We start from the raw sequence: 143176 nt of genomic DNA, 5'->3' as shown, positions 1-143176 counted from the left end.
TCTACCCCCGCTCTGCATCCACACTGGCTGCCCATAGCTGTTCTGGACACCCACGTTACTCCTGTTCATTAAAGAAATAATTACAAAGATCATAACAAAGAAAAACAAAATGGAAACAGTTGCCTGGGGATGCTGGTATTGTGACTGCTTTTCTTCTTCTTCTGTTATTTACTGCACACACATTATGACAACAATGACGGCCAGGCACGGTGGCTCATGCCTGTAATCCCAGCACTTTGGGAGGCTGAGGGGGGTGGATCACCTGAGGTCAGGAGTTCAAGACCAGCCTGGCCAACATGGTGAAACCCTATCTCTACTAAAAATACAAAATTAGCCAGGTGTGGTGGTGCACACCTGTAGTCCCAGCTATTCAGGAGGCTGAGATAGGAGAATCACTGGAACCTGGGAGGTGGATGTTGCAGGAACTGAGATGGCGCCACTGCACTCCAGCCTGGGTGAGAGAGCGAAACTCTGTCTCAAAACACACACACACACACACACACACACACACACACACACACACACTCTATAACAACAATTACAGAAATAGTTTTTTTATTTGCTTGTTTGTTTGTTTTTGAGACAGAGTCTCACTCAGTTGCCCAGGCTGGAATGCAGTGGCACGACCTTGGCTCACTGCAACCTCCTTTTCCCAGGTCCAAGCAATTCTCCTGCCTCAGCCTCCCAAGTAGCTGAGATTACAGGTGTGTGCCACCACACCCAGCTAACTTTTATATTTTTGGTAGAGATGGGTTTCATCGTACTGGCCAGGCTGGTCTTGAACTCCTGACCTCAGGTGATCTGCCCACCTCTGCCTCCCAAAGTGCTGGGATTACAGGTGTGAGCCACTGTGCCCAGCAAACAGAAATGTTTAAGTCACTTATTGTCTTCATAACGCATGATAACATTGTTTACGCAATTTTTTAAAATTGCTGAGGTGGGAGGATCACCTGAGCCTGGGGAGATAGAGGCAGCAGTGAACCATGACCACACTACTGCACATCAACCTGGGTGACAGAGCAAGATCTTGTCTCAAAAAAAAATACTGCTGTACTTCCAGCCCAGGGAAGTCAGGAGTCAAGGCATGAGTGGCTGTAGTCCACGAAAATAGTACTGATGGTAATGTGTTTAGATGTGTGTCCCCTCCAAATTCCATGTTGGAATGTGGTCCCCGGTGCTGGATTCCCAGTGCCGGAGCCTGGTGGGAAGTGTTGGGATCACGGGGATAGATCCCTCATGAATGGCTGAGCACCATCCCTTGGTGATGAGTGAGTTCTCATTCACTCATTCGATTCATTCATTTGATAAGGGGTTGTTTAAAACAGCCTGGCATCTCTCTCGTTCGTCTCTCCCCATGTGACACACCCGCTTCCCCTTTGCCTTCCATCATGACTGTAAGCTTCCTGAGGCCTCACCAGAAGCTGAGCAGATGCTGGTGCCCTGCTTGTACAGTCTACATAGCCATGAGCCAAAATAAACTTTGCTTTATGAATTATCCAGTGTGAGGTATCCTTTTATAGTAACGCAAAACGGACTAACACGGATGGTAACCACGAGGGAACTGACTGCTTTGTTAACTAGCACGAAGAGCCCACCCACAAGTGGGCAGTCTCAGGGAAGACCCGTAGGCCACACCAAGGCTTGGAGACAATTTTTAGCTTTAGTTATTTACTTACTTACACCCAGGACTTTTCAAAATTCCTCTCCCAAAAATAATCCATTGCATTGCTAAATATCTTGAAAAGCGAGGCCCTTGAATGCAAGGCCCTTATCTCTACCACCACGGAATTGTTCCTTCTCTAGATGACCTCATGCGTAATTCATGAAGCAGCCTTTCATCACAGCCTGGAGGGCCCCCAACTTTGAGGAGCCACCCCTTTTTTGGCCAGGTGTGGGGTCCCAGGAACGAAGGCCCAACACCCATTGCTGTGTGGTCCAGGCTGGCCAGGTGCTGTGGTCCCAGGGATGCGTGTTCGGTGGCTGGTTTATCCTCCATCCTGGCTGAGATCACTGAAGGATAGCCAGGGAGGCAGGAACAGCTTGGAAATATCTGGACTGTGAGGGAGGTGCCGGGGCTCAGTAGCAGCTGCTCGAGGCCCCCACAGCTCCCAGGGGACAAGCTCACCCCACAGGATGCTGGGAGAGATGACCCATTCACAAAGCTTGCCGATCATGGCCTTTTCCAGCCTTCCGGACATCAAACGCCCCCTGACGGTGGCCTTTTCCAACCTTCCAGACGTTTTTGGGTCCCAGCCTCGGAGGAACTGAGCCGCTTCTTCTATGCTTTACCTGAAGCCTAGGATTCAGCTCCCTAATGTGCATTCAGGCTCCGCTCGGCGTGGCCTGCCTCTCCTGGTGCTTCTCCCCCGGACCCCATCTGTCTCTGACTCCTCCCTCTTTGGCAGCCTCTTCACCCCTGCCTAGAGTGCACCCTGCTCCTCCTTCCATTGGAGCCCTGCTCACTCCTCACCAGGCCCAGGCCCCACGTGCCTCCATCATGAACCCCCAACGCCTGCCTCGGCTGCCCTCCTCGGGATCTCTCCTTCCTTCTCCCAGCTCACAGCCCTGACCTTTACCGAGGATCACAAACACCTCGACTTTCCCAGGACCATCCCGGTCTCAAAAGCTCCCTCCTGGTATCCCTGTGTATCATCAAACTGTCCTGGGTATTATGTGGCTTTGCTGGCTACAAGCAGAACCACCAACAGGAATGAGCAGAGGCTTGAGCAGGTGTCTCGGTTCCTCAGGGAAAAGCTTGTTCTGTGGCCTGTTGGGTGACACCAAAGGCCAGGCGTCACCACAGAGACTCTGACTTGTTGATGGGGACCTGGAAAAGGACCTGGGGACCTTTGAAAAGCTCAGCAGGGCTCCAATGCACAGGTTTGGGGACCTTCAGGGGTTGAGGGTTGCAGGTGATTCTCCGGCCCAGCCAGCCCTGCATGTGCAGGACACCCTGAGGAGGGGCAGGGGAGCTAGGGTGGGCCTGGCCGCAGCAAGGGGGACCCACCTGCCTGAGGGCCCCTCAGGAGAGCCGAGTTACCCATTGCTGGCAAGCAGCTCTCTGCGTGTGTGAGTCCCTGGGTTGCCATCTCCAAATGGAGGTGTGTACGGCTCAGTCACCAAACACACTGGGGCCACCCCCTACCACAGCTGCAGAGGTGCAACTTAAAGAGCGAAGTGTAAAGTATTCCGTTTGGGTGGTTCTGACTGTCCCAAGGGATGTGTGCATCAGACCTGCTCAGTCCACCCCAGAGGTGACAAGCCTGGGTCAGTTTTAGGGTCTAGGGTGGGCACCGCATCCCAGATCCCCAGGGCCCAGCCCAGGCTGAGCTGGACACTAGTCTGGAGCCTGCCAGCCCCTCCCCATCCTGGACAGGGCTCGTGCACTCAGCAGGGCTTTCTTCCCAGGGGTTTTCTGCTCAGCCCCCTGGACTGAGGGTTTCCTAGAACTAGCTTAGTCACTGGGGTCTCGGCTTATCAACCTCAAGTCACACATGACATCAGCACCCAGAGGTGTGAGCCCATCCCCATTCATTCATTTCCTCCACACACATGCTTTCCAGGAGCCAGGCATTGTGTTAGACCCAGGGACACCACAACAGATGCCACAGATAAGGTCCCCCCTGCCATGGACGTCCGTTCAGGTGGGTAAGACTGACACGAATAAGCACACGGATAAATGAGCCAGTCCATGCCAGGTCATGACAGGCAGGGGGAAGAGCACAAGGCCCACAGGGACGCCTGGAGCAAGGCATCCAACATCAAGCTGGGTGGTCGGGAAGCTGGAGGAGGTGGCATAAGCCCAGCGGGTTTCCTGGAAAAGTAAACACACTCAGGGACTTCGCTCTGAGCAGGCACCCCAGATCCAGGGAGAATATCCACTAGGGCCAAGAGTCAGGCAGGCCAGGCTCACCGCCTTCAAAATGCACCCAGCCAGGGCCTCTGCTTCCTCCACTCTTCGCTCTCCCAGGCAAGTTGGGGCTGGAAAGCGGGGCAGGAAGCTTAGGGCCTGCCTGGCCTCGAGGCTGATGACGTCCTTTGGAACTGTAATTTTCAACCCAGCTGCCAGAGAAGGCTCCGGGGAACCCCAAGAACCCCTGACATCCGGGCCACACTCCAGCCAGTAGATGAGAATCTCAGGGGCTGGGGTCCAGACATGAGCATTTTTAAAGCTCCCTGGGGCATGCTCCTGGGCCTCTGAGGGGAGCTTCAAGGGAGGCACCCAGGGAAGGCCGCAGAGCTCCAGAAACCACAGTTCAGGGTCCTCTTTGCTCACATCACTTTACATGAAAGCAGTGATTTCTGTGATAATGAAAAGGCCACGGCAGGGCTGCAGGTAGAGTGGGTCAGGGCTTTAGGGTCAAGCAGGTCTGCATTTCAATCCACACTCACAACTTACTTAGCCTCTCTGACCTTCAGTTTCTCATCTGCAAAATGGGTCGATACCCACACAAGGTGTTAGGATTGAACAAGGTATCATAGGTAAGTGCAGGGCATAGCGCCTGCCCCTAGGATGCGGTGTTAAATGTAAGTGCCCCTCTCCCGTCCAATACCGAGTGGCAAAGAGCAGAGTGGAGTCATCAGACCCAGAAATGGTCCCACTCCTAACCTCTACTGGCTTTGTGAACCTCAGTTTCCCTATCTGTAAAGTGGGGAGAATCTCTATTGGTGCTGTAGGACCTTGGCAGCATGGTGCCCTCCCAGGGTGGACCTACCAGAGTCAGCAGCATCTGGGGACAGACAGCCCAGGGCTGCAGAGATGACCTGCAACCCCGCTGTGGCCTTTTCATTATCACAGAAATGACTGCTTTCATGTAAAATGATGTGAGCAAAGAGGACCCTGAACTGTGGTTTCAGCAGATTGCTTCTTGCCCGCACAGATCTTCTCCAGGGGCCCTGATGTCTCAACTCGCTGGGCCGATGTTTATCAGTGAATTCAATGACCAGCAGCAAGGGCGATAGAGAGGCTACCGAGGGAGGCAAGCCTGGGCCCCCAGGATTCACCTCCAGTCTGATAGTCCTCTGCCCTGGGTGGGACCTCAGCATCCACCTTCACCTAAGCCTGGCCTCTGCTCTGCGATTCCCCAAGATCAATGCTCTGGAATGATTTTGGAGGCAGGCAGGGAGCCCCTCCCGGGCTTTCCTTCTCCCTCTGGTTTCCATGAAGCTCACACAGGAGCCACCTCACATTCGCTCTCTTCCTTTCTTCTCTCCCTTTTCTCCAAGCATCTCATCACGGAGAGCCACATCTCTCTGAGGCTAGGAGGGTAAAGACTTCATGGTTTTTGGAAGTCCCTCCTCCCCCCACCATCAGTTCCCGGCCCTGCCCCGACATCATCATCCCAAACCTTCAGAAATGCATCGCTAGTCTCCCAAATGAAGGTCTTGCTCCCAGCAAAGGAGGGTCAGGTGTCCCCCACTCTCCCTCCAGTGGCCCACCCCTCTTGGTGGATGGTGAAGAGCTCCTGTGGCAGGCATAGGCAGCTGGGACATACCACTTCCCCCAGCCCATCCCCAACTTCCCAGGCTTCCTTGGGAATGGAGCTGGAATGAAAGCTGGGAGTCTGAGTGGCCAGTCCTGCAGGGTTTCCATCAGGGAGAGAGAAGAGACCGGTCCTCCCAGCGTGGGACTTGCCAGAGCCTCTGGCCTCCCACATCATGTTGCATCTGGGGATGGATAGCCCAGAGCTGCAGAGGTGACCTGCAATCCCACTGATGGTCTTTTCGCTATTGCAGGAGTAGCTGCTTTCATTAAAATGATGGCTCCCAGGGCAGCCAAGGCCAGGGCTGCTGCCTCAAGGACCCTCAACCAGGCATAGGTTCCAGGACAGCTTTGTGGCTAAGGAAGCCAGTGCATATGCACTCACCAAGGACCCGTATGGGCCCGCTGTGTCCAGGGGACATGATGTTGGCAACCCAGAGCCCTGGCATTCTCCCTGCTTGGGGCTACCATGATGAGAAGAGCCACAGACAGCTGAGGGTGGAGGCCCTGTCTGCTCCATGTTTCCTATAGGATGCTGGGATTGAGCCTTCAAGCTCATGCAGGCCAGGCTATTGCAATTTTTCTGTTTTTCCTTTTAGAGCTGGGGTCTCACTCTGTCACCCAGGCTGCAGTGCTATGGCAGGATCACAACTCACTGCATCCTCAAACTCCTGGGCTCAAGCCATCCTCTTGCCTCAGCCTCCCAAGTAGCAGGGACTACAAGTACATACCACCATGTCCAGATAATTTAAAAAAATTTTTTTAGAGATGGAGTTTCACTATGTTGCCCAGGGTGGTCTTGAACTCCGGTCTTCAAGCCATCCCCCTGCCTCAGTCTCCCAAAGTGCTGGGATTACAGACATGAGCCACGGCACCCAGGTAGGCTTTTACTAATTTTTGTTTATAAAAACCTTTTCCTTAAACAAAATCTGACCTGGACATTCAGTCAGTCAAGCCTTCAGAAGGGCAGGAGTGGGGATGGGTGTCCCTCAGTCTTGCCCACTCTTTTCTGAGAGCCTTGGCAGGGCCCCATGGCTCCAAAGAGCTGAATGAAATCCTCTAGTTTAGTCCAGTGTGCAGACGCCCATTCTACAGGTGAGGAAACTGAGGCTGTGGAGACAGGGTGTGCCCGGGCAGACGTGAGCGGCTCCTGCTGCCCCTGTCCCTGGCACTCCTACCCTATCTTTCACTGGAAATCATTCACATGGCTTCTGCAGCCTGCAGACCACACTCTGGCCGGCTCCCGCCGGAACCCTGATGCGTACCATATTTCTGGTCTGACAGCCAGCCGTTGTAAAACTGAACCTCCTCCTTGTAATCGCCAATAAGTTTCCCCTTAGAGGAGCTGACTTTGAACTTGCAGAGAACAAAGACCCCTTTGTGGCTTGCTTTTGGGAAGAGAGGTGGAGGGAGAACTGCATAAATAATATGAGAAGCAGCAACCCCAATTATATTTTGTTACCTTCTCTTGTGAATATGAAATAAAAACCACTTTATTTTGAAAGCTGCAGGGGAGCCAAGTTTCTCCGGCTTGGACGTGGAGGCCAGGGGCCCAGGGCCGGGCCAGCAGGACAGTCACTGTGGTTTCAGGGGCAGCCAGGCCAGCTGTGAGCACATCAGGCTGTACTGGCCCCGCCTGGCCCAGGCGAGGCATCATAAAACATGGCATGAGTCGATTTCTTTCCAGCTGCAGGAAGTCTAATTTGTGCAGGAGGGTCATTTCTTTACCATTTGGGGCTGGAAAGAAAACGGCTTTCTCCCCTCCTTCCCCCACCACTGTTCTCAGCCATGCGTGCCTTCCTGAGTTTCCCTCCAGCCTCTTCCTGCCAACACTCCACGCAGCAGGGCCAGCCTGGGGCCCCTGCAGGACTGGGGTGGGGGCTGCAGCTGTCTTCCCACCACTCCACCCTCCCCCAGCACAGGGAAGTCTGGCCCGGCTCACTGCCTGCGGTTTCTTCATGCACTCCATGTCCTGACAGCTTCATGGCCTGTGCCCACACTTTCTCCTCTCTTTGGCAAGCCCCATTCTTCCCTTGAGTTAAGGTGTTGCCTCCTCCGGGAAGCCCTCCCTTAGTCTCTTCCCACCCACCCTTCCGATATTCAGCACAGGGCAGCGTGGCTTTGTCTCAGTGACCCTTCGGTGGACTGAGGTCCTAATTGAGGACATAATTTGTCCCTGGGCCCCCAGCACACATCACAGGGCCTGACTCAAGAGCAGCCTGTGGGTAGATAGTTGAGCAAGCCCACATTCTTCTTACTCCATGCGTCCTGGTGCTTAGAGTGGGCAAGGCTCTGTCAACCACAAGCCACCTTCTGTAGGAAAAAAAGGAGAAGGGGCTTGTAGGTTAATATAACTGAGGCGTCTGAGTAGGTGGCTTCAGGCGTGGCTCTATCCAGGGCTTCTCTATCTCTTCTTATCACAGGTAGACCTCCCCACAATAAAGGAGCTAGAAGGATGCATCCTACTAGCTCAGCAACCCTGTAACCCTGTAAAGGTACAGTCCCTCTGTTCCCATAGCTTGGCAAGGTAAATGCTCTGTCCCCAACCAGGCCAGGAGGTCTGGAGGCAGAATCTCTTCTGGGAAAGCGAATGCTCTGGCAATGTTTTGTGAAGCAGACACCCAAAGAGGGAGGTTCAGGGGACATCAGAGACTTCCCTGCCACTCACTGTGCTATCCAGGATGGCTCTGGGCCTGAAAATTCAAATTATAACATTGTATATCTCCTTAAGAATTTATACACCATCTACTTCCAAAAGAGATCCAGGCCACGATATAACTTTGGCCTTGCTTGTAATTCTTCCAAAGAGCTTTCATGGAGCCGTAGCTTCCATGGAGAGAGAAGTGGAGTGATGGGCCAGAGGCCATCGGCAAGCGTGGCCTTCTGATTGGGGCACACCTAAACCAAGATTTGCCTTCTAAATCTGAAGACTTGCTTTCTTTCCCACTCTCCCAGAGGAAACTAAGAAAAAAAATGTAAGCACTGCTGCCGAAGCTGCCTTTGCCTCACAACCGCCATCTCGCCCCAGCTCATACCTCACGGGGTCAGATAGCTTCAGTCTTCCCACAAGAGAAGTCCTGGTGTTCCAGGCATCTGGGGAGAAGCTCACAGTTACTGTGGCTATCGTCGCTGTTGGGTTTAACTTTCTAATAAAACTGTATCTGTGGCCAGGCGCAGTGGCTCACGCCGGTAATCCCAGCACTTTGGGAGGCTGAGGCAGGCAGATCACTTGAGCTCAGGAGTTTGAGACTGGCTTGGCCAACATGATAAAACCCTGTCTCTACTAAAAATACAAAAATTAGCTGGCTGTGCTGGCAGGCGCCTGTGATTCTAGCTATTAAGGAGGCTGAGGCAGAAGAATCGCTTGAACCTGGAAGGCGGAGGTTGCAGTGAGCTGAGATTGCGCCACTGCACTCCAGCCTGGGTGACAGAGGAAGACTTCATCAGAAGAAAAATAACTGTATCTGCATATATATATGTGTGTGTGTGTGTGTGTGTGTGTGAATATATATATATATATATGAATGTGTCCCCCAAGATTCATGTCTTGAAATTTAATGGCCAATGTGGTAGTATTAAGAGGTGGGGCCTTTAGGAGGTGACTACGTCATGAGGCAGAGCCCTCACAGATGGGTTTAGGGCCCTTAGAAAAGGGCTAGAGGGAGTTTTTTATATATATATATGCACATGTGTACATACACAGAGATATGTATGTGGAAGCCAGCTAGAACCCAATGCAGAAGGTCCATATTACCTCATGGAATTCACACATAGGACCCATTACACAGTGGGTGTAATGGGTCCAGAGAGGGTGTCTGGACCCACCACCTCTCTGGTGTCCAGAGAGGGTGTCCTAGTCTATTCAGTCTGCCATAACAAAATACCTAAGCCTGAGTTATTTATAAAGAACAGAGTATTATCTCACAGTTCTGGAGGCTGGAAAGTTCAAGGTCAAGGCAGCGGCAGGTTCTGGGTCTGGTGAGGGCCCAGTCTCTGATTCTAAGACGGCGCCTGTTGCTGTGCCCTCCAGAGGGATGAATACTGCATCCTTCCTCACGTGGTGGAAGGGACCGAAGCAGATGAACCCACTCCCTCAAGCCCTTTTCTAAAGGCTCTAATCCCATCCATAAGGGCTTTGCCTCATGACCCAGTCACCTCCTACCTCTTAATACTACCACATTGGCCATTAGATTTCAAGACATGAATCTTGGGGGACACATTCAGATATAGTACAGGGCAATTGACAACACCAAGGACAATCCACAGGTAGGTGGAGAGGCGCCAAACAGGCCTGAAAGACAAAGGGCCTCACACTTCTTGGCCACCCCGTTCAATCCACAAGACACTGAGAGAAGGCTGGATGGGGCCATGGAGAACAGGGACAGAGGCGCTGTCTTTCGCAGATGCAGGCATTCAGCTCTGTCAGTCGGTCCCAGGAGGTGGGGTTAGTGTGCCCACCTATCAGTCATTCTCAGGCTGGTGGGGAGCCCCCTTCCTTCTCTGGTTGTCCTTCCTTGGAGCCTGGCTGCCCAACTGCCGTGACCTTAATTCTCAGGGACTCAGGGAGCAGTCAGGGGCAGTGAGGGCCCACAGGACCTTCAAGGCCGGTAGCAGCCAGTGGCACAATTGGCTCAGGCTCTGTGGGGGATCCAGGCCAGGTAAGCAGCCTGCAGGGGGACCTGCGGGACAGGGTTCGAGGGCTGCCCTTCCAAGGGCAAACCTCTTCCCTGGGACAAAGGACAGTGATGTCATTCTGCTTTCATTCACTCATATGTAGCTGGAGGTTGGAGGCCGTGAGATTTTCCTGCCACCTTCTCTCTGGGCAAAAGATTTACTTGCATGTGCCTCCTGGCCTCTCCCCTGCTCTGAGCCCACAACTCCCCACCCCATGCCGGGCCCTGCTGTCCCTTTCTCCAGTCCCGCCCCAACTAAGATGCCACACCTTTGGGGCTCTGCTCAGCAACCAGCATGCAGGCACAGCACAAACAAGACATGGACCCCAACTTCACTCCACAGTGTTTTATCCTGTGACTGGCATCTGAGTGGGGGAACACGCTGCTGTCCTATCCAAGCCAAGGGCCAGTGGTACAACATGTGTTGTGCAAACAAGCAGTTGTCATAGTTCAAGTAAAGACAATGGAGAGAGACCCACATCCCCATTGGGCTGAGCCCGAGGGAGCTGGCGCTGAAGTAGACACTGTCGTGCAGCAAACACTGTCACACCTCATTAAGTTAATATTGTTCATTTGTGGGGGTTTTTTGTTTGTTTGTTTGTTTGAGACAGAATCCTGCTCTGTCACCCAGGCTGGAGTGCGGTGGCGCGATCTTGGCTCACTGCAACCTCTCCTCCCAGATTCAAGCAATTCTGTCTCAGCCTCCTGAGTTGCTGGGACTACAGGTGCATGCCACCACACCCGGCTAATTTTTTTGTATTTTTAGTAGCAACAGGGTTTCACCATATTGGACAGGCTGGTCTCTAACTCCTGACCAAGGGTGAGCCACCCACCTTGGCCTCCCAAAGCGCTGGGATTACAGGCCTGAGCCACTGCGCCCGGCCTCATTTGTGTTGTTTTTGTTTTTGTTTTTTTGTTTGTTTGTTCATTTGTTTTGAGACAGAGTCTAACTCGGTCACCCAGGCTGGAGTGCAGTGGCACAATCTTGGCTTGCTGCAACCTCTGCCTCCCCGGTTCAAGTGATCCTCCTGCCTCAGCCTCCCAAGTAGCTGGGATTACAGGCACAAACCATAAAGCCCGGATAATTTTTGTATTTTTAGTAGAGATACGGTTTCACCATGTTGGCCAGGCCTAGTCTTGAACTCCTGACCTCAGGCAATCTGCCCGCCTCGGCCTCCCAAAGTGTTGGGATTACGGGTGTGAGCCATGGTGCCTGGCCTAATTCTGTTCATTTGAATGCCATTCCTCTTTTCACGCCGTTTGTATTTAACTTGCAAATGGCGCTTGGTGGTATGATTCTATCACAGCTGTAAGTGTAAGAGGGTTATGCCTGCTTGCAGGTGTTTATGTACTTAAGTAGCAGTATAATAAAAATCATTTAAACTAACACCAGGGGACCAAGAGAATCTTTCCCCCTAAGATGAGGGTGGAAAGGTTGTCCTCCATTATTTGAGTTTGAGAATCGCTGTGATAAAACAATCAACTTTGATGTGTCAATAGCCATGAAGTGACTTAATGAGGAGGTGGCACGGAAGAGGATTGAAAGCACGGGCTGCTGGGGCTGCTCGGTGTGAGCCCACGCTCCTCTATGAGCTCTGACCTGAGGAAAGGGACTTGGCCTCTCTGAGCCAGGTTTCACACCTGAAAACTGGGGTCAGGGCCTCTGTCCGCGCCGGCTGTCACTCATGTGTCTGCGGCAGAAGCCTGGTAAGTGGTGGGTGGTCCCTCTCCTCGGGGGTTACTCAGTCCAGGCAGGCCTGCTTCACCCAGGCTCCTCTGACAGGCACAGCCTTAACCCATGAAAAGCCCTTCTCCAGGGGGATGCCAGGCCCTGTATCACACAGGACAGAAGAAGTTTGGTTGGAGGGCCTAGGGAAGCAGCCCCCAAGGCCCCCAGGGCTAGCCTCCTGTTCAGCTGTGGGGCAAGAATTCCAGCACCCAACAGTCTCAAATCCAAGCCAAAGCATGGCCTCAGATCCACCACATCCTCAACACTACCACGGGGGGGCTTGCTCGACCCTCAATCCAGGGCCAGCTCAGGTGGGGACAAGGAGAAGGTGACCAGCAGGTGTAGCCTGAGAGCCAAGGCTAGCAGGAGGTACAGACGGAGTTTGAAAGCGTCAGAGCCCATCTGGCTGATGGAGTCACATGTGCATCTCAGAGAGCCCCAGGCCTCCTGACCTGAGCAGGGGTCAGCAGGTGCCCATGCCAGACCCAGGTCCTCTGGTCCTGGCCGCCATGCCTGGCAGCCGCAGATGAACCCAGCGTGAGGTCGGTGAGCTGGGCCAGGCAGAGAGGCGGTGCGGGCCAGGCGGGCAGTCTGGGAGAGGAGGGCTTCGGGCTTCTCTGTGAGGAGCTGTGGTTGCAGGCTGGCCTGGCTCCCAGCGTAGCCCCCCAAATCACGGGCCTCCCCGGTCACCCTGGACACTGGGACACCGGGCCCAGAGTCCACCCAGCAGGGCCCAGGAGGATTTACTGACAAGGCGAAGGTCTGATTTATTTTTACTTTTCAGGGTTGCCCCCACCAAAATGAAGGCTGCTATTAAACCAGCAGCCACTAAAAATAAATATTTAAACGCCACATCTGTGCAGCTGCGCCAGGCTGGGCGCGCCCTACAGGCATGCCATTTCCCTCGGGTGGCTGGGACAATGACACCCTCGCATGTCCGGGAGCCGCAGCCCCTAAGGGGCCCCGCCTCTGCCCAGTGAGAGGACAAATTCTGCTGTCCAAGAACATCTTTATTCCCCAGTGTCTGGGGAAAGCAGCAACTGACTAGAGAAGGGGACAGAAGGAGACCGAGAAAGGAAAAGCCTCTCCGGAGAGTCCTCCCCTCACGAGGGCGCGAGCAGCCCGGAGACGCCCCACTGCCCTGCCCGCGGCATGGCTGCCTCACTCCAGCTGTGCGGGTCCTGCCGAGACACAAGACAACACCGCCCTGGACGCAGCGAGGTCAGAAACCACACGCGGCAGCGACGCCGCGGGCAGGGAAGGCCGGGCCCTCCAGCTGGGAGAGGGTTGCCTGGAGAGAAGGAAGTCCCCAGGCCGCCGGCGACCTGCTGCTCTTTCCCCAGCCCAAGATTTCCCAAAGCAGCTTTTCTCATCCAGAGGCTGGGGCATAGGGCCCATGACGGCTCTGCTTTGGCGCCTGGGATGAAAGAGAGGGAGAAAGGGCTGGGAGAGAAACAGAAACAGAAAGAAAGAAACAGAAGACAGAGAGACACAGCGAGAGGAAAGAGACAGAGAAAGAAAGAGACAGACACAGAGAGAGAGGCCCGGGGAGAAGAGACACAGAGAGAGAGAGAAAAGAAATAAATGGTGGGGGGTGGAGTGGGGCGCTTAGCGACAGAGGAAGAGGAAAGAAGGGGAGAAAGAGACCTTGCTCACAGGGCACCGGGGTAGTCAGGGAGTGAGAGTGGCGCGCAGCCCCTGCCCGGACCCCTGGGCCCCTGAGCCTCCCCATGCAGAGCAGCCTCCCTTACCCATGTGGGAATGGAGCCCCCAGCCACCAAGGGCCCTGGTGGACCAGACGTGCTCTGGTTGAGGACATTCTGGGTGACCAGAGTCACCCAGACCTTCTAGGTGGGACTGAAAGAAGCTGCTGCTCGCCAGGGACCTGTAACTTGGGGTGCACTTGGAAATAAGGTTTTCAATATTTTGTGAATAGCACAAATGTTCTCCCCTGTGTTTTCATTAAAGCACTATCAGTTAAATGTGCACCTCAATGCTTGTCATCCTGTTTTATCTGTCTCTGGCTTTCTTTTTTAATATACTGAAAAGCTCAAAAACCAAAAGTGGCCGGGACCCCCTCCACCTGCGGCTCACTGGATAGGCTGGTGTGGCTCTCTAAGTGCCCTGGCTAAGTGCTCTCTGACCCAAACAGATCCCAGGTCCTAGAGCAGCCTATGGGCAAGCCCTGCACCTCACAATGTTGACACCTTTGAACTCTGTTGCCTCTTAAAAGTCACTGGAACCTGGGACCCTGAACACCAGGGGGCCAGGGGAGTCAACCGATGGCAGCCCCGGCAGCCCATGGCAAGGCCACCAAGCTGCGGCTGGGCAGCTGGGAAGGAGGGGCGCTGAGGCAGGTGCTCAGCCCACCTGGGAGGGCTGGCAGAGGTTCCTGAGGTAGCACCAGCTTTGGGCAGCAAAAGCCGGTAGCACTGAGACACTCAGGGAGACATGTATCCCCGAGGCCCATCCTGCCCCTGACCTAGCTGGGTGTTATTATGGAAGGTACCTTCTTTTCTGTCCTCTTCTGCCCTCTGAAAATATCTTCAGAGAATCAGAATGAAGAGAAACAGTTCCCCTCACTATTCCATAATACAGCCCTTTACATATTTTATCCCATTGATGTTCACAACAGCCCCACCCTCACTCCCATCGCGTGGGTCTCTGTGCTGCTCCTCAAACACCCCAAATCCTTTTCTGCCCCAGGACCTTTGCACGTGCTCTTCCTCTTGATATGAATACTCTCCCCCATGTCGCATTCCCTCTCTTCATTCAGGCCTCTATTAAATGTCCTCTCCTCTGAAGATGCTTACTTTACAACCGTGTGTGACTATCCAGGAAAATTCTCCTGTTCTTAGGAAATACTCTGGCATGTTCAGAGATCGCAGTGAATGAAAACGCCAGAGATTCTTTGCAGATTCTTTCCAGCTTCTCCTATCAAGAGGCACAGGCTAGCTCCCCACCCCTCTAATCTGGCCAAGCCTTGCGACTTGCTGTGACTCAGAGAGAGTGGCACAAGAGACACCAAGTGACTCCAAGTAAGGCCTCAAGGGGCCTTCCAGCTTCTGCTCTCATCCTTCTGGAACTCAGGTCCCTGTGAGAAGCCCGAGCCAGCCTGCTGGGGGGCACATGGAGGAGAACCAAGGCCCTACAGGCCAATTGCCCCAGCTAACTGCTGGGGATGTGAGGAGGACACTTGGGGCCAGTCACAAAGTTTAGGGTGACTTTTTAGGAAGGAATGTCGAACTGTAACAAGAGGGAAAAACAAAAGCCTGCCACTTAAATTTTTTAAAATAAGAAGTTGAGGGAAAACAGAAATAAAACTTCAAGTAGCTACATCTATGGTTAATTGATTTGCAAGAAGGGTGTCAAGATAAGTTGATGAAGGAAGAATCATCTTTTCAAAAGATAGTGCTGAGACGAAAGGATGAATTTGGACTACTATCTCACACCACATTAAAAATTTTACTCAAAATGGATCAAAGAGTTAAATGTAAGACATAAAACTTAAAAACATCTCAGAAGCAAACAGACATCAATCTCCTTGACCTTGGATTAGGCAATGGTTTCTTTAGAATTAGATACTATCAGCAACAAAAGAAAGCGAACCATCCAGAAAGTGAAAGAACAATACAAATAATGAGATAAAATACTTGCAAGTAATGTATCTGATAAAGACTTCTTTCTAATATGTATAAAGAATTCTTAAACTCAGTAATAAAAAGACAAAATAACCCAATTCAAAAATGACGGAAGGATTTGAATAGACATTTCTCCAAAGAAGACCCAAAAACAATGGCCAATAATCACATCAAAAGTCATTGGAAAGGCAAATCAAAACCACAGTAAGGCTGGGTGCAGTGGTTCACACCTGTAATCCCAGCACTTTGGGAGGCCGAGGCGAGCAGATCACTTGAGGTCAGGAGTTCAAGACCAGCCTGGCCAACATGGCAAGAGCCCATCTCTACTAAAAATACAAAAAACAAAAAAAAATAGTTGAATGTGGTGGCGCGTGCCTGTAGTCCCAGCTACTCAGGAGGTTGAGGCAGGAGAATCGCTTGAACCCAGGAGTGGGGGATTGCAGTGAGCCGAGATTGCACCACTGCATGCCAGCCTGCGTGACAGAGTGGAACTCTGTCTCGAAAAAAAAAAAAAAAGAACCACAGTGAGACACCATTTCACACCTACTAGAATGACTGTAATTTTTAAAGGGCAGCTAAGTATTAGTGAGGATGTGGAGAAATGAATTGCTGGGACTGGATATACACTCACAAAAGGACGAATCCCTTGGTGGTTGCTGAAAACGTTAAACACAGTTTCCATATGACCAGCAATTCCACTCCTAGCTCTATACCCAGGAAAAATGAAAACATCCATTCACACAAAACCTTCTACATGAATCTTCATGGGAGCATGATTCACAATGGCCAAAAGGTGAAAACAACCCAAATGCCTAGCAGCTGATGAATGGAGAAGAAAATCTGATATAGCCATATAAGGGAATATTATTCAGGAAGGAAAGCAAAAGGAAGGGAATTCTGACATGCTACAATATGGAAGAACCTTGAAAACATTATGCTAAGGGAAAGAAACCAAACGCAGAAAGTCACCTATTATATGATTTCACTTCTGTTAAATTCTGAGAATAGGCAAATCCATGAAGACATAGATTAGTGGCTGCCCAGGGCTCAGGGAAGTGAAGAGTGACTGTTCGTGGTATGGGGTTTCTTTTTCAGGTGACGAAGATATTCTAGAATTAGATAGCAGTGATAGCTGCACAACCTTGTGAGTACAGTTAAAGAAAAAAAAACACTGAATTGTATACTTTAAAACAGTGAATTTTATGGTATATGAATTATATTTCAGTAAATGAGCCAAAACATCTGCAAAAGATAAAACTTGGGCATCTACTATATTTTCTCCAATATTTAATTTTCTTGATTTGTTCCTTAGTTTTAAATTAATACTTTAAAAAGAACATGTTTCCAATTTTAAATATATCATTCCAATGTAGTAAAACATTTCATATATGAACTAAAATGTCCCCTCACCTTGTAGTTCATGCTCTTATACTGTTTTGGGGGGTTGTTTGTTTGTTTGTTTGTTTTGAGACTGAGTTTCCACTGTCACCCAGCCTGGAGAGCAGTGGCGTAATCTCGGCTCACTGCAACCTCTGCCTCCCAGGTTCAAGGGATTCTCCTGCTTCTGACTCCCGAGTAGCTGGGATTACAGGCGGCCGCCACCACGCCCAGCTAATTTTTTGTATTTTTAGTAGAGACGGGGTTTCACCATGCTGGTCTGGCTGGTCTTGAACTCCTGACCTCGTGATCCGCCCGCTTCGGCCTCCCAAAGTGCTGGGATTACAGGCAGCCATGAGCCACCACTTCCGCCACTTCCGGCCTCTTATACTGTTTTAAATGTTAAACACAAACAAGACTTAAGCGGCCACATAGAATGACAGAATCGAAGTCACTCAAGTTCCGAATCTTCCTCTTTCCAATCACTGTGCTATTGTTGCTTTGCCAAATCTGCTGTTTAAATGTGGGAATTCACAGTACCCTGGGGCACTCGAGACATGAATTATGTCCAAAGTGGCTTCAGAGTGCCCACAACTTACTTTCAAAAAGCATATTTCTGGACCAACTTTATACCTGGGAGTTCTGAAATTAACTTTCACGGTAGAATACAAAGCTTATTAAAGGATAATAAATAAAATCAAGTCGATTTGTGTGTATACATATAAACCCTCACAATTGTTTAGAATTTAGATCAACAAAATATTTTCCCTGGCAGGAGTATTTAATCATGCCTGGTGATTAAAAAACAAAAAAACAAAACAACAACAAAGCAAACAGTAATCTAAGTAGATTTTATTATTGTCACTTCAGTGATAGTGCGTCACCTCCTTGCCTGAACCCAGGCGCACAGCTCCCACTACCCCACTCTCACTTTCTATTTCCCTAGTGCTTTGAAGATTCCACTTCACCCACCGCAGAAGAACATCATGAGGCTAGGTAGTATAATCCCCACTTGACAGATGAGAAGGCAGGGGGCCCAGAGAGGCGAGAGGCTTATCCAAGGGCCAGCAGGAGGGGACAGACCTGGAAGCCAGTTCTGCAGGGCTCAGCTCCCACGTCTCAGGGCCTGGTCCCCACTAGCCCCTCTTATTAGTGACGTGGGTGGGTCTACTCCCCACAGTTCTGGCTGTCAGACTTACCCAGGCTGTGCCTCATCCTCGCAGTACCTGCTCTCAGCTTGGAAAGAATCTGGAAATTCATTCACAACCAGGTGCTGAGAGCTGCTAATAGGCTCCTTTCCAAAGAGGTAATTGCCTTTATCAAAGAGGGTGCTCTTTCATTAGCTGAAAGAACGCCTCTGCAAGTGGGGTGTCGGGCCTCCTCCCTAGGCTGCTGGGATCACATCTGTCCTCCCCCACCTCACCTCAGGAGTAGTTTGCTCCCCAGAGAGGAGCCCTGCCTGAGAGTAAATCCAAAGAGATGTCCCACAGTGAACTCAGCCTCAAAATGCATTTGGAGTTGCAAATTAAATGACATAGTCTCATGACTTGTGTCTGATTCTGTGGAACTAAGAAAATCCAGTTTCTCCCGAACTAACACGAGTATCCTACAGCCTAGCCTTTGCCTGGTGAACACAGACAGCCTCTCGGGGCCTGGGAGAAGGCGCTGTAAGAGGACAGGGCCTCACAAACTCTAGAGGGAGCTCTAAGAAGATGGAGCCTCACAAACCCTAGAAGTGTGTCTCGCCCTTCTCGGCTCACTCAGATGCTTTGTCTCCAGAATTCTCACATTTACAAAGCTTAATGAGTGCCAATTTACTCATCATTGTCCTCCCAGGCCTCACAACGCATTAAAATCCTTCTGCACAGACAGATTAGGAGACAAGCCTAAGGAAAATGTACATCTGCTTTAAAAAAAAAAATGCAGTTTCAGGTTCCACTTTACATCAGCCAGGGTTTAGTTACAGGAAACAGAAACCACGCTAACAATTTTAAGCAAAAAGGGGTTTAGACAGGAAATTAGGGGCTTACCATTTTATTGAGAGGCATGGGCCGGGCCTATTGGAGTGGTGCCCAGAAAAAGGCCTGGGGACCAGCCGGCTGGGCTCTGCTAGCTTGGCTCCACTCAGCCAGGTGGGGGTCGGGAGGCTACTAGTACTGTAGCATACCTGCCTCTTGACCCCAAAAAGGGACTGAATGGACCCTGGAACGCTGCCACAGGAAAACAACCACCACAACTTTGCTTGCCAGCAGAAACGGCCAAAAGCAGCAGGAGGAGAGTCTTGGCCTCTGAATCATAGTGGCGTGCAAAGAATTGGCAGGACTAGGGATGTGCTGGAGCTGGCTCAGCCTAGTGACAGCCAGCGGTGCACAGCAATTCCAATTCCGGGTCCAGGGACACCATGGGATAGCAAGATTGAAATTGACCACAGTGGATATATTTACACCATGGAAATCAGCAAGCACTAACAGCCAGGTTGCTTTTTTTAAATTTAATTTAATTTTTTCTTTTTTTTGAGAGCTGGTTGTTAAACATTTACCACTGGGCATAACCCATTTCACATTTAGAACTCTAGCGGCAAGGGAAGCGGGAAAAGCAGTGGTTCACCTTCCAGCCTTTGAAAGAACAGAGAGAAGAGCATACCGAATACTAGCTGCCAAGCCATCTTCCATTACACATACTCCTAGGAATGTATCCTGCAGTAAACTTGCACATGTGTGAGGTGATGAATGGCTGCTGATGCTGCACTTTGCTGGTAATTGCGTGGAAACAACATTTCTTAACACAATTGCTCTTGAGCATATGTGAAGTTTATTAACCCTGGAGCTAAGGAATTGGCAAGGTGACAGAATAGTGGGTTGGTTCAAAGATGGCTTGGAAATTGTTGATTTGTATCTACGGGGGGTGGGGGGAAGAATGCTTGCATAAGCAGCTAATTAAGAAGAAGCAGCTAATAAGGTCAAGCATACAGTTTCATTTAACATGATTGTTAAGACGTAATTTCCTTATCAGCTGGAACAAGTGAGGTTTGAGGCACAGTAATCTTGGGGGTGATTTCCAGAGAGGCCAACTGTTCATCAGAAATAATAAGAAACACATTCAAGGTGCACTTTATCTGTGGCTCTTAATTAAACAAAGTTACAAGATTTTATGCCCCAGCTGATCTGGAGAGAGCCCATCAGCTCCAAGGCAGCAAGCATGTCAAGCAGAGGTTACAGCAAAGCACCTGGCAAGCAGGATCTGCACTGGCCTCTGGGATGCTCAAGCTTCTGGTTCTAAGGGGCTGAATGTGTAGGTCACCTAGCCCTCTGTGTTGTTTTTATTTGACAATAGCCAAATATGGCAATAAGTTGCTATGCACTGAATTGTGTCCTCTCTAAATCCGTATGTTGAAGCCTGAACCCTACAGTGTGACAGTAGTTGGAGACAGGGCCATTAGGAGGCAATCAGGGTTAGAAGAGGTCAGAAGGAGGTAGCCCTGATTCTCTAGGGCTGGTGTCCTCTTAAAAACAGGAGAGATGCTGGGTGCAGTGGCTCACACTTGTAATCCCAGCACTTTGGGAGGCCTAGGAGGGCAGATCCCAAGGTCAAGAGATTGAGACCATCCTGGCCAACATGGTGAAACCCCATCTTTACTAACGAAAATTAGCCAGGTGTGGTGGCACACACCTGTATAGTCCCAGCTACTTGGGAAGCTGAGGCAGGAGAATCACTTGAACCTGGGAGGCAGGGTTGCAGTGAGCCGAGATCCCACCATTGCACTCCAGCCTGTGACAGAGCCAGACTGTCTCGAAAAAAAAAAAAAAATCATAGAGACAGAAAAAGTAGGGAGAGACAGTGTTCTCTGTCTGCCTTTGAGGATACAGCAAGAAGGCAGCCACCTGTGAGCCAGAAAGAGGGCTCTCACCAGGAAGCAGCTCTGATGGCACCTTGATCTTGGACTTCCAACCTCCAGAACTGTGAGAAAATAAATGTCTGTTATTTAAGCGCCCCAGGTGGTGGTATTTGTTACAGCAGCCGGAGCTGACTAGCATACAAGCTAAATGTCCATTAATAGGGAACTAGTTGCAGTAAAGGGACAAGTCACAGAATGGAAGAAAATTTTGTAAATAATATATCTGATATGGGATTAATATCCAGGATATATGGAGAACTCCTAAAACTCAACAATAACAACAAACAACAAACCCAATTTGAAAATGGGCAAAGGACTTGAATAGATGTTTCCCCAAAGAAGATGGCCAACAAGCACATGAAAAGATGCTCAACTCACCAATCATTAGGGAAATACAAATCAAAACTATGAGGTACCACTGCATACCCATTATCATGGCTACTATTTTTTAAAAAAAACAGACAATAGCAAGTGTTGGCAAGGATGTGAAGAAATTGGAATTCTTGTGATGTTGGGAATGTAAAATTTTGCAGCTGTGTGGAAAATAGTATGGCAGTTCCTTAGAAAGTTAAAAATTGAATTACAATATGATCTAACAATTTCACTTCTGTGTACATAGCCAAAAGAATTGAAAGCAGCATCTCAAAGAGAAACTTGTACACCAATGTTCATAGAAACATTATTCACAATAGCTGAAATGTGGAAGCAAGCTGAGCATGCATGGATGAATGAATGGATAAACAACATGATGAATACAGACAATGAATATTACTCAGCCTTCAAAAGGAACAAAAGTCTGAGACATACTGCAGGAGGCATGAACCTTGAAGACATAATGCTAAGTGAAATAAGAAAGGACTGTGTGATTCCACTTGTATGAGATAACTGGAGGAGTCAAAATCATAGAGACAGAAAGAATGGTGGTTGCCAGAGGCTGGGCAAGGGACAAGTGGTATGGGGAGTTAGCATTTAATGCTTACAGAGTTTTTGGTTTTATAAGATGAGAGTTCTGTGGATGAATAGTGGTGATGGATGCACGACAATGGGAATATACTTAATATCACTGAACTGCACACCTAAAAATGGTTGATATGTGTTATAGTTTGGCTTTGCGTCCCCACGCAAATCTCATGTTGAATTGTTATCCCCAGTGTTTGAGGAGGGTCCTGGTGGAAGGTGATTGCATCACGGGGGTGGATTTCCCCCTTGCTGTTCTTGTGACAGTAAATGAGTTCTCACAAGACCTGGTTGTTTAAAAGTGTGTGACACCTCCACCTTCACTCTCTTCCTCCTGCTCCAGCCATGTAAGACATGCCTCCTTCCTCTTTACCTTCTGCCATGATTGATTGTAAGTTTCCTGAGGTCTCCCCAGCCATGCTTCCTGTACAGCCTGCAGAACCATGAGCCAATTAAACCTCTTTTCTTTATAAATTACCCAGTCTCAGATATTTCTTTATAGCAATGTGAAAATGTACTAATACAATATGGTAAATTTTATGCTGTGTATATTTTACCACAGTAAAAATTTTTTAATAGACAGCTGGTTAAATATAGTGCATCTATCCAGGGCCTCATTGAATACCATGTGAAAGGTACTGCCTAGAGTTGTGCAAACAGCCATATTGACTCCGATGATGAAATACCATGCCACCATTAACACAAGAGGTAGCACTATATGCATAACGAATGAGCTCCATAACATGTTAAGTCAAAAGAAAAGAAAGGAAGAAATCATAAATATAGTATGCTGCCATTCAGGTTAAAAGTGGTAAAAGAAGTCTATAAATGTATTTGCCTGACTAAGCAAAAATATCTCTAGAAAGATACTCAAGAAAATGACCCCACTGGTTGTCTCCAGAGAAGAGTAGCTAGACGCAGGAGTAGAAAAGGAGATTTTTACCAGATGCTTTTTGGTTCATTTTTAATTTTGTACTAATATACAACTATTGCCAACTCAAAAATATTTAATTTTTAAAAATGGTTGCAGGAGTGAAAATACACCAGCCATTGAAGCATGCTATGTGGCCCTGGAAACCATGGGTTGGAGCGGATGCCTTAGGTATCTGCTTTGGGGCAGGGACTAACACTGGACTTCAGGGCTTGCAGGGGGCTGGAGTCCTGGGTCTTACCTTGAGTGAGTCAATGACCCCTTTGGCCTCCCCTCTGCCCTCAAGGTCCTCATCTGTGGCCACCCTGCGACAGGAATAGACATAGCCTATGCGTCTACAAATCTAGGCATAAGGTGGGCTTCTCCTCCTAGGCAAGGCAGGGGCTCAGGTGCTCACTGCAGCATAGCCCAGGTCTGCTTCCAAAGCCAATACATCTGCCAGTCTCCACTAAGGCACCCCAGGAAGAGCTACCTCCATCCTCACATGGAGAGCAGTCTGGTCAGGGACGCCAACTGGTCCTTGGGCTCCGGAGGCACAGCCTGGCTGGAGTCCTGGAGTCATTGTGTCCCTGAGTCCTCACCATCAGTGGCCATGTCGGCTCCTGGCCCAAGGGACAAGCCTGGTGCACTCTGAGTGACACTGTGGGGATTGGAGAGGGTGTGGCCCGTGGCGCCAGTGGCACAGGACTTTGCAGAGGCTCAGAGATGCTGACCTGTGCTCTTTCCTGAGGCCTAGCTCCAGCCCAGAGAGGCCACCAGAACTGCTTCATGGCATCCAATGACTGAAATTTTCCTACCTGAAGGCGGTTCAAAGAAACAGCTGGCTCAGCAGTTAGACGTGGGCAAGGTCTCCGCAGAGCATGTGTACGTGCTCAGCTGTCCCTGCTCGGCCCAGAGGCGAGGACTGCTGTGCTGCAGCCCTCTCTGGCCCCCTGTTCCCTTCCTCCCATCCTTCCCCACCACAGCACGAAGCGAGGGGGCCGTGGTTCCTCACCTGCACCATGCACCAGGCCTGCCAGCTCCTCTCCCACCTCACCTAGCCCCCACCCCATGAGGTGAACAATAAGGACACAGAGACTCAGGGACATGAGTCCAAGTGACATGAGGACCACGGACCCCCACACCTGGAGCTGACATAGGGAGTGACCATTCACATTCCAGAATCCCAGAAACCCCAAACTTGGTCATTGTCACCTAGGAAAAGGCTCTGGTCAGCCCCACAGGCCTCTTCAGGGCCAGGCCAGCCATGGGCGGCTGTGTGAGGAAGCGGCTGGTCAGCCTCTGCCCATGCCTTCCTGGTTGGCCAGCAGCAACTCTTCTGTACATGAAAGAGTCTCCATCCGCTCTTGAAAAAGTCTCCCTGTCACCCACCTTTCCCCTCCTGACCTCTGACCCTCCTGCACCCCAGTCCCACGCTCCTTTGCCAGGCCCCAGATGCTTAAGAGGACCCCAGGGTCTGAGGACCTGGGTCTGGCCAGGGCACAGTTGCCAGATACCTCTGACACCTCCCATCTGTCAGGGCCACTCTCAGTCGTATGTTCCTAATTCCCTGACACTCAGTTCCATATGAGCCGTGAAGTGGGAGGGGCGGCTCCACTGCTGAACAACTGCAGTCCCCCAGGCACCTTGGCTGGAACCACGAGGGGCTGCAGCTCAGGCATGGCCTTGCCCCAGGAAGTTCCTGCCAGGTGGCCCAGAGCCAACCAGGAGCCAGAAATGGCCAGCAGGGCTGGGACTGAAAGCCTTTCTGTAGGCTTGATGTTTCTGGAACCTGTCCTTGAAAGGTTTCAGCAGAATCCCTCCTCAGAGATGGTACTGCCTAAGACCCCTTTAAGCGAATCAAGAAGACAAAGTCATTTCCTGGAGAACCAGGGAGGTGGAGCTAGGCCCAGTGTCTCAGCCTTTAAACCAGGCTTCTCTGTGGGGGCAATCATTTCCTTCCCGTCTCTCACCTGCAGCCACCTGCTGTCCAGGATATTTGTGCCAAAGATGGCTATTGGATGGCATGGCCTAAGGTGTGATCAAGGGGTGAGGTGCATCCCTTTGGGCTGAATTATTTTTTAATCAAATTTATTGCTATAATTTGTATGCAGTTAATTTCACCCTTTTTGGGTATGCAATGTGATGAATTTTGACAAATGTATACTTTCATGTAAGCACCACCATCAAGATAAAGAATATTCCCACCACCTCAAAAGGTTTCCCCATGTCCCTTTTGGTCAATATCCATCCGTCACCCCAAGACCTGGCAACTACTGATCTCTTGTCCATAGGGATATGGTTTTGCTTTTTCCAGATTGTCATATAATTGAAATCATATATGTAGGCTTTTGGGTCTGGTTTTTGTGACTTGAGTTTCATCCATGTTGTTGAATAAATCAGGCATTCATTCCATGTATTGCTCAGTAATATTCCATAGCATGGATGTTCCACAGTCTGCTTATCCATTCCCTACTTAATGGGCATTTGGGTTGTTTTTATTTTTCAACTGTTATGAATAGTGCTGCTATCGACACTCATGTACAAGGTTTTATGTAGACACATGTTTTCATTTCTCTTGGATAAATACCTAGGAGTGGGATTGCTGGTTATATGGTAGGTGTAGTTTAACTTTGTGAAAAGAAACAGCCAAACTGTTTTCTAAATGCTCATACCATTTTACATCACACCACAATGTATGGTAGGTCCTCTCCAGCATGGTAGTTCCTCTCCAGCACTTAGTGTTGTCAGTCTTTTTAATTTTAGCTTTTATGTATTTTATTTTATTTTTTTTTAGTAGGTGTTTCACACTTGATGCCCAGGCTGGAGTGCGATGGCATGATCTTGGCTCACTGCAACCTCCATCTCCTGGGTTCAAGTAGTTCTACTGCCTCAGCCTCTGAAGTAGCTAGGATTACAGGCATGTGCCACCATGCCCAGCTAATTTTGTATTTTTAGTAGAGATGGGGTTTCACCATGTTGGTCAGGCTGGTCTCGAACTCCTGACCTCATGTGAGCCACCTGCCTCGGCCTCCCAAAGTGGTGGGATTACAGGCATGAACCACCTCGCCTGGTCAATTTTAGCTATTTCAATAGATGTATGGTGGCACCTTATCATGGATTTGATTTGCATTTCCCTAATGATTAATAATGGTAAGCACCTTTTCATATGCCTGTTGGCTATCTGTATATCTGCTTTGGTGAACTGTCTATTCATTTCTTTCCATCCCTTTCTTTAACAGGCTTGTAATTGCTTTGAAACATGTGTCTTGAACATTGCTCTGATCACTGACCAAGGAAGAGCCCGTTCATTCAGCAATGGCTCTCAGCTCTCAGATGCAATTGTTTACAAGTCATGCCCTCTCCTGACCCCTAGACTCACTTCAGAGGCTACACTAAAGTGAAAGCCACAGACCAGACAAGGGGAAGCCCTACCTTGGGCGGTAGGCAGGACAAGTCACGGCACCCCCCTGCACTTCCGGTGGGCAACTCCCATGGGGGCCCAGAGAGAAAAGATGTGTGAGTCCGCAGAGGTCCCTGAGAGGGTAAAATAATAGTTCAGCCACATATCTCTCAATGATAGGGATACGTTCTGAGAAAGAAGGCGTTGTTAGGCAAGTTTGTCACTGTGTGAACATCCTAGTGTGTTCTTACACAAGCCTAGGTGGTATAGCCTACCATATGGGACAGCCTGCTGTTCCTAGGCTACAAACCTGTACATCATGTTACTATACTGAATACCGTAGGCGAATATAACATGATGGTAAGTAGGTGTGTGTCTAAACATAGGAATGGCACAGTAAAAATATGGTATTTTAATCTTATGAGACACAATTGTATATGCAGTCCATCATTGACCAAAACATCATTATGCAGTGCACAGTTGTACCCAGTTAAGATAAACCAGAAAATATACGTAAAGCACTCAGTCAGTGCCCAGAAAACAGTAAGCACTCATTAAACATTAGCTACTGTCATTATTATAATCTCATCATTCCCAAGTTGATAAAAATTGTCTTCAGTTGGAAACATGATGTCCACATCCAGAAACAGCCCCTGCAGTGGAGACCCAGGCAGGGCTTCAAGAGGATCTAGAGGCTGTCACAAGCCCCCGAGGTCCCTCCATCCCTGTGAAGATGAGTTCAGTTCCTACCTGCTGCCCAAGCAAAACTCTGCAGGTTTCTGTTGGCATCACCAACTGTCCCCTCCCCTCTCTTTTCTAGCAGCCCCCAGCAGTCTTGCATCTCACATGCACACAGGCACACCCCTTCATGCCTTTTGTTCCTCCATCAAGGACGCCTTATCCCTCCAGCCTCCTCTTCCAGGAAGAGGTCTTAGCCACTCCCATTCCTCTGAACCTCTACAACCAATATCTCCTGAACAGTGACTGTGGGCGAGGACTGTATGAGCAGAGACCCACTCCCACATATGTGAGGAGTGGGGAACTGGCACCAGGCGGTGCACTCAGGAAGGCACCGAGAGAGAGAGGAGCTGGGACAATGGAAAGGGCTCACAGAACTGCTAAGCAAGGACTCACGTTTCACTCTAGGTCAATGGGAGGCACTGAAGGTTGAGGACATGAGAAAATATGGTCAGGACGCCAAACAGAGGTACGGCCAGGAGAAGGGCAGCTGGAGCCTGGGTGGGTTGTGGAAAGAATGAGGGTTCAGGAGAAGTCGTTCCTCACTGTGCAACCATGGACAATTCCCCAAGGCTCTCCAAGCCTTGATTTTCTCCTCTGTGAAATGGGCTAGCAATAACAAGCCAGCCTGCCTCTGAGAGGGGCTAGGGGCAGGTAGCTCAGAGGAGTGGACATCCTTCACAAACCACGAACATGACACCACAGGTTGTGCCTTTGCACGGGTGGGTGTGGCAGGCAACACGGTGGGACTGAGGTAGACCACATGGATGTGATGGGGACTGAGCAGGGAGGGACATCTAACATCCAGGCACATGCAGTACCCTCTTCATACGCCTGTGTTCCAGGGGCCACTTCCCCTTCCATACACATGCACAGCCAACTAACAGATCTGCCTTCTAAGTCCACAAGTAGCTACGAGGACAGACCAAGCCATGCACACATCCTGCACTCTGCTCCTACCCCACCACCCTAACAGTGTGGGCAGGGCCCTTCCTGTTCCTCCATGTTTAGCACACATACACTCGATACCCTGTGTGTGGGGGATGGGGGGCAGTGTCTGCGTTGTGTGTACTTGTGTTTGTGTTGCATGCATGTGTTGCGTGTATCTTGTAAGCATGTGCATGTATGTGCATGTGTGAATGGTTTCTTAGCATACGTTTTGTTCTGACTTGCTTTAACACCAGGACTTGGGGACCTTGGCTTCAGGACATCCTCTGTGGGCAGTGCAGAATTGCAGAGCCACCAGCCGCTGTACAGTGTTTGGGTTATCTCAGACCTCACTTAGCCAAAGAAAGGCAAGGAACAATAGTGACAGATTTCTGGAGTGCGGTTATTTCATAAACTGCAGCGTTGGCAGGGCTGTTGATCTGTGCATGCCAGATTTTTCAGGTGAGGATTCCGAGAGGTCCAGAGGCTGCCCCAAGCCAGTGTGCAGAGGACAGAGTTAGACTCCCAGGGCCATGCTCAGAGGAAGGCGGCACTAAGGGATCTGCTCCCAAAGATGTGGTCTGCTCCTGTCTCTTGGGACCTATGAGTGATCAGACTCTCTACCTTGCATTCCTGAGGACGTCCAGAAGGAGCCCAAAAGACTGGGACTGGAACCTTTGCCCTTTCCAAAAAAGGACATTGAACCACTGCCTGCCAGGGAAGCTCCGGCCCAGTGAGAGCAGAGGCAACGGAGGGGCCCAGCCCAGGAGCCCCAGATCTTTACCCTAAAGGGCTTTTCCACTTTGCAATCAGCAGGTTATCTCGGGGTGGTACTTCAGTGTCCAGTGAGCACCCCAGTCCTCCGTGACCTTCCATTGCGTGGGAGTAGCCCCATAGACTGGCTTGGCCTGAACCGGCTATTCACTGAGGGTGTAGATCAGCGATTTTCTACTTTTCTCCTTCCTTCTCCATTAGCAGATGTTCTTTTGTAAAGAGGAGCTTCCCAGGTTCCCTGGGAGGAACAGGTGCTCCTCCCGTGAAGCTCCCCGCAAGTGGGGATCGATGGGCTTTCCTCTTGTCTTCTCTCTCTTTGCTTTGTCTTTTCCTGTTTTATCACAATGGGCCCATGGACTGAACACACAATGCTTTATGCTCACTTATAGGCACCATGCTTTTTGAAGTTCCAGTTGTCTGGGAAATCTCTGGGCACTTCCTGCTTTCTGGCACGGGATGTCCAGGCCTACCTGAAACCATTCCTGCCCAGACCCGGAACCAGCCAGTCTCCCAAAGAGCCCTGGTCCCTCAGGGTGGGACTGGGATTCAGAATCTAAGATCCGAGTATTGTGTTCATGGCTGTGGTGACCTGGTTCACCTTACAGAAAAAAGATCTGACTCCCCAAAGAGGGGCTGGAGGTCCCCCAGTCCCACAGGCAGCCAGGGCACTGTGGGGCTGAACTGCAAGACTCTGCCCCGGCTCTTTGGGTGGGGAGAGGTTTCTAGGTTGGTCTCTACTAGCTCGTGGCTTTCCGGAGGGAGGCCTACCCAGGGTCCTTTGCGTATACTTGATCTGACCCCTGTGGTCAGGGCCTGAAACACGGACGATGAGTAATTTCCAGAGTACTGAAAAGGCCAGCCACGGAACTAGAGCTGCCCACCCACTGGCTGATGTCTCAAATTCCACCATTCCTTCCTAAATATGGAGATTCAAATCCCGATCTAAATGCAACATCCCTGAAGATTTCACTGTCCGTGTTCGGGTGTTTCTAAGAGCAGATGCCACTGATAGGGCAGACATGACCCTGAGGCCCCTGGCCCTGAGGTTGGAGGGAGGGGCCACCCTGTATTGGAGAAGAGCCTGGGGACCTAAGCAGGCTTTGAAGACTTCACACACACATGTGTCACAGTCTGCCAGCTCCAGTCCCCTGCTCACCCACTGTTTTAGGAAAAAAAATACATCATCCCCGCAACCTCCAGATCCCCAGGGGGCTCCCGGGGCTGGCTGCAGAAAGCCCAGCTTCTGCTGGGGCACAGTGGACCTTTATGGCTGAAACCCGTCGAACCTCATGTGAGTCAGCAAGGAAACACATGTGCTCTCTTTTCCTTTAGAACCCCTGTGGTCTCCAGGGCCTAACAAGGTACAAATGGAAATGTTATTCTTGCCAGAGTTGAGAGACATGGAGTGGAAATACGAAACCAAGAGCAGCGGTAGGCTGTGTGTGTGTGTGTGTGTGTGTGTGTGTGTGTGTGTGTGTGTGGCGGGGGGTGGGGTGGGCTTGACTCTGGCTGGCATCTGTTTTGAGGGGTGAGCCCCAAAAGACTTTACAGTGGCTACACTCTTTCAGACAAATTCACCCCACCCCACCCCTCCACTCTGCGCTTCCCCACCTGTCCCCCCATGGGATCCAAATACCTTTCAGGCCAAGAAGCATCTACGCCATTAACAGAAAGACCCCATTTCAGAATTCAAGGTTTGTTGTCAGCTCACAGGGAGCTACTTCTCTTTGTGGCAGAATAATATAATAATTTAACATGTTGACAAAGTGCTTTGCTTTGGGTTTGGGGGATCTTTTGGTACTTTATGCTGCCCCATCACTTAGGCCGTTCAGGTAGAGGTTATTTCAGACTCGTTGTCCCCAGGGTGGGGCCACACAGTAGGGAACAGGGCGTGCACTGTACATTTTCGACTTCCACTGATGGCTACAGAGACTCTGGGAAGTGAAACTACATTAAGAGCCGAGGCCTAAAATTGCAAGAGCCAGGCTTTATAACAGATCAACGTTTTTGGGTTTTTGGTTTTATGTTTTGGTTTTTGGTTCCAAAAGGCTCCGAGGATAAAGTTTAGACCATAAACAATAGGATAGGAGGACCTGTATAACAAGCCAGTGTCCCACCTGGAGAGAGAGAGTCTGTCCCAGCTGGAGGAGAGGCTGGAAAGGAAGCAGGGAAGGCGGATGCTGTCTGAGAAGCTGGGCCGGGCCCCTCAGCGCCTGCCAGGACCACGTGCCAGAGAAGAAAGCCCAGGACCCTGCAGAGCGCAGGAGAGGACAGAAGAGAGCCAGGCCTGGTAAAGCTCAGCCCCCCAGGGCTCCTACCCAGGGCAGATGAGCTGGCTGGGCTTGAATATGAAGCTGAGGCTCCCGCCAGCTTTCCTGCCCATAGCCCAGGCTGTCTCCTGGTCCTCACAGCTAAAGGTGCACTCTGGTCCTTGCCTCTGCTCCGAGCAGCAGGATGGAGGAAAGGGAAGATAGGCAGAGGCCATGCCCAGATGGGTCTTCTGGATATTTCCCAGTCACTGCCTACTGGCATTTCTGCTTTCATCCTTATCTCAGGAAAGAGGTCACCTGGTCACACCCAGAGGCAAGGGAGGCTGAGACCTGTGATCTTCATTCCAAGAGGCCCGGCTCAGAGTCAGGAGGTCTGGGAGACAGTGAAAGGGCATGGGGCAGAGGACCAGTAACCTCTGTGCAGTGTGTCCAGCCACCAGATGCTCCTGCCTCTGCTGACAGCACAGGGTGCCTGAGTCCCCAACAGCTGTGTCTCCAACACTCCTCCAGAAAGACGACCCTCCATGGCTCTATTTTGGGTTCTCAGGTTTAGGAGTCAGGGGGCTCCCTTTCCTAGGAACCCCCGCTTGGATGAGGCGATTTTACAAATAAGAGTTAGCCCAGCCCACCAGAGCTGTGCTGCCCAAAATGGTAGCCATTACTTATCTGCCACTATCGAAATATAAATTCAAACTAACTAAAATTAAGTATAGTTTGGAAGTCATCTCCTCTGCCACATGAGCCATACTTCAAGTGTTCCATGGCCACCCAGGGCTAATGGTTCCCATATTGCATGGCACAGACCCAGAACCTTCCACCATCACAGAAAGTTGTATTGGCAGTGCTACCCCAAAGGCACAAGGAACCAGAGGCCTAGGGCTCCGTGTGGGGAGCTGCAGGAGTGACCCCAGCCAGTGCACCTGATTCTTTCTTACCACAGTCCCTGCTGCTGGTGGTGACTGGCACCACCCCATGGACCCATCGCTGCTGAGGGGCAGAATGGACACTCAGCTTGATCCCAAAATCCAGCCACATTGTATGCCCCCAGTGTGGGAGGAGAGACCAACAGGCATGGCCAAAGATAAGGAGAAAGACAGGGAGCTGAGGGTGAGAAGGACTGGAGTGCTGTGCCTCTGTGATAGCTGACTGGGCAACTGGAGGCAAATCCCCTCTGCCCTCAACCTCCTCATCCATCCGCCCGCCCACCCACCCCTCTATCCATCTATCCATGTACACGTACATTCATTTACCCATCCACTCATCCATTTATCTACCCACCATCTACCCTTTCACCCACCCATCTGCCTACCCACCTATCTACCCATCCACTCAACCATCTATCCACCTACACCCATCCACCCATCCACATCCATATACCCATACACCCAAACATCCATCCACCCACTCATCTACCCATCCACTCACACATCTATCCATCACCCAGCTATCTATCTACTCGCACATTCCATCTGTCCACCATCCATCCAGCCATGGGTCCATCCACCATCCACCTATTCCATCCATCTATCCACTATCCACTGCCACCCTTCCACCACCCTTTCCTTCCATCTATCCACCCATCTATCCATCCACCCACCTATCCACCATCGACTCCAACCATCCATCCACTCCACATCCATCCATTTCAATCCATTCCATATGTCCATTCCATCCACCTATCCACCATCTATCCATTATTCCCTTCATCCATTTACCCATCCACCCATCTGTCCATCCAACCATCCATCCCTCCACTCATCTACCCACCCCTCCACCCACCTATTCACTCATCCATTTCGTCTCCTCCAGCCACCTATTCACCCTCCATCCACCCCAACCGCCTGTTCATCGGCCGTGCCCGTCCGCTGATCGTCCGCCCGTTTGCCCATGGCCCCAGCCATCCAACCACCTATCTACTCATCCATCCACCCATTCACTCATTCATCCATCTGCTCCATACTCCTGTCTTCCAGGCATTGTGTCATTGTGGGTACAAAAATGAATGACCCATAGTCTCCCACCTCAATATGAAAATAATTAGCAGAATAATAATAATAATAGCAACAAGAACAATAATTGGTATAGTGGTGTAATACGTGTTCCGATAGATGTGGAGTGAGTGCCCCTTGCAGACACAGTGAGTGGTAAACGCTGGCAAGTGCTGAGGCACCCTCCCAGGTCCCTCTCCCTCTAAGAGTCTATGCTTCCCTGGGTGGGCTGAGTCTGTCAATTCAAATGCTGGGCCTGACCCAGACCCCCTGAGGGAGGCTTGTGGGAGGCCAAGCTACATCCCCCACACCTGCTCTGGCCAGACCACTCAGCCAAGGTGGGATCCAGGCCAGGCTCCCACCTGCTTGCTCCGTGACCCCACATTCCCAGGCTGCCAAGTCTCCACCTCTGCAACAAGGAAAGAAACCAGGAACCCCCAAGATGTAACCTCACCTGCAGGGGAACCTGGCAAAGGCTGCCTTCACAGCTCCAACTCTGGAGGAGATGGAAAAGGTGCAGGCAGGGGCAGGGGGCTTGGCTGCATCTTTCTCAGTCTTGAGCTGCACAGACCCACTTACTTGCAGAGCCATGTGAGGATTGAAGATGACGTCAATAAAGACCTAGCTGGGGGCTGGCATGTAGCTGGTGCCTAAGATATGCTACTCATAATTATGATGTGTGAAGAGTTCCCATTCCTCTCTCACAGGCTATAAACTAGAGATATGAGGTGCACAGGATCATTCCTATATAACTTGACAAGCCTGAACAAAACTGTCTTGCACACGGGTTCCAGCTTGTACTCAAAAGGAAAGGACAACACATCGTAAATCAAGCCACCTTTGACCTGCCTGGGAGATCTGCTCCCCACACACTTCACCTGAGGCTTTGGAGAATTATCATGGCACACGTCAACAGGCCGGGCAGCCAGGAGGCCTGAGGCCTTTGGGGAGCAAGCGTGGATGGCCACAGAGCATCAGTTCATGGCTGGCGGTGATCAGGGCCTGGACCCACCTGAAGGTGAGCTAGTTGGCTGCATTGCACTTCCGGTTATTAATAGGTTTAAGATCAGATTGATTCATTTTAAACGCAACTTGAGAACTGAATGGACCATGGGGTTTGCAAAACCATCTCTCCCCCACAAAAACATATCCTACAGGCAACATTTCCTCAGGTGTTCAGGCCAGAAGAGTAAAAAATTTTTGAAGTACCAGATGCTGAGATAAATTTGAGAGATAGTCAAATCATTCAAATATTTCTCTTTTATTTCTTTTTTTTTTTTTTTTTTTGAGATGGAGTCTCTGTCACCCAGGCTGGAGTGCAGTGGCACGATCTTGACTCGCTGCAACCTCCACCTCCCGGGTTCAAGCAATTCTCCTGCCTCAGCTTCCTGAGTAGTTGGGACTACAGGTGCACGCTGCCACGCCCGGCTAATTTTTTGTGTTTTAGTAGAGACAGGGTTTCACCGTGTTGCCCAGGCTGGTCGTGAACTCCTGAGCTCAGGCAATCCATCCGCCTCAGCCTCCCAAAGTGCTGGGATTACAGGTGTGAGCCGCCACACCCAGCCTCTGTTTTATTAAAAGAGACAGTGTCTCGCTTTGTCATCAGGCTGGAGTGCAGTGGTGCAATCATAGCTCAGCGCAGCCTCAAACATCTGGGTTCAAGCAAATCTCTCACCTCAGCCTCCCAAATTGCTGGAATTACAGGCATGAGCCACCACACCTGGCTTCAAATATTTCTTTATAGAGTGTCTACTCTTCCCACTACTAGTCAGTGACTAACACAGGGATGGTCCCTGTCCTCATGGGCCTGGTATTGAAGGTGGGGAGCAGATAAGGAAACAGACAAATAGCGTGATTGCAAATTAAACAAGTGTAAGACTATAGTTTCAGGGATCATTTCTATAGTTCATTACAAATCAAACAAGTGTTCAAGTGCTATGAGGAAAATGAAGAAAGGACTGAAATGATAGTAACACAGGGCCCTCAGAGTCTTTTTGATAGCATGACACTGAAACTGAGACTGGGAGGATGGAGAACGAGCCAGTCACAGAAAAAGTACGAGGAAAAGCATTATACACAGGGAGTCGTGCATGCAAATGGCCTGAGGCAGGACAGCAGTAGCCACACTCGAACCCCTGAAAGACTAAGGCAGTTAGAGCACAGTGAGTGAGCCAGGAGCAGCTGGCACGGGCCAGGTAAGCTATAGCAGAGGGTGTGGATTTTATTCTCAGTTACATGGGAAGCTGTGGGAAGATGGGAAACAGAGAAGCCACGTGCTTCAATTTATACTTTAGGAATACCACTCTTCTGATGCTGTTTGGAGAAAGAACGAGAAGAAACAAAAGTGGAAGCAGAGAGACCTCTGGAAGCAGGAGGCCTCTGGAGCAACCCAGGTAAAAACTGATGGTTACTTGGATGACAGTGCTGATAGTAGAAATAGGAAGATATGGGGAGAAATGGGGTACATTCGAAGACAGAGCCCAATGTCGCTTGCTGCTGGATTGTATAATACATGGGGTGAGAAGGAAAGAAGGAAAATCAAGAATTACTCATATACTGCTGGTCCAAAAATAGCGGTAGCTGTTGTGAAAATGGGGTACACTGGTTGAGGGTGGTTAGGCAGATTAAAAAGGGAAATCAGGAATTCTGCATTGAACATATGAAGTTTGAGATGGCTGTGGAAAAACCAAACACAAATATCAGGTGAACTAAGAGCATTAGGAACTCAGAGATCTGACCTGCAGCTGGAAATGAGGCCATCAATTTATAGAGGAAATCACTGAGGTGGAGCAGGACCCTCAGATCTAGGAGAGGGAGGAGGAATAGGAGGAGCAAGTTGAGAAGACAGAAAAAGTGGCCAGAGGAATAGGAGGAAAAAGGGCAAATGGAGTGGACTGCAGCAAGGAGAGGTGAGGAGGTGGAAATAGCATGCTCAATGGATCCTCCCACCCCAGCCTCCCAATACAGATGCAGACTACCGCGACTGGCTAATTTTTTGTATTTCTTGTAGGTACAGGGTTTTAGCATGTTGCCCAGGCTGGACTCAAACTCCTGGGCTCAAGTGATCTGCCCACCTTGGCCTCCCAAAGTGCTAGGATTATAGGCATGAGCCACCATGCCTGGCCCCCCTCATGTTTTCTGGCTGCCTCATATCTTTAGAACACACTAGCTCTGTTTTGGGGGCATTTCCCATCTTGAAAGTCCCATGTCCCTGAAGTAGAACAGAGAAAACTTCCCTCCCAGCCTCCTTTGCAGCCAGGGCATAGGCATGTGACCTGACTCCACCAATCAGATTCAACCTCAGGAGACATCATTTGAAAATGAGACTCCAGAGGACAGCAGGGGTCACAAGTAGACCTCCAACCACCAAAAAGAGGCTGCTACCGGAACTGACCACAAAAATAAATACATAAAATTAGAAGACTGTAAGCCAGCCAAGTTTTTGAGTAAATGTGTTCTCCAAAAGAATGCAAGGTTGGTGAGTAACAGCCAATACTTGAAGCCACCCCCAGGACCCCAGACTCACAACAACAGGAAGCCGTGTGGCCCCTAGAAATGGTGTGTCCCCTCAAGACCCACCTCATGGAGAATAATGAATAAGGAGAATAGGGCAGAGTTGAGTCTGCAGAAGGCAATGGCTCTGGCACATCTTCCTGAGAGCAGAGCAGGGTGCTAGATGGTACCCAAGAAGCCAGGCATCCTCAATCAGCAGGACTTCAGCTGCCTGCTCCAGTGACTGTTGTGTGCATCCCATTCCGTTTTCCTGGATGGAAGCTGTATTGCTGTTTTCCTGTTTCTAACCAACCACTGATCCTGAGTATGTAGGGGCAGATAACTTGTCTTTTAGTTTCAAGGTCACAGGACCACAGGGAGCCCCACCTGCACCTTATGAAGAAGCCTGGCCTGGAAGTAGCAAGATGGGATTTTGGCTGTCTGCCTTGGGAGACACTGATGTTTTCTGTGTCTGAGGGAAGGACTGCATGAGTGTTGGACAGCAAAGGGACAGACTGTGTGGAGTTACTGCTAGCTGCCTACCCAGGACCCATCCCCGCTTTCTTCCTAACAGAGCCCTGATTTGGGAGGGAATAAAAATGTTTCCTTCTAAAGTACTTATCTTCTCAGTTAGAGGTGACCATGTGATCCAGGTCTGGCCAAGGAAATGTGGGTGAAAAGCTCAAAGAGAATGTTTTCTAGATAAAAAGTCAAAGCTTTATTGGAAGAAAGACCACCTTTGTCCTGTCTCTTCCTCCTTCCTCTTCTTCCTGCCTGGAAAGGAAATGCGATGCAGGTGGGGAGCGGCTGTCTTGTGACTATGTGGAGTGAAAAGATGTCATCCACCAGCAGAAGGGAGCTGGAGGGGTGAGGGAGGTTAGGAAAAAGAGAAGAGTCATGTAATGATGCAGCTTGGGAGAGCAAGCTCACCTGGGAAGTCAGACCTGGCCCTGCCACACAGGCACCAAGGCAGGGCGTGCTGAGAGAGAAGCACACAGCCCTAAGGGAATGTAGAAGGAAGGAGGACAAGGAGGAGAAGGAGATTTGTCTTTCCGAAGAAGGTAGTAGCTCAGAGAAACAGACGGCCTTGAAGGCGCTTTCTTTTCTTTTTTTTTCTCTCTTTTTTTTTTTTTTTTTGGAGTTCTGTTCTCTCACCCAGGCGGAGTGCAGTGGCCCGATCTTGGCTCACTGCAACCTCTGCCTCTCAGGTTCCAGTGATTCTCCTGCCTCAGCCTCCCAAGTAACCAGGATTACAGGCACCGGCCACCACGCCCAGCTAATTTTTGTATTTTTAGTAGAGACGGGGTTTTACTATGTTAGCCAGGTTGGTCTTGAACTCCTGACCTCAAGCAATCTGCCTGCCTCGGCCTCCCAAAGTACTGGGATTACAGGCATGAGCCACTATGCCCGGCCGAAGGTGCTTTCTAATACCACCCATCATCTATTAATAGAACAGGAAAACACCACCTTTACTGACAGTCCCAGTGCAAGGAACGACACTTGCAAGTCGCCAGGTCTATTTAAATGGGGTTCAAAAATAAAACTGAAATCTGAATCAGCATTACATTCTTATGACGTTAACCAATATTTCACTATTGCTTTGGCCAGGCAGGCTGACTTTCCCATAGAACATGGAAGTCATGAAGATGATGACATTCCCATTTTGGAATTCAGAGGTGAATCCAGAGGGGAAACTGATTACTGACTCAGGTAACGTGCCCTGGGCTTGCAGGCTGGATAGTCCCCGGGGCCATCTGAGAGCGGAACATCAGGCAGTGGTGATCGCAGGTGTGAGCGGAATTGCAGGGCTCCGCGGTGCACAGGAAAGAGTAAGGAGAGCATTATTTTTCCCCCTAGTTTCACATCTTCTGAGAGGCCATACACAGAGCATCGGCCTTTTGCAGCACAGTCTTCTGCTATTTCATCCACTTGCATCTTCCAAGAGGCTCCTGTAGCAGGATGAATAGAATCATCACTGCTTTCCAAATGCTGTCCCTGCACCCAGGACAATTACGGGACTGTCTGAGATTATCTGGGAAGGAGGAGGACTGGGGATGGGAATTCACACTTCCTGCATGTCTACCATGGCTGGAGAGGCCACAGTGCCACACATGTTCGAGAATGTGAATGATCTCCTTTCATTCTCACAGCTCCTATAGGGTTTGTTCTCCTGTTTCACAGATGAAGTAACAAGTGAATAGAAGTAATGAGCTGGGCGCAAGGCTCACAACTGTAGTCCCAGCATTTTGGGAAGCTGAGGTGGGAGGATCACTTGAGGCCAGGAGTTCAAGACAAGCCTGAACAACACAGTGAGATCCTATCTCTACAAAAAGTTTTAAAACTTAGCCAGGCGTGGTTTGCAACTGTAGTCCTAGCTACCTGGGAGGCTGAGGTGGGAGGATCACTTGAGCCCAGGAGGTCAAGGCTGCAGTGAGCTATGATTGTACCACTGCACTCCAGCCTGGACAACAGTGTGAGATCCTGTCTCTAAAGATAAAAAATAATCAACCAAAGGCACCTGTCTGGGGATCAGCAGTGCTAGGATGCAGTCCTAGGTCTGCTGGCTTTGGAGCCCCGGTCTGCCCGCAGCTCCAGCCTCTGGGTTTCTTTTGGTGGGGGTGTGTGTGTGTATTTGTCATCTCACAACATGAAAAGCCTGTACAGTGCGGTGATTAAATTCTGGCTCTGGAGTCAGACTGCCTCCCTCTGAGCCTTGGTTCCACTGCTCACTGGCTGTGTGACCTAGAGCAGGTTCCTTGACCTCTCTGTGCTTCAGTTTCCTCATCTGTAAAATGGGAGTAGTGACAGTAGCATCTACCACAGAGCTGGGATGGGAAAAGTCCTATGTGAGCTATTTTGTTGTTGTTGTTGTTGTTGTTGAGGATGCAGGAGGGGGTAGAGGAGCCTGTGAGCCTGCACAGCTGTGAGGGGCAGTCCCAGGGGAAGCGTCCTGAGCCCTGTTGACCCTAGGAGCCCCCAGAGCCCACTTCAATGGAGGCAGGCATGGAGGGCAGCGGTGTTGGGCTCTGACACCCTAGACATTGTCCTCCCAGGAAGTGGTTTTGGTTTTATTCCACCTTTGTTCTGAGTGAGCAGACAGGCCCTTTTGGGCTCCTGTCCCCAGATAGCCTCCCACCCTGTTATCTGAGGGAAAGTGAAACTGTCCATCCTCAGGTCCTGAGCAGGCCCCTGCTGAGACCCTGACCTCCCTCTGAGGTGGTCGGAAAAATGGGCTTGGATTCCGGCCAAGCACCCAGAGAAAGGTCAGCCGCACTTGCTGGATGCAAGCGGGTATGAGGCCCTGCTAGTGTGGGGACAACTGATCCCTCAGCCCTGGGCCGTGGGGCTCTATCTGCCCATGGAAAGGCCCAGCTCCCAGTGGGAAGGGTTCTGGGCTGGCGGCGTTGGGGGGCCTTGGGGCTTTACTGCCACTGGGCTGGGCATTTCTGTTGTTTGCCTGAGGACACCATTCTATCTACACCTCCAGCCCTCAGGGCCTGACCACCCTAGCTGGGCTGCCAGCCTGACCTGAGAGGTCCACCTTCCCACGGCACCCTCTGGGCCTGACCAAGCCAGTCTTGCCTGCAACCCCTGAGAGGCCAAAGCAAGGCCCTGGGTACATGAGGCTTCCCGACTCTGGTTAGAGAGCACCAGTTGCTTCACTCCCCCGCACCTAAAGTGTGAGCTCTGAGATGGCAGAAGCAGGATCTGAGATAGTCAGAGCCCCCATAGCTCTGTGCCAGGCCCCCAGACCCAAGCCCACAGCAATAAGCACAGAAACTGGTGGTATAGAAACAGTCCCCAGACAACCTTATCAGTCAGATAGCATAAGCCTTCCTGTCTGCTCCAGCCTGGCCCCGTAAAAATAGAGCTGCTGATTAGAGCCTTCCAGACACCAAGGCTGGAGCCTTTCAAGGGCTGGAGAGACCTTCTGGTGAGCTTTTCCTGCCCCCTCTATCTTTAAAAATTACAAGGGGTCAGGCACTGTGGCTCACGCCTGTGGTACCAGCACTTGGGGAGGCCAAAGCAAGAGGACTGCTTGAAGCCAGGAGTTGAAGACCAGCCTGGGCAATACAGCAAGACGCCATCTCTAATACATACATATATTTCGGGTTTTGCAAATTAGCACCTGTCCTTGAAAAGAAATCTGATGCTGTCTTTTAAAAACCATAAAAATATTCATCATGTACCCAGAAATTTCATTTCTGAGAATGTAGCTTAAGGAAATAACGGAAAGGAAGGAATAAAGTACTAGTTAAAGCTACCCACTGCTGGGTGTGTCTAGAACATCTAACCTGACCCTGGAAATGACCGCATGTCCAACGTCAAAAGGATGGCTAGATTAGTGCGTGGCTGCGCACCCGACGGTGCATGGATGGCTGCTAAGGATGGCTATATTAGTAAGTGGCTGTATTATGCACTCAGTGGTGTCCTGGATGGCTGTTAAGAATATACGTGATAAAGGTACACAAGCAGCCTGTGCCCAGCGGGTGGGCAATGTGCCTGCACGTGACCAGGCATGAGGGCATATGTCGGGATGCTGGGATTGCAGCTCACACTCCCTCCTGGCCCCTTTTCTTGCTTTCATTCTTTTCTTTCTCCCTTCTTTCCTTTAACTGAGGCCACAAGGTCTTCTGCCTGTCCTCAAGAGGCTGGGAAGACAGCCTCCGAGTGGCACCTTCTGGCATGTGGAGAGGAGGAAATGCATGAAACCACTTCCCAGCTTTCTTCCTCATTTGCAAACCCTTGCTCTTCCTCTCAGCTCCTGTGAACCCCAAAACAACAACAAAATAGTTTCATCATCATCATCATCACCATCGTCATTGTCATCAAACCCAGAGCCAAGCTAAACTTCCTCCTTAGTAAGTCCGTGCTTTCCTGCAGGCCCTGCCCTGAGACTCCAGCTCCTGAGAGACCTGTCACTGGAAAGTGTCTCAGAAGCGATTTCCACCACTCACTGGGGCTCTCCTTCCCCTTCTCAGGGGAGCAGAGGAGCTAATTGTCCAAAGGCCAAGCCGCTGCTGCGTTGCCCAAGGAATACAGGCCAGTCCAAATGGGGGTAAGCACGTTAGACAGAAAAATAAAACTCCAGACCCAAAGGGGAAGCTGACAGCAGTGCATCAGGGGCACACCCACTTGGGGCGGGCAGCAAAGTAGGCATGGGGGGGCTCCAGGGCAAGTCAGAGCTGAGTGTTCCTGGCAGGTATGGTCAGGGACAAGCATCTCCCAGGGAGGAGACTGGGTGCCAGTCCTTGACCCAGAGCTCACTACTTGAGCTCACTACCTCAAGCCTGCTCTGGATGACGGGGTGTTCAGGACCACAGCTGGGGGAGGATCCTCGAGCACAAAACCAAAAAGCACCAACCCTAAGGACAAGATCGACCAGCCTGACCACGTTACATTTATGAACTTCTGTTATCAAATGACACCATAAAGGCCGGGCGCTACGGCTCATGCCTTTACTCCCAGCACTTTGGGAGGCCAAAGTGAAGGGATCACTTCAGGCCAGGAGTTCAAGATCATCCTGGCCAACATGGTGAAATCCCATCTCTACTAAAAAATAAAAAACAATAATAATAAATAAAAAATAAAAGTTAAAAAAGACATCATAAAGAGGGAAAAGACAAGTCACAAGCTGACAATATTTCAACAATTATGAGCAACACAGAATTTGTATTCAAAATACAGAAAGAACCCCTCCAATCTAATAAGGAAAAGACAAACAAAACACAATAGGAAAATGAGCAAAAGACTCAGAGGGGCATTTACAAATGAGGAAACTCAAATTGCAAAGACATGAAAAACTGCTTAGCCTGAAATGCAAAAGAAAGTCAAGAGGAGAATGGGAAGCAACAGGAAATACACACCTGTCCTGAGAGGAAGCCCATCCGCTGTTAGGTGTAACCACAGTGAAAATGCCTGCACATGGGCACTAAGGACAGAGAGTGCCTGTACAGCACGGTCCAAAACACAGAACACTGGCCGTGGTCCAAAGAACCCTCAAAAATAAACTCAATTATTTTTTAAACTGTACAGTCATTCAATGGAATCTAACATTCATTCAATGGATAAATGTCAAAAACATAATTTTGAGCAACAGTCAGGAGAATACAGAATGTAGAAAGAATTCCTGCCGCCAGAGCAAACACCCAAAAGAGGCCTGCGGTCTCAGCAATTTGGGAGGCTGAGGCGGGAGGATCACTTGAGCCCAGGAATTTGAGACCAGCCTGGTCAACATACTGAGACCCCATCTCTACAGAAAAAAAAAAAGACTTAGAGGGCATGGTGGTACATGGCCATAGTCCCAGCTACTCGAGAGGCTGAGACAAGGAGGATCACTTGAGCCCAGGAGTTCAAGGTTGCAGTGAGCCAAGATTGTGCCCCTGCACTCCAGCCTGGGTGACAGAGAAAGATCCCAAATCAAAAAATAACAAAAGAAAAGAAAAATAAACAAAAATAATACCTTGAATCTGATCTTATTTATATAAAGTACAGAAATAAGAAAAACTATATATTGCATTAATTTGAGATGCATATGTTCACAGATGGTAAAGGCATAAGTGTTCATTTCATGACTACCACACTACTACTATTTATTTATTTAATTTTTTTGAGATGGAGTCTCAGTCTGCTGCCCAGGCTGGAGTGCAATGTCGTGACCTCAGCTCACTGCAACCTCTGCCTCCTGGGTTCAAGCAATCCTCCTGCCTCAGCCTCCCGAGTAGCTGGGACTACAGGCGCACACCACCACACCCAGCTAATTTTTGTATTTTTAGTAGATACGGGGTTTCACCATGTTGGCCAGGCTGGTCTCGAACTCCTGACCTCAGGTGATTCACCCACCTCGGCCTCCCAAAGTACTGGGATTACAGGCGTGAGTCACCGCACCTGGCCTACACTACTACCTTAATGGACCTAAAATGATGTCTGTGCAGTATAAAACACCGCACCATTGTTTGTGATTGAAAAGACTGAAATGACTTGTGTCCATCTGTAGGAACTGGCTCAATAAACAAAGATGCATTAAGGTTCATTGCGCAGAAGTTAAACAAAAACAACCACTCAATAGAGGCTCTCTGCATAAACAGATCCCTAGGCATATTGATAAGTGGGAGAAATAAAACCAAGCGTAGAACAGGCCAGGTGACATGCTTCCCTCTTCTATAGGCAATGAGGAAAATAACACTTGTTTGTCTTTGCCTGTTTTTGCTCACAAACCTAGGGTGACCGTTTGTCCCATCTCAGTTGGTGCCTACCTTTCTGGCACAACTTGATCACACCCTTCACTCTTAGCAAGGCCCTGGTTTGAAGGATAAGTTACATGGGCCACCCTAATCAAAACCCATTTCACCTCCATCCCTAGCACACAGCTAGCCCGCATTTCCCCATCTGTCCTGCAGGGGGTCTGGCCATGAGCGCCAGGCCTAGGCAATGGCGCTGCAGTGGAAGTTACACCATGGCTCTCCGGCCTGGACCGTAGAGCAATGCCCTGTGAGATCCTTCCTCCTCCAGCTGGCTGGGCGCCAAGGCCCAGGGCAGCCTCGGAAGCCGTGAGCTGAAGCTGGCAGAGTCCCTGACAGCCGGGTCCCGGAATGACTGTAGGGAGCCCAGCCTCCAGTCCTCCCGGCCTGCCTCTGCTGGTCTGCACTGTCTAGGATTGTTCAGGCGGGTAGAAATCCACTTCAATTGTTTTTGAGCCATCAGGCATTTGGGGGGTCTATTTGTTACAGCAGTCACCCTAACTAATACAACTAATTTTATTGTGTTTATTTTATTTTGTATTTATTTTATTTTGTATTCTTACTAAAACACAAAATAAATCTATAAACTTTTCAATATACTAATTTGTAGGATTTATGTATTAATTTGTAGGGTATATTTTACAGGAGCTGGCCAGGACCAGGCTCAAGGCCACAGTGGAACACCATCCAGGCTCCTCAGGGACCAGGATAGCTGCCTTGATTCATTAGGCTTAGGGTCCCTGGGTTTTCCCTCTGCACCCAGGAGACAATGGAGCTGGAACGCTCTGCAGAGGGGGATTGAGAGACTAAGAAGGAGGTGCCCACATCTTACGAGAAGAAACTGAGCCAACAGAGAAGTTGCAGGGAGTTGTGGTCTCATATATACACGTATGTGCACATACACACACATGCACCTGGTGCACATGTAGACCTGATGCATCCACATGTGAGCTTTCATCTACACATGCGCCTGTGCACCCATACACAAACCCCTGCACCCACACACAGCTGTACACCCCCACATACACCTGTATATCCCCACACACACCTGTACACCCCCACATACCGTGCACACATACACCTGTGCAACGTGCACCCACACACACCCCTGAAGTCACACACTCTTTTGTATTCACACATGTCTCTGCACACACACATCTGTGCACCCCCACACCCCCCTGCACCCACATGCACTCCTGTTCCCACATGCACATCTGTGCACCCACGTGCACACACACCCTGTGCACCTACACACACGCCTCTACACACACATACCTGTGCAACCACATACATATATGTCCATGCACCCACACACACACCTGTGCACTCAAACACAAGCACGCACACACACACCCCTGCACCCACACATTCCCATGAACTCACACACACACAGATGTGCACTCACACATACCTGTGCACCTACACACACACACTTGCACACATACGCATGACTCTGCACCCACAAGCGCACCCACACATACCCCCTGCCCCATGACTACAGAGGTGACTTGGGCCATTCCTAGAGCCCCAGGTGGGAAGCATCAATTGGATCAGCCTGACGAGTCCAGGTTTGGCAGTTGATCCCCCCCTAATTTGAGCTGCTTGCAAACAGGAGCTAGTTATCTCTTCTGGGGTTGGTGAGAAGTGCAGATGAGGGGTGTGCAGAAGGAGCTCAGTCCATCTTCATAGGCCTTTCTGGGAGCTGCAGGGACCCAGGTGCTGGCTTTCCTTGGCAGCAGACCCATCAGGGTTGGGCTGGGTGGGAAAGAACCTGCCAGGTCTTCCTCCGGCAGGAAGTGCCCCTCCGCTTGGCCCCCCAGTGTCTCCGCCCACTTAGAGGAGACCTGGGCCTTGAGAGGAAGAAGGATGAACTCTGACAACTAACCTCCCGACTCCCACCCTTCTCATTTTCTTTAAAACTCTCAACAGGCCTCCTGCCCGACTCCCCCACTATGAAAGTAATAGGTGTTTTTTGAAGGACATTGGGAAACATTAAGGTTCAAGGAAGAGCATGAAGATATCCAGCATCTCATCCCCAGAAGCAACTAAGGCACTTCCCAGGGAGGCCAAGCCCTGAGGGGCAGGCCATCGCAATGCTGGGGTTCTTTTTTTTCTTTTTTTTTTTAAGCAGAGTCTCGCTTTGTTGCCCAGGCTGGAGTGCAGTAGTGCAATTTTGGCTCACTGCAGCCTCCGCCTCCTGGGTTCAAAGGATTATCCTACCTCAGCCTCCTGAGTAGCTGGTATTACAGGCTCGCACCACCACCCCTGGCTAATTTTTGTATTTTTAGTAGAAAGGAGGTTTCACCATGTTGGCCAGGCTGGTCTCAAACTCCTGACCTCAGGTGATCCTCCGGCCTCAGCCTGCCAAAGTGCTGGGATTACAGGCGTGAGGCATTGTGCCAAGCCTATTGCTGAGGTTCTTTTTGGGGGTTTGTGTTTTGTTTTTGTTTCTGTGATGAGAGATATAGAGCACAAAATGTGTCACCATAACTTCTTTAGCTGTGCGGAACCATGGCCTTGAAGTCCATGCACGCTGTTGTGCTGCTGTCACCACCATCCATTCCAGACAGAGCCCTTTCATCTTACCCAGCTGAAACTCTGTGCCCATCAAACACCAAAGCCCCATGCCTCTCCCCCAGCCCCTGGCAGCCTACACTCTACTTCTGTCTCTGGGACTCTGACTACTCCAGTGGAATCACACGCCATTTGTCCTTCATGCCTGGCTTTTCTTACTCAGCACAATGTCCTCCAGGTCCGTCCATGTGGTAGAGCACGTCAGAATCTCCTTCTTGTGTGAGGCTGAATACTATTCCGTTATGTGTATCACTGCATTTTGCTTGTTCTCCCATCAAAGCTGGGTTTTTTGGCTGGGCGAGGTGGCTCACGCCTGTAATCCCAGCAGTTTGGGAGGCCGAGGTGGGTGAATCGCCTGAGGTCAGGAGTTCAAGACCAGGCCTAGCCAACATGGCGAACCCTGTCTCTACTAAAAATACAAAAATTAGTCTGGCAAGGTGGCACATGCCCATAATGCCAGCTACTTGGGAAGCTGAGGCAGGAGAATTTTTGAACCCAGGAGGCGGAAGTTGCAGTGAACCCAGATCATGCCACTGCACTCCAGCCTAGGCAACAGAACGAGACCCTGTCTAAAAAAACACACACACACACAACAACAACAACAAAGTTGGGTTTTTAAATGTGTTTATGTGGACTTTCCTCCCCTCTGACACTTACCAGTGCCCTGACCACTGTGTTCCTCTCTTACCTCACAATAAAGTCTTGAAGAAGGTACAAGACCAAGAAATAGAATAACTTGAATATGTGTTTGCAGGGCCAGGTGAGGCAAAGAGGAGAAGGGAGAGGTGAAGATCTGCAGAGGGGAAGAGGTGGGAGCTGGAGTCAGTCATCAGGGGAGCAGCATGGAGGTGGTTGGGGGACCTGGCAGGGTCATGGGTGGATTCTCCAGTGACCTGGGCCTGCAGACTACCCACTGCCCAACAGTCTTGGACACCTGGAAGGGACTGGGGTGAAGGCAAGACCTTACCCCTAATCGAGGGTACCAGAACAAACAAACCAGGGAATTTCTTGGGAGTCTCCCTAAGAAAGGACACGTGGACACTATTAAACACTCATATATCTATGGTCAAAACCTCTGGCCAATGGCAGGTGGGTTCACTGGAAAAGACAGTTAAAGTGGCAATCATAAAATGAAACTTCTCTGATAATGTAAAGCTTTTAACTGGAAACACACTTAGTGCCTACACTTGGATGTAGGTTTGAGGCCCAGGAATATTGGGAAGGAGCCACTCAGTGGGATTCTACATTAACTTTTTTGCATAAATCACATTCGTAATGTATATTCATGATTTCCAGCTTGGTTCTCTTTAAGGTGGAGCCAGAACTTAAAGACTCGTGTGACATGAGCAACCTGAGGGTCCCCTGGGACTGGGCTTCCCCAGAACTTGCACAGTTGTCTTGCCCCCATCTAATTTGACAACGATTTTTGTAAAATGACTCACCTTGAGAAAGGTTTCCAAGGCATTCACTTATATGTCTTAGAAACAACAGTTCATTCTTATTACCCTCATATCTCATTGGTTTACACTAAATTTAATTAGATGACATCACGATTATAGCAAGTACAACTGGCAAGAACAAGCTTAAGAGTAAACCCACAGACTGTCGGGGGTGCCTCTGTGTGCTCTGCAGGTGAGCTGGTGAAGAAGCGTTTGTCACGGCCTGTGCACAGCTGCATAGGTTACCAAACGAGGATTGCTCTCAATAACAACTTACAATAAATTTAAATCTTACCATTGTTTCTTGTTTTTTGTTTTTGTTTTTGTTTTTTTTTTGAAACGGAGTCTTGCTCTGTCCCACAGGCTGGAGTGCAGTGGCGCAATCTCAGCTCACTGCAACCTCCGCCTCTCAGGTTCCAGTGATTCTCCTGCCTCAGCCTCCCAAGTAGCTGGGACTACAGGCGCATGCCACCACACCTGGCTAAGTTTTTGTATTTTTAGTAGAGACAAGGTTTCACCGTGTTAGCCAGGAAGGTCTCGATCTCTCGACCGCGTGATCCATCTGCCTCAGCTTCCCAAAGTGCTGGGATTATAGGCATGAGCCACCGCACCCCGCCGGGTTTTTGTTTTGTTTTTGTTTGTTTGTTTGTTTGTTTTTTTAAAGCAAACCACATAAAAGGATATATACCAAAAAGTCAGTCTCTCCCATCCATGGCCCCCAGTTCCTTTCCCAAAGGCACTCAGCCGCAGCCACGGGTTCCATGCAGACTGTGTAGAGAATCATAGATGTCAACACCACCTTCGCATGGTGTTGTAAGTATTTTCCCTGAAGCCATTCCTTGCTTGGAGGAGAAGGCAGCATTTTATTTTCTGCTTGTCCATGGGGTTCCCCCAGCATCCCGAGATCACCTCCAAAGCTGTGCTGTCATCTGATACAGTTCTGGGTTTCCCATGAGACCAGGAGTCCTGGGGGCAGCAGCTGGGTCTTATCCATCTTTGTTCCCTGGCTCCAAGCACAAGGAAGGTGCTCAGGAGGGGCGGCACTGGAGGGAGCCAGGCATGTGGGTAACAGGGGTGAAATGAGGGGTGCTAGCCCCCCAAGTACCTAGAGGCATGGGGACTCCTCAGCATCAACACTGAGTATGGCCCAGTGCCTGGTGCAGCAAGGGCTCAGGCATGGGGTCTCCCCAGTGCCAAGTGTGGCCCAGTGCCTGGCACAGTGAGGGCTCAGGCTGAAGCCCCCAGGCCTTATGACCCTACTCTTCACCAGCCAAGGGAGAGAGGAAGGCCCCGATGTGACCCAAACTGGAAAATGCAGCATTGATCTAGCCCCCAGTGCAAAGCTCTCTCCCCAACAATTCCATTCATTTTTCCCAACTATAAAGTATAGCTCTTCCCATTTCACAGCTAGGGAAACTGAGGCTCACAGAAAAGAAGTGCTTGCTCAAGGCTCCCCACATCTGACCAGGTCTGCCTAGAGCGCATGCTCCTCCCCACCCCGCAAAATGCCACTGGACATGAAATGAACAAAGTCAAGGTCACGGTTGGCAGGCATCCGCACCCACCTGGGATCAGGCCTCTGGGACCAGGCCTCTGGCCACCATGCTGTCCTGCTGCTCAGAACTATTCCTCCCATTGTTCAGCCTCGTCCCCACTGCTAGAACCCACTGAGCCTCACTCAGTCCTCTGACCCTCACCTAGAAAATGGGGACAATAGTAGTTTCGAACTCACACAGTTGTTGAGATGAGATGAAGTAATATTGTGAAAGTGCTGAGAGTAGTGCCTGATTCTGACTAAGCCGTCTCTAAGGTTAGCTATTTGTTCAGCATCAATTTCACACCTTCTGAGCATCTCTCCCAGGCTGAGCTCCAGAGTCTGCAGGCAGTTTGAAGTTGCAGAAGTGGCCCTGTAAGAACACAGCTGGGGAATCGGGACATGCATGTACCCAAAACTAACATGGCAACGGCTGACAGAGTAACACGGGGCACGCAACTTCCTGTGCAACACCTGGGTGCGCGAAACATTTGTTTTTCAAATAAACATTTCTAAACTTTAAAAAATTTGTCTCGGACTGAGTAAATAGTACCAGAATGCATTTCCTCAGTGCAAGGCCAGCTCTGCACAAGTATGGGGAGTCGGTCTCCCCGCACTGCCCCTTCCCCGCCATCCTAGAAGGGGTGCTGTTCACAGTTGTCTGCGTCGCCATCCACACACCCCTCCCCAGCTGTGAGCCAGTTCAGCCTCAGTCATGTTCAGGGTCACGCGGGAACTGGGGGCTGATTTTTTCCGTACAGTTTGGGAAGGGTCTGAGTCTTTGTCCACTGCAGCTGCCACTCCAGGGCTGTGCCACAGGCGAAGGGGTCCAGCCTTTGGGTATATCATGCACGCCCCCTCTTGGCCCACAAACCGAGGCACCGCGCTTGCACACTGAACTACACCCCTGAGCAATGCCCAGCCCCTTCCCCTGTCTCAAGTGTCTCCATTCCAGGGCCAGCCGTTCCCCTATATGCACCCCCAACAAAGCGTGCATCATCCTGTTCTCTGTTCCAGTGATCCACCCCCACACCCACCACCCCACCAAGAGACTGAACCACCAGGGCCAGTGGCTCCCCATGGACACCCGGAGGCGGCTTCCCCTTCCTGGGCTGGGGGTGGAAAACCCTCTAGAGAGATCACAGCTGCAAAAGAATAAAGCCACACACTCAAAACCAACAACAAGGAAACACCAAGTCATTTTTTCCATCACCACTCACCTTTTCACACCCTCTCTCTGGAAGCCTCTGCAGATCCCCGTGCTCCTCAGTCAGGGCTGGGCCTGTGCCCAAGGCTGCCCCAGAGGTGTGGGTGGAGGATGTTGTCTTGGGCTGCCCCAGGGGCCTTGGTCAGGGGCTGGGCAGGGAAGGGGATACTGGATGTCTTCCTGGGCAGTTCATATCAGCTGCCACAGGATAAGCTTTCTCTTAAAGAACACTCTGTCACACAAGCCACACACAGAAGTGTACAGTACAGAGGTTCCCAAAGGGCACAGCGGACAGAAGGTTGGAGATCAGAGCACCTGGAAAGCCCCCTTCTCACCCCCTGACTACTAGGGCTCCCTAGAGGGAGCAGCTCTTCAGGCCAAATATAAAAGAGAAAAGGGCAGATCTGAGCTTGGCAGGACGAAAAGTGGAAGGACAGACAGATGGATGCATGGAGAGATGGAACTGGAAAGAGGGATTTGCATTAGTGAGAATGTTTTCTGTTACCAGTGACAGAAACCCAATTCAGACCGGCTTAGGTGGAAAAAAAGAGAGTTGGGGGATGTTGTGGAATCTATCAGCTTATGCACCTGGAACATCCCGGGGTGGCCTGGTTTCAGGTATGGCTGGATCCAGGACTCAGGCAATGATCTCAGTCTCTCTCTCTCTCTCTCTCTCACTCAAATTCTCTCTTCACTTTCCTTATCTTTACTTAGCTCTCATTTGTGTGTTGACCTTTCATGTCTTCCTGCAGATGGGTTATGCTATCAAGGAAGAGACCACCAGTAGCCCAGGCTTACATCATCCCAGCTTGGTAATCCAAGCAGAAGGAGACATTTTTCGAATAGCCACATAAAGGCCTGATTGGCTTGGATCACAGGCCCACCCCTTGAGGCAACCCCTGATACCAGGGTGACGAGAGCACTAGCTCTGGGCAAGCCAGGGTCATGTGCCAGTGACGTGGGCAGGAGAGAATGGGACCACGACCCACAGTCCCACCAGAACTATTGCTGGAGATGGAGGAGGGTGGGTTTGTGCTGGAGGAGGGTGGGTTTGTGCGGACAAGAAAACGTCAGTCTGCTACAGCAATCCAAGCTGTTGGTATGGAATAAACAAAAGGCCAGAGATGGGAACAGCCAGCCAGGGCAAAGCATTCTTGCTGGGAGAAGCGGGAAATGAGAGGGGAGGTGGGTCAGGCCACCCACAGAGGGTCCCAGACACCCCACAGACAGCTCATCCTCTCCATCCACCACTCTCTCACTTTCTATCGAAATCACTTCTGGATACAACTCAACAACAACAACAAAATAAACATCCCAACTCAAAAGTGAGCAAAGGACTTGAATAGACATTTCTCAAAAGAAGATATACAAATGGCCAATAAGCACATGAAAAGATGCTTAAATCACTAATCATTAGGGAAATGCAAATTAAAACCATCTGAGATACCACTTTTCACTCATTAGGATGGCTATTACAAGAGAACAAAAAAGAAAATAACAAGTGTTGGTGAGGATGTAGAGAAATTAGAAGCCCTGCACACTGCTGGTGGAAATGTGAAAAGGGTAGCCACTGTGGAAAACAGTATGGCATCTCCTCAATAAAATCAAAATAAAATTACTGTGTGATCTTGGCCAGGTGTGGCTCATGTCTGTAATCCCAGGACTTTGGGAGGCCGAGCCAGGTGGATCGCTTGAGGTCAGGAGTTCAAGACCAGCCTGGCCAACATGGTGAAACCTTGTCTCTACCAAAATATACAAAAATTAGCCAGGCATGAGTGCCCCTGTAGTCCCAGCTACTCGGGAGGCTGAGGTGGGAGAACTGCTTGCATCCAGAAGGCAGAGGTCACAGTGAGATGAGATCTCGCCACTGCACTGCAGCCTGGGTGACAGAGTAAGACCTTTTCTAAAAAGAAAGAAAAAAAGAAAAAAATTACCATGTGATCAAGCAATTTTACTTCTGGATATATGCCCAAAAGAAATGAAAGCAGGATCTCACAATAGCCAAAAGGTGGAAGCAATATGCATATAATATAATATTATTCAGAGTTAAAAAGGAAAAAGATTCTGACATAAGCTATAACATGGATGAACCTTGAGGACATTATGCTAAGTGAAATAAGCCAGGCACAAAAGGAAAAATCCTTTATGATTCCACTTGTATGAGGTACCTGGAATAGTCAAATTCGTAGGGACAAAGTAGAATGGTGTTGTCAGGAGCTGGGAGCAGGGAGAATGGGGAGTTATTATTTAATGGGTATGGAGTTTCAGTTTTGCTAAATGAAATAGTTCTCTGAATGGATGGTGGTGATGGTAGCACAGCAACGTGAACACAGTTGTCTGAGTCGGCTTGGGCTGCTGTGACAAATACCATAGACCCAATGACTTAAACAAAAGACTCTTATCTTCTCACAGTTCTGGAGGCTGGAAGTCTGAGATCAGAGTACCAGCATGGCTAGGGGCTGATGAGGGCTCTCTTCCTGACTTGTGGACAGCAGCCTTCCTGCCTTGTACTCATGTGGACTTTCCTCGGTGCAAGCACGTGGAGAAATCTGTCTTCCTCTTCTTATAAGGGATTTAATCCCATCATGAGGGCTCCACTCTCATGATGTCAACCACACCTAATCACCTCTCAAAGATCCCACCTCCAAAAACCATCATTTTCAAAGTCAGGGCTTCAACATGAATTTGGCAGCGAGACAGTCTGCAACAGTACTTAATGTCACTGAACTATACACTTAAAAATGGTTATGATGGTAAATTTCATGTTATGTATATTTTACCACAATTTAAAGAAAAACTATACAAGTGAAAAAAAATCACCTGTGGAGCGAGTTAAAGATTCAGGTCCTTGGGTTCCATCATAGTGATCTGATGACTGACTCTGAGCTGCAACTTGGGAGAGGCTGATCTTTTATGAGCTACAGGCAAATCCGAGATGCAATACAGTTTGAAAAGCACACTTAGGCCGGGCACGGTGGCTCAAGCCTGTAATCCCAGCACTTTGGGAGGCCGAGACGGGCGGATCACGAGGTCAGGAGATCGAGACCATCCTGGCTAACACAGTGAAACCCTGTCTCTACTAAAAAATACAAAAAATTAGCCGGGTGAGGTGGCGGGCGCCTGTAGTCCCAGCTACTTGGGAGGCTGAGGCAGGAGAATGGCGTGAACCCGGGAGGCGGAGCTTGCAGTGAGCTGAGATCCGGCCACTGCACTCCAGCCTGGGCGACAGAGCGAGACTCCATCTCAAAAAAAAAAAAAAAAAAAAAAAAAGAGAAGCACACGTTAGGCACCAGGGAGCCATGGAAGGTTTTCAACAGGGTGGTGGCAGGATGTGAGTGGAGGGTAATATGATGATTACCCTAGTAAGAGGTTCTAAAGCTGTCCTGTCCACATAGATAAGAGGGAAAAGGTGGGGAAGAGAAGGGAGCAAGTTATGACGGGGATGAGGTGAACAGTCTCCAGAGCAGAGTGAATGCTCTCCAGAGCAGTGCTGAACAGAAACCTGATGACCTCAAGGCCATTGCCAGCCCAGCCAGCAGCCCCCTCTTAATGAAAGGGGAGCGAGCTCCTTCCAGCTGGCTTTCCCAGAACCACCCTGACCGAGGTGTCTTGCAGCAGCACCATCTGCAGACACAAAAAGAGCAGCTTCTTCCGCTGGAGGAAAACAGCCGGCATCACTGGGGCCTGGCCAGGGACAGAATCCAAGTTTCGGAGCGACCAGCAGGGACAAAGGCATCTGCACTGTCTCAGCCAACACCTGCCAGGAGGGAAACAAGAAACCCTCGCTGGGAACTGCATGGCTCTGCTCCCAGTCCTCTGGCCACTGATGACCACTTATCATTCAAGGGGACAGACCCTGCGGGGAGGAGCAGAGCTGGGGCCCTCCAGAGGCCAGCTTCTCAAGAGCCATTTCCGCTGCTACTGGAGGAGCGAGGCCCTGTTCTGATCCGGAGACACCGCAGCATCTGCAGAAGGAAGAGGCCTGTGGCCCCGCTCTGAGGCCCAGCCTTTGCCAGGTGAGATAAAGAGATCAGTTTCTTATGGGGCCTCTCTCTGCTCTCTAAACACTTTCCAAGACACCAAACCAGCTCTATCCAGAATGATAAGGAAGTGTGTGAACTCCAAGCCCCAAGGACAGGCACCCTCCTCCCCTCCCAGGTGAGTCCAGCCAGGTGGCAACTGAATGCAACCAGAGAATGGTAGCAGAGGCAAGGGGCAGGGCAGGGCACCTTCTCTGCCACATAGAGAACATCAGATGGTGGCAGGAGCAGACGAGAGTTTATGTTGGCTCTTGGGTCCCACTGCCAACAAAGTGATCATTTGAAAGAATGATTTCAGAAGGCCGACGTCTGTGCACTTAGTGGCAATCTTCAGCCTCAGATGTGCCCCCGAGGGCCCTGCCTCCAGAAGGCCACTCCCAGAATGGCACCTGTCCAGGCCTCCACAATTTATCTCCAGATAATCTCAGGTTTCCTTTTCTCTCTCCTTTATACGTGCTTTTTGTAAAAACCTTAAACAGTACTGTTATGCATTAAATTGTGTCCAACCCCCTCCCCAATTCATAAGTTGGAGTCCTAACCCACAGTACCTCAGAATGTGACCTTATTTAGAAATACAGTCATTGCAGATGTAGTTAGTTAGGCTAAGATGAGGTCATGCTGGAATAGAGTGGGCCCTAATACAACATGACAATTGTCCTTATGAAACCGCCTTTGCAAAATTATGACTGAGACAGTGAAAGAGATCTAACTTAATCAACTCCATCTTCCTTCTAACTTCCAAGCTGTCCTTGTTCATTCCTGGGCACAGGCTGAATTAACTTTGGGAGAAACTTAGTTTATAGTTTATAGTTTGAAACAAAGATGATGGTAGCCTTTTCCCAAAGCAGACCTCCTTCTTGCCTGGGGACTAGATTGCCTTTGTAGGACTAACATTAGTCAAAAGATTAGAAATTATGGTTTAGAAGTCATGCAGCCAGAGGATACAAGACTCCCACCCTCCCTAAACTGCTCCTAAGATCAGTGCTTCAGATATTTTGCAGACCCTGCACTCGATGGATCAGCTGGCACCACCCAGTTTGATAAACTGGCTCATCTGATCTTGTGCCCCACCCCCCACCCATGAACTGACTGAATGCAAGAAGACAGCTCTGACTCCATTTGATTTCATCCCTGACCAGTCAGCACTCCTAGCTCACTGGCTTTCCTCCACCCACCAAGTTATTCTTGAAAACTCTGCTCCCCGAATGCTCGGGGAGACCAATTTAATAATAAAACTCCAGTCTCTTGCACAGCTGGCTCTGCATGAATTACTCTTTCTCTATTGCAATTCCCCTGTCTTGATGAATCGGCTCCATCTAGGCAGTGGGCAAGGTGAACCCACTGGGAGATTACACTTATGAAAAGCAGAAATTTGGACACAGAGACACGAGTCAAAGGAAGACAATGTGAAGACAGAGGAGAAGATGGCCCTTTGCAAGCTAAGGAGAAAGGCCTGCAACAGACCTTGCAAGACCCTGGCTTGCAGACCTTCCCTCACATCCTCAGAAGGAGCCCAGCCTGCTGACACCTCGATCTTGGACTTCCAGCCCCAGAACTACGAGACAGTGTATTTCTGTTGTTTAAGCCAGAGGTGCCCAGCCTTGGTACTGTTTTCAGCAGCCCTAAATCCCCTTTATTAAATGCCTTAGGGCTGAAAATGTCTGAAGTGGTTTTCATTTCCTGCCCTGGATCCTGAGTGATAGAAATAGTTTGGTAAGTCTTATTTCAAACCTTTCTGCAGAGAACTTAAACACCATTTGTTAGTTCCCTATTTAAGACTATAAAATTGACACCTCTTCATTGTGAAAAATTTGGAGTTACTTAAGAGTATACAAAAGAAAATAATCACTTAGCATTTTTGACGTTTTTCCATTCAGTCTTTTCTCTGTGGATCTCTGTAAATATATATGTTCTCTTCTAAGCTGGGATCATAATGTGAATACAGTTTTATAACTTGCTTTTTATTCTTTTTACTATGCGAACATTTTCCCATGTTGTAGAATTGTCTTCAGGAAGATAAGTTTGAATGAATACAGAATATTGTACTATAGTTCAGTTTATGTTTTAACTCATTTCTTTTGTGGGTAGCTCATACATATAAAAGAGGCCATTAACATATGTACAGTTTAAAAAATAATTATAATATGAACACCAGGTAAAGAAACAAAACAGGCCAGGAACAGTGGATCATGCCTGTAATCCCAGCACTTTGGGAGGTTAAGACAGGAGGATAGCTTGAAACCAAGAGTTTGATACCAGCCTGGGCAAGATAGTGAGACCCATCTCTACAAAACAGTTTAAAAGTCTGGCCAGGTGCAGTGGCTCATGCCTGTAATCCCAGCATTTTGGGAGGCCAGGTGGGTGGATCACTTGAGGTCAGGAGACCTAGACCAACCTGGCCAACATGGTGAAGCCCTGTCCCTACTAATAATACAAAAATTAGCCAGGCATGGTGGCAAGCGACTGTAACCCCAACTACTCAGGAGGCTGAGGCAGGAGAATCTCTTGAACCTGGAAAGCAGAGGTTGTCCTTGACTACTTTCATAACAGCTGTTTTTAAGTTCTTATCTGCTAATTTGACCTCCTGGTTCATCTCAAGGTTTACTTCTATTGCCTGATTTTTCTCTTGACTATATGTTGCAGTTCCCTGTTTCTTCACATGTCTGCTAATAAAAAGTTAATAGTCTTGCATGGCAGCCAGACAACCAGCAGATCTTGGCGAGAAGTGCTAGAATTTACAGGGCTTGGTGTGAAGAGAGTCCAGAGTGAAGATGGGAAGCTATGACTAAAACTCTGTCCAACGCACTAAGAAAGGCTTGACTGAGAAGGAATTCTGAGCATCATAGGTGATCTGTTGTATAAGCTCTGGATTATGTTATCTTCCTCTGAAGAGTATCGATTTTTGTTAAATTCCTAACTAATCATCTTGATTTTTGTGGAGGCTTGGTTTTCACACTTTATTAGGGAAGATCTGTTTTGTTTTTGCCATTGGTCTTAGATAAATATAAGACCTAGTCTTTGTTCCTAACATAAAACCCTCTTGGGGTTTCAGGGGAAATCCAAAGGTGTTTATGAAGCCCCATATAACTTAGTGGGACTCTAACTCCAAACTCTGACTTTCTTGTAATGGGAAATCTCTGATTAGCTTTTCCCAGTCCCCCAGCAATTACTTTCTTCTGGGTTCCTTGAAGTCTCCCCCATGCAAACATGGTTAGGAGTTAATTGAGGCTGAGAAAGGGTTAATATGCAGACTTGGGAGTCCCATTCTTTAGTCTCCCTTCTTTTTGGGATTTCCCTCCTCCACTTCCAGCTACTCTGGCAGCTCTAAACCCCATCCTACCAGATCTCAAGCCAATAATAATGGAACTTTCTGAGTTCTAGCTCCTAAGCGCTGTGGCCTAGAAAGTGCCCTCCAGGAAGGGGCTGTATAAGTAACATGCATCTCACCCAATGCAGTTCCTTTTTAATCAAGCATCAAATTATCTCCAGTTTCTGCCTGATCTTCGTTATTCTCCAGGGCCTTCAAATAGCTGTTTCTTTTTGTCGTGGTGGTTGCTACTTTGTCCATAGTTTATAATTGCTATCTGTGGGAGGAGTAGTCTGATATGAGCTACTCCACAATTCCTGAAACTAGAATCTTCTGAATACTGTGTATTTTGAAGAAAAATGATTTTACTGCATCTATATTGAATAGTATGTTTATGGAATCTTAAAACAATCAAACTTTTACAAGGCAGGAAAAAATTAAATAGGTAAACTATTTATGAGCTTTACAGTAAAACATCCTTTTCAAGGGGCTGCCATTTCTTGGTACCCTGCCAGCAGTCTAAATTGAGGATCTTAAATCTCTCTGGCACTGCATTTCCCCTCTCCCCCCAACATGGATTTTGGAATAAGGCTGATCTGGTTGAATTTTGGATCTGCCATTTATTGGTTCCATGACCTTGGGCACATCACCTGAGCTCCCTGGGCTTCCAATCCTCATTTGTAAACTGAGGTCAAGAATTCTGATCTCACAGAGATGGGGGGAGCAGTAAATGAAGTAACCTATATGAAGTGCCTGGCACTTAGTAATGGTTCCATAATTGTTAACTTTATGATTCAAGAGTGAAAGCATTCCAAATCTGTGAAGTCAGGTTCTTGTTCTTACATTGAAAGCTATTTGATTGTTTTCGCCTAAAAACTGAATGTCCCAGGCTGTCTTCAGAGAAATATCTAATTTTAGCTGTTATTTTCCTTTGGCAAATAACCCAGCTGAGAGGCTAGAACAGAAGTGAAGGGTAACTAATCTTGGCTGTACACCATGCCCTACCAGACCCCTGGCCGGGGGGAGGGGGCCACAAAGCTGAGTGTGCATGGGCTTGGCCAGCCTGGTGGGGCAGCAGGAACCCAGTAGATCAAGACACAGTCCCCAGCTGGGAGTGAGATCCAATCATGGAAGTGGAAAGGGGCCTGGGCTGAGGGTGGGGAGGCATGGCTAAAACCCTGCCTAACATGCCCAGAGAGAAGGTCACATTGCCACTGAATCATGAAGTGCACCCAGGGCAGCGAGGGCTGGGCATTCCAGGCACAGGAAGCCCAGGGGGAAAAGCATCGCTTCCAAGAAGTGATTGCCTGACTTCCTCTTCAGGAGGAGGAGGGAGTGAGTCGGGGGCTGTGGTGATGGGGTGGGGGCTATGGAGAACAGATGAGGTCAGAAATATAGGCGATGCTGGTCAAGAAGAGCCTCAGCCCAGTTAAGCCAGGAAGTCTGGGCCTGAACCGGTTCAGTCTAAGCAGGAGAGTCCAGATAAGATTTGCTTTTCATTTTTTTTTAAGGAAGAGGCTGGACTGGAGGAGCAGGAAATGGGCAGGGCATGCCCTGTAAATGCAGCTTTGTCAAGAGATGAGGGGTGGGAGGAGCATCCTAGGACCTTATCTAGGAGGGTTTGTGGGACCTGATGACTCACAGGATGTGGGTCTGGAAGGAGTTCTGAGCAGTTGATGCTACCAGGTGGTGAGATAGTGGGGAGGTGACACCAAACTGAAATGAAGTGACAGGAGGAGAGCCAGGTTCTGTCAATTCTCCCATCAGTCTTGAGAGATACTGGTAACTATGCCCATTTTACAGAAGAGGAAGCTGAGCTCTGGCACATGTAACTTGTCCAAGGTCACACAGCTGCAGGCACACTGGCAAAGGGCCTGGCCAACTGTCTGTGGAGTTGATCCAAACCAATGCTATGCTGGTAAGTCCCACTTAAAAAAATAAAAATAAAAAACGGCCTGCTTTGAAGCATGTGCCATTTCCTGTGGTGTAAATACTCCCACCTCAGCCAATTTCAGCGACCAGTATGATGTCACTGAACGTGGAGCTGGGGATCCGTTTTCACGAACCAGTCCTTAGCTGTCTTCCGACCACCACTGACTCAAACTTAGGTCAGCCTGCTTCTGAGGCCCCTTCTCCTTCCACAGTGCCAAGCACACAGTTCACAACTAATCCAGATCTTTGCATTCACTGCCCTTTACCCTAATCTCTCATGGGTTTTATATACAGGTTGGTGTATACAGTGGGATATAGGAAAATATCTGACAGTATGACAGAATCACTCTCTCTCACTCTGTCCCCAAGCCCAGGCCCGCTCTGCTACTTCAGGATGTACAATTTAGTTAATTCTTCTGGAGCCATATTCAAGCATCAAGGCTCCTGCAGAGGGACCTTCTGCTGAGGGCTCACAGGAATCACTGCAGCATGCTTGAATTTGGTTTTAGTGCTCACCGAGGTGGCTGCAGCTTGGCGAAACTCTGACATTAGCCATAACAGCTACCTGCTCACCATTCAGAACCCAAACACAGTGAGGTCTTGTTCCAAATAGGAATTGTGTTTCTGATGTCAAAATCTGCAAATGGATTCAATTTGCACAGCAGCTGTCCTCAAAGTTGGCAACTCGACATCCTCTCAGACGATTCGTTTTAAGACAATGTGCAGCGTTTTAGTCCCAAACCTACAAAAGTCCACATGCATCACATTTTCTCCCAAATCCTGTGGCCTGCAGAGATTTTACTTCTAACTTGAAACTGACTGCTGTGGAGGCAGAAGAAAGGCAGATCCACGAGGCCAGGAAATGTGGGAAAGTGGAGCCGTGCATGGACAGGGCCCTTGCGTGGGTGAAAAGGGACAGGGGAAGGGGGCAAAACGGAGCCATTCTGTGACAAACACCTACCAAAGTCACTCAGGGTGGTTGGCTGCAACAGCAGCGACTCAGAGGGAAAGGCCACTGCACCAGCCCTCAGCTCAGGGAGAAGGCGGCGAGATGATACCATAGGGCATTAAGCTAGGGCCCCAGATCAGGTGTGACATGGAAACCAAGCATTCTTCAGGGAAGGCCTGGCAGCAGAGACCCGGCTTCTGGGCAGGCAGAGCAGTCAAGGCTGCCCAGCAGCTGCTGGTGGACCCTGGGAAACCAGCTGGGGCTACACAGGGCCCTCCTCTCCTGCCGAGCTGATGGAACATGTATGTCACCTCCTCCTGAGGACGCGGCCCAGATGGTGAGTGCGCTGACACTTGCCTCCGAGAAGTTGAACTGCTGAGTTCTTGCTGGAAGGCACATCCTCTTGGTAGAAAGGCCCATCCCCAAATCTAATTTTAAAAAAGGCCCATGAATCATTATCCTAACTGCTCATTACCCAGGGGCTGCGTGGGGAGCCGCCTCAGACCTTTGGGCTGCTCTAGCCCTGGGGAAGCCGCGAAGGCACGTGTTGTTAACAACTGCTCTCCTCCAGCCTATGGCCCTCTCTGAGAAACCCCCAGCTCACTGGTGCTGCCCTTTCTGCCACGAGATGCACAGTGTCTTCCCTTCATCACCTGATCCTCCTACATAAGTGCTCATTCACGGCGTCCCCAGGCCCCTGGACTCTAGTCCACCCCACAGTCAAACATTATCTTCAGATCTAATAATGTGCAGTGCCTTCCAAGTAGCACAGAAGCCACATAATGATAAATCATAACTAATATACATTTTTCTATATGACATTATATAAAATATAATATCAATCCTCAAAACTTTCCTAGAACATAGGTAAAGGTGGTCAGTAATTCCATCTTTACCTATCAAAATGTATTCCCATCTGTTTGCAAATGTACACTTTTCCCACTAGGAAATCACTTCGTCTGGCTGCCCAGACGGAGGCCCAGTGCCTCTGGTCAGGTCCACGTCTCGTCCAGCACTTCAGCCGCTTTGCCAGGTCTGAAAAGAGCTGCTCTTATCTCAGGCTAGCCACTTCCACTCCACGCCCCTGCCTGTCCCATCTCTTGGAATGAGCACCAGCTTCCTGGAAGTGGAATGTACCTCATTCCCGAACAGGCCCTCTGTCTGGAACACGCCTCTTCTCGTTCCCTGAGTCATCAATAAATCTGTCTCACTTTGTCCTGACTCAAGCTTTGCAGTCATAGAGTTAGGTCTGTGGAGTTGCCATTTTGACAGGATGAGGGATCCAAGACACTGTGTGCAATATTCTCATCGTGTTTCTTAAAGGTCATTTCACTTTTCAGGCTTATTTTTAAAAAGGTTTTATTAGAACTAGCTAGTAGGTACAAAATGTCAACGTTGACCAAATAAAACAAAAAGCCAGACGACTTAGTGTTATGTCAGAAAATGGCCAAGCCCCAAAGTCCCTCAGCCCTGGAAGAGGATGACCCAAAGTACGAAAAGGGTGATGTGGAAAGATGCTCACTGCATCCTGTGACTCAGCATGGAACCACGGGACGCTGGAGATGGCCAGCAGGAGGGAAACGCCCGATTCTAGGAGAGAAGGCAGCCTTCCCGGGCAGTCTCACAGTACCAATGTGTTTTAAATGGATGGAAAAAAAGCAAGATGTCAAATTGTATGGTACTGGCCCCCTACATCAAATGGTACCTACCGCAGAACTTGACGGGAACTCGCCAGAGTGGGAACTGGGTGGTACAGAGGAAGGGCCTGGTCTTTCCTTTCCCTTCTCTACTTCCCTATATGGATATCCTCTGCTGCAGTTACATTGTTATTTACCATGGAAGAAATAGAATCCATTCAAAAATCTAAACTGCAGGCCGCGTGCTTGCTCATGCCTGTAATCCCATCACTTTGGGAGGCAGAGGCAGATCCATCACTTGAGGCCAGGAGTTCAAGACCAGCCCGGCCAACATAGTGAAACCTCGTGTCTACCCCATAGAGGGTTTCAACATAGTGAAGCCCCGTTTCATTTTCATAAAAATATGAAAAATTAACCTGGGATGGTGGCACATGCCTGTGGTCCCAGCTTGGGAGGTCCCAGCTTGGGAGGCTGAGGCACAAGAATCACCTGAACTTGGGAGGTGGAGGTTGCAGTGAGCTGAGATTGCGCCACTGCACTCCAGCCTGGGCCACAGAGGGAGACTCTCTCTAGAAAAAACAAAAAACAAAACAAAACAAAAAACAACATATATATGTACACACACACACACACACACATATATATGTGTATATACTTTTAGAAATGATTTGTTTCTAGCTTCAGACCTCGGGGTGTGCCCAGGGCTTTTGAAGCTATAAATGAAATTCCCCTTTCTGAGCTTTTGCCTAAAACTCAACCCAAACTTAATTCAAACACAGAGGTGGCTCTGAGGCTTGGCTAGAAGCATTTCTTTTCTCCAGTAGGGTCACATGTAGAGCAGCGAGCGAGGCATGTGGAGGGCTGTGGCATGAGCCAAGGGGATGAGTCGTGGCAAGTTGGCAAGGGGAAGGGGGCAGCGGCAGCCCCGGAGCATCGCCGACTTAATTGTGATGGAGAATTCATTACAGATAAGCCAGCTTCATTTAAGCATTTTCCAGAGCTTGCCCAACCACTTTGCTATTAAGTGATTTGATCAATTTCTTATTATATTTTCTCATTAAAAAGCAGTCAGGCATAACCGACTACTCTTACAGTTTTAAAGGAAATGTAGCTAGAATGTTCTTTAAAGGACGTTTCATTTTTGTCTGTATTAGTAAGAAATGAAGACCCTCATAACTGAAATACCATGAATGGTAAATTAAATGTATTAAGAAATATCTGACAAAAGACATTTAAGTGTTTTAACTGCACTGATGACAAGCCATCCCCTAATCTGTTTGACGCGATGGTTTCCAGTGAAGATCTACACCCCCTCTCTCACCCCTACACCCCTGCAGAAAACCAAACCGAACTCTGAAGCATCTGCTTTCTACTGGAAGCCATTCAAAATGAGTTACTGTGATTTGATCCATTGCATTGTAATCTTTACATTTTCGTTGCATTTATAACAAGTTAGACTAAGCAGATGTGGTGCAAGCATTTTCATTTCAAGCAGAACAGAAGGGGCCATCTTTCAAGGGTTTAGCAAGCACAGCGGGACCCACCGCGGCAGGTAGCAGCTCTGTGCAGCCGCTTGAGCTGACAGACCACCCCGGCTCCAGCTGAAGCACATAAGCTCCTTTGCAGCAGAGATTACAGCAAGTTATATAGCAGTAATGCAGCCTAATACCCCAGGGCAGGCGTCTGTGCAGGCACAGCGAGGGCTGGCCCTTGGCTTCCTCTGTGATGGAGGGCACAAGAGGAAACTTTGCCACCCGGGGCCTGGGCAGGAGCCCCTCAGTGCAGTAGGTAGGTGTGTCACCTTCCTGGAGGATGGGTCTTGAGAAACGAGACCCTAGACAGCTGAGAGAATGCCTCTGAAAGCTACTGGTTCCCATAACCTAAGTGTTGTCCTTACGAGATGGACTGTGGTGCTGGTAACTCACTAGCGTGTACATTTGACTTGGTGAACACACTGAGTAGTGAATGGAGGTGGCTGCAGGAACGCCCAGACCTCTAGGTGATCCTTCAAGGGCATGGCAAGGAGGCAAATATGATAATCATTTTGCTTAGGTCAACTGCTATATAGATGGCCGGTGAGCGCTCTGAGCCTGCTGGTCTGGGGGGAAAGAAACCCATGTCCACTTCTGGGCTCAATCAGGGCCTAGGCTTTGATGCCTTTGTGAAATAGCAGGAAGGGGCTCAGACAGACTTTGCCTATAGGCCTCAATAACTTATCAGCAGGCCACAAAGGTGTGTTTGGGACGGGGGCGGGAATAAGATGAGACATCAAGGGTCAGAGTTCCTTCCATTATCTGAACTATTGAAGGGCCCAAGCTGCGAGTTCACAAACGCCCTCCCTGGCCCTCCCATCCCGGAGTGGAGGGAATGCGCCACCTTCGCTCCTGAGGCCTTCCTGCTTTTGCAGCCAAGAGGGACTGTCTCAAGACCTTGTGACACATGGCCTCGCCTCCACAGAAGACCTTGGGATGCTAGGCCCACATCCATGCTCCGGTCTCATCCCAGCCTAGAACAGCAGTGCAGCGAAGGTGACCTGCCTTCTGGAAGCAAGCTGCAGATTCCCCTGGTCTGCCAGTGCTGTCTGCCCCATAAGGCTCTCCTGGTCCCACTCCAGGCAGGGCCCCTGGCATCCAAGGAGAAGGCCAGGATTCCACTGGCAACCCCTCCCCACGCACCATGACATGGGTCATGAAACCATGTCCATCTTCTGCCCTGAGGCTCCCCATGCCCAAGAGAGAAGGAATTCCCTTTCATTTGTGTGCAAAGTTCAAAAATGTTGTCTATGCATCTATACATATACTTCTGCCTTCCTGGCCAGGACAAACTTGGTGGCTCTTTGTGGGAAGGCCTGAGTTGGCGCTGGGAGAAAGGAGCGAGGTTCTCCATGCTTTTTTGATTGTGCCCTTCTCCCCTTCTTCGGCCATACTTACACACTACAATTTTAAAATACTGTTCACAGGAGTCGACAGGAAGCAACAGTGAAAGGGTAAAGTAGGAAGCTTCCTGAGTTTCAGGGGGTAGGGATTATTTCCAGGCCCACTAGGGGCCACAGGTCTCAGCCTGTGCAATGGCATGAGGGCTCACTGCGGAGGACAGGAGGGCATGCCTTTGGCAGGAGGCACACGTGGAGAGGGCACTGAGAGAGTAGGGCAGTGTGGTTCCCAACATGCCAGGGGACTGGCAGGAACAAGAGCCCCAGGCCTCCTTGAGGGGCTCTAGTGAGGGAGATACTGCCACATGGTCACAGGAGGTCCAGCTGTTGTCATATCCCACAGAAGGGTCCAGGGTGGCAGCAGAGTGGACAGTGGGGTGTTTCAGCTGCGTCCTGGGGAGTCAGGTTGTCCAGATGGAGGGAAAAAGTGTGTGCCAGGGCCACAGACAAGGAGGCCCCACAGTCATAGGGCCCAGTGGCTGGAGGAGGTGCCCTGTAGAATGGGGATGAGAGATGCAGGGACAGTAGCCAGGCTAAGGAGGACCCAGGTGCCAGTGGAACTGTTGAGTTTACCCTCTGGCCAAAAGGGCTCCAGGTGACCGAGAGGCGAGTGGAACCTGGAGGCCAGCATGCGGAGTGCAGGCACACCACTGCCAGGATGGGGAGCCAGAGGAGGGGTCCCACCGCATTTCTGGAAACCGAGCCTGGAAAGGAGGCAGTGCTTCCATGAACACCAACACCGCCATCGGGAAGAGGGACAGACCTGATCAGGAGTGGGAGCAGGGAAGGAAATGGCAGGTTTAACCAAGGGTCACCGAAATGCTGGATGAACACTCAAACGTGTCACTCAACCACATCCCCAAATCCCCCCCGTCTGTTACTATGGTAAATAGGAAAGAATTTATAATACTTTGTCATTAAGGTGCATTATTACGCTCTTCCTTACCGAAGAATAAAAATGTCTCTGCTTTTTCTCCAAGAAAAAACTAAACACTCCCACAGAGTAAATGGCAATTAGGCTGAATTACGGCAATTCTTTCTGTGAGTGCAATGTCATTATGCTGGGACTTAACTGTCATTACACTGTAAATATACCTGTCCTGGGGGCAATGCTTGTCCACACCAGCTTGCTACCTTGGCATCAAAGATCTCACTTAAAAGCTTTTGATTCTTGGGTTATACTGCAGCTGTGCTGATTTATCCTCTAGCTAGATTGATCCTGGAACCCCGAATTGTGCCACAGCACCACATGCGGCACTTGTTAAAATGCAGATTCTGTGGGGCCTAGGAGGGGACATTTCTATCAAGGAGCCAGATGGGGCCTGGGCCTGGTTTGAAGACCTTTGTTTTGGAGAACATGGAGTCAGCGAGTTGATGAGGAACAAACAAAGGACGAGCTCATTCGAGGAAAAAACAGAAGGAAGCACTTGAATCTGGGTTTCGTTTCACTCCCAAACTGCAGTCCACAGAAGTATTTCCCTCAAATAACTTGAAAAACTTTATGAATCGTGTTTAAGTTTTTTACTCTCCAAATGTAATACAATTCTTCAGCTAAAACAGGAATAATGAGACAAAATGGTTCTGAAAAGTACAATAGAAAAATATTGTTCACTGGTTTATTTTTCCAAATGAGCATCAGGCTATTTACAAATACGCAGATCTCCAATGATGTGTATTAAAATGGCAAGTCTATCACTGTTTGAAATCTAAATGAAAAAAAAAATTTATTAAGGCACATTTGATCTGAGAGTTTAAAAAACTAACTTTCTGGTATAATGATAGATTGATTTCACTTTTGTCCCCAAAACACATAAGCACCAAAATTGTCAAAGAACACTTAATATTTAGTAAAACAGTAAGGAATATAAAAATTAAGGAGAGGAAAAATCGTTTCCAAAAGGAAATCTTTGGAGATCGGTTTACTGCAAATAAAAGACTAAACACACTCCTGATACACATAAATAATACTAACAGGTACTTAAGAAATGGCAGAGCTCTGAACAACAGATATTAAATAAATTAAAGGTATTTCAGATATAAAGGATCAAACAAAACAGTAATGAAAGAATGAAAACCATCTCCACCCACATAACACAGACAGGATGAAAGGAACAAAACCAAATAGGTTTTTCCCCAATGTTTTCATTAGGGGGTATGTGTGTGTGTTTCAGTTTGTGTACATCATCAGATTTATTGTAATAATTCATCTTTGTCATTCTAAACATTAATATTATACCCTTTAAAGAGAAGAGTCAAGAAGAGAAAATGCCAAATCCTTCTTGAAATTTCATGCCAGGTCCATTTAGGCCAAATGAACTACCACGAGAACGGCCACATATCTCACTGTGCTTTCTTTATGCTCCTTGTTTTAAAACCTACGTGGCCAGCTGGGCGTGGTGGCTCACCCCTAGCACTGTGGGAGGCCCAGGTGGGTGGACTGCCAGAGGTCAGGAGTTCGTGACCAGTATGGCTAACATGGTGAAACTCCGTGTCTACTGAAAATACAAAAAAGTTAGCCGGGCGTGGTGGTATGTGCCTGTAATCCCAGCTACTCGGGAGGCAGAGGCAGAGGAATTGCTTGACCCAGGGAGGTGGAGGTTAAAGTGAGCCGAGATTGTGCCACTGCACTCCAGCCTGGGAGACAGACCGAGACTCTGTCTCAAAAAAATCAAAATAAAAAATAAAATAAAACAACCAACCAACCAAACAAAAACCCAAAAACCTACGTGGCCATGCTGAGCAGAGTACCATTGAGGGGAAATGATCAACTCTGGAAAGCTCTCCCGAAGACAATGATGAAACAGCTATTATCACATTTCCTTATCTTACAACTGGAACATGAAATGGCTTTAAAACAATTGTAAAAAAAAAAACCAAAAAACAAAAAACAAAAGGTAGAATCTGTGGAATGTTAACAATCACAACAGAACATTTACCAGAGTTACAGTGTTTTGTTACAATAATACTTTGCAGGAATGTTCACGTTTTCTGCCATAGGACTGGCGCAAAGGGTCTCAAAAGAAAACATTTCCTTAAAAAAGTTTTGTTCACCAGGTACATTTCAAGTCAGAGTTAAGCAGGTCTGCTACATAATGTTCAGCAAGAAGATGTGTTCAAAGGCAAACATTGATCACATTCTTGTTCAGAAAGCTCAATCTTAAAGGAGTCCTATGTAAGAAAACCACTTGTAAAATATATCCTTGTATACGGACTTCAAAAACTGATCATACAAAAAATTTTTGAAAAATAAATTAGATAATTAAAAATGTCTTTTCCAGCAATGCTGGACATTAGGCTGTCCTCACTGAGCCATTATTATTGCTGCTTTTACTGTAACTTGGATCATTTTTTTCTAGCCACATCTCAGCCAGCTGCTGTGTGGACCCATAGGTCGATGCTTTGGAACCCAAGCACATTTTGTACTGTTTGGGGTCAAGATTGGGATCACAAAAGACAGGATGGTGGACGTGGACTACTCCTACTTCTTGGCTCCTAAACGTCTTCAAACCTGCCTGGACAACCTTGTTGAAAAGGTCCACATCCTCCAGCCCCCAGCCTTGGATGGAAACATCAAAGCCGCCCGCTCGGACAAGATCTCCCTTATAAATACATGTGATGCCAAACCCATAGTTTCTCCAGAAGCCAGTTTTCTGAGTAAAGGCAAAATGGTTGTCACTGGGAACTTTCCCACTATAAACAATCTTTGGGTCATACTGGCTGAAGATGATTGGAAAATATATTTGTTGGCCCAGAACTGTATTTGCTCGACATCGCTGAAGGAATTCTGTAGTAAATACGAGGTCGACATCGCAGAAGAAGAGCAAAGATTCATTGTTAAACTGGGAAGATCCTACCTCCAGGGCCAGGGCTCTTGAAAACTCTCCAGACACAGGCAAAATCTGCATGTCGGCTTTAGGATACTTAATGCGGTAATCTCTCATCAGTTCAACTTGTTTGGCCTTGTCGGGGTTGGAGTCAGAATTGAAAAGCAGAACCACGAGCTTGACGTTCTGATTGGGGATAAGACATGTCTTCTCAAAGTTTCCCATAAATCTCACAAACATGTCGAAACGCCCAGACAAAGGAATCAGTATGTTTATCTTTTTATCTTTGGGTTCTTTGTGCTCATTCTTCGACCCAGGGAGCTGAAAGGGGACAAGCTTCTTCAGGGAGTTTGAGAGAAAGGACAAGGATCCAGATTCCTGATTGATTCTCTTGGCCAACTCCTGTGCATCCAGCTCCTCGTGCTCCACAAACTGGATCTTGCTGAAAGTCTGCTGTAAATACGCATGCCTTCTCACAGGGACTGTCATTTTCTTCCCTTTGTGCTTTTTGTACAGAAGCAGCAGGTCCAGGATGTACTCAGCCCCATACATGGGGTTCACCCGGCGGTAGCCGTACTGGATCTCCTTGAAGTCAATGATGCGCCCTCTGGTCTTGGCGTTGGCATTGATCATCTCCATGACCTGCATGACAATGTCGTCCAAGGCTTCCCTCTGAGCGGAATCCATTCCTCTTCGAGGGGGCTGGCCGTCAACTGCCGAATACAAGTATTTTCCAGTCAGAAACTCCCATTCCAGAATCTCCTCTCGCTGGCGGGGCTGAAACCTCATGAAGGAGGGCGGGATTCCCAGCTGGAGGTCCTCTTTATGAATTTCTGTGTTGCTGTATTTGCTCATCAGGACAATCTCGCGGTGCAGCTGTATTGTGCGATGGCGGAGCTCGGCGATCTTGCGGCTGAGCATGTAGCTGTGGAGCCTGTACTGGTAGGGTGGGTTTTTGTTGGGGTGTAATGTGATAGCTTGGTGAATTTTACTGTTATGGAGATCTCTAATGTACCCCTTTTTGTTCTGTTCGTAATTCTCATAAAAAAGCTGCTGCATCTGTTACGGGAAAAAAAGAGATCACAAATTTAGTATTCTATGATTGAGTGCCAGCACATGCTAAAGAAAACGCAAATATTAGAAATGTTTCTGAATGGACCACAGCACACAAAAGGCCCTAGATAAGGCCCAGTCAACAGCAGCCCAATGTGGTTAGAAGAATTCATACATAGAAACTGCTTAAGAAAATAAGGGTTAATAACCAAAGTTGGCCAATATCATTTTACAGGCAAACAGAGTGATGAAAAAGTTGTCCCATAATGAAAAGGTATAAAATTGAGATCACGGTGCCACCACATGAGCATGCCTGAAAGATAATGCCACCTCCGTCCCACTATGCCTGTGAAAGGGGCCCACAGAGTCATGCGTCCCTGGCTGAAGACCTGAATAGCAGACTCTGCGGCTTCTATCTATGGGAATAAACTTCCTCCTGAGAGCCAGAAGAACTCCAGGCAAACAACCTGAGTGAACGGTTACCCTTCTTCCAGGGAGCTAAGGGAAAGGAAAGCCAATCAGGGCAGGAGGAGGCCTGGCCCTGCAAGGACGCTGTCAGGATGAAACAAGGCTCTGTGAAGTCTCTGGAAGGAAGCGCTGAAAACCCTCTTCACGCTGCTGGCCTCCCTGTGTACGAGGAAGGTGCCCCTCTCCCAGGGCTTCTGTGGAGGCAGGAGCGGGCCTGCTTGCTCAGCATGGGGTCTCTGGCACAAGCACAGAGCTTGGTGCCTGGGGGCTCAGAAAATGCTGGCAAATGGGAAACAGGCAGGATGCACAGGGCTCACTATTCCACCAACTCTGCCTCCGCCCCATGGCGCAGGTTTTGGGACACCATAAGCTTATGGGCCATCAGCCAAAATGGGCTCCCTCAAGTTAGGAAGGGAATGTGCCTGATGCCTCAGTACATCTGAGCAAGGAGATGAACGTTTTTACAAAGCCTGTTGGAAGGTAGAATAATAGTTTGCAAAAAATGTTCAGTGAAAGCATTTGAGCTTGGTATCTGGTAAATTAGTCCTGTTTCAAGTTCATGGTGGTTTTTTGTTCATACTGTTAAACACTAACTCTTGATAAGGGATGATGCGGATTCTGGCGGACTGGTTTATTTGCCTTCCTGAGCCACTGCAACTACCATAATAGTAGAGAAATATAAATTGGCACTTTTATACCTTATTTCTTTTTCTCATAAAGTAAAAAGAAAACAGGGAGCCGGCATGCCTGCCAGGCCCCGCACAGAGCTGGGGTCTGAGGAGTGCTGACCTTTACCTCCTGGACACCTGTGAGTCTGGTCTTAGAGCAAGAATTAGAGTGGAATTACAGGTCCTCCAAAGTGCTGCCACTGTTTCCAACTTTCCTTCCCACACTGCTTATGCTTCCCACATGGGAGGTGCACACATGGACTTACCACTGAAATCCCTGCCCCACTGTACAATTAATTAGAAAAGGTGGTCAGGTTTTCTACAGGGGTGGGAAGCAGGGCCTCCCTAGGCCAGGAGGAGAAACTCCAACTCTGACCCCCATGCAGCACACAGGGCACACTTTATATGGAATTTTATATGCCTCTTCTGCTACCTACTCTCAACTTTACTATCAACTACAGGAAAGCAAATCTCAAACTCTTGTTTTAAGTAAACTGAAGCAAAGAAGTAACCTGGGGCTTGCTGAGAGAAGGCAGTAAGCAACTGGCGCCGGGATTCCTTCAAGCCCTGGATGGGCGGGCCAGATACAAACAACATGAAGATATAGGCCCTGCCACCAGGCTTGGATTAACTACGTTAACTTATTTTTTTTTACTTTGCTCCTTCTGTGGGTCACAACAAAAGAAGCCTTATCAACTTCCTGCCCAAAGCATCCTTACTGTTCACTTTCCAGCTGGGCTGATTCTTGGGTACAAACAGCAGGGCTATAAGGTGGCAAATGTAGTATGAGGACTCAAAGAGAAGAAAGGTTTAGAAAGATTTGTTGCAGGCTCTAAAACCTTGAAGCAGCTATTGGTCCCTTGTTCAGGGACTGCCACAGGCCTGCACCACTGCAAGCCCAGGTCCAGAAGTCTTTTCTGGATACCACAGATACCTAGAGTCTGCCAACAAAAACATCAACCAAAAAGCTGGATCATTACAGCAAAGATACTAGTTTTAAAAACCTCAGCTACACAGCTTCTGGTCAGCTTCTCAATGCTTCACTCTTAAATGAGAATCAACAGTCAAGGATCATCAGGCAGCTGAAAAAGGGTTCCAAATGGGAATGATGGAAACAAAACAAAAGCAAAAAATCTTGGTGGAACAGAAACAACGCAGTGAACAGAAGAAAAACTCAACAACAACAACGAAAAGCTACAATATAGTCAAAGGGAAAATAGTGCATCCATGCAACCAAAACAGAAAACTATAAACATGAAAAATCAGAGGAAAAAACCCTCGAAACCAAACACAAAACAGCGAAACAAAGGAGTACAGTTTGAAGATAAAATTGAAGAAATCCCTAGAAGATCATTAACGATAAAAAAAAAAAAAAAGACAACAGGAGAGAAAAGTAATCATTCTAGGAACAAAAAGCACATAGGAGGGAAAACAACAATATAAAAAATGGATCCAGAATTAAGGGAGTCAGGTGCCTGGGTTAAACTCTAGGTATCCAGTACAAAAAGTACAGTATAAAAGTATCCAGTATAAAAACTACAGGATAAAGCAATCTGAAAAGTTCCAAAGAGGAGGAAAAAGGGCATATACAAATAATCAGAAATGGAAATGGCACCGGACACAGATAACACCACTGGAAGCTGAAGAACAACAATGCCTTCAAAAGTGGGAGGAGTGGAAAATTATTCTCAGTGTAGAATTCTCTTCCCAAACTATCCATCAAGTGAGTAGAGGGAAAGATGTTCAGATACTCAGGACTCAATTTTACCTTGCATTCATTCCATACCAGGAAGCTATTAAATGATGTGTTCCTAAAGCGAGGAAAGAAACCTGTAAAGATGATGACAGGATCCAGGAAACAAGATGCATGGGCCAGAATGACCGTGCAAGGAGGTACCACACGGACAGCCCTGCGGCAGCTGCGGGAACATATGCAACCAGGGGAGGGCATGGGTGCTCACTGCCTCCATCTCCAGAGCCCAACTCAGTGCTTGATACATCGAGTTCATAACAAGTGAGGTCTTTAAGCAGAGCAAGTATGGAGAGATTGTTGAATGACCTCAATACAGAAGGAAACAGCCGATGAGGACAGACACGGTATCTTATACATGGTAAAAAGCATACAAGGACAAGGCTGGGCTCCTCTGACCAGGATGTGTTTTAAAATGCAAAAATCAGTAGCATATTTAAAGAGAAAATATATACTACTCTGGAGAGATGATGTAGTGGTCACCTGTTTTTACTCCCTAGACCAAATATGACTGCACACTTTATTCCTGGCTGTCCACACCCCACATAGGGAGGGCGGGTCCCCATGGGAGGCCTCTACATGACTGATTACTTCTCACAGACCCACTAGGACACCACATCCCCACACATTTTCAGGAATCCATTTCTCAAAATGTTTTAGAAGCTGCCTATGGTCGTTACTTTCACAGAGTGTGTGTGCTAAGGGGGTAAACATGGAGAAAAGTATTGACTAACAGGCTGGTAGAAGCTGTAAAACAGACTGAGGGTTTTAAACTACAGTGAAAGGTGCTGTAAGTACCTTCTGGCTAAACTCTAAAAGTTTGAAATAAATGAGTTATATATATCCTTTTTTTTTTTTTTTTTTTTGAGACAGGGTCTCCTTCTGTCACCTAGGCTGGAGTGCAGTGGTGTGATCTCAGCTCACTGCAACCTCCACCTCCCAGGGAGCTGGAACTACAGGCATGCACCACCACATACAGCTAATTTTTGTATTTTTTTGTAGAGATGGGGTTTCACCAGGTTGCCCAGGCTGGTCTTGAATTCCTGGGTTCAAATAATCTGCTTGCCTCGGCCTCCCAAAGTCCTGGGATTACAGACGTGAGCCACCAAGCCCGACCATTTTCTTTTTTTAATGAAGAAGAAATCTGTTATAAGATTAAAAGGTGTGTGTGAGTGGTACGCATGCACATATGCTTGGGGGAGGGAGCACCTGAGAGAAAGTGAACATAAAATAAAGCCAAGTCTATGCCCAGACTGCCTGGTGGCCCCTGCTCTGTCCCAGAGGATTTACTTTCATTAATTTATTACATTTATTAATGTTGCTACGATACATAAACAATTCAGACAAAGAAGTTCCTACCTGACAGACTGGGTAGAACACATACCTGTAATGATCTTTAAAAAAAATCTAAACTGACGTCAAGGAAATAGCTCACATTCTAAAAGAGGTTGATGCAGGTTTAAGCAACAGGTGAGCAGACACTCTGTCACAGGTAAGGACAAACACCTCCACCTTAACCAAGACCTGCCCAAATGGGCTTCGGATGGTGCCCTTCAGCCAATTTCTGTACAAAGCCTTGTAAATGGCTTTGGTGTAGAGGTAGGGAAACGTTTTCTTGTTACCCTCAGTGTGTGGAATGGGAGAGGGAGAGGCAGAAATCAAATATGCTGTCTTTAGAGCTCTTTAAGAACAGGAAATGTGAAGTATAATTCAAAGCAAAAATGTCTATGAGATATTAAAGCCAGGTTAGGAAAGAAATCCATACATCATCTGTGATTTCTGAATGGAGCAGGAAGGAAAACCTAGAGAAGCTCTGACCCACCCACCAGGCTCCAGGGCCATGGGGCCTCCAGGCCAGGCCTTGCTCTGAGTGTGAACACCCCCCATGAAGCACCCTCTATCACCCTTCCCATCCTTCCCAGGTGCCCCTCCCATGTGACCACATCAAGAGATCTCAGTGCTTCTGGATGGAATCTTTGCCTCTGTGGCACTGCGGCCATCTGTATTGAACTTTGGAATACCCTGCAAGGTTCTCCTTGAAATATCTTGTTTTTTTTTTTTTACCTCACCAAGTTTCCAGTTTCTCTGCTGTGATTTGGGTTTTCCCTACTTCCTACCTTTTATTTTTCTTTGAGGATGCCTATTTAAGAGGCATGCTATAGGTGAGATGAAACTGAATCATTTTGCTCTTAGGCACATCAGTGAGAAATGGTGGTCATTAAGCGTTTAACACCTACATCTCTAACCATCTTCCCGCTTTCCCTCATATTATGGGTTTTCCCTCATATTATGGGCTACGTCACTGCTTACCACTGGAATGCTATTAAGAAAGAAAGATGCAGGTAACATTTAATTACTGAGCTCCAGGCAATTTCCTGCATTCAACAGGAAATTGTTGAAGTCCCTGACCCTTAAGTAGTATGGTCAGGTCAGGCATGGTGGCTCACGCCTGTAATCCCAGCAATTCGGGAGGCTGAGGCGGGTGTATTATTTGAGAGCTCAGGAGTTCCACACCAGTCTGGGCAACATGGTGAAACCTTGTCTCTGCCAAAAAAAAAAAAAAAAAAAAAATTAGCCAGGGGTGGTGGCACATGCCTGTGGTCTCAGCTACTTGGGAGGCTGAGGTGGGGGAATCACTTGAGTCTGGGAGGCGGAGGTTGCAATGAGCCGAGATCATGCCACTGCACTGCAGCCTGGGTGACAAAGTGAGACCCTGTCTCAAAAAAAAAAATAAATAAAATGTATAGTCACATGATTAAATCGCAATTTTCTTGTAACAGAAATAAAGCTACTATTTCTCTGGAAGAAAGTTTGGAATATAACTATTTCAAGACTAAAGCTGTAAGACCTTGGACAAGCTACTTGAATCGGTCGAGTCTCAAGTTTTCTCATTTATAAAATGACTGGGCTGGGCAGGGTGGCTCACGCCTGTAACCTCAGCACTTTGTGGGGCTGAGGCGGGAGGACTGCTTGAGCCCAGGGATTCAAGATGAGTGTGGGCAAAATGGTGAAATCATGTCTCTACAAATAATTTAAAAATTAGCCAGACGTGGTGGCACATGCCTCTGGTCCCAGTTACTCAGGAGGCTGAGCAGGGAGGATCATGAGCCTGGGAGGCTGAGGCTGCAGTGACCCATGATCGCACTACTGCACTCCAGCCTAGGTGACAGAGCAAGACTCTGTCTCAAAAAACAACCACCAAAAAACCCCCAAAAAACCCACAAAAAAGTGACTGCACTGTACTAGACAGAGGATCTGTCAAGGTAAAGAATTCAAAGATCTTATGTGACCATGTCAAAACGAGCCACAAATCCTCAAAGCCCAGCTCTGACGTTCTTCTGCCCACTCACTCCTGATATGGCTGAAGCTGCAGCAGTATCTTCATTGACTAAAACTATATTTGAAGCATTAAAGGATAATAACACATCCCTGTTAACTGTTTCTATTCTGTGAAAATAAATCTCCAACTCTTCTATAAAATTAGTCAAGAATATGAGATTCTTAACAGTTCATTTTAGTAACTCCAGGAATAACAAATATGTAATGACATTTTTGTTACAAAGAATATTTTGGACTGGGCCAGTGGCTCATGCCTGTAATCCCAGCACTTTGGGAGGCTGAGGCAGGCGGATCACTTGAGGTCAGGAGTTTGAGACAAGCCTGGCCAATGTGGTGAAACACTGTTTCTTTTTTTTTTTTTGAGACGGAGTCTCGCTCTGCCGCCCAGGCTGGGAGTGCAATGGCACGATCTCGGCTCACTGCAAGCTCCGCCTCCCGGGTTTACATCATTCTCCTGCCTCAGCCTCCCGAGTAGCTGGGACTACAGGCGCCCGCCACGTCGCCCGGCTAATTTTTTGTATTTTTTAGTAGAGACGGGGTTTCACCGTGTTAGCCAGGATGGTCTCGATCTCCTGACCTCGTGATCCGCCCGTCTTGGCCTCCCAAAGTGCTGGGATTACAGGCTTGAGCCACCGCACCCAGCCTTGTTTCCACTAAAATTACAAAAATTAGCCAGGCGTGGTTGCGTGTGCCTGTAATCCCAGCTACTCGGGAGGCTGAGGTGGGAGAATTGCTTGAATCTGGGAAGTGCAGGCTGCAGTTAGCCGAGATGGCACTACTGCACTCCAGCCTGGGCAACAGAGCAGGACTTTATCTCAAAAAACAAAACAAAAAACAAAACACCCCAGAATATTTTGAATAGAAGAACCAAATTCAAAATTTAAGAGGATTTTATTATCATAAGGTATTTCAATAATATGTAATTTGGCACATCACTTAGAAGAATATTATAAAACAGAAAGTCAGAAGTACTGCAGAAGAAAACACAAGTCAATACAGACAGGTTAATTTAATAATCACAAGAGTATTCCTTGCTTAAAAAAAAAAACTCAGTAAAGAAACTTTCTTAAGATGCTTACAGTAGCACTGATGACTTCATTTAATTTCCATTGTCCATGAAACAACCCTTAATCTTTGTTATAAAAAGTGCCTCCATATCCTTCAACTCCAGCAAAGCCATCTCCCTTCCTGTGAGATGTTTCAGGGCCCTGCGTCATTCTCCAGTAAATCTGAGAGGGGCTAATACCAAGGTCACGCTATTCCCAGGAACTTCTAGCCCAGCTGGGAATAACCATCAACTACCCATATCTAATCTTTGGTTAACAAATACCTTCCACAGTCTTCATTAGCAAACGTCCTTCTTGTTCTCTGCAAGGAGAGCCAACATTCTCATTAAGTCCTCGCTCTTCCTGTTAACTGTTTACATGACTGTCCTTAAGCACATACACAGTTCAGCCTCAGCTACAGACCATCATTGCTGCAGAGCAGCAACTTCCCATTCGGACCTAGGCAGTGTTTCCATTCATTACAGAGAAGTGGTTTTCTTACCCTTTTGTCCTGAAGTGGTTCAAAGAAAGTAACCGTTGTCTAAATGTCAAGAGACCGTAACTGCTGGTAGCCAGAGTCACAAGTTTTTAAACATTTAAATTACATTCTCATACGCTTCTAGGTAGGTTTTACAGGTAATTTACTGTCCCAAGCAGGATCTTTTGAAATGAAAGAGTGGGTCTGTTAATAATTAGGCCAAGACCACCAGCATAAACTGGGCCTGTCCCAGACTCTCAGGACATATGGTTACCCTACTGTCCCTACTAGGTCTTTCCTAATTAGTTTTGGGTAGGCTTTGCCAATTTTCATCTAATTAAGTTCAAGGATTAGGTTCTTAGTATTTTAAAGACTCCATTCAAAAAACTAAAATTGTCATGGAAATTAAGCTGAGACTTTAGTGGTTAAAAAAAGAGAGAATTATATGAATGAGTCCTGAATGGTTAGTGACTAATTCTGAAACCTAAACACCTTTTAGAGAAGCCTGACTCATTTCAAAATAATTGAGAATTAAGCTTAGTAAAGTAAAAACAAAAGCTGTTGATAGTAATTTAAGGCTTCTGCATAAGACTATAAGTAAAGTGATAAAACTGAAACAATAGATTTTGCAAGTGAACATTCCGTGGTCTAAATAATCAGCAGAGACTGTGGTAGGAGACCCTTATCTGCAGTCAGAAAACTACCTAAACTCCCATTTCCTCCCTTCACAAACATCTGATCTGGCACTATCAGGTGAGTGCAACAGGCATCACCTTAACAAAAAAAGTGGCAAACGTGGCAGCATTATGCAGGATGAATACATGCAGAACTATCTTTAAATGGAAAAAGCCCTGTGCACATGTGGCACTCAATATTTACCGAACACTCCTGTGAAAGGCGCTGTACCAGGCAGTGAAAGCCCACGTCACGTACAAAGACAAAACAAGTGTTAACACAAGATAGAGCAGGCGAGCGTGGCGTTAACAGTCCCAGCCCGAGCCTGCCATGAAGTAGCTAACAGGCTTCTCTCCAAAGGTGTTTCTAAAACCTGGCTCACCCAAGTACCAGTGCTCCTCTCAGTGCCCTCTCCACTCCAGTCAACATGGACCACACACCAACGTCACCCATGACCCAACATATCTCTATGTGAGAATGTGATGTAAGCTCTAGTCTAGGAGATTGCCAAAGCACAAACTAAATCAAAAATAAAATTAAATACAAACTTACAGGGACGAGGTGGATGTAAGCCAGAAGGGATGGAGCTCAGGGGGACCAGGACATGCCACACAGGCCTAGTGCAGCCAGATTTAAAGCGAAGCTAGAAATCCAGCTGTTCTGTGTCAAGTCTAACTGAAGTGCTGGCAACCAGTTCAAGTGAGAGAGAAAGGGAAAGGGACACAGAAAAGGAAAAGAGAGAAAAAAGAAATATAAGCCAAAATATATCTGTGGGTCAAACATGACCTACAGATTCATTTCCTTCTAGGATATTTTTTCATCTACACCTGACTTTTTGTAGAATCTTATTCGACATAAAGACATTCAACGCTGTGTTAACGCATAGCATTTAATGAAGTAGTATCTTACTTAAAAAAAAAAAAAAAAAAACCACCACCACCACCACCTAAAAACTGAAGCAGCGCTGGGATAGTGGAGGCCTGGTGAGTGGGGACAGCACAGTGGCACTGTGGGCAGGGGGCAGGCCAGCGCAGGGAGCAAGGGCTCCTGTAGCTCAGCTCCACCACTTGAGACCTCTAAAGTAGAGCAACTGCTCTAGAAGCCCCGGGGTGTCTAACCCAGCTTTGGGTCATGCATTACACTCCTAACTGTCAGTGTTTCTGTCGTTTACACGGTGTTGAGTGGGGTGGGGGTTAAATGCCACAGGTGTGGACCCTAGGTTTTGAGCACGACCCCTATGAGGCTGAAGACTCCACGTCTGCCATCTCCAGTTCATATGAAGTCTGAGGGGGGACTCTCACTTCACACCTACCTCACAAAGGCACCGTTCTGAAAGTTTTCTTTCACAAAAGAGGGTAAGAAAAACACTGGAGAGGGGACTGAGGGAAGAAAAGGGAGTGAGTTTGTTTTTTGGGGGAAGGGTGGGTGGGGAAGGGAAGCTAGTAAAGCTTTAAATTCCATAGTGTCAAATTCCCAGGGAAGGAATACGGACAGTTTTCAAAGCATAGGCAACCAACAAAAGCAATCCCTCGGAGAAGAGACAGGCTTTTCAACCCTTGGGGCTGGAACAACTGGACGTCCAAATGCAGGAAGATGAAACGAGACACAGACTTTACCCTTCACAGGATCACAGGCCTAAATGCAAAAGGCAAAACTACCAAACTCCTAAAGAAAACAGAGGAGAAAATCTAGATGACCTTGGGTTTGGTGATGACTTTCTAGACACAACACCAAAGACACACTCCATGTAAGAATTGATAAACTGGACTTAATTAAAGTTAAAAATTTCTGCTCTGCAAAAGACACTGCCAAGATAATGAGAAGACAAGAACAGACTGAGAGAAAATATTCACAGACTTATAAGACTTATCTAAAATATACAAAGAACTTCTAAACTCAAAAATACAAAAACAATCCAATTAAAAAGTAGCCAAAGGCTTTAACCACCACCTTGCCAAAGTTATACAGATGGCAAAAAAAGCATGTGAAAAGTCATCATATGTTATCAGGGAGATGCAAATCGAAACAACAATGAGATGCCACTATACACCTGTTAGAACAGCTGAGAGGACTGATGCGAAATGCTGGTGAAGACATGGAACAAGAGGAACTCTGACTCACTGCCGGTGAGAACGCAAAATGGTACAGGCACTTGGGAAGACAATTTGGCAGTTTCCTACAAAACTAAACATACTCTTAACAGGATCCAACAAGTGAGCTCCTTGGTATTTACCCAAAAGAGCTGAAAAGTTAGTGTCCACACAAAAATCTGCATATGGGTGTTTCCAGCACTTTTATTTATAATTGGCAAAACTCAGAATCAACCAAGATGTCCTTCAGTTGGTGAATGAATAAACTGTGGCACATTCAGATAATGGAATACTATTCAGCATTTTTAAAAAAATAAGCTATCAAATCATGAAAAGATATGGAAGAAAGTTAAATGCACGTTACTAAGTAAAAGAAGCCAAACTGAAAAGGCTACATATTGTACAATTCCAACTATATAACACTGTAAAACAAAACAAGGCAAAACTATGAAGAAAGTAAAAAGATGAGTGGCTGCCAGGGGTTGGGGGGAAGGAGGGATGAACAGGCAGAGCACAGAAGATTTTTAGGACAGTATCTGTATGATACATATATGAGGGTATTTGTTATAAACTTGTTTAAACCCACAGAATGTTCAACACCAAGAGTGACTCCTATTGTAAACTGTGAAATTTGAGTGATAATGATATGTCACTATAGGTTCACTGATTGTAACAAAGGTACCACTCCGGTACAAGGTGTCCGTATTGGGGGAGACTGTGCATGTGTAGGGGCAGGGGACACTTGGGAAATCTGCACATTCCACTCAATTTTGCTGTGAACCTAAAGCTTCTCCAAAAACTTAAATTTTTTTTTAAAGCAACCTATTAGGGAAAAAATGTCCTCAAATTATCTATGTTAAGTAGATTCTAAGGGGGAAACTGGTAGTACTTTTTCTGTGGCTTCTTATTTATAATAAATTCATTCATTTTCCTTCATTTATCCATCTACTTACTGCTCTAAGCAAAAAAAAAAAAAAAATTACGGAAATCCATAAAATACACTAAACTTCAGATCCTTTGTGGAAAAAGGTAGGTGGAAATAAAATGCAAGTAATTAATAATTCACAATGAGTAGGACCGTTTGTTCTTTAACACAGTATTCTAAACTAAAAAGCCCTATATAAAAAGAAGAGAGAAATATTTTTAAGCATCTACTATGAGATACCATACTTCTTTTTCTCAACACATTCATTTAATCCTCACAATTTTAAACTCCTTGAGAGCAAAACTCACTTTGTTCTAGGTACCAAGCACCAGTAATTGCCCTATAAGTACTTGCTGAATAAATGAATGAGTAGGTATTATCTCTCATTTACAGGTAAGGACAAAAATATTAATCACAGATAATAATGTAAGTGGCTCCTGTCAATACTTAAAAACATTACAACAGAAGAGAATAAACAAGAGCTAAGAGAACAACACTCTGCACAGGGCCTTTGCCTGCTCAGAAAAGACATTCCCATCCCCACCCCCACCTCCTATCCCTCAGATTCCCAAGCAGCCAGGAAGGTCTGGGGCAGGCCAGCGAAGGCAAGACAGCCAACCTCAACCCCAACTCCCTCCACTCCCAAACAATATGGCAACAAGAGCTAAGACAAGGGGACTTTCAAATACAGAAGATCAGTATCTTCAGAAATAAGAGAGGAAAAGCATCCTTCAAAGAGGATCAACTAGAATTCTCAGACTTCAGAATTCAAAACGCCTCCCTAGTGGCTCCACAGAGGTTCCTTGAAGGCAGGTCTCACAAATTCTTTCCACACCCACAGCACACAGCAGAGCCTGGCATTAATATATTTCCTTAATAAACATTTATCCAAAGGATAAGATGTAATAGCTGAGAGTAATCACTCTACATGTATTTCCAACATAACCTACTTCCCTGCACAATCATTCAACTATCCTTTTAGCTAAACACTAGGCAACACGTTTAAACTTAAAGCCCTTTAACCCTTCAGAGGCACCTGCTTTTAAAAAATGCTTATTACTGCTCCTCTCCCATTGAAGTGAAATAATTTATGTGATTTTATATAATAACATTAACAACTAACATCTCTCGGAAACTATACCAAGGACCTCCCTGTATGCACTGATATAATCCAACGAGGTAGCTCTGTTACTATCCACATTTTACTTTCGGGGATACTCCAGTTTGTGTGTTCAGCAACTTGCTCACACCCCACAGCCACTGCACACAGCAAAGCCCAGGCTGGCTCTCAGCTCTCTCTTGGGCTGGTTCTTGACAAGACAACTAGAAATGCCTGCCCAGCAAGCAGGCAACAAACAAGGTGTCAGACAGGGATTAGAGTTTTGGAGAACCATGAAGCTGGGGAGACAGCAGCGAGGGCAGGGCTGCAGCATCACATCCTTGGGTCAGGGAAGGCCTCTTCAGCAGGGAAAACCTGAGGCAGACCAGACAGCAGTGAGGGGGCCAGGGAAGCTTTCCAGAGGGAACTAACCTTGGAGCAGACTGAAGAATACGCTGTGCTCCTTCAGAACATTCATTTCTTCCTCTGGGCAAAGGGCCACACCCTGGAGCAAGGAGCAAGTATGATGGCTGAGCCACCAGCCTGACCAGCTGCCCGGGAGCAGGTGCACACTCCTTCCTCTCCAGTTGCAGTCACACTGCATGCACGCACATGTGCGTATTTTAACGGCATCATCAGCAAGAAAGGTTTAAAAGCTGGAAATGACTATTCACAGTTTCTGACCAAGTATGTTTACTCCATGGAACCAAATTTGGGTCAGACAATGCATAAGAGCAAAGAGAAGAGTGGGAAAGTCCTCTATCTAATGTGCACGCAACACCAACACTCCTGGCACCAAGGAAGACAAATTGGGGATAGCACCATGTTCCACACCAGGAGGGTGGGTGTGCATCTTCACGATCCTTCCTTGCCTGACAAGACCTGCTCTCTTGGCCATGGAGACCACTCTGAGATCACTTCTGCTTGGTGAGCAGGTGGGGCGCCGAGTCCCAGCAACAGAGGGCACCAGCAAGGGTAGGGCCATCAGCGTGGATTTCCACACCTACCTCTACCACCTCCTTCCTCCATGGGCTTAGGGGCAGTCAGATGCCCTGGCCTTTGCCAAGCACCAGGGCAAAGTGGGATCCAAAGGCCACCAGCATCTTTTAAAAGTGAAAGTGACTCAAAAGCATCAAGTAACTTTCTCTGTGCCCTCTTCATGTAGCTATGGAGCACCTTCAGCAGGAAAGCCATCACTACTAGTAACAGTAGAATTAAGTAATCTAAGAATGGGTAACTTTTGTTTTATTATTAACATTAACACATAGACCACCAAGTGCTACAAACTGAAAGAAAAATTTCATTGGAGGTAAACCTGTTTCAACTAATTAAATGTTTCTACTCCTCTGTTTCTTTCTTAGCCTATTCATGTGTACATGTCTACGCACACATTTTACAAGGGTACCTCAACTGAGAAACATTTCAGTAGGCTATGCAACATTTTACAATATTTCAAAATGATACTTCACGATTGTATTTTCAATTGTAATTTCTAAACTAAATTTAGATCAGAATTATGTAGCCACAACAGCTATCCAGCCATTAATTTTCCCCTTATATTCCTTGTTCTCTATTTGGTATTTTGCACCATTAAATACAGCTATATAATAATCAGGTGCTGAATGGAAAAGGATGGGACAGCTGCTTCTAAATAGTACAGTGGTCTTCAATCACTCACAACCAGAGCTTCCTACTCCTCCTAGAACAGATCTGCCGTATGCTACATGACCTCCAAGTCTCCACACAATTCCATTTTCTAATCTTGCCTCTATTTCTAAATTAAATCACAAACCCTGACTTTTCGTATGCATGAATTGGGGTTGGGAGAAGGGAGACAGGGGAGCTGTGAAGGGTGGGAGGATCAACAGTGGTGTCTCAAAAAGTCAAAATTCTATTTTCAAGAGTACATTTCTCATGCCAAGAAGGTAAGATCTCATGCACTTCTTCCCCAAGTTCTGAATGGATTCCACAAGATATGTCTTATAATAGACTGGCTACAATGAAATAAGGGGGGATTCATGAATGAAAAGTCGTCTTACAAACAGCATTTCATAAGCTACACCCATAACCCACATGACTCTTAAAATGCCGTCTAGTAGAAACATTTACATCACTTATGATTAACTATTTTTAAATCTTCTTTATGATTATAAAACAATATATACTTACTATAAAATTCTGGAAAAGGGAGGAATCACTCATAATCCTACTCTGACATTTGAAAATATTCCTTCTAATGCAACATATTCACATATAAGATCACAAAACTAATTATACTTTGCAAACTATATAGCACTTGCATATATATATATCACACCTGAGTAATAATCTTACTCTGGATCATCTTATTTTCCTGAAATAGTTAACAACATTAACTGCTAAATAAAATCAAGCTATCCTACCATTTGTGTCAGGATTTCAGCCAAAGAAAAAGAGACATGAAAATTATAAGCTATAAGAACAACAAAAATTTCACAGACATGAGAAAGCTTAAAGGCTAATGTAAAGGAGTAAGTCATGTGTCAACCAAAGGCTAAAAATTTTTTATTAAATTTTTTATTAAGAAGCTGGCTGGGCGCGGTGGCTCACACCTGTAATCCCAGCACTTTGGGAGGCTGAGGTGGGCGGATCACGAGGTCAGGAGATCGAAACCATCCTGACTAACATGGTGAAACCCCCTTTCTACTAAAAATACAAAACCAAAATTAGCTGGGCATGGTGGCGGGCGCCTGTAGTCCCAGCTACTCAGGAGGCTGAGGCGAGAGAATGGCACGAACCCGGCAGGTGGAGCTTGCAGTGAGCCGAGATGGTGCCACTGCACTCTAGCCTGGCAACAGTGAGACTTCATCTCAAAAAAAAAAAAAAAAAAAAAAAAGGCTGTCTCAGGGGAGGAGGTAATTGCAGGAGAGACTATCAACTAGATTCAAATTCCAGTTACACAGTGTTGACACCCCTGTTAGTCAATACAAATTATATATAAATATTAAAAATGGACATACAGGCCGGGAGCAGTGGCTCATGTCTGTAATCCCAACACTTTGGGAGGCTGAGGCAGGCGAATCATTTGAGGTCAGGAGTTTGAGATTAGCTTGGCTAACATGGTGAAACCCTGTCTCTACTAAAAATACAAAAATTAGCCAGGTGGAGTGGAGGGCGCCTGTAATTCTGGTTGAGGCAGAAGAATGACTGGAACCCGGGAGGCAGAGGTTGCAGTGAGCCGAGATCACAGCACTGTACTCCAGCGTGGATGACAGAGTAAAATGCAGTCTCAAAAAAACAAAAACAAAAACAAAAACAAAAGACATATATGTAAAATAATAAGTATACCCTAACTAAACAATGTAATTATCATGAGATCCGTAAGTACAAATTATGCTAGAAGACATGAAAACATTTTTCTTTCCTGGCTCTTATTCAGGCACTTTCTGGTGTCCTATGCTGATGTGAAGGCCAGGTGTCAGAAGTGGGAAGGTTTACTACACAACCCATGTTTACTGGCAGAAACCAGGAAAACTCAGAGAGGTAAAAAGAAACACTGACCCTATTCTGTCTACCTAGTGATAACCACTTTTATTATCTTAGGGTACAACTAATGTCAAAATAACTTGAGAGAAGCCACAACACCATAATGCCACCAAGTGGTATTACACTCGAGATCCGTGACTAAGACTATAAACTATATACACTAGGAACCATATACACTATGCAAACTATAGGATGATTAGCCAACATGAGCAATAAAGCCATAATTTAAATGTAAATGCTCTGGCTTCAAATGTATTTGTCAAACATTCAATATAGGCTGGGCATGGTGGCTCATGCCTGTAATCTCAGCACTTTGTGAGGTCAAGGCAAGTGAACCGCTTGAGCTCAGGATTTCGAGACCAGCCTAAGAAATATAGCAAGACCTCATTTGTATTTGAAAGAAAAAATAATTTTAAAAAAACCCTTCAATATACCACATTGGGTGTATGTGACCCCAGCAATTCAGAGTGAACTACTGGTACATTCCTAGAAAAAAAAGCAGCAAAGCATGTTTAGTCTTAGTTCTTTTATTCCTTGTTTACCTAATTCACAAGTACACATCTATACAGATATTCAAGAGTCACAAATTTTGCTTGATTTCTTCCCAAAGAAAGTGGCATTACGCAATTTGAGATTTTCAGGCCAGGTGCAGTGGTACATGCCAAGCTATTCAGGAGGCTGAGGCAGGAGAATCACTTGAGCCCAGGAGTTCAAGGCCAGCCTGGGCAACATAGTGAGATCCCCATCAGGTGGAAGGAGTGGGGAGAGGCAATGCCTGGCAATTTAAGATTCTTCCCTCAAATTATTGATATATTTGACTGGAAGCCCATTAATTATCTTCCTTAAGGTCATGTTAAGCTTTGGAAACTAATCACAAGACATTTCCCTACCTGCCCAAATGTAAGTTTAATCACAAATGCATTCCCAAGCTCACCTGTTAAGGCAGAGGTAGAACTAAAAGCCATATAACACAAATTTAAAGGAAGGAACCCTAAGGGAAACGTTTCCATCTGGACTGGTCTGCTGGTTTATACTCTGAGAAGATTCCCAAGTCCTTATATCTACTATTACAGCCAGAATGATTTTCCAGAAGAGACAAATTCAGGGCAAATATTTAAGGACACGCCAAATTATGGCATTTATATAATATTAAATTATAAACAATTTATAATGTTAAATGATAAATTCCTTATATAATGCAAAGCTATAAATTTATATAATGTTAAATTATAATGCAGCAAAACCAAAACTACAAATACTGATGACCCATTTCTAAGAAGCCAGGATTCTTACGAACGGAAATACTTGTTAGAAGCCTATTTGAATCTCAAATTAGGAGCTTTTTAACCTAAAGGTCAATTAAATTACATTGTACAATTGCATTTCTTAAACATCTGACCTCAGTATACGCTAAGAATTCCAAAAGTGATATTTGGACGCCTTATATCTGCAACCTGAGAAAGAAAAACCCAGTCCACCAAAGAGAGGAAAGGCTGCTGGGGACTCACTTTGGGATGTAAGGACTTATTTCCATCATGTCGCAGAGACTGCGACCTCGTCGCCAATGTATCTGTCCCCCTTCCCCTGTGGTGACAGACTGTGTTCTGGCTCCGGCTATCAGGCCTTCTGTCCAGTTAGGTGTGAACCAAGACCTCCCCAGCAGAGTGTGAGTGAGAGACCTGCTCCCCTTTCGACTTGTGCTTAAGGCCTGGCTCTGAGTTCTGTGTCCCCAGGTCCTCTTTCCCCTCCTGCAGCTGTCTGTCACCTGAGCACAGTAGTCACGCTATTGATCGGTCGAGGACAATGCCACAGGAGGGCAGTAAAGCAAAATGGAAGACCCTGGATCCCTCAATGACCACAAGGAACAGAGTCCCCTGACATCCTGGAACAGCCATCCTGCTACTGGACAAAGAAATTAACATCTACCTCTGCTGCATCCTCTCAGGTGTCTGTCTGTTACAGTGGTTTAGCCCTCTTGTAAGTCATAAGTTGGCTGCTATATTAAACACAGGAGCCCAGGAACAAACTATGATTTAAATACCACCTTTCAGAATCACATCTCACAAAAAACACATTAGTAACTTCTACTTTTAGAGCGGTATTTTACATATCATTTCATGTCATCGCATGCCAGGCATAGGTTTTATAAGGTATTGTTCCCATCTTACAGCGGAGAAAGTGTACTTTGAAAAACTGGGTAACTTGACAGGAAACAGCAGCCAGTAGTACCAGGCCCAAGACAAAAAACACTTGTATCTGTAACTCAGGGAAGGGGTCGGCACACTACAGCCCACTGGCCAAAATCCCCTATTAAAATGTTTACTGGCACACAGTTACACTCACTTTTGTTACTGTCTACAGCTGTTTTTGCATTACTGTGGCCAAGCTGAGTAGCTGGGAGCGAGATCCCACAGCCTGCAAAAACCCTAAAACATTTACCGGCCAGCCTTTTACACAACACAAAGAGTCTGCTGGCCCTGATCTAGAGCTTTCACCTTTATGTTGGGGCCCCACTTACTGGAGGTAAGCCAGGCAAGTGTAGACTTTGCCTAAAGAAACTCATTCCTAAGCGCGGCATCCTCCTAAGCAATTTGCCTTCCCATCTACTGCTGAGCTGCTCCCTGACCTGCTGAGCCGTGCCTGACCTGCGCCATGCTGTGTCTTCCTGACACCAAGACACTCTGTTACATTTGTGGACGCTGCACCTGCGGCTTCCTACCTTTTCAATTCTAACAGAACTCCTTCAAAAAACATCATTTCGGCCGGGCGCGGTGGCTCATGCCTGTAATCCCAGCACTTTGGAAGGATAAGGTGGGGGGATCATGAGGTCAGGAGATGGAGACCATCCTGGCTAACATGGTGAAACCCCATCTCTACTAAAAACAAAAAAAGTAGCCAGGTGTGGTGGCATGTGCCTGTAGTCCCAGCTACTTGGGAGGCTGAGGTAGGAGAATCACTTGAACCCAGGAGGTGAAGGTTGCAGTGAGCCGAGATTGTGCTACTGCACTCCAGCCTGGGCGGCAGGGCAAGACTCCATCTCAAAACAAACAAACAAACAAACAAACAAACAAACAGAAAAAACACATCATTTCAGATGAAACAGTTCTGGAGACTGGTTGCACAACTTATATACTTAAACGACTGAACTGTACATTTATATGTGACATGTATTTTACCAGTTAAAAATAGATTTTCTGAAAAGTAAATTCAAAAATAAAATTTTGTGGAAATTCTGTAAAAAATAAACTCGTTTGATTCAAGTTAGATGAAAAACCTGGAAGTGGCAACGCCGGAGCAGGAAACACGATGCATCAGATTCTGCGTGGCTCTGCGGTTATACATTCAGTCTACTTTGGTTTTGTGCATAAAAGGCAGTTTCAAGAAACTAAAAACAGACATAGCACTCCCCAAAATAGAACCCCCAAAAACCACGAACAGCAGAGTATGTTCATTTTATCCCTGTGTCTAACAGCATTACAGCTGCATCAGCAACTGGAGCTCAGTGAGTCACAAAAGCCCTCCGAAGCATCATTCTGAATAAGGTACGAGAAAAAGTGACTTCTTTCACACAATTCATTTCACACAACAAATGTTTTGTGAATATTCGCTATATGCCCAGTACTGTGGCATAGTTATCCAATATTCTACAACATAAAATAAATATTTCATTCCAAATATCCCTTATCATCCAGGAACTAAGATGTCATTCTAGACTGAATAAGACAAAATGTTGTCACCATATGTTGTAATTTCATGAGCCAGTTTACTTCTAGAATAACTTTTTTGATTTTCATTTTAAAGAGTATCAACGTAAAAAATGAGACGTCTTTATGCAAAAATGCTATCTATCAACAAAATGATTCAGGTTTGCAGTGCTAACACATTTAACATGACTGGTAAGCACAATGCGAAGACGACATGGGCTGGAGCCTGCCCTGCTTCTCACAGGCTGTGTCCTTGAGCAAGTCTCTGGACTAATTTGGTCCCAGTTTGTCTCCTGCCTGATTTGGACCTGAAAAGACACAAAAGTCTTTTCTGGGGTTACAATTCAGGGGAAACTAACGGTACAAACAAGGTTAGGAGAACTGTTCAAGAACTGTTCTTAAGTACCATGAAAAGATGCACTGAGGGCAAGGTGCAGTGGCTCACACAATCAGGAGATCGAGACCATCCTGGCTAACACGGTGAAACCCTGTCTCTACTAAAAATACAAAAAACTAGCCAGGTGTGGTGGTGGGCGCCTGTACTCCCAGCTACTCAGGAGGCTGAGGCAGGAGAATGGCGTGAACCCAGGAGGCGGAGCTTGCAGTGAGCTGAGATTGCGCCACTGCACTCCAGCCTGGGTGACAGAGCGAGACTCCGTCACAAAAAAAAAAAAAAAGAAATAAAAAAAAAAGAAAAGATGCACTGATAAGAACACCTGGCTGCTTCCTGCCAGCCCCTGCACCTCTAGATGGGTCAGGGACCAAACTCTTGCAGATGCAGCTCCTGAGTCTCTCCGACGTACCCACTCTTCTGCAGCCCGCAAGCAAGCCCTCTCAGCTATGATTCTCTTCATTTCTTACCTGGCTGTTGCAGGAATCTCTTATGCCTCCTCTGCCCCAGCCCCACCTTGCTCTGAACCTGTCAGGGTGGTCTTTTAATATGAAACCCCGGTCACGTTGCTTGCTGGGAATAATTCGATCCATTCCAACTGCTCTGCATACCCTCTACGTCTCCTCACATTCCAGCCACCCCTCCTCTCTTCTACGAGGCCTGATGCTGCCAGGCCTCACCATGTGTGCGAAGTCAGCCACCCTGGGTAAATCCTGTCCCTCTTCCCTGCCTGAGCCAGGGTCTGCGGGAGCCTGTACACCTTCTGAAACACAATATCCAATATTCCACTGCCCATTGCCCTCCCAGGGCATCCCAGAGTGTGCCTATAGGTGGGTGCGGAGGAGGGGAGGTGGTCAGGGGTGGCAGGGAGAGACAGAGAGCGAGCCAGAGAGAGAATGTGAAATCTCCTTTAATTCCTCTTAGAGGACAGTGATTCCCCACAAATGGGTATGGAGTAGAATCACCTGAGATTATAATGCATGTCTGGCAAAAATCCACTACATAAAGAAAATAATGAATAATGAGACTGGTGGTTAAAGAAGGAGTTGCCTATTACTCCCCTGACCCTCAGCCTTCCGTGAATATAAACGTTAAGGCACCCTGGCAGGAGGAACCACCAAGAATCCTATACAACAAGGTGGGGACGAGTGAGCAGAAGAGAAAGGCTCATATAAGAAAGATGCCTAAGAATGAGGAGGAAGTCGATGAGCCCACCCAGCCTAACTCCTTCACATCGTTTTGGGGCTAATCTGATCCATTGATTGGTGGAGCAGCAGGACTCCTTTTCCAGCAGGCAGCTGGGCAGGGGGTGGGAGGAAAGGAGGCAGGAAGACTCTAAGAGGAGTTAAATCTTAGCTAGGGTTGCAGCTGTGAGTCACTTGACAGAGAGATGACAGAGGCTGGAAGTACCAGCAGCAGGGAAGAAATACAGACAGGCGTTCCCTGGCAGTTCTGGTGGCCCTGGGCTGGTAGGGCCTGCCCTTCTTTCATTCCAGCCAATATTTCTTAGAGAGATCAGCCTAACCAGAGGGAAAGGAAGGCTATTACCTTCCACCTTTCCTGAACTGTGTTCAAAGAGAGAACTGGAGGCTGCCTTCATGTTCTCCCAGTAGGTGTCCAGGAGGGTGTTAGAAGGAATCTCAGGCCAGCAGCAAGCGAGCCAGGGTAGGGCCCACTACAGTAGCTAAGGAGGACAACCCTCAGCCCTCAACACACTTCAGTTTTCAATCGGGGCTAAATTATAGGTCAGACTGCATTCCATGAGCTTTAGCAATTTCAGAAGCTGCTGATGACAAGCTCTGGTCCTATCAAGTTTGCCAGGGTGGAAGCAGCAGGGCTGCAGGAGGGGCAGTGGGATCTCAGACACAGCAGAGGCTGAAGGAGAGGATGGAGGGCATTTCTGACCCCTTGCAGCACTCACTGGCAAAGATGGAATAAGGTGACTCTCATTTAGGAATTTTTTTTTTTTTTTAACTTTAGAAGGCTAACATATACATAGTAGTTGGTAAATTTACAGATTTTGGGAGAGGTGGTTAAGACTAAAAGATTATAAAATGAGGACTAATAACTTAAAAGGCATTATGTAATGGTAATCAAACAAGAAAAAAAAATATTTTACCATCATGAACCAGCTATAATTTGGGGAGTATACCATGGTCTTTGGGTTTCATACTGGATGTAGATCTAAATTCCACATTTCTTAAAATCCATCCTGCACTGCTATAGAGAAGTCACTTGTTTCCAGAGAAAAACATTACTAGTGCTGGTTAGCATGTAAAAATAAAAATGTGACAATGGGATTCAGTAACGGCTATTTTCAAGTAAACAAACAAGAAAACAACCACAAATCAATTTTATTAACAACTGATTATACCTAAAGCCAAGCTTTAAAGTAGAAATGTACTGGGTTGCAGAAACCACAAGCCCCTGAAATGGAGGGGGGAGGGTGAGGGAGGATAAAGACAGCGTGGGCACCCACAGCACAGCCAGTAGATCCTGTCCACAGTTCTGACAGGCCATGTACCTTCTCCCTTTAGGCTGCCCATTCCACAGGTCAAGGCCACACATTCAAGTGTACAGGAGGACAGAGGAAAAGAGACACACTAATTTTAATACAAAAGATTCCCACAACTACAGTCATTCAAACTACTTCTAAGAATGGAGAAACAGAATTCTTCTAAGAATTACCAAAAACCCCCATATACGGCGGCTCAGTATAAAAATTACCATCTGGTGCAGTTAACAGTATCATCATTTGACAAACATCACTAACTCAAGTAAAAATCATCGATGGATGCCAAAATTAGTGGACGATACTTACAGGAGGAATAGGATATCTCATGGCCTCAAAATATTTCCCTATATTTATTAATAACAAAGGGAAAAGTAGTGATTTTACAGAGGAGAATTGTGGCAAGAGATCAAAGCTGACACTGCCTGTGTGGATCATACACTGAAATCATGTGCTCCTGATGTGAGGCACTGAGGACACATCATTTAGCCTGGGGAAATGCCACATAAACCCAGACTGAAGGACAAATAACTACAAAATAACTCGTCTATACTTTTCAACAATGTCAAGGTCATGAACAGCAAAGACAAGGTCAAGGTTAAAGGGCACTTAAAGAGACATACCATATAAATGCTGCATGTGATCCCAGACTACACCCTGGAACACCTCAAGTTTTTTATTTTGCTATGAAGGACATTACTGGGACAACTGGCAGAATATGACTAAAGTCTGTAGATTATGTAACTGTGCTATATCAATGTTAATTTCCCTGATTTTGATTACTGCATTGTGTTTATGTAAGTGTATGTTGTTGTTCTTAGGACATACACACTGATTTAAGGGCAAAAGGAGCATTATATTTGCAACTTCCAAATGGTTCAGAAAAAAATAACGCAGGCTGGGCACAGTGGCTCACACCTGTAATCCCAGCATTTTAGGAGGTCGAGGTGGGTGGATCAGCTGAGGTCAGGAGTTCGAGACCAGCCTGGTCAACATGGTGAAACCCCGTCTCTACTAAAAATACAAAAAATTAGCTGGGCATAGTTGTGTGCACCTGTAATCCCAGCTACTCGGGAGGCTGAGGCAGGAGAATCACTTGAACCCAGGAGATGGAGGGTACAGTGAGTCAAAATCGTGCCACTGCACTCTAGACTGGGCAGTAAGAGCAAAACTCCATCTCAAATAATAATAATAATAATATTAATAATGTACACTTATAGAGAAAAAGATAAAGCTGATGTGGTAAATATTAACAATCAGGGAATCTGGGTGAAAGAATTATAGGAGTTTTCTATTAAGTTATATTTTTTCAAAATAAAAACTGCCCCCCAAAAAAAGTGGTTAAAAATGACCACCCAGCTGGGCATGGTGATTCATACCTGTAATCCCAGCACTTTGGGAGGCCAAGGTAGACAGATCACTTGAGGACAGGAGTTCAAGACCAGCCTGACCGACATAATGAAACTCCATTTCTACTAAAACTACAAAAAATTAGCTGGGTGTGGTGGCACACACCTATAACCCCAGCTATTTAGGAAGCTGAGGCACAAGAATTGCTTGAACCCAGGAAGCGAAAGTTGCAGTGAGCCAAGGAGGTCATGCCACAGCATTCCAGCCTGGGCGATAGACTCCATCTCCCCGTCTTCCCCCACCCCCATCAAAAAAAGACCATCTGGCAGAGTTAAGAATACTGCCACTTCACGAACATCATAGTAATTAATTTTTCGCAATACTACATACTCTATCCACCAACAAATCATGAAATTATGGCTAAGAGATTTCTAAACAGTTCTTTAACTACTCAGAGAGATTTTCAGAAGCATAAAGCAAGAAGTTTTTCCTCTGTAATCTGTTTTTATTAAGCTTAAAAAGTTCTAATATTTTATCTTTTTTTTTCCCTTTTTTTAAAGTAATCAACATGGCAATACCTCATCATATGCTTGAGGTTTCCTGGACAAAACCCTATTACTATTTCTGTCTCTAATTCATCCTTTTTGCTTGCTGTGCTGTGGACATGACATCAATTTATCATAACCAATAATTTACAGTGCCTCCCAGTCACTAAATTGCCACCACACACACATGATTCAGAGGAAAGAAACCAGAACCAGCATACTCTTCAGTTGTTTAAGAAAAAGCCTGGTCTTTGTATTTCCCCACTTATATAAACAAGCTAGTAATCAATCGACATAGACTCCACAATGTTTCCTGATAACTAGAGAAAACACACAGGTCTACCAGATGTTTATAGCTACTTGTTATAAGACACATACCCAAACCTGAAGAGTACTATAATCACAAAACTGAGCTTGACATTTCTACTAATGACTATTAGTATTAGCAGCCTGACATTTAAACATACAAACCCATACATGCTTATTCTGCTTTAAGAGAAGAACTTTAGTTTTGAAGACTGTTTATAAATTTGCTCTACCCCATGATCCTGGTATGGTAGCGTTTTCTATTTCAAGTTCCTATAGACAGTAAAATGCTCCATCTTTAAGGCAGTAGGATTCAATGGCATTTGATTTTTGATACATGCTTCATAAAGTTTGCAATACTAAATGAGAAGTTTAATTTCAAACTGCAATCTACATCTGCTCTCCTTTCTCTCCCCCTGGGTGAGCCTTTGAGGCAAGAGGTTTGATTTAGGAAATAGAACTAAGGCCGCACAGGCATAGTGTCCCTCATGGGCCACGGAGCGAAACTAGACAGACAAGGGAAAACCTACCAGGTCTCAAGTCGGCAGGAGAACTAATGACCAGGTATTTGTTTTTAAAAACTCATCTGATCCACTGAAGAGAGCCACTGAGTCACAGAGGCAGGGGTGGAGATCGCAGTGCGGGAGGACATGGCACACTATCCCCAGGCAGGGGCAGCAGCTCCCAGCGTGAGGTTAGTCATCAGCTGGGGCTCTGAAGGTGGTGGCATGCTAAGTGACAGATCACAACCAAGATCCATTTCCCATGAAAACAGTTTGGAAAGAAGCTTTTATGTGGGCTCACTTTATACAAATAACACTTCAGAAAATAAATGAACACTCATTAAATTATGCACCCAAAGAAAGTAAACTGTGGAAGCTAGAAGAGACAGCAGTGTTAGATATTAATTAATAGGCTACAGAGAAGAAGAAATACATTTATCATCTGTGAGAAAACATGTAGGTTTGTCATTTTATTTTCCCTGCACAGAAGTAGCCGTAACGGCAGAGAGTGAACAAATATTCCCAGGGTTTTGGGGCACAGTCTAAAACAGTCCTCCAAAAAATACTAAATTTTTCTCATTTTTAATCTTAAAACTTCACACTAATTTGCATGATACTCTAGGACACCCACGTTTATCTCATTAAAAAAGTCTCTCTCCCAGATCTCAGGTAAAATTAATGTTCTAGGAACATATGCCACGCATTTCCACTGGCTACCCAGTACCACCCTTGCATGTCAGCACACTCCAAAATTAGTTTTATTTAAAAGAAACAAGACCAAACAAAACAAAGCCAAAAGGAAACAAACAAAACCTAAAAGGGGAAAAATCCTACTAAGATAACTGAAACAAATATTGTCTAATATATTTCTCAGGAAGGGTTTGCTCTTGACAAATGTTTTTTATATTAACACAGCATCTGCAGTCAAAAGAAAAATAAGCCACTCACTACCCAAAATGGGAATAAAAGTCTTTTCTTCTATACCTCATTTTTGGAAATAAAAAGTCTTTGGCTGAAAGCAAAGGAAAGAGTTACACCCATATAAACCTTCAGAATGGGAAGAATTAGCATCACCAAGTGCTTCTCAACTTCGCCAACAACAGTATTTTAAAAACTGTTCATTCCAATTTTTGGAGCCAACTCATGATGCTGGCTATCTGTGAACAACAATACCTTCTAGTACTTTACATAATATTTCATTTCAATGTTAACAGAATATTTTTCTTAAATTTCCAGGTACCTCTCTCACATGCTGTGTATCTGTTAATTTATCAAACATTCAAGTGCCTCCTATGTTAATTTCTAAATGGAATACAGAAATAATTAAGACAAGACCCAATCTACTAGAAAAAAAAAGTTGAATATTTAGCACAAATAAACACTCAAAGAAAATAGATCTTCAAGAATATACTATCCAAACAAATATTCAGTCTTGCTAAATTTACCAACAGGTTTTAAAAATACTCTTAAAATGAGGACTACGTTGCCATGTGACACAGTCAGGTAGTACCTGGAATCTAGTAACTAAAATTAAAAAGCTTATTTCAAGATGGAGTTCGGCTTCTTGCCCTCACCCCACCCGCTGTCCTGAAGTAAAAAGCCACTAGTGGGGTTAAGCAAGATAGGGTCCCCAAATGGGGTGAGGGTGGGCTAGCGCAGTGGCCCAGCCTTGGGGCGTCACGTAGGCTGCCAATCCTTGAGTCACGTACGGAAAGCACTGGGAAGGAGGCATTGCAGCAACAGAGGATTGCTCACTTAGAGCAGAAATTGATGCAATAAGTAAACGTAGCTGAGGCCAATGGGGAGCCAGATTTCTCAACTGTCAAACAAAGCAATTACGAATACAGAAAGGGATAGAAGAGGAAGAACCCTTTGGTGCTGAAATGGGATTTGGAGTATCAGGGGGAACCCAAGGACACACACACAGACACGCACATTTTCCCTTGGTCAGCCCACTGCTCAGGAGTGGGCCAGCAAACACCCACAGCAACGAGCACACCCACAGTCTAGATCTTGGCTTGTAAATGTTTTCCACTAAAAAGAACTAGAGACTCTTCGAGAAATGGCAGACTGCAGGGCTAGGGCAGGGAAAAAATAACAGCCCGAAACATCTTAGTATGCCAGAAAGAAATTGCTCAAACAATTATAGGGGCATATCAAAAAGATACATAAGGCCAGCCGTGGTGCCTCATGCCTATAATCTCAGCACTTTGGGAGGCCAAGGCAGGTGGATCACTTGAAGTCAGGAGTTCGAGACCAGCCTGGCCAACATGGTGAAACCCTGTCTCTCTTAAAAATACAAAAATTAGCCAGGTATGGTGGCAGGTGCCTATAATACCAACTACTCGGGAGGTGGAGGCATGAGAATTGCTTGAACCCGGGAGGCGGAGGTTGCAGGGAACCGAGATCGTGCCACTGCACTCCAGCCTGGGCGGCAGAACAAGGCTCCATCTCAAAAAAAAAGATACAGAAGCCTGCAAGAAACAGCAGCCACTGGACAAGTCTAAGGTGATGTAAACATGGAAATATATAATAATGGTAAGAGATTATAATCCATTAAATAGGAATACAAGAGTGTATACTCACACAAGCACATACATAAATAAATGGGAAAAGGAACAAGCTTTTCCTCACTTTCAGCTAATAAAAGTAAAAGGAATAACTGGATTAGAAAATCACCATTTAGCAACCATCACAGTATTCATTTATTCTGCCAAGAAACATCAATTAATGCTAAAACTATTGGGTGTGAATTTGATGAGGAACAGGATATTTACAGTCTCTCCACAATGACACTCACTAATTATAAAATGACAGACAGTAATCTTACAGTGGAAAAAATCTGGCCAGGTTTTCCTAATCACTCTACCTTAGTTAAATGATCAAAGTTAATACTACCAATAACAGAGCAAACCAAAATCACAAACTGTTAGGATACAAAGAGAACACAGCATCGCTTCTGTAATATCTGCATACTTGAATCTAATCATGAGAAAATAAATTCAAACTGATGAACATTCCACTGGCCTGTAAGTTCCACAAGTGTCAAGCTCATCAAAATCAAGAAAAGACTGGAGACCTGTTTCAGACTGAAAGTGACTAAAGACATAATACTCAGTGCTTGTAAAATGCCATCCATTTTAATAAAACTTCAACTTATACATAGACTTACATAAGAATAATAAAGCGATATATACCTGTATGCCATAATGCTTTCTGTCTTAAGGAAAAAGGGTTAAGTAAAAACCTTCATCACTGAGCTTAAGAGACTAGAAATTGTGATATGAATTCAATATTCCATGGGGAAAAAAAAACCTGCTAAACAAAAATAACAAATACAGGATCAGTTGCTATGCAACAATAAGAAATGTTTGCATGAAGTCAACAAAGGAGGAGAGAAGGCAGTAAAAATGAATCTTTCTATATTTTCTATGTTAAATTCTCAGGGCAGGTTATAAATAGTGAATCAGAAACTGTTCCAATAGACAGGTATTTTCTTAGAAGACACATAGTGGCATTCCTCAGTTTCTTACTGTGGAAGATGTGAGGGTAACATTATAATGCTAAAAAAAAATCTACTGGCATGTGACTGAGCTGTACTGAAAGACAACTGAAATAGCAAGTTCAACATAGAAAGTATACAAGTGCCTTAAATTTTATAATGAAGACTCTCTGAGGTTACTACAAGTTAGTGCCATTAAAATACTGAATAAGTTTCTTAGTACTTGCCTTCAACTCTTAGTCCATTATTTCTGTTTCTGCCTACTGATTAACCTTGGTAAAACTTTCTGAATGTTTCTAGGAAAAAGCATGGAAAAGAAAAAACAAAGTTCAAAAACAAGATCTGTAACCTTGGTATATGATTTGATTACAATTACTCACTAAGCAGTGTGAAATTAGCCAGTACCTTTTATTGTCAGGTTTAAAAAATACTTGGCCACAGGGAATTAGTAAGGCATATTATAGCCACAATTTTGCATAACGTGTAAAGCAAAAGTGCTTAGCAGAAAAAGAGGCTGAAGGCTCCATCACACCTTAAATACAAACCTCTTAAGACTTTATGTTTCTGTCACTGTGAAAACACTACATTTAATAGAAAAACGAATCCCCATTTAAATAACATCTAGAAGAGATGCACAGATACCTAGATGGATATTGGAAAAGTAATGCTTTGAATCTCAAATCCTATTTTCTTGAGTTTTAAAATTACAAATAGTTTTTTTGAGTCAAAGAAAACTAGAATCTAAGTTGTGATTTTAAAGAAATCATAATCAAGAAGACTGCAAAATGGAGGAAAGTGGAGGGAGAAAGAGAGGAGAACTGCATCTTAAAAGCAGGGGTGGACCAGAAATAGACCAAGTCCTAGAAAAATGAAGCAGCTGATTGAAAACTCAGCTCAATACCTGACTGGATTAAGGTGACGTGGTCCATCCAACCTGTCTGCCAGAAGCAAAATTATATCCTCACTGGAGGACAGTAATCATATCCAAAGACATTCCAGTTTTATTTTAAATACAATGTTTCTGATTCAGTCAAAAGCTACCAAACATGCCAGCTGTTTAAGACCAAGTGACTGAAAACCAAGAAAAACAGACAAGAGAAACCTATACTTGTCAGATATGGGCTTTGAAATAATGTGATTAATATGTCCAAGAAACAGATGATAAGATGTAGAAGTTTAGCAGACAACATTAAACTATTAAAAACATCAAATGAAAATCTAAAATTAAAATATACAGCTAAAAGTTAAAACGCAATAGGTTTAGGTCAGGCGCAGTGGCTCACGTCTGTAATCCCAGCACTTTGGGAGGCCAAGGAGGGCGGATCGCCTGAGGTCAGGAGTTCATGACCAGCCTGGCCAACATGATGAAGCCCTGTCTCTACCAAAAATACAAAAATTAGGCTGGCGTGGTGGCGGGCACCTGTGATCCCAGCTAGTCAGGAGGCTGAGGCAGAAAAATCACTTGAACCCGGGAGACGGAGGTTGCAGTGAGCTGAGATTGTATCACTGCACTTCAGCCTGTGCAACAGAGTGAGACTCAGTCTCAAAAAACAAACAAAACACAATAGGTGTGATGGCAGATTAGATACGACCCTTGAAGAGACATTAGTATAATGAAAGGTGTGTCAGAGGGAAAAAATTCAGAGATTTTAGAGTAAAAAAGAATACTGAAAATAGCGTGAAACACATATAGGACTCAATGAAAATGTGTAATATATATGTAACTAGAGACCCAGAAACAGATGCAAAAATGGGACAGAAGCAATATTTATAAAAATAATGGCTGAGAAATTTCTTATACTGATGAAAGATTAAACCCACAGATTCAAGAAGTTCAGTGAATCATAGCTGAATAAATACAAAGAGAGTGTAACTGGGCACATCATAGTAGGACTTCTCAAAATCAAAGAGAAAAAAAATTTCTATTATCTGACTATTAAGGGAGAAATAATCCTAAATACAGAGAAAAGATAAAATACCCTCAAAGAAAAAACAATATGACTTGAGAGGTGATTTCATCAGAAAATAACTGAAATCAGAAGGTAACGGAATAACATCTTCCAAGTGCTCAAGAAAATCAAACCGAACAAACAAAAAAAGACCCTGCCAATCTGGAATTCTATACCTAGAAAATACATCATTCAAAAAAAAAAGGAGGTGGCTTAAAGATAGAATAACTTCAAGACTTAGGGGTAGGCAAAAGTCATGGACAAAAGGTGTGAACAGACATTGCACAAAAGATATGCACATGCTCAATAAGCACATGTAAAGGCACTCAATATCACTAGTCATAGGGAAAATGCAAATTGAAATCATAATGAAGTAAATACACTGCACATCTATCAGAATGTCTAAAACCATACAAGACTGAGAATGTCAAATGCTGATGAGGACATGAAATAATCAGAACTCTCATACAGTGTTGTTGGGAGTTAATAAGACAGAGCTACTTTGGGGAAAAAACACATGGCAGTTTCTTAGAAAATTAAGTATATACCTATCCTCTGACTGAGCAATTCCACTCCTAGGTATTTATTCAGAAAAAATACTTAAAAATGATTACAAACAAAATCTTGTTCAAGAATAGTCAAAGCAACTTTGTTCATAATAGTAAAAAAACTAGAAATACTCCAGGTGAACTTTACTAAGCAATAAAGAACGAGCAAGGCCGGGCGCAGTGGCTCACACCTGTAATCCCAGCACTTTGGGAGGCCGAGGCGGGTGGATCACGAGGTCAGGAGATAGAGACCATCCTGGCTAACATGGTGAAACCCCGTCTCTACTAAAAAAGACAAAAAAACTAGCCAGGTGAGGTGGCGGGCACCTGTAGTCCTAGCTACTCGGGAGGCTGAGGTAGGAGAATGGCGTGAACCCAGGAGGCGGAGCTTGCAGTGAGCCAAGATCGCGCCACTGCACTCCAGCCTGGGCAACACAGCGAGACTCCGTCTCAAAAAAAAAAAAAAAAAGAATGAGCAACTGATACACACTACCGTATGGATGAGCCTCAGAAATATGCTCAAGTGAGAGAAGCCTCATACAAAAGAGTACATACATACGATTCCATTTAAATTAAGTTAGAGGACCGAATCAATCTTTGGTAGAAGAAAATCAGAACAGTGGTTGCCCTGACCTGGGAGATTCATTGGGAAGGACAGGAGGAACTTTCTGAGGTAACAGTAATATACATCTTATAAGGAGTCTGGGTTACTACATGTGTATGCACTTATCAAAACTAGGGGAATGCAAGCTTAAGATTTGTGCATTTTGTTGAATATAAACACGATCTAAAAGAAGAGCAAACTGTAAGTCAATATGCAACTCTAGGTAATAATAAGCATGTTGAAAACACTTGAAGTGTATCAATTAACTTTGAAATGCATCAAAAAATAAGATGGTTGGACAGATATGTAATAAAGCAAGTATAATAAAATATTACTGGTAGAATCCAGGTGGTAAGTATATAAACACCAACTGAAAACACTCAATTTTAAAATTTTTCATAAATATTGAATAAAAAATAGGAAGGTGAAATTAACTTGACAAAAATGAAGAAATCATCAATAGAAAACCTATATTAAAGGAAATCTGAAAGAGTTAATTCTTCTGAAAGAAGGAAAAAATCCAGATGGAAGAACGGAGATGCAGTAAGGAAAACAGAATAAGAGGAATGGCAACCATGAATATAAATCTAAATAAAAATCAACTGTATGGAACAGGAACAATGATGTCTTGTAGGAAACACACACACTTGACAACTATATCAAACAAGGAGGGAGGACTTCATTGAGCTACAGTGTTGTAAAATCCTTGCATTTTTCTGGGAGGTGATACTAGTTTATAGTCTTTAAAAAGTCAAAACTGCATGATGTAATCTCTAGAGCTTACCATTAGACAAATGGTAGAGGAAGGAAAAAAACAAAATAAAAAGCATCTAAACTGGAAAAAAAAGTTAGAAGAGGCTGACCAATGGAAAACAAATAATAAATATGGTATAATTAAACCCAAGTGTCAGTTGTTATACTAAAAGTAAACAGACTGAATACTCTAAGACTATTCTCAAATTTAAAAAAAGAAATGTGCTACCTGACAAAATACTGCTGAAACCACATAAACCCTGTTTATCAAATGTACTCCACACAATAGCTAACATAAAGACCGAAAAGAAAAAGCAACTAGGATGGTATAAATTATGCAAAAGTCACTCAAACTATTCCAAAATACTACAGCAGCACAAAATATTTCTTTCTGATTAATCACACCTTGAAGCAAGATGAAACAGAAGATATAGGTACAAAGAAAAGCAAACTCCCACATTACATATTTACATAGTTCCTACCGTGTGTAATTTCCCAGACCTGGTGTTTAGGTCTTACTTAATCGTACCTGAAAAATCATGAGGCTTTTACTTTTCCTAATGTGGTTAAAACAAAAATACAAGAATGTGGCAGACCAGCTACTGTCTCATTTTCCCTCCATTGAAAACTGGCTCCTTCAACCTTAAGCAGATAGCCCAGGTATGGAAAATTGGTTAAATCTGGGCCAGTCCCAAGCGACCTGGATCCACCACCTGTGGGGCTGGTGGGGCAAAAGCCTGTGAAATGGCATCTGGCCTTGTGCAGAGAGTCCCCATTGCACAAACTGTTTTTGTGCTGTGTACAGACATCACGGTGTGTATGTGTGTCTGTTGTCTTTCTGTGCAGAACTTACACCCTCTATTTGCCAAACCCAGCCTCATCTTGCATTTGGGAAAGACACAGCAGCTTCACATTACTGAGTGCAGCACATCTCACCACCCACCGACCCTGTCCCTCACATACGCTGAACACCTACTCACCAGGGCCTGTGTAAGATGCAAGGATACCCATTTCACTACAGTTTATATCATAAAAGTACCTTATGTCCTTTTTTTAGGAAGACATGGACTAAAGTAACATCTGTATCAACCTCACCCCACAAGTTGTGTCTGCATCTGCCATCTTAAAATAATAACTGAATTTTCAATTGTTTACATCCTCTATAACTGTAATAGATGCTTATATACTTTGGTATATGAACGCTGTGTGATATGGCTTGGATCTGTGTTTCCATAACATCTCATGTCGAATTGCAGTCCCTAATGTTGGAGGGGGGACCCGGTGGGAGGTGGCTGGATCATGGAGGTGGACTTCTCATGGATAAGGTTTAGCAACCCCCCTTGGTGCTGTTCTTGTGACACTGAGTTCTCATAAGATCTAGTTTTTTTTAAAGGTGTGCGGCACCTCCTCCCTTCGCTTTCTCTTGCTTCTGCTCCCACTGTGTGAGACATCTCGCCCCCACTTTGGCTTCCAACCATGATTATAAGTTTCCTGAGTCTTCCCCAGAAGCCAAGCGATGCCAGGATCATGCTTCCTGTACTGCCTGCAGAACCATAAGCCAATTAAACCTCTTTTCTTTATAAATTGCCCTGTCTCAGGTATTTCTTTATAGCAATGCGAGAACACACACAATGTGTAAAGATCTGAGAATACTAGATACAGACTGTAAGTTACAGAGCTTAAAACCTTAAAAGGTTTTCCAGAGTATACTATCAGTATGAGCCTACATCATCAGATACAGTAAACTTAAGTTTTCAAGGCCATAAAAAGATGAAGGGGTAGGATACAAAGTTTTACAGCTACCAAGTAAGACCTTCAGAGTTGCTATGGTACAGAATCTTGTATAATTTTTAAATATAGGCCAGGTGTGCTGGCTCATGCCTTTAATCCCAGCATCTGAGGAAGCCAATGTGGGTGGATCACCTGAGATCAGGAGTTCAAGACCAGCCTGGCCAACATGGCAAAACCCCATCTCTACTGAAAATACAAAAATTAGCCAGGCATGGTAGTGCACGCCTGTAGTCCCAGCTACCCAGGAGGCTGAGGCAGGAGAATCGCTTGAACGTGGGAGGTGGAAGGCTACAGTGAGCCGAGACTGCACCACTGCACAACAGCCTGGGTGACAGATTGAGACTCTGTCTCAAAAATAAATATAGAGAAAAGTAAATTCTTCCAAAATAATATTTTAATCAAAATAATTTTTATATTATAAATAGAGCATTCTTATGCCAGCATTCTTATTACATGCTTCTAAAGCGACTACCCCATGACCTTGGCCCTGTCTTCTCCTCCCCGTGGAAGGCTGGTCTGCTCTTCTTCCACAAGGCTCTGAATAAGTCACCACACACATGAACTTCTCCCTACCACTCCAGGCAATCTGTCCTCGGTTTCCTGCAACTCTGTACCTAGCCCTGTCAGTACTTCTCGCTGAAATGTCTTATTATATGTGATTTCTCTCCTATGGGACAAGCTCCTTGAAAGTCGGGTTCTTGTTAGTTCATCTATGATCCACTTTGATTGGCTAAAAGGAGGGGAATGCTTTTTATTCTATATTTCTCTGTACTGCTTCTATTTTATGACAATAAAAATGTAGTCTCAAAAAAAACCATTCTCTGCAAGAGTACACTGACCTATAACATCAGTACTTTATTTACCTATGAAGGGAAGGGACTGGGATAGGAAGCACAAAAACAGTTCTTGCTGGGGGAGGACTATTTTATCCCAACTAAAGCAAGCTGATGACATAATATCCACAGGCTCTGCCATCTGACCACTGCCTACATTTATTATCCTCATTTCTTTCTACCGCCAAGTCAGCCACCTTCCACTGTCACGCTCCTCCTCTCCACGCCTCTTCCCCTCAGCTTCAACCTGTCTCACTGCACTCGTCCTTCAGACCGGTTGCTCTCGGAGGCCGGCCTGCCCTTGTAGTCCAGGACAACCGCACTCACAAGCTCACAGCTCTTTGTACTTTGTCTTCCTAGGAGTACGAACACTGAAATTAATGAAATAATCCCCTACAAGGACATCAGCTAAAGAGAGGCAGGGACCTAGTATGTTGTTCCGCGCTGACTCCTCTAGGGCCAGGCCACAGTGCCCAGCACAGAGCAGGCACACAAGTATCTGTTGAACGTTGATTCTGCTGGGTGCTGAGTGAAACACAGAAATACAGGTATCATCTGTCTCTCCCATTAGATAAACCTCACAACAGCAAGGATGGGTATATGCTGCCTTACCTTAGTACCCTGCCACACAGCACCACTGCCACATAGTAGGCATTTAATAATTACTTGCTGAAGAACAAATGAATGAACAATTCATGTACATGTCTTCAAGATCTTTTACAGCTTAATATTCATCTAGGTAGGAAATATGGAATGTGATAATCTTCTGTAAGTTGTTCAGGCTTGTCTTAAAAACTTTTGCCATTACCATTAAGGTTAAGTAATCCATATTATTAATATTCTAGATGCCTGAGGCACATGAACAATCATAAAAAGAACATTAAAAAAATCAAACCCATCCTCAGAAAAGATCAGTTCAACAATTTTCCATGTGCTCATTATAGTCAGGCGTAAACATGCCCAACTTTAATATTATTAAAATACAAAAATGGAAAGAGCAACTTGCCCAAATTATAAACAGCTAGAAACACAGTATCAAATAAAAGCACCTCAGCCTGGACTAAGCCATCTTCCTAAACAAACTTCTTCCTAAAACAAAAATGAGACACCACTATATAACTATTAGAATGGTTAAAATCCAAAACACTGATAACATCCAGTCCTGGAGAGGATGCAAAGCAGAAACAGCTCTCATTCATTGCAGCTGGGAATGCAAAATGCTACAGACACTCTGGAAGACAGTTTGGCAGTTTCTTACAAAGCTAAACATAGTCTTATATACAATCCAGCAGTCATACTCCTAGATATTTACCCAACTGATTTAAAAATGTATGTCCCCACAAAAAACATGCACACAAATGTTTATAGCAGCTTTATTCCTAATCGCCCAAAACCAAATGTCTTTCAGTGCGTGAACAGATATGGTACATCCATACAATGGAAAAATATTCGGTGATTAAAAGAGAAATGAGCTATCAAGCCACAGAGAGGTATGGATGAATCTTAGATGCATATTCCTAGATGAAAGAATCCAAACTAAAAAAGCTATGTATGGTATGATTCCAAATATATGACATCCTGGAAAAAGTAAACTATGGAGACGGTAAAAAGATCAGTGGTGACAAGGAGTCAGCAGTTGGGAAGAAGGAGGGAGAAGCACTGAATAGCTGAAACACAAGGATTTTTAGGGTAGTGAAATCATTCTGCATGATACTGTAATGGTGGATACATAACACTGCATTTGTCAAAACCCATGAACTTTACAGCACAAAGAGCTAACCTGGATGTATATAAATTTTTACAAAAACATTTAGGAGGTCAGGAGCAGGGGTCCCAGGATGGAATGCAGAATGTGACAAAACAATCTAACTGCATTACAAATGTAGGAGACAATCTCACTGAAGTGGGCAGGGCAGAAGGTGCTGACCTAAGTAACTGTGAAAATGAGTGCAGACTGTAAGACTAAAGGCAAAAGAAAATGTACATAAGCACTGTACTCTATTTGCTAAAGTTGTTTCCCAAACAGATATATGTTAACAATTCTGAAACCACTATACTTGTACACTGAAATTAAAGAATTAAGTAAATGGATGGCGGGTGGTGAAAGCCAGGTTTCTCACTGTTTGGGAGGTTACAGTTTAGCAAAGGAGGAGGCTAGAACGATCCATATGGTGATAATTAGAGCTGGAGACATCACTATCAATTCATGCTTAGCTTAATATGAATACAGAGCGTCACATACAGAAATATTTATAAATATGTGTACACACATGGGTTAGTGTACACACAAATATTTCCATGCTCTGTCATCTGAGGGGGCCTAGAAGCAAGTGACACCCCAATAGCAACAAGCATACCTAGCACCCAAATCTTGCTTTCTAATACCATTCTCCAAGGGAAGAGCCTGGATTCCTTGAAGAAATGACTGATTCTAGGCCTCGGGCAGGAAATATACAAGATGAGCCTGGAGCATCTTCTAATACCAGAAAGAAAAGTAGTGCAGAAGGAAGGGATGGAGGGATGAAGGACCAACCATGAAAGAGCACCCAGTGGACAAAGGTGGAACAAGCTTAGCAACAAAATAAAAGTGTATATAATCCAAACTATAAATATGCATGAGACCATACTGACATAAATATATAACTGAACAAACAAATGAGGAAGAACAGACAAATTTCCCTCCTGAACAGAAGAAATCACAGATATTCCAACCTCAAGGAAGTAGAGTATAAGTCCCCACCCATAAGTGTGAGCTGCATATTAGTGACTTTCTCCTGAAGAGCACAGCATGTAAAGGAGGGGAAAGAGTAACTCTGCACTGAAGAAATATGACAAACATTCCCTTCAGCCAGGTGATCAAGGTCAACATCAACAAATTATGCTGACAGTATGTACCTTTGATATGATGTGATGGAAATGGCATTTTATCTCTCCAGTCTTCCCCTCAGAAATCCGTAACACCAATTTAATCATGAGAAAAACATGAGACAAATCCCAAAAGAGAAAAATTTTACAAAATACCTGACTAGCACTCCTCAAAACTGTCAAGGTCATCAAAAACAAGGAATGCCTAAGAAACTGGCACAGACAGGAGGAGCCTGGAGATATGACAATAGAAAAAAGACAGCAGGTCAAATCTAAGGACATCTAAATAAAGTATAAATTATCTTTATAATTTTTCCGTAAATCTAAAACCCTCCAGCTGGGCACAGTGGCTCATGCCTGTTAATCCAGCCCTTTGGGAGGCTGAGGCAGGTGGATCTCCTGAGGTCAGGAGTTTGAGAACAGCCTGGTCAACATGGTGAAACCCCGTCTCTACTAAAAATACAAAAAATTAGCCCGGTGTAGTGGTGTGTGCCTGTAATCCCAGCTACTAGGGAGGCTGAGGCAGGAGAATCGCTTGAACGCAGGAGAATCGCTTGAATGTGGGAGACGGACGTTGCAGTGAGCTGAGATTGCACCACTGCACTCCGGCAGTGCATAAATAAAACTCTCCTAAAGTTCAACTTATGTTAAAACTGGCAGGGCATGGTAGCTCACGCCAACAGAAGGCTGAGGTGGGAGGACTGTTTGAGCCCAAGAGTTTGAGGCTGCACTGAGCTATAGTCATGCCAGCCAGGGTGACAGAGCAAGACCCTGTCTCAAAAACAAACACCTCTATGAGGTCCAACAGCTGTCACTTAAATATATTCTTAAACATATGAGTATACTAAAAGTATCCCACCAAATGAAGAAATGTAGGAACCACGAAAATTTTCCCTTTGTCAAAAATTCTCAACATTTCAACTTTAAATTGGTTCTTTTCAAACAAATACTGGCGGTATTCACAATAAAAAGGTACAGTGCAGTATCATACAGAAAAAGAAAATGTGATCATTAGAGTTCAAACTGCAGGCTCTACAGTCAGAGTGCCTGGATTAAAACTCTGAATCTATCTCTTTACAAGCAGTACAACCTTGGACAAGGTTAAATAACCCTGTTTTAGGGAAGAACTGAAGCAGAGGCTTAGAAGAATGCAGTTTAAAATGGGGTTTCTCTCTATACCAAAAGTATAAGATATCCTTAAACCTCATCCACCTCCAAAAAAATCTATCTATTACAAAGGCTTAACTGAATCAATGTTCAATTATAACTGTCTCCTGAAATTAATAGTGATTTCTGCTAAGTTAAGTGTCCAATTGGAAATCTTAAGTATTACAAAAGGCTTAGATCACCAAATGATCAACAGCATTCAGTCTCTTAAAAGTTGATAGACTGAAGACTGCAAAACAAAGGCTGAGACCCTGGTACATGTCTATGCAACTGGTAAAGGTATGAAGCAGCTTCATGAGGATGCATCCCGTTCCATGGTAGAGAGGGGTGGATTATCTTTTAAAAAATAAACAAATCATACATTTTTAAATCAATATAAGCAAATGTCAAATTTCATGGTAAATAAAATCTCTGTAACACAGGGCGCACACTCCACAGCTTACTTCTCCAAACAAACACCACTCAGCTCTGCCCAGGTGCTGACCACCAGTCATCTGTGGTCCACTGGTTCTTGGGCTGCCATTGGGGTTTATTATTTTCAAGCACTGTCTCGTACACCAGTCATCAGCAGAGCAAAAAGTTTCCCATTGTTATGCCAGCACATATCCCATCCTTGTCCACCCATACCAGAGGATTCTCTTTTTTTTTTTTTTTTTTTTTGAGACGGAGTTTCGCTCGTTTTGTCCAGGCTGGAATGCAACGGCGCAATCTCGGCTCACAGCAACCTCCACTTCCCAAGTTCAAGCAATTCTCCTGCCTCAGCCTCCCAAGTAGCTGGGATTACAGGCATGTGCCACCATGCCTGGCTAATTTTGTATTTTTAGTAGAGAGGGGGTTTCTCCATGTTGGTGAGGCTGGTCTTCAACTCCTGAGCTCAGGTGATCCGCCCACCTGGGCCTCCCAAAGTGCTGGGATTAGAGGCGTGAGCCACTGTGCTCAGCCTAGGATTCTCTTTTCAAACATAATATTCACTTTTGATAAGAATCTCCCAAATACCCGCCTTCCAAATCAACTATTAATGTAACAAGTACCCAAATGGTGAGTGTTCAAACATTGCAAGTGCAAACTAAGCAAACATAAATCAGTTTCCTCCTACTTCACTGGCCTTCCCCGTTCAGTCTCCTCAGCTGGTGCCCCCTCATCTCTGACCTCTAACCCATTGGAGCCTCAAGGCTCAGCCCTCAGACCCTGCCTCTATCTCTCTAACTCCCCGTGTACTCAAATACCATCAATATGCTGCCATCTCTGGTCTTAAATACCATCAATATGCTACGGATGTTATTTGTATATCAAGCCTGAACTTCCCCAGTCTTTCCCTTCACCAGGAACTCTATTCCTGTGAGTTCATTGGGAATTCAACTGCTCAGGCAACCTGTCTCTCTCCCCACATCCTACCAACTCTACCTGCAAAATTTATCCATGTATCCACCATTCAACCACTTCTCATCATTCACCTGGTCCCAGTCACTTTCCCTCGCCTCTTCTCAGACTATCAGCATGCCTGCCAACCAACCTCCCTGCTCCAACTCTGCAGCTGCTTCTCCATGAGCTGAGCAGAAGAACCCTCTGGAAATGGAGACTCGTCTGCCCCAACTCTCAGGGCCCTCTCAGCTCACTGACTGTAACCCTCAATGTTCTTATCACAGAAGGGGACAGGCCTCACAGGACGCTGCCCCTCTCACTCACGTGCTCTAACAACTCAGCTTCCGTGTTTTCTTAGTCATGAACATATTCCACTGCCTCAGGGCCTCCGCACGCCCTCTGCTTGAACTGCTCAAAAGGTCTTTTCCCATATATGACCATGGTTTGCCTCTCACTCTCTCAGCTGGACAAGCAGCCCCGTCCCTCCATCAGTCTACCGCCTTATCATACTTGTATTTCTTCAGACTCAGTGCCACCTGCCATTATTTATTTATTTGTCTCCTTATTTTCTGACATCCCCATAGAGAAACAAACACATCGTGAGAACAGGAACTTTGCTGTGTTCACTGTGGCAGCCCCTATGTCTAGAGCAGGGCCTGTCACCCACAGGTACACAGACAATTTTTAAAAAATATATATTAACAGGCTCGGTGCAGTGGCTCACGCCTGTAATCCCAACAATTTGGGAGGCCGAGGTGGGCAGATCACTTAAAGTCAGGAGTTCAAGAACAGCCTGGCCAATGTGGCAAAATCCTCTCTACTAAAAACAACAACAACAACAACAATTAGCCAGGTGTGCTGGAACATGCCTGTAACTCCGGCTACTCAGGAAGCTGAGGCACAAGAATCTCTTGAACCCAGGAGGAGCCAAGCTTGCCCCACTGCACGTCAGTTTGGGTGATGGATTGAGAGTTTCTCTCTCCGTCTCTCTCTCCCCATATATATGTGTTTGTGTGTATATGTGTATGTGTATATATGTGTGTATATATGTGTGTGTGTATATATGTGTGTGTGTATATGTGTGTGTATATATGTGTGTGTGTATATATGTGTGTGTATATACGTGTGTGTATATGTGTGTGTATGTATATATATAAACAAAGTTTTAAAAATTAAGTTTGTATTATCTGGGATATTCAATATCCACGCTCACCCTACCCTAATAAAGTAACCAGAAATCTAAATTATTACAGCATCAATATATAAGCACCTAAAAAGCAAACAGGCATTCCTCGGGTGGTAAAAATAAATGAAACCGTACTCAACTTTCTACCTTAAATAAACCGCATCGTTTTAAATGAAAGTTTTGTCTTTAAAACCAGTGTATCTGTTCCAGGAGAATGCACAGACAAGTTAACATATGTGAAAGAAAAACTAGCATCTATAGTATTTTTCTGCCATAGGGAGTTTTTTGTTTTGTTTTGTTTTGTTTTTAAAGAAAAGGCTGTGGAAATAAGTGCTAGATATCAAAGAAAATAGCTTTGTACTTTTTTTGTTTTTCTTTTTAAATCCCTACAAGAGTTCAATGAGAGAAAACACAGAAGCCAAACACTACAGGGTTAACCAAGATGATGTCAGCAAGCCTGAGCGTTAAATTGCGGAGTGAATGCTGAAAGACCTTTTTAGCCAGGGAAACATTTTGCTGTAATGGTACCATTACAAATTTTTTACAGTAATAACACAGCACATTATAAGCTTGCTCAACTGATAAGCTCTTTGTAAGGGTTAGAAGTCTACAGCCCTCACACACAAAGACCTTTCTGTCTGAGGGTTCTTAGAAGTCAATAAGCTAAAAATCACATCCTGCACAATATCCACTTAGAGTCACAGAGGATCTAGTCTTCTATTGCTTTGCCTAGTTTCCCCTTGGCATAGAGAAGCCATTAGGACACAGAGGCAGAGAAAGCGACATCACTTTTGTGTCCAATTATCTCTTGGTTCTAGCCACTTTCTACTTTGAGACGATTTTAGATTTAAAGAAGAATTGTAAAGATGGCAGAGAGAGTTCCCACAGCTTCACCCCACTTCTTCTGATGTTAACATCTCACTTTACTATGCCACACAGAGCAAAACTAAGAAACTGATATAGGTATACACTATTACTGAAAGTGTAGACTTTATTCAGATTTCACCAGTTTTCCCACTAATGTCCTTTTTCTCGTCCAATCTAGGGCCCCACAGTACATTTAGTAATCCCACCTCCTTGGATCACCTCTAACCTCTGATAGTTTCCCTGTCTTTCCTTGCTTTTCGTGACCCTGACACTTTTGAAGAACACGGATCAAGTATCTTGTGGAAAATCTCACACCTTGGGTTTGTCTGAAGTTTTCTCCTGATTAAACTGGGGTTGTGGATTTGGGGAAGACTATGCAGAGGTGACATGTCTTTCTCATGCCATCACATTGAGGGGGTACCTGATACAAATGTGACCCACTCCTGTGATGTCAAGGTGGTGTCCACCAGATTCCCATTCTCCATTAAGGAGACTTGAGTCACCCTGTTCCTCCACAGTCAAGAGGAGGGAAATTAAGCTCCACTTCCAGGAGGAAGATTATCAAAGACTTTAAAACAAGCATTAAAGCCACTACAGTGATTAACAAATACTTTGTTAACTACTTTATTTGAGACAGAGTTTTGCTTCTTGCCCAGGCTGTAGAGAAGCGGTGTGATCTCGGCTCACTTCAACCTCTGCCCCCCAGGTTCAAGCGATTCTCCTGCCTCAGCCTCCCAAGTAGCTGGGATTATAGGTGCTCACCACCACGCCCAGCTAATTTTTTGTATTTTTAGTAGAGGCAGGGTTTTGCCATGTTGGCCAGGCTGGTCTTGAACTCCTGACCTCACGTGAACCACCCACCTCAGCCTCCCAAAGTGCTAGGATTACAGGCATGAGCCACTGTGCCCGACCAACTACTTTCTTTAAACTATAATTTGTTTGATAAATAAATCTGGAGTTACAGTTCATGGCAACTAACAAAAGCTAAGACTTAAGAAGGCTTTTATAACCAGACCACATGAATATTTGTAAAATCATCAATTACAGAAACAAAAGATGTTTTAAAATATCATTTAGTTTTAGCTTTAAGGTGTTTGTCAGTTTAACCCCTGGCCAAAAGTTCTTTGTTTTCATCGTCTCATCTAATACAGAATACTTCCACACTGTGACTCAGGATTTAGTGCTGACCACTCATCTGCTCACTTTTACAGTCATGGCCCCTGTAACGACGTCTCAGTCAACAACTGACCCCTTATACTGTGGTCCCGTAAGATTGTAATACCTTATTTTTACTGTACCTTTCATATGTTGTGATATGTTTAGAAATACAAACACCATTGTGTTCCAGTTGCCTACAGTATTCAGCACAGTAACATGCTATACAAGTTTGGAGCCTAGGAGCCGCAGGCTACACCATACAGCCTAGGTGTGTTGGAGGCTGTACCGTCTAGGCTTGTGCAAGTGCTCTCTATGATGTTTATACAACAAAATCACCTGAGGACATACTTCTCAGAATGCATCCCTGTCATTAAGTAACACATTACTGCATCTGGTTATACAACTCATTGACAGTAACATGGCTCAGAGAAGAGAAGAAAGGAAAAGAATACATATATATAAAGCATTAACCTACCAAATATATGACTGGGGGCATTTGTGTGCCAGGTCTGGCCTCCCACCAACCTGACTTTGTAAAAGTTACTTACTAGAAAGACCCAGGGCTAAATGGCAATGATGGTTCTTAAACACTAGCAAGTATAAAATTTACCAGATAAGCCTGTAAACAATGCAGATCACTGGACTCCACTTGCCAAGTCTGGGGCCTAGAAATTTGCCCATTAGCAAGCACCTGAAGTGATTCTCTTGCGGATGGTCTGCCTCTAAGAAACTCCCACCTGGTCTAAGACCCACAGGCAATGCTAATACTTGAAGTTCACACATACACTGACTTACACTTCTAACCTTACATTTTACCTCCGATTTTCCTATCCCAGACAACACTGCCTTAGATGAACAACACTGCCACCACCAGATCCAGTTTCACCTTTGTTCCCTCACCTGTTCCTTTTCAAACAGCAGAGGGTCTTATTAGTTCAATAAAGATGATTAAATGTTAGAACTAAAGACTCAAAAGCTTTGCTGATGCCATCTTAAGACCTCTTAAAAATGTGAAAGGATGCCTTCGTGATTGGTTGGAACAGTCCAGAAACCCAGCCACCTTTACAGAAGGGCATGGCCCAGGCAACCGGAGTGCCTCCCACAGCTCCCCAACTCATCCTGTCTGCTCTAATTGATCCAAGCACCCACCCTGTGCTTTCCCGTATAGCTTACAGTATCCTGCCTTGGTGTGCAGTGGCACAATCACAGCTCTCTGCAGCCTCAACCTTCCAGGCTCAAGCCATCTTCCTACCTCACCTCCAAAGGAGCTAGGACCACAAGCGTGCAACAAAATACCCAGCCAATTTTTTTCTTTCTTTCTTTTTTTTTTTTTTGACAGAGACAGGGTCTTACTATGTTGCCCAGGCTGGTCTTGAACTCCCGGGCTCAAGTGATTCTCCCATCTTGGTGCTGGGATTAGAGGCATGAGCCACTGTCGAGCCTTGTTTTATTTTTATCTCAAAATGCTTTGAATATTGATGTATGTTTTAAAAGGCAGACCACCGCTGATACAGTTTGGATATTTGTCCCCACCCATATCTCATGTTGAAATGCAATTCCCAGTGTTGGAGGTGGGCTCCGGTGGGAGGCAACTAGATCATGGGGGTGGATCCCTCATGAATTGTTTGGTTGGGGTGCTGTCTTCCTAACAGTGAGTTAGTTCTTTACAAGATCCGGTTATTTAAACATGTATACCACCCCCTTCCCTTGCTCCCATCTGTGCCATGTGAGATGTTTGCTTCCCCTCTGCCTTCCACCATGAGAAGCTCCCTGAAGCCTCCCCAGAAGCCAAGCAGATGCCTGTGCTATGCTTCCTGTACAGCCTACTGAACCACCAGTCAATTAAACCTCTTTTCCTTATAAATTACCCAATCTCAGGTATTTCCTTATAGCAGTGCGAGAATGGACTAACACGTCAGTTCTATTATGGGAACTGAGGTGATAACAGTTGTGATCTCAATCTCTTCAGATGTATACAGGAAATGCCACTGTGCTATGTCTTAAGATAAAGAAAATGATATGTCGATCCCACCTCCTGAGAATGTGCTAATAGGCTCTCACAATCACAGGACTCTGATATAGCCAATGGTGAAACCATTTCAGAGATGTTCACGTACCTGGAGAAGGTTTGTTCTGCCAACAAAATAATCACAGATTTAAAGCAGCTAACACATCCATCTTAGGTAAACTATGATTGGTTGTGTCAAAATAGTCTTCCCTAAATTGTAAAAACAAACACATGGGATTCCAAGACTATAATGTTACTACAAAGCATATTCACGTATTTGTTTATATAGATCAAAATCTACGTGCGGTCTCAGGGAATGAGTTCTGAAGGGCTTTGCTTTTCAGATACTTGAGGACAGTTTCCGGTAGCCCTCACATTTCACAAGCATGTCATCTCACATGGCACAGATGGGAGCAAGAGAAGGGGGGTGGTACACATGTTTACACAACCGGATCTTGTAAAGAACTAACTTACTGTTAGGAGGACAGCACCACAACCAAACCATTTATGAGGGATCCACTCCCATGATCCAGTTGCCTCCCACCGGAGCCCACCTCACATTTCACAAGCATGTCCCAAACATGAGCTATGGTAATAGGCAACATGCATCTTCTCAATTTATCCTTGGAACCATCCTATAAGGTAGACAATTTCTACCCTCACCCCATTTTTAAGGAAATTAAGGTTCAGGGGAGTCAGGTAACTCGCTGCCCAAGACCACACCGCTAGTGAAGAACGAAGCCGAATGAAGCAACATGATTCAAGTCAGGCCTATTTGTGCCCAAACCAATGTCCTTAGCATTCCCTGCATCCCCTCAACTCTGGTGTTGTCTGGCCTTACCCTTCGCCCCGCTCTGCCTCATCATTCCACTACAGTCATGCTGGCCACTATGCTATGTCCTAAACATACCACACATACTCCTCTGCACTGTCTGTCTCACTGCACCCCACCTCGCTCCACCAGCATATAGGAGACCATGGTCTTGGCTTTCTGCACTGCTGTGTCTCCAGCTAGCACAGTGTCTTGCTACAGATGTCCAAAATTCTTTTTTTTTATTTTTGAAATTAATGTATGTGAATATTGTAACTAATTAGTCGGAAGTCTTTCTAATTTTTAGAGCACAATACCCTGACTTCTTAATCAGAGTGTAAGGGGACACTCAGCATAATTCATTTAATTATAAAAAGCAAAATTTAAGCTGTGGAGCTAAGGCCCCATAATGGATGCTCCTAGGTGACATCAGTGAAAATGGCAGAGTGAAGACCTCCAAAAATTCTGTCTGCCCTAAAAGTAAAGAGAATGCTGGCAAAAATGGGCAGAGACAACCTTTTCAGGACTCTGGATATTAAAGCTTTGCAGTAATCCAGACAGCGTTTATGCAAGAAAAAGACAAAAATTTTGGTAATAGTAAGTTTTATGGCATTTTAATTTGCCCTATTTCCAGTCTGTTTTCTACCCTAGCCTTGAAAAGCAACAGTCTACAATCACAGCAAAAACCAGCAGCCTGGAAGCCACTAGAGGGGTCATAAAGCGGCTGGAGCTCCTTCAAAGCCCCATTCCCAAAGAACTGTCATTGTCTGACCTATCTGGTTCCCTGGAAGACCTTGCAATGTTGTCTTTATTTGACCTGACTCAGAATTTTTCTATTGCAAACAGCTTCTTGGAAGCAGAAGGGGGGCTGGTCAAGAACAATCACAGGCAATTGCTGAATACTGCAGTGCCCAAGGGGATGGCTAACCATAAACCTGGCGGGGGAGGAGAAGTGGGGGAACAACAACAAAAAAAAAACAGGCTACATAAAAAGCTTAAAAAGAAAAGCAAGGAATAAGATGTGATATGGGGTTTTGAAAAAGCTTCAGTATATTACTCCTGGAAATCTACAAGGCCACATTCATGTGTGGGGGTGTGTGCAGGTTTAGCAAAGATCCAAGAAGGCCCTAAGCTCTCTGTACAAGCAAGTCAAGTGAAGGTTAAGGCCGAGTTGTCAACTGCCTGGTGAGTGTTCAGGGCAAGCACCAACATGTACACATACCCCTCAGCAAAGAGTCAGAAACTTTTTAGTTCTAGGCATCTAAGGAAATCTCTGTCCAGTCATTAGCTAAGCACTAAACAAATCATGGAGAGACTTCAGTGGCCACATACAAAAAAAAATACACTGTACAGAACTGGTTCTGAAAAGACACTAAACAAACAACAAAGCCCAGCAATAACATCCCTGAAGAAGGGGTAGAATGTGATTTCAAGAGCTGTCACATTTAAATAATAGTAAGTAAATGTCCAGTTTCAAAAAAAAATTATGAGATATGCAAAGAAACAAGAAAGTATGGCCCATACAAAGGGGGGAAAAGTAGCCAATACAGAGACAGAAATTATTTGTATTTTTAATGAGCCAAACAGAAATTACGGAGTTGAAAAGTACAATATCTGAAATGAAAATATCACAGCAGATTTGAACAGGCAGAAGAAAGAATCCATGAAACTGAAAGTAGGCCACTGCAATTATCTAGAGTGAGAAAGAGAAAGAAAACAGGAGTAAAAATGAGTAGAACACAGCATGATGGGCGTTCCAAAGGAAAATAGAAACAGAGAGAAAGGGGCAGAAATACTCAAGAAATAATAAGTGAAAAATCTCCAAATTTGATGACAAACAAGCCACATATCCAAGAGACACAACAAACTTCAAGTATGATAAACAGAAAGGGATCACCTAGACACATCCTATCAAACTGTTGAAAGCCAAAGAGAATCTTAAGAGTAGTAGCAAGAAAAGCAACTCATGACATACAAAGGCTCCTCAGTAAGATTAAAACTGATTTATCAAAAACCATGAATGCCAGATAGCCTCCATTCAAAGTGATAAAAGAAAAAGATTGGCAACCAAGAATTCTATATCCAACAAAGATGTCCTTCAAAAGTGAAGGAGAAATTAGGAAAAAAGTGAAGGAGACATTAGGAAAAAAGTGAAGGAGAAATTAGGACATTCCAAGAGAAACAAAGAGAATTCATGTCTAGCAAATTTGCTCTATGAAAAATATTAAAGGAAGTCTTTCAAGCTGAAATGAAAGAACATTATACAGTAACTCAAATAGGCATAAATAAAAAGCCCAATGAGGGTAACTACATAGGTAAAAAAGGATATAAATGTATTTTTATTTATAATTCCTTCTTTCTCTGATCTGATTTAAAATACAAGTATATAAAGCAATTATTATAACTCTCTATTGACTGGCATACAATGTATAAAGATATAATTTATTTGACAGCAACCGCACAAAGAGAGGAGAGAACACAGCTACACATGAGCAAATCTTGTGTTTACTACTGTTAAGTTGGTATTAATCAGAACTAAATTATCAGGTAAGATGTTCATTCCCATGGCAACTACTAAACAATACAGTAAAAGAAATGACAAGGGAATTACAATGGTACACTAGGTAATAAAAAAGGCAGTATTGGAGTAACAGAAAAACAAAGATATGACATACAGAAAATAGCAAAATGGCAAGCATAAGTCCTCCTCTATCAGTAATTATATTAAATGCAAATTAATTAAACACTCCAATTATTAGGCAAAATTGACAGAACGAATTTTTTAAATGATCCAACTATATGCTATCTTCATGAGAGACATACTTTACATTCAAAGACACAAACAAGTTGAAAGCAAAAGGATGAAAAAAGATATACCATGCAAATGGTAACCAAGAGAGCTGGAGTCGTTATACTAGTATCAGACAAAATAGACTTTAGACAAAAACTGTTACTAGAGACAAAGAAGGAATTTTATAACGATACAAGTATCTATCCATCAAGCAGGTATAACAAATATAAACATATATACATCCCAAAACACAGCCCTGAAATAAAAGGAGAAAAACCTGACAGAATTGAAGGAAGAAACAGACAATTCAACAATAACATTAGAGATTTCTGACTAGGTGTGGTGGTTCACAGCTGTGATTCCAGCATTTTGGGAGGCTAAAGCAGGCAGATCACTTGAGGCCAGGAGTTCAAGACCAGCCTGGTCAACATGGTGAAACTCCATCCCTAATAAAAATACAAAATTTAGTTGGGCATGGTGGCACACTCCTGTTATCCCAGGTACTCAGGAGACTAAGGCCCGACAATCACTTGAACCCAGGAGGCAGAGGTTGCAGCAAGCTGAGGTCATGCCACTGTACTCCAGTCTGGGTAACAGAGCGAGAGTCTGCCTTAAAAATAACAATGGTATTACAGACTTCAATATCCCACTTTTTTTGGGGGGGGAGGGGCGGACGGAGTTTTGTCCTTTGCCCAGGCTGAAGTGAAGCAGCATGATCTCGGCTCACTTCAACCTCTGCCCCCCAGGTTCAAGTGATTCTCCTGCCTCAGCCCCCTGAGTAACTAGGACAACAGGTGCCTGCCACCATGCCCAGCTAATTTTTGTATTTTTAGTAGAGACGAGGTTTCACCATGTTGGCCAGGCTGGTCTTGAACTCCTGACCTCAAGTGATCCATCCACCCTGGCCTCCCAAAGTGCTGGGACTACAGACGTGAGCCACCACGCCTGCCCTAATACCCCGCTTTTGATAATGGATAGAACATGCAGCATTAGTGCTCACTCTTTGGGACATCTATTCTAGCCACTGAGGGTCTGCCTGGTTCTCAGGCCTGCGAGTTTAACGGGCAGCCTAAATGAGTGAGGAAGCAACTACTGTAACACAAGTCATCTCCATGACAACCCAAAGTCAAGAAAAATTATTTCTTTGTGGAGAGAACATTCAAAAACCTCTCATGAGGTGATGGACATGTTAATCTTCCTGATCATTATGCAACATATACATGAATACATTAAACCATACTCCACCAATATGTACAATTGCAATGTGTCATTTTTTTTTTTTTTAAGAAACAGTATTTCTTCTATTATTAAAGGGAAAAATACCCCAGGCTTCTGGTACATGGATGTTCAACATTCCTTTATAAGACAGTCAGACTAACCAGGAAGATTTTATCTTTTTACACATTTTGCTGCAAACTCCAATTTCCCTTGATGATATGCCTTCCCATAAAAAGAACATTATCCATTTCAGCCTTCCCTGCACTGTTTTATATTTAAAATCAGTATCATAGGGTTTCATATTTTTAATTTCTCTTCAACTGTTTCATGAACATATGGTCTTTGTCTCCTCAACTACTCTAAAGTCCTTCAGGGAGAAAAAGGCGGCCATTCATGTTTCAATCTTTTGCAATTTCCCTACCAATTCAGAGGGCAGTTCTGGGCTCATTAATGAGCCCTTAACAAGTACTTACTGGCTAACTCAGAGCTTCATAACTGGTATATTTTGGTGTGCGGGTGTAACACAAAGAAGTTCCACATGTGCCCAGATAATAATCCTTCCAGGCCTAGAGTAGTATGGGGCTGTAGGGGTGGTGGAGGGGACAGCAGTTAGGGATTGGGATAACAGCAGCTAGGGATTGGGGTAACAGCAGCCCCTGGAGACAGGCTCCTCAGCGTGAGTGAACGGAGTCAATGTCATGACATGAAAAAGGTTGGGGAGCCTTGGGTTAAATGACCCCCTAGCAACAGTGCTGAAAGAACTGGAAATAGCCTGAATGTCCATCAAAAAAATGAAGTTGTTTTATTTACCAAATAGGAAATCTTCCAAGATATAGATACTAGTATTACGCTACCATTCATGTAAATGGAGAGAGAAGAAACTTAATTGTTTGTATATGATACGATAAGACACACAGGAAACCTCCATAAGGAGGCACCGTGGTGGCTGATTCACAGTGGAAGCCCAGGGGCTGGAGGCAGAGGAAGGAAGACATATTCCTATAAGCCCTTTGCACTTCTGAATTTTGAGCCACATGACAGTATCGGCTATTAAAAACAATAAACATTTTAAAGTTGTCAAATCCACCTTTGCCTATCTCCAAATTTCATTAATAACGATTACTCTCTACACCTTCACCCCTAGTCAAATATGAGAAATAATAAAAGAAAGATCTGGGTACTGGTTGCCTGCATGCAGTCTGTGAAAATCCACTGAGCTCTACACTTACGACCTATGCACTTTTCCATAGGTATAGTACATGTCAACTCGAAAGTTAAAAGACAAAATGAATAGGTTACTTCAGTCAACTTTCTTTTTGTTCCCTCTTAAGAGTAGTATAGCTTTTAATGCACTTGCCTTGATAAAATGAATTTCTATTTCAAACCTTTCAATAATAATTCTCAAAAAAGCCTCACCTGAGTTGAGTCAATACTGCTGACACCATGTGGCAAGGGGAACCAGGAGCCGAGCTCCTCTCAGCTCTTCTCCAGCCTCAAGGCCTACGCTCTTACTCTCTTGTGACTTTTCTCTGAGTTTAACATTATTTCCAAACAAAGTTCTCAAGTCTATTTATTAATAACCACCAATAATTATCAAAACAAGTTTAGAAATGAATCTTGACTTTGATTTTGATAGTTGTTCCTTTCCTCACAAGTCATTTTAATTACCTAAGTGTTATCCCAAGGTATTATTTCTACTTGCCAAAAAAAATTATACCTTCTGGCTAGGTTTATAATAGGGCAAAATAAGTACCTTCCAAGTCCCAAAGCTTAACATAATTGTCTTTAACATAAGACTACACCTCAATAATTTCCCATAATGTGAGCCTTAATGGGGAAACTAGATTTACAGGAAGTTTAATAAAAAGTTTCTCATCCACACGAAGGATTAATCTTACTTGAGTGGTAAACACAATGATAAACCCTAATAACAACTTAGGTTAGAAGCACTTAAAGTTTTATAAAAAGAAAAAGAAAAAAACATAGAAATCAAAGGTCTAATAAGATGGCAAGTATTCCAATAGATGAATTCTTAAAATTATAATGAAGAACTACACGTGAAAGGCAACACTTCAAACACAAGAAAACATACAGGAGAAAAAAATATTCGTGACCTAAGAAAGGGAAGAATTTCTTAAACAAGGCACAAAAGCATAAACCGTAAAAGAAAAGAATGATGCATTAGATTGCACTTAAAGATTCACAATTCATGTACAATAAAAATCCCACAATTAAAGTGAAAAGATAAGTCATAGTCTGAGAAAAGATACTCCATCCAGAATAAAGCACTTCAACAAAACCCTAAGACAGACATTTCAGCAGAAATATGGGCCAAGACTATGAACAGGCAAGGCAGCTCACAGAAGAGAAAAAGAGAACTCTGGGCACTGCAGGTGGGAGGGCCCTGTGGCACAAGCCCCTGAGGAGAAGCCTGCAGCATTGAGTCAAAGCTCTATCACCACAGGGCATTTAAAGAAATGCAGAGCTGCAGCAGGCCCAACTCACCACACTCCCAGGGAGAGCCTTGCTGCTGCTGTCCCGGACCCACCTCCCAAGGCAGGGAGACAGGGAACTACCCAGGTTGGGGGCCTTCTCACCAACCAGGTCCCTTTAGCTGATACGACCACTGACAGGATGCATCAAGCCTAAGAGGAGGCTTCAAGTGTCCAGACAGGATAATTCCATGCACCCCATGCACCCCTTCGTAGGCCATCAGAAACCTTTTGTAATTACCTCATATCAGAGGAAAACCATCTCCAAAATGGCCTCCCACCCCTGCAGCCCCAGGATGACACTTTCTACCTATATCTTGGCACTAATGCTAAACCCAAGTTCTTGATCAAACTCAAGAGCCTGGCTCCATTTGGTGTCTGTCCAGCAGTATATAACAACATGACCACACTAAGACACACTTTTTCTCTCCCAAAAGAAGGTCTGTTTTCTATGATTACAGCAAGAAGGTTGGCTTCTTGGAGATGATGGTCAGGGGAAAGTGTTCCAAAATACACAACGTGTTACATGTTTTAACCATAATGAAATGTGTTAAGGCTATAACTACTTAATTAGGATGGGGAAAATGCAGAAATACTGCCAGCTGTATTCTGCTTAAAACAGCGTGAAATCCTCAAACAGCTTTCCTCACTGCAAAAATCCGTGACAACAGAGAGATCCTGCAGGCCCAGTGAGCCATCCCCTATGTGCTGGGGTTGGGGGGATAGCGTAAGGCACACAGGGATTAAAGCGTTCACCCAAGATCACATTTAGGACTTAAAATGTATTTGTGACTTTATAATTAAAAATTACATGACCACCCCGTGTATGCTTGAAAATGTCCACTTCCCTAAAGTTCAAACAAACAAACAAAAAAATGAGTGATTAGCAGACATTTAAAAGCAAGTCTGGGGGTAGACAAGTACAGGCAAGAATACTACTCTTTCACTCAAGTACAGGCTTTAGAAAATTAGTTCAGAAAAAAGCTAACAGTTCATATCAGAAAGTGTATTCTTTTTCTTAGGCAAAAGATCTAGCAATTCCCTCTGCTCCTCACAACTGCCAATAGTTTATTAATCTAAAGACAACACAACCTAAATAATTTCTTTCACCCTAACTGATACCAGATTCTGCAAACTGCAGGCAAAGGGGAGCACACTGCCAATAACAACAGAGGAAAGTCCAAAGCCAACTCATCTTCTCTAGAACTGCTACAGAGAAAACATCTACAATTGGACTTCCTTCGGCAATTTCATTTATGTGTCACAGTAACTCAGAAGCTGAATGACACCTATTCTAAAGCAATAACTATATTGTAAACTCACAGATTACAGTCACTATCTGAAAGTCAAGGTACACAACAAATGCAAAACCAAATGCTATTGGCTTTTTTACATCATGATTCCTTTTATAAATTCAAAATAGATAAGTTTCTAATCTGTGTAGGTCATTATGACCAGATGACAAGAGCCAGGCCTTTGCAAAAACAAATAGGGAGATATCCTACATTCTTGCAATTACATCTGTGGAATCAGAAGTCAGACAAGATGATTTTCTGGATAATCAAGAAAATATCACTGTGACCATCAACAAACCATTATCTATTCTTTAGGCCCCAAATGCCATTATTTATTAAGTATTAGGACAAAAGTATGGAAAAGCCAGGCGCAGTGGCTCATGCCTGTAATCCCAGCACTTTGGGAGGCTGAGGCGGGTAGATCACGAGGTCAAGAGTTCAAGACCAGCCTGCCCAGCATGGTGAAACCTCGTCTCTACTAAGAATACAAAAATTAGCCTAGCGTGGTGGTGCATGCCTATAATCCTAGCTACTCGGGAGGCTGAGGCAGGGGAATTGCTTGAACCCAGAAGGCGGAGGTTGCAGTAAGCCGAGATCACACCACTGCACTCCAGTCTGGAAGACAGAGCAAGACTGTGTGTGTGGGGGGAGGGGCGGGTGGTGGAGAAAACGTATAGAAGATATGCGCTCAAAGCTGAGAAAAGGTAATAAAGGGGAACTGAAACTTTTAATCTAAGGCTAAAAATGTAGAATAATGCCAACTGTAACCCTCAAAGAGGATATCATCTCTTATTTCCTATGATACACTCAGAACTAATGACAAAATTGACAAAATTAAGTTTTTCCCGTGGTAAAGAATTCTGTTCTTACCTCATAAGACCATACACACTGCACCCCTGCAAACCTCCGGACACATCTTCCCACCTCCACGTCCTCATGGGTGGTGTACATCTCCCGGAGACACTTGCCAATGTGCGGCACCATTCTCCGAAGTACCTCCCGGCTCATGATCACGCCAGGCCCCCCCATGCAGAAGTTCTCACCAGGCTCGAGGGCCAGTTTTCCCATTTCTTCCGTGGTGCCCAGGCCTGTCTGCCCAAGAAAGAGGGGCTCGCTGCTATTCAAACTCCTCAGGAAATTCTCCAGACGGTCTCCTTTGATGTACACGTCATCATCTGCTCTCATAAACCATTCATACTTGTCCAAGTAGTGGTCGTGCATGTACTTGAGCATCATGAAGGACTTCTTCTGGGGCGGGTAGGAGTCATCCACACCCCGTAGTGGCACTATTGGAATTGGTATAGATGTGTCAGAACCCTCACTTGAGAAGAACTGAACTTTCCCAGGAATTGTCTTGGACCATGTTCTGGAATTAAAATAAGTATCAGTTAGAGAACAGTTTATTCCAAGCTGATTTTCAGGAATTCACATATTTGCTCATTTTGCATCGCCATGTTCAATGGAATGATAAAAAGCTACTTGGCCTGCTTGATTCCTCTTAATGAAAGGCCAGGTTATCGGGTATTGCAAAGTCTAAATTAATTTTCAAAAGAACCCCAATAAAAAATGAAGAAGTGGTAAAACTGTTCTAGGATAACTAAGTTTTAGTTATGGTTGAAAACCAAACTGCCAGGGGACCAAGATCTGGGTATACAGATTAATTTTGTGATACTATCAACTCCCTAACTACAAACTTCTCAGCTCTATAAAACAAAAAACAAAATCAAATGGTTCACTCAAAAAATTTTATTTGAACCAAGTGCCAAGTATGTGCTAAGCTAAAGGGATGTGGTGGTGAACAAAAACGTGGTCCCCAACTCATACAGAGGACACAGAGAGGACATAAGCTAAGAGAAGTACTTATAAAGAACAGAGCACAGGACATGAGCTAGACCAACAGAACAGGGAGCCTTCCCCTGAAACAGGGTTAACATCAAGGAATGCAGGGCACGAAAGCGCTGTCATGAGGCGAGGAAGAAGGATGATACAGTTTGGCTGTGTCTCCACCCAAATCTCATCTTGAATTATAGCTCCCACAATTCCCACATGTTGCGGGAGGGACCTGGAGGGAGATAAGTGAATCATGGGGGCAATTTCCCCCACACTGTTCTCATGGTCATGACTGAGTCTCAAGAGATCTCATGGTTTTACAAGGGGTTTCCCTTTTAGCTTGGCTCTCATTCTCTCTTGTCTGCCACCAAGTAAGACGTGTCTTTCACTTTCCGCCATGATTGTGAGGCCTCCTCAGCTACGTGGAACTGTGAATCCATTAAACCTCTGTTTCTTGGCCGGGCGCGGTGGCTCATGCCTGTAATCCCAGCACTTTGGGAGGCCGAAGCGGGCAGATCATGAATGAGGTCAGGAGATCAAGACCATCCTGGCTAACGTGGTGAAACCCTGTCTCTAGTAAAAATACAAAAAAATTAGCCAGGCCGTGGTGGTGGGCGCCTATAGTCCCAGCTACTCGGGAGGCTGAGGCAGGAGAATGGTGTGAACCAGGAAGGCAGAGCGTGCAGTGAGCTGAGAGCGACAGAGCGAGACTCCGTCTCAAAAAAATAAATTTAAAACAACAACAACAACAGCAACAACAAAACCTCTGTTTCTTTATAAATTACCTATTTTGGGTATGTCTTTATCAGCAGTGTGAGAATGGACTAATACAGAGGCAAATGTGGCCAGGCACAGTGGCTCACGCCTGTAATCCCAGCACTTTGGAAGGCTGAGGCAGGAAGATCACAAGGTCAGGAGTTCAAGACCAGCCTGGTCAACATGGTGAAACTCTGTCTCTACTAAAAAAAATACAAAGTTTAGCCGGGCGTGGTGGTGAGTGCCTGTAATCCCAGCTACTCGGGAGGCTAAGGCAGGAGAATTGCTTGAACCTGGGAGGCGGAGGTTGCAGTGAGCTGAGATCGCACCACTGCACTCCAGCCTGGGCAAAAGAGCAAGACTCCATCTCAAAAAAAAAAAAAAAAGTACAGAGGCAAATGTGCAGGGCCTGGCAGAGTACACTAAAGATGCAGGGCTCTATGTTGCAAGAGCCACAGGAAGCTTCTAGAGGGAATGTGGCAGAAGACAAGATTAAGGCCCACACATTTTGAACTCCCTAGGAATGGAGAAGAGGACCGAAGGAAGCCAGAGTGGACCCAGGAAGACCACTGAGTAAACTACTGCAGCAGCCCAGACCCGGGTTTAAGAGACAACAGTTGCCCATCAACAGAGGGAGGATGAGTGGTCAACTGCAAGGAAACCACATAAAGGCTGCTTCTGCTGAGCAGCTAATTTAAGGCTATCATGTCGCACTTTCCCTCACATTTTCTTCACGCTCTGTATTAAGATCTAAAGTTGTTTGGCTACAATAATTAATTTATACAGACTACTTCCAAGAAAAAGTATCATGGAGAATAAATAAAATAGTAAATTTAATCCTAAGATCAAAAAAGCAGAGTTATCAAATGACGTTCTCTCAAATATTTTTTTATTTTCCCTGTTACAACTGTATTTATTATAGTGAAAAATTACTTGAAGGATCAATGAAACCCCCATACATCTTTAAGGAAAAGTCTTAGGAGAGAAATATCTGAAAACATACACACCAAACCTCTGGGGAAGAGATACCAAGGAGGAAAATTGGGAGGAGCTGGAATGTGTGTGTGGACAAAGGTGACTTTCACTTTTTATTCTATGCATCTCTATATCGAAGGACAATGGCGTTAAGTATCATATTACTTTTTGAAAAAAACTGTGATAAAATATACATAAAATTTATCATCTTAACCATTTCTAAACGTAAAGTTCAGCAGCATTCAGTGTTGTGAAACCATCACCACCATCCATTTCCAAAACTTTTTTCATCTTGCGAAACTGAGATTCTAAACATTTTGCTTTTGTAATTTTAAAAAGAACTCACAATGAAGTACTTGGAAAACAAATGACTGGCTTTTATTTCTCTTCCAAACCCAAATATGAGGAATACAAAACAACTTCAAATGTATCTTTCAAGTAGAGGCAAAATTTAATGGAATTCAACTTTCTGCCAATACGCCTCTCAAAAAGTGCAAGGATTACATATATACCATTTTCCATCAAATTTAGGATGTTAACTGGAAGATGCACCATTGTTTTATCTATCAACAACAAATTAAAAAAATACTGCCAATCATAATCCCATGATGCCAATAACTATAAAATCCATCCTAATTTCTGAGATGTCAAAATCACAGAATGGATATAAGATGGCATTGTTAATGTTTTCACATAGTGCCTATGGATTTAAAATGGACCTGTATTCTTATGCCACTTAAATAACTCATTAACAAAGAACAACAATAACAACCAAGAACAACAATAACAACAAAAACCAAATTCAGCTCATTCATTTCACAGTATTAACAGATACTGTACTAGGTACTGCACTTCATTTTCACAAAGGATATGCTCCTGAAGAAAAAGGATGTAGAATAAACAGAGATGTGGCAATTAATTTAAAGAAAAACCAATTCCACCTACAAAGGGACAAGTCCTTTTGCAAATGCGACAATGTGTGAATGTGTGACAAGCTATACACAGTCTTCTGATGTGGTGACATATGGAGGGGAGACAACTTCTCAGAATGCCTCCAGCCTTGAGAAGTTAGGACAAAATTGTAGTGTAATGACCCCCCATTCAAGTTGAGGAGCCCCTGATGATGCTCTCTTTATAGAGAAATGTTTTTCATTTGGCAGTCACAATTCTTTGAAAAGGTAAATAATTTCAGTGTTTGGCACACAACAGAGGTCAATAAATGTGTGGACTGAATACTGCCCACTAGTGTACTATAAGCAACTTAATGGTGCCACATGTGTTTACAAAAAGTCAGAAATAATTTCTATCTTGTATCTTTGAGAAATTTTCAACTTAGGAAGCCATGAAAATACTAAAACACTATAATGTTATTTGGGAGATGGGGTGGGTGAGACAATTCCTGCCTTCAAAGAACCACCTACTAAGGAGGCAATCTACAGCATCACGGTCAAAAGCTGGCTCTGGAATCAGGCCATGGGGGTGAGAATCCCAGCTCCACTTTGGGTGAGTTACTCTGTGCCTCAGTTTCCTTATCTGTAAACGGTGGTTGCTGTGAGGGTTAAATGAGTTCTCTGTAAAGTGCTTAGAAGCCTGCTTGGCACTATGTAAGTATGACTTATTATTAGGTAAGGCAAGAGTTTGCAAATCAAATAAGGCAGTGAAAGAAAAAGTAAGGAAGACAGGAAAGTGTGGGTTCAACATGGACTAGTCAGTCTCAGGAATACACGGAACAAAGGTAATGTGGAAAATGCTTCTTATGTTTCTGGCTAAAAACCTGAGCCTCAAGCTATATACTGAAATCTTGTTTTACTATCAACTTCAGACAATGTTACAGGATAGAAGTCTAAGACTTGAAATTTCACAAGTGTTTTTGCTTTAGAACACCAGAAACTTTCCTATTAGACTGAGGATGAAACTTCATTTTAGTTTGGCCCTGCTTCCCACGTGCCCCACCAGGAAGAACACAGTGAAGGAGGCCCTAGCAGTACAACCAGCACGTACGCAATTAATGCCTCAACTATGACTTGAAATGGTGTAATTTGCTCAAGAAGAGAAACCAATTAATTTTAAAAACAGTCTAACCTCAACCCTACAGTTTTATGGTAACTCCACCCAATTATTATCTGTTCCTTTTTAGGTAATTCAGGGAAAAACCTCATATTGTCCTTTTCTGTTCTAAATGACTGGTGATTGGTTTTGAGGGAAATCTCTCAATGTCAAGTCTTTGTAAACCCTCCAATCTTAAGAAATTATAATCTTTTCAATTAGGGTCCTTAACTTAAATAGCTCCACAAAGTGAACGAGTTCTGGAACATAAATCGTGATTCACCACCATCCTGAGGAAGGAGGAGGGGATGCATTAATAATTTCAAATAATTGAAGGGAATGCTCCTGAAGAAGCAAGCTGTCCCCTCTTCTGCAATATCAACAGGTCCAGTTCCTTCATTTTCATAAGCAAACGTCAGCTTTGCCATCAACACATTTGTTACCAGGAGCAAAGAACTCTCACTTAATTGAAACGACAAAACGTTTGCAGAGGCCTTGCCAGAAAAAGCTCATTTTCAACGAACTGATATCCAACTCTTGCTCAAGCCCAGATAAGACAGCTGAAACTTGAGAGTGCCAAGTGAATCTTCCATCATTCTAGGTTTCTAAACGCTATTCCTACACTGAATTAAATCACAGTTAAGTAATTCGGCTGGACCAATATTAGCTTTGCTAAGGAATGCCTTTGCTGGTTAGGACTTAACCCATTTATGCCGGAGGTTGCCATTTTTTTGTGTGTGGAAAAAATCAGACCTTGGTGATGACCTTGAGCAGGACAATAAATAACTCCCACAAACTTAGTGTTCCAATAATAGACCTCTAGGCATAAAATGGGTTAATATTGGCCTCCATTTCTATTCAGTGTTGTTTTAAGAAAAGCTACATAAAACACACCTCTGTACAAAGTTGCATCTATAGCATGACTCTTGTGCTTGGTAAATATTCATAATATATGGGTAAGTTTAAAAAGCAGGCAACAGTATATACTTGTGATGTGGCTTACCAAGGGAACAAAAGTACATATAAAAAATAAAATAACGTACAACTCCACCCCCAAAGTATTCACCGTGGTTATTCTTGGATGGGAAAACCAGAAAGGATTTAATAGTCTTTTTTTTTTTTTTTTTTCTGAGACGGAGTCTGGCCCTGTTGCCCAGGCTAGAGTGCAATGGCGTGATCTCACTGCAACCTCCGCCTCCCGGGTTCAAATGATTCTCCTGCCTCAGCCTCCCGAGTAGCTGGGATTACAGGCACCTGTCACCACGCCCAGCTAATTTTTATACTTTTAGTCAAGACGAGGTTTTACCATGTTGGTCAGGCTGGTCTCGAACTCCTGACCTCGTGATCCGCCCACCTCGGCCTCCCAAAGTGCTGGGATTACCGGCGGGAGCCAAAGTGCCCGACCAATAGTCTTCTGTATGTTTTCTAAATTTTCTAAGTTTTCTGCAACAGGTATATTTAGAGTTAGAAAAAAAAGTTTTAACTGGGCAAAAGCTTTCAGGCTAACAAGCAAGCAAAGAAATCAAAACATGTAACAACAGAGAATTTTTACTTTTGTAATAAAACATTTTTTTATCCAACAAGAAAAACTGAAAGAAAAATAGAGTAAGATTGAGTTGTTTCGATTGTGATTTTTAAACTTTAATAGTTATTCTACTATTTACCATTAAATAGGTGGGGAGATTTTCCGTGAGTTCCCCAAAATTACTATTATATGTGCTGTCTGATGGTTACACAGCAGTTATAAGTGTGAAAGGACTCATGATAAAAACATCTTGGAAGTTAAAGAAGGGAGGATATGGGTTTTTCTCTTTGTAGAACTGATGGATAATAGGAATTAAGTGTATATACAGCTGTTCCTTAGTATCCAAGAGAGTGAATGATCCCAGGACCCCAAAATCCACAGATGCTCAAGTCCCTGATATAAAATGGTGCAGTATTTGCTTAAACCTTCACATATCCTCCTGTATACTTTAAAGCATCTCTAGATTACTTATAATACCTGATACAATGTAAATGCTATGTAAATAGTTATTATACTATATTGTATTTATTTGTATTATTTTTATTATTGTGTTATTTTTTTATTGGTTTTCCCCCCAAATATTTTCAATCCATGGATGGTGGAATCCACAGGTGTAGCAGATAGCAGGGCCAGCTGTATTTACAGTCTCCCCTGTTACAGAAGGGATTTAAGACAACTTAACCAAAATGCATACAGGATGAGAAAAATCAGCAAGAAAATGAGACCAACGAAAAGTAAGAGTAGGAAACCCTTAAGCAAGGAACAAAACGCAAATCCTGGTTGAGGCTGCCCTGCCCCGGCAAACCCTGAATCAGTGAGAGCACTCTCAGGAGTCACCACTTCAACTGCAAAGTGCTTATGTGCTGAGACCTATCTGCCATCATGTGACCGATGGATTTACTAGTGGTGGGCCCAAATTCAGCTACAAACTTTCTAGCAGGCAACCATGGGAAGGCACAAGACCGTGTCCTACTGTTCAGGGTTAAGTGTAAAAACTATTTCAGATACTAAGGCCTGAGGGAAACTTCTCCCTAGGTCAATGACGGAGGTATCCTTAAAGGAAGCACAGGGTGATGGAGCAGCAGTCCAAGTTTATCCTCCCAAAAAAGTACATGGAGGGCACTAATCTATGCTGCCAGTCAGAGCCATGGCCTTGAGAAAAGGCAGAGGCCTTTCAAGGCTACCAAGTGATGCCACGGGGCTCTCCTCGGCTGGAAGGAATCCCCTCTGGCAAGATGTTGCAAACACTGTTCAGTCCCTCATCTCCATCTTCTGCCTTGGTCCCAAAAGCTCTGCAGCAAATGCATTCAGTTGCAGTTTCCCACTTCTGTGCATGTGGTTTCCGGGTATGTGGTTTCCTCTTTCAAAACCTTTAACCGTCTCATCGTGCACGTCCTTATGACCTGTCCAATCTCAAATTCTTTTTGAAAGGAAACGGGAAAATATAACAGAGGTTGTGAATGGTTGGAAAATTATTTTAAAAGAAAAATCAAATTATACTCTTTACTGTCCATCCTAAACAATAGACTTCAGGGGAAAGCAAGCAGTAAAGAGCCCTTTTTTTTCTTAATTAAGCTGTTGGCAGGGTGGATTACAGCTTCCCACTTCAACAATGGCCTGGGCACAAGCCCAGAGGGCATTCTAAGGTATTAAAGGCTAAGAGGAGCCTGCCCTGTGAGCCCAGGTTCACAGCAAACAATGGGAACAGAGACCACAAATAGGACACTTTTGAAACATAAGAATTAAAATTTGGAGTGTAAATGACAGAAGGCAAATTCTGATCTCTCGAGACATTTCCAAAGCTTCAAAGTTTTGGAGAGCTACTTTATATAATTTGCATATCACTGCTGTACCCTTAAAAGTATAAATATGCAACTAATACTTAATGATCCACATGAACCAAAAATCAGTATTGTTTAATGCAAACAATTAAACCACACTGAACTTATTCTGGCCGACCACTTTGCAAATCACCGTCTTCCTGGACTGAGGCACTACCCTGTATGAAGCCCACCTAACAAGTCACCAGCCACCCTGGCTCTACAGCCTCCACTGGCCAATCCACTGGCTTTTCCATCCCACACATGTCTCCCAGGTGATCACCTACATCACTTTCCCACTCTCATGGACACTGTTAAGGGTGGGCAAACAGTCATCGTGGATAAGGAGACCAGCCTTACACATACTTCAACCACTTTCAGACCCACTCTCAGTGTGCATGGCTTGGCGACTTGAAAACCTGGACAAAACCTGCCGGTCAAGGACACCTTTGCAGTGCTTGGGCTGGATTTAACTGAGGGCCAGAAAACTTGATTCCAGCATTAGCTTCTGAGGCCACATTCTGAGTCTGGATCCATGTGCTACTCTAAATTCTGCCCAATTATCTGTGGACACTACCATCAGAAACACGCTGAGCTAAGTGTAACAGCCTTTGCACCTATGGTCCACCTAGAAAACCACAACTTCAATGGCCTCAACACCTACCTGTCAATAATCCTCAGGTTTTTGGTTTACAAGCACCAACCTGACACCAAATCAGAGCAGACTGTACCTTATTTTTAATAATCCAGAAAATGTATTTGTCTACAGAATAAATGCTGTAGCTATAAATGCTTCAGAGATGACACTGAATTCAGGTGAGAAGATGGACTGCTTTTATACTTGTAAACTGTAACTAGGTTTTCTTGTTCACCCAATGCCATCCGGAACCAGAAGCCAAAAAGGCATCAACAACAGGTGGAAGCACTTAGTATTTACATTAAGATACAAAAGCTGGGGCCCCTGCATTGAAAATGCTGCCACCAGATCCTCCCTAGTATCACCTGAAGCATGAAGTTACAGTAACTGAGGAAAACAGTCGTTACACTAACCAAGTAAATGTGTGCTAAAATAACTCTGTCACTTCAGGACAGAATTAATGGTAACTGACTGAAACAAGAATGGGCTGTAGCTCTATGCCTAGCAGACCTCCAGGCCAACAGCCTAACGTGCTCAAAATGGAATGCACAGTTTCTCTTAGAGCTGGCATCTTTTTGTGGTTTTACTGTAGCTTTATTACAAAATAACTGCTTACTGTAGAAAAACTAGAATATGTAGAAAAGTGCCAAAAAGAATATAAAAGATCATTTGGCATCACAGTGAGAACATCCTTTTATGTGTCCTTTTCTATGCTACACATATACTTTTGTTTTACTTTAAACACAAAGGGACTTGTACTGACCATACTGTTTTACAGCTTACTTTCACTTAAGTATATTCTGAACCTCTCTTCATGTTAATAACAATATTTCAGCCACACCATCTTTACTTGTCAGAGATGCAGACCACAGTATGGATGAATCAGTTAAGTCAATTTTGGTCCTTATCTCCTAAAGCAGGACACCTAAGATACCTGAAATTTCCACTTCATATGTACACCTTTAAGCACACCTTTAAAACTTCTTTGGAAAAAATTCTAGAGGAATTGCTAGACCTCAAGAGAGCTGCATTTTAGACTTCTAGATAAATGCTACCCAAGCGCCCCTCAACAGGTACCGGTCCTGTCCAACTCTAGCTAGGTACTAGTACTTGATGAACTCCAGCCACCCTCTGCAGTGGCAACACCGCTGGGCTGATCTTCCAAAATACACATCCCATCAGGCTACTGTCCTGCTGAAATGTCACCAACAGCTCTGGACACCAACCACACGAAGCCCAAATTCCTAAGCCTGGCGCGCAGACTTTCCCTCCATGTCCCTGCCCACCACTCTACCATCCACAGCCTACACCCAGCCCCAAGCAGCTGGTCTTTCCCATTGCTCCTTCACTAATTCCTGCCATTTCATGTTGTAGGAAACCTGTAGTTGTCTCTGCCTCAAAAACACCTCTTCATCTTCCAAGACTCAGCTAGTGGGTAAAAAAAGGGTAGGAGTGTGGGTGAGACGTTTCTTCAACCATTCACCCACTGGGTGTAAGCCTTTCTTCTGTTCCCCCACAGCCCACAGTGACTAGTTCAGGCACCTTGACAGCCCTCTAACCAATACCGTCGCTTGTTTCCTTCTGAGACTATGAACTCTGCAGAGACTAGGGCCCTGTATTAGCAATCTACTTTTAATAAACAGCAGCTTAGTTAATGGACAGATGACAGTGAAGCTGCCAATGCAATGAAAACAGTCATGCACGATCCCCTATTGACAGCCATAGCTATCCCTGGAATATTCTGTTTGAGGGCATCAAGATCTTGAACCATGACATAAAAAACTACACTCATTTTCAGGGCCACACTGTTCACTAGTCTCCTACAGGAAATTCATAATCTGAAATGACTTGGCATGCCAAAAGTTCACTTACAGGTTGATTATTTGGATTTTATATGGAAAAGCTTTCTGTATAAATGTTTGCCAAGTTGAATTCTATCTAAGAGAGTGAGCTTAGCTCAAGAAATAAGGAAAAGAATTCAGATTTATAAAGTAGGAGGATCTCATTAAGGTTGGTAAAGAACAGTCCGCCTTCATCTAAAGCATTGGGAAGAGATCATTAACTGATAACAGTATCTTGAAATAAGATTCCTATATCTCAAGGTAATGCTTCTCAAACTTTCTTCCCACAGTCCCCTACAGACTGACGCTAATCTTTAATGCTGCCCTTGTTCAATTTTGGTGCAAAGAAAGGAAACCATCCACCTCTTTCTTCTGACAACATAAAAAAAGAACAAAACTATTCGCCATCTTCAGCCCAGAGAGGGTAAGAACCAAAACAAACAAAAGGTGTTGGATTAGCTCAAGGTTCTGGGCATAAAAATGGACAAATAAGCAAAATACGTGTGGCTTTTTCTTTTTATCAAAACGTTGATTAAAAAAAATTTAAATAGCATGAAAACTCTCTCAGCAAGAAAAGGTAAGTGTAGCCAAGAAATGTTTGAAGCAGATGAATAACAAAGGAGAACTTGTCCACCGGATATTAAAATATTATTCAACTTCCAATAATTTCAATGGGTGGTACTGGCACAAGAACAGACAGAAAGATCAATGGAACAAAACATGAAGTCCAGAAACATACCCAAGAATTCTGAGTATGATGAAGATGGCATTTCAAATTGGTAGGGAAATGAAAACTTAGTCAACGGTACGTGGTGCTGCGACCACATACTATTTGGGGAAAAAATAAAGTTGAGATGATTTCTACCCTTTCCAGAATTAGGAAGGAAACGTTACCTTTAAAAATCTCTCCAGGGCAGTAACTGTGAACCTGGGGTAGGGGAAACTAAAATCAAAAAGGCAAAGACATAGACTGAACTACATAAACACTTCCCTTCCATATGTCACAGAACACAACTAAGAAGAAAATTTTTAAATATGGGAAAAATATGAATTGCAGCTAGTAATGCAAGACACAAGAAACCCAGAGGTTCTGACAAGCTGTCCTTAATTCGCATAATAAATGACTTCAGATAAATTACAATACCATTTTAAAGCGAAATTACCTAGAATACGAATAATTTGCAGATGAGTCAAAATAAATTATTTGTGTTAATTTACAGAACCCCAGCTACCCACCTCCTCTTCCTGCATAAACCCTCCAGTGGCTTTCTAATTCATTTAGAATGACTGGACACTAGCGAGCCCCTTCCCTTTCTTTTATGGGCCTTCTTGGTGTTCCTTTCCAAGCCGGTCCCTGCCTTGGGACTTCCCAGCGCTTCCTTGGCCTTGATGCTCATCATTGATATTAACACAACTGGCTCTTCATGATCAGATCTCAGCCCAAATGCCACTCTCTCCAAACTCTTCCCCGATCACCTAACACAGAGAGGACACACGTGCCCTGCCTCAACCCTGTTCTGTTTTCTCTACAGCATCCATCGCTAGCAGAAACCCTCTTTTTAGTGTTGTCTCTCTGACTAAAGAACACGAGAGCAAGCCATGTATCGTAGTCTCCCCCAGGACTCAGGGTCTGGGCCCAGAGGGGCCATGCATGCATGTGCTTTACAAAGAAATGGATCCTAAGTAATGAAACAGGATCACTCCTATGAACTTAACAGCTACGGTGTCACTCAGGGCCTCCAAAGGTCAGTCTGGCTGGTTTCTCACCTGCTACATTTTGAGTTTTGTCTTGCCTGCTGTGAAAAATCTGTTTCTTGCCTGCTGTCAGCTGTCACTCCCCTGCTATATCTTGGTGGCCCCCATCCACCCCTCAAGCAGATGGTAAGTCTAGAAAGTAAAAATGTGTAATGATGGAGATGTTCTATCATCAAAGTGCAGTGCCTTTAGTGTGGACGGGCATATCTCCTTGGATTTTCAAAAGCTTTTTTAGCCCCTTTCTGGATGTCAGACAGTTGTTGGAAAGAAGTGGTTGCTAGCTACTAGTCCCTAGACCTAAATTCTGACATTTTCAGTATTCTACACCAAAGTATCATCTTACTGAAATTGCTGGCATCTCCTTCATCCATAAGCCAAACAACAGTTGCTTTTGTTTTTTTAAAAAACAAAACTAGAGTTTTCTCTAAGATAAAGAATGAATTTACCTTTCAGGAGAAATGTAAAACTCAGCACATCGATTTCCAAACTAGAGTTCTATCTTGTGCTAGAAGAATCAAGCTTACTTTTATACTGAACTATGTATGCAATTTCCAATTTAAGAGCTCAGTGCAGACTTTTGGCCTGGGCTGCAGAGTACAGTAAAACTGTAATCATATGTTATACCCTATAACCTCCATCCCAATTGAGGCCTTCCCCAAAAGTTCCTTAACTTTTAGCCGTAAGGTTAAAATCGTCTTGTGCCAACTCCTGCAGTCAGTCTAAACACACTGTTGGCAGGCAAGAGGCATAGGACCCTAACTGGCAGGGCAGGTCCACCTCCAGGCTCCAGGTACTCTGACTTCTTAAGATCTGGGAGATAAAAGGAAATTTATGTGAGAAAGCTGGAGTGACACTAGCTGGACACTACCTCCTGGTAGGCGTTTTCCTTTCTCAGAATGGCAGAGGTGTCACAATGAAGGGAGAACCCGGCCTGGGGGCAAACTGTGTTTCTGCTTCCCCTAACTACCTGAAAAACAAAACAAAACAAAACAAAAAAACAAAAAAAAACCAAATTAAATCTTACATCCAGAAAAAGATGAAGGAGGAGATGTGGAAAGGAGGCCAAAAGTAAGAGTAGCTTGAGTTTGGGAAACCATCTCCAAGTGTGAAACAGTAGTTCTAGTTTGCATTACCTTTCTTTTTTGGAGACAGTCTCGCTCTGTCCCCTAGGCTGGAGGGCAGTGGCGCAATGTCGACTCACAGCAAGGTCTGCCTCTCAGGTTTACGCTATTCTCCTGCCTCAGCTTCCCCAGTAGCTGGGATTACAGGCGCCTGCCACCAAGCCCGGCTAATTTTTTTTTTTTTTTTTTTTTTTGCATTTTTAGTAGAGACGGGTTTCACCGTGTTAGTGTTAGCCAGGATGGTATCTATCTCCTGACCTCGTGATCCGCCCGCCTCAGCCTCCCAAAGTGCTGGGATTACAGGCGTGAGCCACCCCGCCCAGCCTGCATTACATTTTCTGAGTATTGCTGGTGCATTAGGCCCCCCATTGATTTGAATATATTCATACTGCAAACATGAAAATGCATTTGCTCAGGGCATGGGGGAGATAAGGGAGTCACCTAATTTACTATTTGTACTAACTAGTTTGGTAACTGTCCCCAAAATTGTTATTTCACATGATCTATCACCACACTAGAGTCATGCGGATTTACTTTCAAAACCATGCTGTAAATAATTTACGCGGCTCATCCTTGATTTCTGATGCGGCTGTTTCTCCGGTCAAAAAAAATCCCATAAAACCTCAGGTAATGCAAGGTAGATCTAGGAGAGAATTCTGATCAGCTGGTTCCCAAATCGCTGTATTAGCCCATGTATCTCTATCTATCTATTGATAGATAGATACACAGATTTTTTTTTTTTTTTTTTGAGATGGAGTCTCGCTCTGTAGCCCAGGTTGGAGTGCAGTGGCATGATCTTGGCTCACTGCAACCTCCGCCTCCTGGGTTCAAGCGATTCTCCTGCCTCAGCCTCCAGAGTGGCTGGGACTACAGGCGCAGGCCACCATGCCTGGCTAATTTTTGTATTTTGAGTAGAGACGGGGTTTCACGATATTGGTCAGGCTGGTGTCGAACTCCTGACCTCGGGTGATCCGCCCGCCTCGGCCTCCCAAAGTGCTAGGATTACAAGCGTGAGCCACAGCGCCCGGCCTGCATTAGTCTGTTTTTACACTACCTGCATTCTAAGCTTTTCAGCCACTCAGGACCCTTCCTGGCGGAATGTGGGCTCTAGACTTAAGCAGGACTCTAAAGGAAATGTGCAGGAATGGGGATCAAGCCATTCAAGGGGCAGTCACTGAAGACCGCTTTCACCTTCTTTCTCAGTCCTTTACTTCCTCCCTTAAAGGCAAGGGGACCATATATGCTTTTCCCCTCACAATATATAATGCTTGAAAAATCTGACCAAGACTGCATTTAAAAACTGAAGTGTAAAGGTACTGGTTATAAGAACAAACAGCAACCAGCTTAGCCTGGCTCAGCACTGGCTGCTCTGAAATTTCATTCCCAGACCATTCAGGCTCTAAAACCACTCCCCACATTGGTTTGTTCTGTGGCTGAATAAGACCCAAACTTTATCCATACGGTGTTTCTATACTTCATACATACAGGGTTTCAATCAAATTCCTTTATTGAGTCTACAACCCTCTCCAAGTTCAAATTCACTCCAATACAAATCTGATTCTAACCATGCCAGCCATTCCAAAATCATCTCCCTTCTAAAGACTACATTGGCTAATCCCTTTGTTAAACCTGGACACGATTCCAGCTGCTTTTATGACTCATTTGGCCAACTAGAGCCCAGTTACTGGATAACATGCATACACCACTAAGCTGAACTAATTAACACCAGAATGCAGTTTTCCACTGTATCTACCAACGGCCAAGAACTGCTTTTCTCCAAGGTTCTCTCCCTCTTTACTCAACAGACTGGAGTGGTCCAGTGTGCTGCGGGCATTCTCTTTCATTTACAGGAGTGCCTCCAACTGCGAAATGTGAGAGTATGATATGGAAAGGTTCTAGAACTAGATTAATGTACACGGGCTCTAGTTTTACAAAGACAAAGGTGCACATTTTAGAGAATCCAATAACAGCCCTAATTGCCTCCACTATCAGGTACTGTGCTATGAGTTTTCCAACATCATGAGGGAGACCCGATATGTCGGGCCCTTTTAAGGAGAGGCTTCGATTTGTAAAGGCTAAAGTGCCTTAATCAGGGTGAGAGGCACACCCAGTGAGGCCACACTAGTCTATTTGACCCCAAAGGCCATGTTCTTGAGCGCTGCGCTCACCATCCCGCCTCTGATCTTTTCTCCCTCGGCCCGGCATCTCCCGCGAGGCAAGCCGATCCCACCGGAAGGCCAGGAAGGGCCTACGAAGCGGGCGAACGCGAGAGCCAGGAGAGGACCCGGGATGCCAGCCGACAGGATGCCGGACGCAGGAGGCGGTGCCCGGGAAGCAGGGGCTCACCTGAAGGCGGCCACGGCGCGGGTCTGCAGGTATTTCTGGGCGGTCATGACTCCCACGAAGAGAAAGTTCCTGTCGCGCGGGCCGCCATCTGGGTCCGAGCCGGGCGACCAGAGCTGCGCCCCGCGCGCATCGCCGCGCGCCCCGCCGGCCTGGGAAGCCGCCGCCTGCCCGGACCGGCAGCCCTCGGGGCTGGCGCGACGCCGTGGGCCCGCTCGCTTCAGCTCGGAAGCACGGGGCAGGACGAGCCGCGAGGCCAGCACGAAGCCCAGGACGAGCCCGAGCAGCACGCTGAGCCAGGCGCGCCGGCCGCGCGCGGCCATGCCCGCGCCGCTCCGCCGCCGGGTCGCCGCCGCCGCAGGCTCCGCGCGCCCTCAGCCCGCCGCCCCCGCCCGCCGGGCGGCCGCTACTAGCGCCGCAGTCGGCCAGGCAGCGCCGCACAGACCGCCGCGGGCCCGCCGCGCCCATCGCGGCCCCCGAGCAGCCCGCAGGCCCCGCGCCGGCGCTTTGTTCCGCACGCCCGCCCCCGCCGCCGCTGCCTGCGCCTTTAAGAAGGGACCATGCCCGGCGCGCGCTGGCGGCGGCTCGGGCGCGAGGCGGCGGCGGCTCCTCCTGCTCGCGCGCGGGGGCACGGGGCCGGCACGACGGCGACGGCAGCGGCAGCCAAGTCTGGGCCCCCGTTTCGCCCTGCCCGCGTCCCCCGGCTGGCTCGGCTCGGTTCGCACGGCGCCTGCCCCCCTCCTCTTCGTGGCCGGCGCCGCCGCCGCAGCTGCACATCCTCCGGCTTAGCTCGCCATTGCCACAGGAGCCCCTCACGTCACGCACAGCGCGTTATGAAGTGGCCCCGCCGGCGGCGAGCCGTGGCCCCTCTCGGGATCCGTCCGCGCCGCGCGATTGGCGCAAAAGTGAATGAGGGGCGGTTCACGTGGCCAAAGTTTGACCAAAAAAAAAAAAAAAAAAAAAAAAAAGCCCTCTTGGGCGCCCCGCCTGCGCGGTCTGCGACGGGAGCTGGCGGCCGGAGGGGGCGTGGGCTCCGGCCCGGCGCCCGCGGGGCCGGAGCTGCCCGTTATCCGCGCCCAGAACCCGGCGCAAGGGCGTCCCCGCGGGGGCGGCCGGTTCCTGCACCGCGGGGCCGGGGCGCGAATCTCAGGAGCCAACCTTGCAGCGGGGGCTTCTCGGCCCCCAGACTCCACGCTGCGCACGTTCGTCCCGCACAGACCGTCCTCGCTGCACCCTACGGCCACACCCTTCCTGCCGCGGGGCCGGCCTCCCGCTCCCGGCCCCGCGCTCCCGACCACACTGCAGCTTTGTCCGCAGTCCCGCGGCCGCTGCCGCACGCAGGGAACGGCCGTCCCGGAGCCCTGGGGACGTGTGCGCCTGCGAGTGGACCGTGAATTCAGTTACCTTCTTCCCTGTCGCTGGTTTCTACGCTAAATAAGAAGAAAAAAAAAAAGCCATCTTTAATATTTAAGGTCCACGCTTCTCATACAGTACTAGCATTTAATGGATGTTGAAGACATGGAAAATGATGTTAATGCCCTGGATGGTAAACCCTACTTTTATTTACATACTGTGTGGGCAGATAGCCGGCTGGTACCCCCAGCCTGGGACTTCGTCAGTATTTTAATATGGCCTGTCTGTAAAAGTGCCGTTGATTTCTAAATACGAATTTTGAGTCCCAGATCCTCTACCCTGGATTTTAAGTTTTATACATTTCCTCTACAATACTTCAGCTAAGGCAACAAAAGCGGAGGTCTCCATACAACAAAAGTTTGTGTAGAGTTTCAGTCTTGTTACTTAGTCACCAGTATATTGGGGTTTTCTAATGAAACTTTTGAAGGGCAAAGTGTTTCCCTGGGCCTAAGAAGTTACCTTCATTGAATCAAATAAACACAGGAGTTAGGACCGAAAGTAAGCATGCCTGGGGCAATCCTTGGATCTGTCTTCATTGTTGACCAAATGGTTGAAATACTATCACACAGTTTAAAATGCCGAGCTGTGGGAGCTTCAGATAACTTCTCAGCACCT

General features: G+C 45.6%; 1 protein-coding gene across 1 annotated transcript; it reads right to left on the bottom strand.

Moving 5' to 3' along the window:
• Positions 1 to 66637: 66637 nt before the first annotated feature.
• On the bottom strand, positions 66638 to 141953 carry CHSY1 (chondroitin sulfate synthase 1). Its single transcript, XM_003901444.5, has 3 exons — positions 141152 to 141953; positions 125370 to 125865; positions 66638 to 69931 (listed from the first exon to the last, which is right to left on the bottom strand). Exons 1-3 carry the CDS (start codon positions 141469 to 141471, stop codon positions 68339 to 68341), a joined length of 2409 nt encoding a protein of 802 aa, XP_003901493.2. The 5' UTR covers positions 141472 to 141953; the 3' UTR covers positions 66638 to 68338.
• Between the last annotated feature and the right edge of the window lie 1223 nt (positions 141954 to 143176).

This window comes from Papio anubis, chromosome 7, assembly GCF_008728515.1.
Source record: "Papio anubis isolate 15944 chromosome 7, Panubis1.0, whole genome shotgun sequence".
In the NCBI taxonomy this organism is placed as follows: domain Eukaryota; kingdom Metazoa; phylum Chordata; class Mammalia; order Primates; family Cercopithecidae; genus Papio; species Papio anubis.
The sequence above is the reverse complement of the archived record's forward strand: the minus strand, read 5'-3'. Positions and strand labels throughout refer to the sequence as shown.

Excerpts from the sequence above, each read along its gene's own strand:
- CHSY1 (XM_003901444.5), bottom strand. The coding sequence starts at position 141,471 with ATGGCCGCGCGCGGCCGGCGCGCCTGGCTCAGCGTGCTGCTCGGGCTC. Across the intron at positions 125,866-141,151 it reads CGCGCCGTGGCCGCCTTCAG|AACATGGTCCAAGACAATTC; the intron begins GTGAGCCCCTGC and ends TTTTAATTCCAG. Across the intron at positions 69,932-125,369 it reads AGTGTGTATGGTCTTATGAG|ATGCAGCAGCTTTTTTATGA; the intron begins GTAAGAACAGAA and ends TTCCCGTAACAG.